Below are 142,323 nucleotides of genomic sequence, written 5' to 3'. Positions count from 1 at the left end.
CCAGCTCTGGTCTGTCATCAATCTGAGACCCGCATGATCGATCTGAGACCCGCCTGTCCCTGCTTCTGCCCGGCGCCATCTAGGCCCCCCCAAGGCTCTGACTGCCCCCCTGGTCCTCTGTTCAGGCTGAGAATGTGAACCGGCCAACTCTTGTTCAGGCTCCAAGCACGGGCAGTGGGAAGGGACATTTCTGCCGACACTGTCCGGCAGGCCGACTGGAAGGGCTGCCTACCATGATCCCCAGGAAATACAAATGTGTTTGCAGAATCCCCCGTCTGATACTTCACAGGAAAGACTCAGGCTCAGGTGGAATTGTCTTTGAGGCTTTTCCTTGGTTGGCTGTAAAACAGATGTGTAAATAGACACTGTCAATGACTTAAAAAACACACAAGTTTTACTGAGTTACAACACACACACACAAAACCACTGCACACTTCGAGATGTAGAACATTTCTGCCCCCGAGAAGGCTCCCTAGTGTCTCTACCCATCCGTAGCTCCCTCCTCCCATCACGAGCTAAGCCCTATTCTGACTCCATCATGGTCGATTAGTTTCACCTCTGCTTGGGCTTCATGTAAATGGAATCAGAGAGAAATTGCTCTTCGGTGTCTGGCTTCTACCACTGAAAATTATGCCTGTGAAATTCAGCCCTGTTTTTTAGTATAGCAGTGGTCTGTGCTTTTTAATTGCTGTGTTGGATCCCATTGTATGCATACCGCATCTATTCAGTGTTCATGACATTTCTCTAAGTAACATGAAGAAGTGTGTCTTTTCTAGCATTGTATTCCCAGAGCTTGGCATGAGCTTGCTGTACAGTTTGTCTGATAAATGAATGAATCATTGTTCGAATTCCCCTGGGCTGTATTCAAGCCATTGTGTGCCCACCCAATTTGTGGACTGCCTCTCAGGCATGCTGGGATTGTCTATCAAGGACCAAGTAGTTACTCATGAAAACCTCTGGCGAGGACCTGGAGTCCACAGTCCTTATCCCTGCTCCCTGCTCTCTGGAGGATGCATCTCTTCCTCCATCAGCCCCATAGCACACCACTACCTTATTACAGTCCAGTTCTGGGGTTGCTCGAGCCCCTGATCTGACCCCTCATCCCCACCTTGGGGAAATGAGTGGCGACATCTGTACACCAAGTGACCTGAAGCAGTGTAGGCTGCAAAGGTGAAGTGCTCAAGCCAGAATGAGGATATTGGATGCTAGAGCCTTGCTGTGTGACTACGGCCATACCCCTGCCCTCTCTGGGCCCTGCTTCCCTCATCTGTGCAGAGGTTCAGCTTTGTCTCATTTGTGGGTTTCTCTTGGGGCTTCTGTCTGCTGACTGTGGGACCCACAGGATGGGGTGCACCTCCTCTATTGGCTTCTGGAATGGATGGGGTTCAAAGCTGCCATCCTGGAATTATACTTCTCCGGGTGGGAAGTTGTTGCTCAGCCAGGTACGTTGCTGAGTGATCACGCCCCCAGCCCTGCCCCGATCCTCGTCTTTGATGGTGAAATGTGAAATCAGGAAGCGGCTAGCTCTTGAGTGAAGTCGTATCGAAATGAATCCATCAAGGCAAATGGGATCTTGATTTTTTTTTTTCTGTTCCGTGGTTGCTGTTTCCTGAGTGGAAACATAAAAGATGACAGGGTGCTTTCAATAGAAAACAAAGCAAGAGGGGTGATGGAGTGCATGTTAGGTGGGGATATTAAAACCAGATTGTGGGAAGAAAGGCTCCTCCAAAACACTCTGAGTCTTCTGCCTTCACACAGAGGCTGCATCTATAGAGTCTAAACATCTGATTGGATCCAGATGAGAAGAAGCTAGATATTTTGTCTACACTGGTAGCAAACATACAACATATATAACCATTCCATTCCTGCGCCCTTAACAAACATCACTAATCAATTACGGTATTCATTTCTGCCTAGTTCAAATGCAGCTTAGATTCATTCCTAATATAAATAGCATTTCACACCATTAGATCTGGTGTGTGAATTGAAATCTGTTAACTCTGGTCTACACATAAGTCATTGGAAAGACTGATGCTAAAGTTGAAGCTCCAGTACTTTGGCCACCTGACACAAAGAGCTGACTCACTGGAAAAAAAAAAAAAAAAAAACCCTGATGCTGGAGATATTGAAGGCAACAGGAAAAGATAGCAGCAGAGGATTAGATGGTTAGATAGCATCACAGACTCAATGGACATGAACTTGAGAAATATCCAGGAGATAGTGGAGGACAGGGAAGCCTGGCATGTTGCAGTCCATAGGGTCGCAAAGAGTCAGACATGACTTAGTGACAGAACAACAATACATAACCAAGTAGTATGAAAACTTGACAACTTTTGCATGTTGGCTGAGTTTTTTTTTTTTTTTTAATCCAGGTTTTGGGCTCCATTTAATCTAGATGCTCACTGGATAAAATCTGAGAGCTCTAGAAAGAACCACGTGAAAACCACTGTTAGAGCATCCTTCCTTGATGTACCCTTTAAAAGTAGGAAGTGGGAGAATCTTCCCGAACCTTTAGCGTAGGTTTTCTAGTCTGAGAAAGGGTCTTGAGACAGCAACAGAGCTGGGAACTTTGAGGGAAAGGAGAAAAAGGAAAATGGCAGGCTTGACCCTCTTATCTGACTCCTCCTTTAGGGTTTGAGTCAGTCCTGGATTGAAAATGAGATGACTAACAATGACAATAACATAACATCAAGATGTCTCTTGGGTCTGTAGGTCACGTTATAGTTTTGTTTTTTAATATTTATTTTATTTATTTAATTGGCTGTGCTGGATCTTAGTTGAGTCACTCGGGATCTTCAATCTTCCTTGAGGCATGTGGGAACTAGTTCCCCGACCAGGAATTGAACCTGGGGTCCCCTGCACTGGGGGAGCAGTGTCTTAGCCAGCAAATCACCAGGGAAGTTCCCACGTTGCAGTTTACAACGTGCTCTCCCAGACCCTGAGAAGTGTCATTATCCTCATTTTTAAGTTTTTATTTCTGGATTTATTTCTCTGGTTAGGGCTAGGAGTTATTCCTCATTTCTGGGGAAACAGACACAGAGAAGTTCAGTGATATATGCAATGACACACAGCCAAGAGTGGCCCGAATCGTCCTGTGTGACCTCAGCTCCCCCTCACTCACTGCTGAGTGAGGTATCCCTCACAGATCTACTTCTTAGTTGACCTCTCTGTCACTGTCTTTGCCTGCTGCCCTGGCTGCTGACTGTCCCCGAACTGAATGAGTTCACGGCACATGTAAAGTGGAGACATTTTTCTCCACTTTCTCCCTGGCAGTTCCATGGGCTTAGCCCCATCTCTTCCCCTAGCGGGGAGATGACATGGCTTCTTGCCTCCAGTCACCCCCAAGCCTTGCTCACGGTGCTTCTGTGTGCTGCTTCAGGTTGAGAACATAGCAGGTAGCGGAGGTCTGGAGGCTTGAGAGTGAACTTAGGTTTGGAGCGATATGGATCTGGTCTCTGCAGCTGGCTAGCTTCAGCCCTGATGTGGAATCAACTTATTAAAAGCTGCAGTCCGCACAATGCCCAAGAACCTCTTCCTGGTTTCTCCACTTGACTCTAAGTTACTTTGGAGTTTCTCTATGGACCTCACCCCCCCGCCCCGCCCCAAAAACCTGCTGCTTCGTAAGTGACACTTATATTCTGATCCCCCAGGGAGAAAATAGAGAAGAGAATCCTTGCAAAACCAGCCCACAATTTGGATCCGGCCTGGACAGTACTGTATTTCCTAGTCAGCTTCCCACGTCCAAGCTGGTACTCCATCCAGTCCTTCTTTCAGACAGCTACCAGAGTGATCTCTGTAAAACAGAAATCTGAAAACTTTCCTCCAAGCTCTTCAGCCCCTCCCGCATCACACACAGCAGACAGATACTATCAGACCAGACTAGGGGGACCCTGAAATGGTGGGGGTTGCCCTGAACCAGGAAGGGGGCAGCACGGATGGCTATTCCCTGTCTAAAGAGAACCAACCCAACCCTGATTGTTGCCATAGAAGAATACTGCTGAGGTCCCAGATCCCGATTTTCCAATACAACTTGAGTAATCTGGATTTTTACAGGAAATCTCCCAATTTTCAAATGTTGGTTTATATTTTTTAAAAAATCACCATGTGAGTGAAATGCACAAACAAAGCATTTCCCACAACAAAACGTACGGAAGCATTGTGACCTCTGCTCAGGAGATGCTGGCAGTTCTCTGTAAACGCCATGCTCTTGTGTCTGTGGCTTCCCACGTCTTGATCTGTGTGCTATCTTTGCGGATCAGCTTGTCCACCAGCTAGCTGTGTGGCTTTGGGCCAAATGAGGGAACATCTTGGTGACTCCTGCATAGGGTGAAAAAAATATTGTCACCTACCTTGTAGAGTGATGGGGAAGGTAATATAAGTGAATGGATGTGTAAGGCATGAGAAAGTTCTTGGCATGTCGTAGGTGCTCAGCCAGTGTTAATTAACATTGTCGTTATTATCATTATCATCCTTCTACTCTTGGTTGACACCTTCTCCGAGAAGCCTTCCTAGAATCCTTGAGGGCAGCCCATCTGCCCCTCCCCCTTGACCCTGTAGCACAGGTGCTCTCCCATCCTAGCATCCATCTCTCTATACTTGTGTTAGTGTCTCAGTGTCCCCATGACAGTGAACACGGGGAGAAGAGGGACTGTGTCTTTCTTTCCAGGCACAGCTACTAGCAACACCCGGCCCAGAAGAGGCCTCCGTAGAGGCTGGATGAAAAGATGTTCCTCGAATGAACGGAGGGCTTCCCAGGTGGGGCTAGTGGTAAAGAGTCCACCTGCAATGCAGGAAACACAAGAGACAAGGGTTCAATCCCTCAGTCGAGAAGATCTCCTGGAGTCGGAAATGGCAACCCATTCTGGTATTCTTGCCTAGAAGAGGAGCCTGGCGGACTACAGTTCATGGGGCTGCAAAGAGTCGGACAGGACTGAGCACACAGTACTAATCAATGAATGAGTGGATGGGAGGCTGGAAGCCTGGTCAGCTGGATATTTCAAGCCTGCTGTAGGGCAGTGCTCCTTCTGGAGGCACATCAGGTGGGCCTGTCTGGTCCCCACTGCGGTGTAACATCCATTGTTTCCAGCAGCTAGTCTGGTTGAGGGAAGCAAAGAAACAAGAAGCGAAATTGACAGACACTGACCAACTCCTTTTCACTTCCGGTGTGAATGAAAGAAACTGAGCCCCTTGAGAGCCTGGTGCGGGGGGTGTGGGGTGCGTGAGTCATGGTGTGTCATAGAGATTTTTTGGATGCATGTTTCAGTTTCAAAAGCACGAAACACTCTTACTACGGGTTGAGAAACCGGAACGCCAAATGACTTGTCCCAAACAGGAGGCTGCTTTCTGTGTCTGGTAAAGTACCTGGGAGTTTTTTTTTTGTTTTGCTCCATCTCAGTTGGTGGCTGAGCTGTGGGGCCTTACAGTGATGTTATGGTCCAATACAGTAGCGTTCCTGAACCTCTGAGCCCTGACTAATTCTTCTGTCCTTGGGCTGGTGTTAAAAAAAAAAAAACACAAAAACCCTCTGTGGTCACAACCGAGATGTGACTGATGATAGACTCTGAGTCCCGAGAGTCTCACCAGCCTACTCTGGCACGTTTTGGGGATGCTGTGAAACTCGATAGAGCTGCCTGTCATCATAAGAGAACCAAATGAGTGGGGGTAAGAACTTCAGATCAGCGCACGAGTTATCTTTCTTGCTGGTGGTACAAACAGACACTTGCCGGAAGCTGCCTCAGTGGAAGCAAGGTCGTGCTTTGCAAGGGTACTGTCGAGTCTTTGCTGGGAATGATGGAGGTTTTTTCCGCTTTCTCATTTTCCATGACTCAAATACTGTTTTGACCTGGGACTTTTCGTGTGTGGGATCCTGGCTGAATGTTTGTGATTTTCAGGAGTTCTGGTGGGAGTCAGGTATGGTGTGGCTGGGGTGAATTTGAAACTCACCTCAAATTTACATTCCATTCATCATGATCGGTGACCCACATGTTTAATAAGGCTTTGGTGAGATCAAATCAGTGGGACTGGGCAGGCAGAACATGATTGCTTTCACTGGTCCCTCCTGCACTCACCCCTCAACCTCCAGGTAAATTGACCTTGAAGCTGGACAGTCAACCTCTCAAGGATGCCTACTTTCATGGCCCTAATTTTGTGTACAGTTGGATTTTTTTAAAGAGGGCCCCTAAACTGTATAAGCTTCAGGTCCCCAAACCCAGATCCATCCCCAATCATGTATTATGAATAATTAACTCGATTGACTTAAGAGCTGGAATCTTGGCTTCATCTAGGATCCAGCAATTGACAGATTTGTTTATCTTGTTTGTAGCTGTTATAGAAAGTATTTACTTCATACTCCAGACACAAGTCATACGCTTGTGACCAGTCAACCTAAGTAAATAATAATTATGGGTAGCCCTTGCTAGAAAATAAAAGGTCCAGCATAATATGCATTTGAATTAGCTTGAATGGCAGAGAGGGTTGTAAGTGTGAAGAAGTTTCTCAGTTGACCATGACAGCTGACACATACATGGTCCTCTACAAGATTTCACAGGTGGGGTTTCAAGGGGCTGACAACTACCTGGGAGGTGGGCAGGACAGGGGTCATTATCATCCCTTGCAACAGGTGCACAGACAGATCTAGAGGTCAAGGAACTCATTCAGGGTCACAGTGCCACTAAGAGGAACAGCCAGGATTCAAATCCAAGTCACTGAAACTCCAAATTCAGTTAAAACTGCCTCCATGTTGCTTTTCTAAGAGGCTACATGCGAGAAAGGCCAAAATATGTTTGCTGATAAATATTTACTCCTTGGGCTTCCCCGGTAACTCGGCTGGTAAAGAATTTGCCAGCAATGGAGAAGAGACCCCAGTTCAATTCCTGGGTCTGGAAGATCCCCTGGAGAAGGGATAGGCTACCCACTCCAGGATTCATGGGCTTCGCTGGTGGCTCAGATGGTAAAGAATCCACCTGCAATATGGGAGACCTGGGTTCGATCCTTGGGTTGGGAAGATCCCCTGGAGGAGGGCATGGCAACCCTCTCCAGTATTCTTGCCTGGAGAATCCCGTGGATAGAGGAGCCTGGTGGGTTTACAGTCCATGGGGTCGCAAGGAGTCAGACACGACTGAAGCGACTTAGCCCCTTTGCTCCTTATGGAGGGTGACCGCACTTGAACTCTACCTGGATGGGTCAGCAAGAGTGAAAGTGACTGAGAGGGGTCTGTGTGCTGGGCTCTGTGCCCAGCAGGGTCACCAAGGCGCTCAGTCCTACCAGGAGCATGTTATTCTCTGGGGTTTGCAGAAGAAGAAGCCGGGGCTCACACAGAAGGTGGACTCACTCCCTCTCCCCCACCTCCTTTCCTTGACTGTCAGGTTCAAGGTTAACCCACAGAGGTTGGCAGTGGTTCACCAGGTGAAAAACCAAAATGCCCACTTGAGATGTGATGACCCTTTGATTTTGTGACTCTCTTTTTCCCAGTTGACTATTGACTTGAATGTTTGTTACAGTGTGAGGGGAGATGGTCTGGTGTTTTGACTGATGCTACATGTTACCTAACAGATTAATACTGGACAGCTAACCTACCTGTTTAGCTGCAGTGGGGGTACACAGCATTGTCAGGCTACGAGGACTCTAGAACATGGCAGGACTAAATGGACTACTGCGTGTGTCTAGTCCTACCTAGGGTTACAAACTCAGGTGCCCAAGGTGCTGGGCAGTGGCCATACCATGGGAACCAAGCCAAGGATAAGCTGAGAGTGAGCAGCAGGGCTATGGCATTCAAATTCAGAAACTTCAAAACTCTGTGCTGAGCAAACAAAACCTGTCATTCCAGGTAGATTTAGCCCCGTACCACTCCAGTGTGGTCAGATATTCATTGTACCAGCAGGAGAACTGATGCCCTGGGAGACAGAGAATTAATGAATTAATTCAGGAGTTTGTTCTTAGAAATTTTTTTAAAAGCCCTTCATTTGTGCATAAGGTTTCAGCATTTATTAAGTGTGTGATCACACAAATTATTTCAGTGAGTCCTCATTATATCCTCATTTTATTTTTTTTATTTTATTTTTTATTAGTTGGAGGCTAATTACTTCACAACATTTCAGTGGGTTTTGTCATACATTGACATGAATCAGCCATAGAGTTACACGTATTCCCCATCCCGATCCCCCCTCCCACCTCCCTCTCCACCTGACTCCTCTGGGTCTTCCCAGCCCACCAGGCCCGAGTACTTGTCTCATGCATCCCCCCTGGGCTGGTGATCTGTTTCACCATAGATAATATACATGCTGTTCTTTTGAAACATCCCACCCTCACCTTCTCCCACAGAGTTCAAAAGTCTGTTCTGTACTTCTGTGTCTCTTTTTCTTTTTTGCATATAGGGTTGTCCCACTGTTGGTATTAATAGCTCCCTTTGGAGAAGGAAATGGCAACCCACTCCAGTATTCTTTCCTGGAAAATCCCACGGATGGAGGAGCCTGGTAGACTACAGTCCATGGGGTCACAAAGAGTTGGACCCGACTTTTGCTCCCCACAGTATCCCAGCTCAAGGAATAAATCACCGGCCACCCTAGCTGGAAGGTCCCTGGGGCATCTGACTTCGCCCTTCGCCCTGACCTTCTGAGGCATCACATTCACACTTGGCCAAGCAGCTCTGGTTCCTCATCTAGTCTTTCTTCTGCCTTGTGAGGACAGCAATGAGGATGCTTAAGTGACCCCTGGGAGAGGTGGGGCAGTGTGTCTGTTAGGGAGAGCACAGGCTCTGGTTTCTGTCTAACCCCAGTTCCAATGCAGACCCTGCCACTTACCCACATAAACTACTTCACCTCCCTGAGCCTCAGTTTCCTTATCTGTGAAATGGGAGTAGTAATAACAGCAACTTCACAGCCACGGTTTGAGGATTAATGGAGAGGATTCAGGGAAAACCACTTAGCATACAGCTGGCATTGACACTGGCAGTTACCATGGTGCATGTGAGGAGTGTTTGGAATTAATTAACCTTGGAATTAACCTGTGGGGAACTGTCATGGTCTAAGACACTTGAGGCAATTTGAAGCCAAAATCATTGGTCGGTGGTGATGTCATGGCCCGACGAGTTTGAAGGCATGAAACCTGGGACTGGCCTTGTGCTCAGTCCTGGTGCTGGGTCCTGGTGCTGTTCCCAGGCTGCGTGGGAGCTTGGGTGAGATGTGATGGGGGTGGGGAGACCCGCTGTAGTTTTTGTGACTCTGCACTTGTCTCACTGAGGAGGTGGATTTGGAGTTGAGTTTCTAGAGTGGGAGGTGGCGGGTTGTTTGGGGTGCACTTTGGGATTTGACTAAGATGTGTTTTACCAGAATTGCATGCTGTCGGGTTAGAGACAAAGCCCAAGGGCAAGGAGAGGAAAGCAGGAGGCAGGTGAGCTTTCCAGGACACTTGGGACATGTGGGTTTGTGGGCACTGTTCAGGCCACCCAGGGAAAGTGTTCAGAATGCAGCCATGCTGTGGGCGGTGGTTTAGAGGCACCAGGACTTGAAAACTAGCCGGGTCTCTTTAGGACCCAGCAGCTCTCCACCTTGGCTGTACTTCAGGATTCCCCAAGGAGCTTAAAAGAGGCCCTCAGTCCAGACTGCACCCCTGGACCAATTAAGTCAGGATTCCTGGAGTGGCTGCAGCCATCAGAACTCAATTATCTCTGAGCTCAGCCCTCATTCTGAAAATTAGGATCAGACCCATTTGTGGCTGTGAGTACTCATTCTTCTTATGAGCAAATGCAGATAATGCTGGAAAAGCACTTTGGAAGTCATCAGGGGCCATGTAGTTACAAAGTCATAACCATCAATCCATCCATCCCACAGTACTGCATCCCGCTGACAAATGGGTCTCCTTGGACAACCGCCCTCACCCCCCAACATCTACTCTTTGGATAGGTAGAACCCCATGTCAGGTCATATATTGATGTAATGGAGCAGAGGCCGGATGAGAAACAGCACCCAGGGGTCTTCAGGATGCGGACCTAGAGTCTGAACTGATTGAAGCTTGCAGGCAACAGTATGGTGACAGCCTTCTTGTGGTCCACAGCTCTGGGTTGGCGGGCCAGCTCTGTCACCGCCAGCCACATGACTTCCCCAGTCTGGGCCTCAGTTTCCTCCTTCGTCCTCGGGGCTCTGTGTGCCTGCGGGTGCAGGTTCCCATGAGAAGTCAGGGCAAGGCTTCTACTTGACCACACACTTTTCAGTCACACTCCTTGGAAGCCCTTGAGTCGGACTGGGGGCTCCTCTTCTTTTTTATTTTTGACACAGCAAACTAATGATCTGCTCTGATCTCTGGATCTTTCTCTATTTGCATTTCTATTTCCCTGCATTACTGGGGGTTGATGGTTCTCAAACTTCTTAAGAATTACTGGCCAAGCTTTTTTAAATGTTCTTTCCCTGTTTCAGTAGATAGGAGGTGGCAAGCCTAGGAATCTGCATTTTCTCGTGTCCTTGCAGGAAGTGTGATGTGGGTGATTTGCCCAACCCAGAGCTTGGTTCCCATCCTGCCTCATTCCACCCTCTCTCATTCATCCTGACGCCCTCACTTAGCACATCACCTAGGGGCCCCTGGACTTGGACTTTAGGGTAAATGACCAGTTTGGACCTACCTTCTGCCACTTACCTTTTTATACAGTTCTTGAGGTTCTCACAGCAAGTATACTGGAGTGGTATGCCATTCCCTTCTCCAGTGGATCACGTTTTGTCAGAACTCTCCTCTATGACCCGTCCGTCTTGGGTGGCCCTGCACAGTATGGCTCATAGCTTCACTGAATTACACAAGCCCTTTTGCCAAAACAAGGCAGCCATCCATGAAGGGAGATTCAATGCTCTGGCCACCTGTCGTGAATGGCAGATTGATTGGGAAAGACCCTCGTGCTGGGAAAGGTTAAAGGCAGAAGGAGAAGAGGGTGACAGAGGATGAGATGGTTGAATGGCATCACCCACTCAGTGGACACGAACTTGGGCAAACTCTGGGAGATAGTGAAGGACAGGGAGGCCTGGCGTGCTGCAGTCCATGGGGTCGCAAAGAGTCAGACACAGCTTGGTGACTGAACAACAACAACTTGCCACTTGTGGCTGTGAGACACAGGACAAGGGTTCTGCCCCCTCGAGCCTCAGTGTCCTTGACTGTGAAGTAGGGAGACAGTGCAAGGCTCAGTATGTGTCGGCCAGGGTTACATTTCCCTGTGCCTGCCTGGGTTCTGTGACTGCACGGTCCGTGTCTTCCTCTGATCCCAGTGCTGGCTGGCCCCCAGCCCCTGCCCCTCACCCCGGCCCAGACAATGCCCCCCATCCTTGTGTGGGTTTTCAAGCTGACCCTCCATCACAGCTGATACTTGGAGAACAGGGAGCAGTCTTGTGTTGGGTAGAGCAAGCTCAGGCTGGTGTGGAAGGAGAGAGGATGTTCAGGCTGAATGACCATGTCTAAACCTAAACCCAAGGGATTCTGACTCATGACCATGAGCTGCAGAAAGGACACTGGGATGAACAGGACGTGTCTCCAGCCCTGTTGGTCTTGGGGCCCTGCTCTGAGCTGTTAGGATAGTAATAGACAGGATGACGGTGATACTGTAAGATGAGGTTGCTGAACCTGTGGCCGTTTGCAAGGCTAATGCTAAGCGACTTGCATCTTTAACTTATTTAATCTTCACATCAGCCCTGTGAAACTGTTACTCTCTCCATTCTAGAGATGAAGGAGCTGAGGCCCAGGTAGATAGGACTAGACTTGATTCCAGGTCTGTTGCTGTGGTTACACCCACTCTCCTCTATTGCCTTATTCAGCATTAGGACTGGCAAGGCTGGCAGCTCATAGCACATTACAATTTTCAAAACACTTTGTATACAAAGTATGTGAATTGGTTCTTAGAACTAACACTCTTCACTGGGTACTTCTTATGAATAACTTTATTGTAGTACTATTTACATAGCACAAAACTCACTTGTTTTCACTGTACAATTGAATACTCTTTAGTAAATTTATAAATCTGTGCAACACAAGACCTGTTTCACCAGAGTCCAATTTTATGACATTCCCATCAACAGGAAAGTCAACTGTGCCCACTTGCTGTCGCTAACCATTGTTATCCCAGCTCCAGACAAACACCATCTACTTTCTGTCTCTAGAGATTTGCCTTTTGTGGGTATTTAATATAAATGGAGTCATATGACACATGATCTTCTGTGCTTGGCTTCTTACACTTGGCAGAATTTGTTGAGGTTCATCCATGTTGTTACAGGTGTAGTACTTCACTCTGTTCTTTTTTTTTCCCCCACCATGGGGTTGTATTCCATTGTATGCATTTACCACTTTGGGTTTCTCCATTTGCCAGTTGACAGGTCTGGCTTATTTTCAGTCTTGCCACCAGGCTCTTGTGACATCTTATAACTGAGTGCTAAGAGTTATCACCGTCCTCACGTTACAGCTGAAATGGCTTGCAGTTAACCTGCTAGCACGTGTCAAAGGCAGACTTGAACCCCATCGGCCCAATTCCAAATGCACTTTATGGTTCCTGAAAACAACCTCCGGCTTCAGCTACAAGCCCGGGCAGTCGCTTTCCCATTCATCTGTGAAGATCCCTTCTCCATGCGCTCCTCAGGGATTCCCAGAGAAGGGAAGCCACCTCCCGCCAGCCTGCTTCTGCCAGCCCAGCAGCAAGAACATCCCGAGGCTCCAGAGGCCTGGAAATCAATTTCAATTGAGCAGAAGCTCTGTCTGTCCTAGGAGACAGGGGCTAATTTCCTGCAGTGAGGAGGAGGACAGTGATGTGTGGTTTGGGCTTGACCCAGCTCCCCAGGGTAGGAGAGCTAACACATTCAGACACTGCCCGTGTCTCTTTGATGTTAATTTAAAAAGCTCTCAAGTGCTGAGGAGCTAGACCCAGAAACAAGCGGCTTCAGGACACACAGAGAGTGTTTTCTGGTCTGTTTCTCCTTCCACAGAGTTAGGGAGACAGTGCTGGCTGTTCTGGGGACTGATTGTTCATAGCATCACCTGGGACACCCACTTACTCAGGTTTCTGGACCTCCTGCCCCCAGCGGGACCCCTCCAAGGTCCGGGGATCAGGCCATGGCTGGGGAGAAGGGAGCAGGTTGGGGGTCCCCATCTGTGTGCCCTCTGCCCAGCCCAGCTCTCTGTGGTCATGGCATGGGGCAAAAGCTGAGCTCCCCTTGTCCCCCCAGGTTTAGAAGGTCTGCCACAGGGAGGCAGGGTTGAGTGGAAACAAGGGCCTGCCTAGAGCCATCCCAGGGTGATGTGTGGTCCAGTGTGGGTTTCACACTGGCCTATGTGAATACGGTCTTCAACGTCATGGGAGGACACTGGTTAGAAATGGAAGAGTGGGTGTGATGGGGGTTCCCATACCCCTCACCTCCATGCTTCAGCTGTACTGAAATCCTGTCTCAAAGCAGCTGCCTTGAGGGGACACCTGTCTCTTCAGGCAGACAGCATGGGTGGGGGGTGGGCATGGGCAGGGACTCCTGCCAGACCTGGTGGGACCCTGGCTCTGTTACAGCCATGTGCCCCTGGTCTAGGTGCTTCACCTTTCTGAGCCTCAGCGTTCACACCTGTAAATGGGGCTGGATGCCTGCCCTGCCTCCCACTGGGTGTGTTCCCAGCATCCTTAGGGGAAGAGAAAGCACCTGTGCCTCATGCCTAAGAGGTGCACTGTGGTCAGCTCAGGCTGCTCATTTTCTGGGCTTCTTCCCAGGCCCCAGGAAATGGCAATTGTGGGCACCTGTAGAGCCCAGAAGAGGAGAGAAACAGTTCTGTCTAAGCCCTTGGAGCTGAAATGCTGACTATTTTGTTTCCTCCAGAGATGATATATTCATTTTATCTGGTGATTATAAATCAAAGGCCCAAATATGCAGAAAACCATTTTCATAGAGATTTTAATGAAGTCAAAGGGAGCCAGGGTGAAAAATGGACATTTTAGGTCCTGGAATGAGGAATCACAAGGATTCTCCTCTCCTGGCTTTGCCTTTATGACACTGAGAGGAGCTGTTAAAACCACCACGAAGTGAGTCTTATGCAGCCTTTAAAACTCATATAAGAGGCCTTCCCTGGTGGCCCAGTGGTTGAGAGTCCACCTTCCAATGCAGGGGACCCAGGTTCCATCCCTGGTTGGGGAACTAAGACATGCCGTGGGGCAACGAAGCCCACCCACTACAACTAGAGAAAGCCTGGTTACCTCAACGAAGACCCAGCGCCACCAAAACAGGGAAAACAGGACAAAAAACTCATTGAACAGTTTATAGTGATGCGAAATACTATCAATATGATGTGATGTGACTCTCAAGCTAGACGTGTGGCTTTACAGAGCCTTCACAGCCCCTTCATATATTTTGAGTGATAATGTACAACTTTGCATCTTTAACTTATAAACATAGTAAATATATAATGTATAAAGATAATTTCAATTTTAAAATATTGGTTACTAACATCTATTTACTAAAATAAATATTTATCCTTAATTAGTCCCCGCTTTCTTGGGCCCTCACTGTGCTCCAGGTTCTGTGCACAACCAACCCTTGCTGTGTCTCATCTTAGGGAACCCTCCCAACAACCTTGTAAGGCAGATTGTCTTCTTCTCCCCATTTCACAGATGAAGAAATGAGGCTGAGGAAGTTTTGATGACAGGACTAAGGTTGCATGGATAGGAGGTGAAGTGGTCAGAGCAGTACCAGCATCTCTGCATCTTTGGCCATCCCATGGGGTTGTAGAATCTGTTTCCTCAACCAGGGATCAAACCTGGGCTCACATCACTGAAACCACTGAGTTTTAACCACTGGACTGCCAGGGGATTCCCTGGTCTTTACACTGTTTTATTGACCCACACTTCTCTGTGCTATGGGCTTGCTTGGTGGCTCAGACAGTAAGGAATCTGCCTGCAATGCAGGAGATCTCAGCTTCCATCCCTGGGTCAGGAAGATTCCCCTGGAGAAGGCGATCGGCTAACCGCTCTAGTATTCTGGCCTGGAGAATCCTATGGACAGAGTAGCCTGGCGGGCCACAGTCCATGAGGTCACCAAGAGTGGGACAAGACTGAGAGAATAACACTTTCACTTTCACCTTTCTGCTCTGTACTATAGATAATGCACCTCGCATGTGTCGATACAGAAGGGGGATGGATAGACTTGAAAGTCCTGGGATGTGATACGAGGTGACACGAGGCAGAACCCGGCAAGGCCACACGGGGACACAGAAACACATGGAGCAGGACCCCAGGGGGCTGGGCTCAGGGCACAGCGGTCTGTGGGTGACAGGGAGTGGGGGCCGCAGCTGCCTTCTCTCTGCCTGGGACCCCTGTAGTGGATGTTTCATTTGTGCCATTTTAAAACTTGGAGGAACCCAGGGGAAGAAAAAAAATCAGTCAATTCATTTTTAAAAGGACAGCACAGAAAATCAAACTAAACGAATGATTTTTCCATCACAAAGCATTGTGTAATTACAAAATAAAAAAAGACTAGAAAAGGCCTTCTTCCCACAGTGATGAAACTGCGGTGGTTGGTTTTACAAAGAAAACAGAATTCAGCTGAACGTGCTGTGAGAGTGTGTGAAAAATAGATGTCAAGGCTTTTGAAAAGCTTGAAGCAGTAATAACCACAGAGCACCAGCGGCTAGGATTTATTAAGCACTTACTATATGCTGGGCACTGAGCTGGGAGTACCCTCTCGGGGATCCCTGTGGTTACAGTGATTTCATGGGGACGGGGGTAGTGACCAGATCTTTATTGGACCTTTATTGGGCGTCTGTAGTGGACAAGCACTGCTGTAAGTGCCTTTCATGCCTTTGCTCAGTTAGAATCACAACGCCTCCGGGGAGATGAGGAGACACAGAGAAGCAAAATAAACAGCTGCTTCAGGGTGTGGGATGGGCACCATGGTTATCTCTATTTCACCAGATGAGACGTGAGCAGCTGAGGCAGGTGAAGTAACTAGCTCAAGGTTCAGAGGTACATGCTCAGTAGACATCAGTGAAATGAGGAAATAAATATTTTTCTCGTGCACATGGTATTTAAGAGCGTTTCTTTACAAGCCTTGGTTTTTGCTCTTTGGCCTGGGCACTGGAGTTCATCTCGACTTGAACCACATGGACACTTAGTGTGGGGAGTTCACCATCACACTCTTTGCCAAGACCAAGTCTTTTTTTTTTTTTTCTTTTTTGAGCTTAGTGGCTTTGCAATGTTGTGTTAGTTTCCGCTGTACAGCAAAATGAATCAACTATATCCACTCTTTGGGGAGGCTTCCCTGATGGCTCCGATCGTAAAGAATCTGCCTGCAGTGCAAGAGAGTTGGGTTTAATCCCTGGATTGGGAAGATCCACTGGAGAAGAGAATGGCTACCCACTCCAGTATTCTTGCCTGGAGAATTCCATGGACAGAGGAACCTGGCAGGCTACAGTCCATGGGGTTGCTGGGTCAAGACATGACTGAGCGACTAACACTTTGCCATTTAGGTCATCACAGAGCATTGAGTAGAGTTTCCTGTGCTATACAGTAGGTTCTCATTAGTTATCTATTTTATACATAGTACCAGTAATGTCAATGTGTCCATCTCAGTTTCCCAATTCATCCCACCCACCTCCTTTCCTCTTTGGAGTCCATACATTTGTTCTCTGTGACTGTGTCTCTATTTCTGCTTTGCAAATAAGATCATCTATACCATTTTTCTAGATTCCACATATATGCGTTAATGTATGATTTTTTTTTCTCTTTCTGACTTACTTCACTCTGATGATAGTCTCTAGGTCCTTAATGACAGCTTCGGCTGAAACTTAAGAGGAAAGGGCGCGTGCAGACAAGCAGGTAGCTTTATGTGAAGTTGGTTGAAACCAAGCTAGTGGTTGAAGAGCAGGCAGCTCACTCAGCTCCTCTTGAGCTGGGCCTGCAGGTGGGGGTTGGGGGACTGGGAGCAAGTACCTACCCGACTGAGCTGAGCCTGCAAGAGAGTGGCCCCCAGGGCCTGGATGGGTCAGGAAGGTGTGGTGGGCTCCCTGGGACCTTACCTGGGATAGAGGCTGGGGGAATAGGGTGCCAGGTGGAGAGAGAGCAAGCGCATAAGTTTGATGACCAGAGGAAATCGGATGTTTTACAGGGTCTGGTGAATTTCTGGCTCCTGTCTGGCCATGAGTGTGGGAACTATAGATGGGGGAGGGTTTTGTATCTTTCGCTTTTTAACTCAGATTTTCTCTCTCTCTCTTTGGGCCCTGATAGGCTGCTCATTTAGAGTTCTGATCCCAGGAGACAGCATGTCAAAGACAATTTTAGTTTAGTTTAGTTTCAGGTGCTTGACGTTTTGTTGAAGTACAGTTGGTATACATTCTTGTGTTAGTTTCAGGGTGCAGCAAAGTGATTCAGTCATGTATTTTTTTTCAGATTATTTTCCATTATAAGCTATTACCAGATGTTGAATATAGTTTCCTGTGCTGTACAGTAGGTCCTTGTTTATTTTCTACAGTGGTGTGTATTTGTTAATCCCAAACCCCTAATTTATCCCTCCCTCTTTCCCCCTCGGTAACCATAAATTTGTTTTCAATGTCCGTTCGTCTGTTTCTGTTTTGTAAATAAGTTGATTTGCATCATTTTCTAGAATTCCACACGTAAGTGATATGGTACATATTTGTCTTTCTCTGTCTGACTTACTTCACTTTACATGATAATCTCTAGGTCTATCCACACTGCTGCAAATAACATTATTTCATTCTTTTTTTTTTTTTTTGGTTGAGTAATATTCCATTGTATAAATGGACCACATCTTTATCCATTCATCTCTCAATGGACGTTTGAGTTACTTCCATGTCTGTGCTATTACAAATAGTGCTGCTCCTGTGAACACTGGGGTGCATATATCTTTCTGAATTAGAGTTTTCATTCAAGGGCAATTTAATTTACTGACATTGTCCCCTTTACCTGGGCGGGGGTGCAGCAGGGAATATGAGTTTGCTTTGATGATTAAGAACACAGTGTGGAACAGTTGAAGAAGAAATGGAAAGGGTCAAATGAGACACTTCGCTCTGCAGTGGCAAGGATGGGATGACTCAGATCAGCTCATCAGGGTGACCACCCCGTCAGGTGACCTTAATCATCAATTGTGGGGAAGGGGCTCAGGGTCTGGGGACCAGTCCTTTTCCTCTTTCTGACTTCCACCATTTATTTATTCCTCTTCTCGTTCCACCAAGGGTATGAGGCAGCAACGCATTAAAGGGAACAGGATAAAAAATAATAAGAGAAATCTGGATGATAGGAAAATACGAATAGAAAATGAGCTGAATTTGGTGTGAAAGTCGTTCACAGGATGCACTGTACCAAACGGTCTGTCCATTTCATAGGTGGTGGGGCGCTGGTTTGCTTCTGAAAGAGGTAAAGGCAGCCACCTGAGGACTCTCTCTGCTGTCTTGAAGGACATTCTCATCATCAGTATGAGCAATCAGCGGCAAGTTTCATGGAGATTTTCTTATGAAATCCCTCAAGGCTGGAAGGTTTCCCCAAAGCACAGTTCAGGGAAAGCAGTTCTTCAGGATTCAAAGTAAATTAATGCCTGTGAGAGATATTTATAAATGGCTGGATATAAATATTGTTTCAGCAGGGATTTACGTATCAGAGGATTAGGTCTTGCTAAGCCTGGTTTCTAAAGTCAGAAACACTGTTAAAACCTGGGCTTCTTGACGAAGATTTCCCCTAGCTGCCTTCAGGAACTGCCTAGTCCTCTAAAATGAAGCAATGAGGGAAATGTGCTTAGAACAGTGCCTGGCACATGGTAGGTGCTCGGTTAAGTTTGTTTGTTTTAAATTGAAGTATAGTTGATTTACAATGTTGTGTTAATTTCTGCTGCACGGCAAGGTGATTCAGCTTTTTTTATATATACTTTATTCTAATCTTTTCCATATGGTTGATGATAGGATATTGAATATAGTTTCCTGTGCTATACAGTAGGACCCTGTTGCTTATCCTTCCTATGTGATAGTTTGCATCTGCTCACCCTAAACTCTCACGGCATCCTTCTCCTATCTCCCTTCTCCTTGGTGACCACAAGTCTGTTCTCTGTGTGGGAGTCTATTTCTGTTTCATAAATAAGTTCATTTGTGTCATATTTTAGATTCCACACATGTAAGTGATAGAATGTGGTGTTTGTCTTTCTCTGTCTGACCTATTTCACTTCGTAGAATAAACTCTAGGTCCCTCCATGCTGCTGCAAATGGCACTTTTTCATTCATTTTTATGGCTGACTAGTAGTCCATTGTATATATGTACCACATCTTCTTTATCCTTTCATCTGCTGATGGACTTTTAGGTTGTTCCCTTGTCTTATCTATTGTGAATAGTGCTTCCGTGAACTAAGGGGTGCATGTATCTTTTTGAATTGCAGTTGTATTATAGTTTTCTCCCGTGAAGTTTGTTTTTGATGCTGTGGGGTGAGAGCTAGTGTGCTAAGATGAAGTTCATTTGCTATATAACAAGAAGTTTCTTGCTAAAAAGAAGCCCGTTTTAGGAGCATTGTGTGGAGGGTATGGTGCTGCTAGCAGGTAGATTATGGAGAGGTTTGCTGCAGATCAAACATGGAACCTAAGACATCCTAACATGCTTGAGGATCAAGAAAAAGCCATACAGAAAAAGGCAGGACTCTGAAAGCGGTGTGTAGAAAGAGAGAACTAGGTGACTGAGTGAAAGGCCTGCATGGCTGTCTTTGTTCAGTGGTGAAGCCAAAGCTGCTTTCCTGTGTGTTCACAGCCCGAGGTGTCCTGGGACGTCACCTTCCAGTCACCCTGCAGATAGGATAGAGGTACCGTTTAAGCCTGCCTGGTATTTGAGGGCTTTTACAGTATCGTTTAAGAAAGGAACACTCTTCTTAGCTGTGCCATTTATTCTAAATGACACCAGACACTTCCTATCCTTGAAAAATCAGTTGCCACCTGAAGAAATCAGAGAATGCTACAGCTGGAGACAACTCGGGGTTCTCCCCGATGTCCCCGTGTCCTCATCTTACAAAGGGAAAAGGAGGCTGAGGCCCAGACAGGGATAGTGAACTAGCAACAGATAAGACCACTAGCCTGGAGGCTGACTCCCCCCCAGCTCAGCCCACTCACGGACACGTTAATCACTAAGTGAAATATTGCAAACTGCTTCAGTGTGCATCAGTAGGGGATCGGTTAAATGAATGATGGTACATCCTTACAGCCAGATGTATGAGTGGAAAAATTTTAATGCAGACCATTAAAAAGGAATGAGGTAGATAGACTTTTATTGATGTGTAAGGATGTCTGTGACATATTGATGAGAGAAAGAAGCTGTTTGCAAACCTGCATTTTGTGTTTGTTATTGTACAACAAAATGTAACACGCGATTACCTTGATTTTAGATTATTTTTACTTTCATCTAAAGTTTTGTGCAGCATTCAACTTTTGTTCCTTTCAATATGTTGATTTGTTGTGATAAAAAAGATGCATACATTCATTTTGAAAACAGCTAATTGCTCTTGTAAAATCGATGTTTAAAGTTACCAAGAAATACATGTTCATAGCAGAAAACTTGGAAAACTGTTTTAAAACTAGAAAGATAAAAGAGAATCCCATCCACTCCTACCATCCAGAGTATCACAGGCGATTGTTTGCTGTGTATCTTGCTGGGATTTATAAGAAGAATCACTTCTGAAAACTGCATACCATTCAATCTGATCTGCATACCAGAATTTACTCATTGGTTTTTCCAGATGTTGGATGTCTAGTTCTAGTTTTTCCTCGTAACACGCATGGTGAAGGACATCCTGGTGCATATATGCTCACTGTCTACACTGCATTCTTAGCAGTTCTTAAGTGTGGGTCTCCTCGTTTCTGGGATCAAAAAAGCACAGGCGTTGGTGCAACCTCAGTACCTATTTCCTTTTTAAAGTAGTTGCTTTGAAAAGCAACCTATCCATTTACACTCCAATTCAAAGTGTGGGTGAGTTTGAAACCAGTCTCATCGACATGGCAACTCTTTCACAATTATTTACTGAAGTAATTGGGCTTCCCAGGTGGCTCAGTGGTGAAGAATCCTGCCAATTAAACCCCACAGGAGACGTGGGTTTAATCCCTAGGTCGGCAAGATCCCCTGGAGGAGGAAATGGCAACCCAATCTAGTATTCTTGCCTGGAAAATCCCATGGACAGAGGAGACTGGTGGGCTACAGTCCATAGGGTTGCAAAGAGTCAGACACCACTGAAGCGACTGAGTATACACCACACACTAAACTAATCATCTGAACTGCTGCTGCTGCGTCGCTTCAGTGGTGTCTGACTCTGTGCGACCCCATAGACGGCAGCCCACCAGGCTCCTCCATCCATCTGAGCTGCTAGAGGTCTGTAAATCAGGAGGCTGGTGTAAAGCTCTGAGGCACTGTGGGGATCATCTAAAATTAGCTTAGTAACCTCCTGCATCCCTTTCTTTACAAAGGCATCCCAATACTTCAGACGTCTTTGCATTCCACTGCAAAAGTATCAGGAAGTGCTGGAGTGAAAAACCAAGTATTGTAACTTAGACCAAAGGCGAGTCTTCCTAAACCCATATGGTACTAGTGTGTGTGGTAAAAGGGAGGGTGGATTTAAGTACTTTTAAAGTTTACCTAAAGGATGAGCTGATGAGAATTACTAAGAAATTTTTGAAAACTAGGAGAGATGAAAGAAAACTTATCTTTCCAGATATTAAGCTCTCAGCATTGCATAAAAATAGAACTAGAAGATAATGTCGGCCAATGTTTATCTGATTTAAGGATGAAAGAAGGATTTAATAAGCCCAAAATAATGAAGGGAAGCTACAAAAGAAAAGTAGGTTTTAAAATTCTATAAATCAAAAAGCATCACGAGCAAAAATTTAATGTCTTCGGTAACTTAGAGCACAATCATATAGGAAGAAGAGTTAATATTCCTAGTTATTCATTCATTTAACGTGTACTGAGTGCTTACAACTGTTGGGGCACTGTTACAAATGCTGGGGATTCAGTTAAGTATTAAATACTTTTCTATTTCTGTAAAAAAAAAAAAAAAGATAAAACCCTAGTGGAAAAATAGGTGCAAGCAATTTACAAAATTTAAAATTTAAGCAATTTACAAAAGAAAAGATAGAAATAGTCAATAAGTATATTTAAAAATAAAACCTACCTCCCTAATAATCATGAGCAGGCAGATTAACTCAACAATGAGAAATAACTTTTCATTCTAAAATAACTTAAACATTTTTAGAATAGTTCAGCTGTGTTTTGGCCCATTGAAGGAAAAACTGGCTAAAACATTTTGGAGAAAAAAAATTTTTTTTGAAGATTTTTTTGATATGGACCATTTTAGAAGACTTTATTGAATTTGTTACAATGTTACTTCTGTTTTATGTTTTGGTTTTTTGGTCACAGGGCATGCGGGATCTTAGCTTCCCTACCAGGAATGGAACCTGAAACCCCTGCATTGGAAGGCGAAGTCTTAACCACTGAACCAACAAGAAAGTCCCTTAATAATTTGATAGTATTTTTTTTAATGATAAAAAAATTCATGTAATTTGATCGAGAAATTCTAGGTCTTTATCCTAAGCAATGAGTCCAAGATGCAGCCAAGGTTAAACTGACAAGGATGTTTATCACAGCCCTGTCATCACACACATACGCACACAGATACAAATGGGAATCAAAGTGTACAACCTTAGTAAATTAAGGTGCATCTATATTACATAGTCATAGAATATTACATATTACATAGACAGAATATTACATACATGTCAGAAACTTTGTTTTCTAAGAATATTTAATGACATATTATTAGGAGTAAAAAGCAAGTTGTAAAACCCTGTGAATGTTTAAATTCTATGTTTTTAAAAGCCTACAGTGTTGCTATATGTATATGTATTTAAAGGACTGAACAGTTGTGGGAAAAGTTCGGAAAGATGCAGAGCAACATGATAACTTTGGGGAGGAGCCTCTTATTTCTGTTTTACAACCAATATTTTATTTTTAAATTTTTGCTATGAGGAAGTAATGCTTTTGTAAATAGGAGTTGTTTTAGGAAGTTAACATAAGATAAAAATTGCAACTAACAAAATACATAGTAGGGTATACTGACTAGCATTATGATGATTTGAATTTTGAACTGTGTTTTTATTCTTGTCCGTATTTTCTAAATTTCGTACAACAAATAAATAACTTTTTTAGTCAGGAAGTAAATCACAACCACTATTATAAAATGCCTGAAAAATTTAGTTTACCCTTTCAGTTATTTTTGCATTTTGGTGCCCCCAAACTCAGGAAACAGGATAAACTTATTTCAAACCATGGTTAGTTATTTCCAACTATTCTCTTTTACCTCTAGACACTTTTTCTCATGAAATACTTCTAAATTTTAAGCAATGGGTCCAATTGTTAATCTGAAAAAAAGTGCAAAACATTATAACTCTTTCACATGTTTCTAGACTTTTTTGAACACTCTGTAATATATTTGTTGCACTGGCAGATAAAAGATAACATGTGAACATAGTATTTGAAATTTTGACATGTTTAAAATTTTTAAATATTTTTTTAATTGGAAGATAATTGCTTAACAATATTGTGTTGGTTTCTGCCATACAACGATGTGAATCAACTATAAGTATACATATGTCCCCTCCCTCTTGAACCTCCCCCCATCCCCCATCCCATTTTACCTCTCTAGATTTGGCGGAGATATAAACAGAGGACAAGCAGGTGGAAACTGGTTGACAATTTCTTATCCAGTTAAACACGCATCTAACTCAACTCAAGAATTACATTTCTAGGTATTTACTAAAGAGAAGTGAAAGCGTATGTCCAGACACGGCTTGAGCACAAATCATCACAGCAGTGGTGCTCATAAAATCCCCAAACTGGAAACGATCCAAATATCCATCAATAAGAGACAAACTGGGGTGTATCCATATTTCATAACAGCAAAAAAAGAACCAACAGAATCAGCAGTACAACAACCTGATGAATCTCTGAATATGGCACTGAGGGAAGAGAGGAGAAACACAAATGTGTGCTATACGATTTCATTTTTGTAGAATTCTGGAAATGACAAAATAAGTCTGCAATAGAAAGTTGATCAGAGGTTGTCTTTGGCTAGGGTGCAGGTTGTGACTGCTCAGTGCAGAAGGGAGCTTTCTGGGGCAAGGGACATGTTCTGTAACTTTTTTTTTTGAGACATTCTGTATCTTGACTGTGGTGGTGGTTACATTTGTTAAAACTCAACTGTCCATTACAATGGGTACATTTTGCTGTATGCAAATATTACCTCTGCAAAGTTGTTGTTTACATGAGTTTATTTTGTACACAGGGGCTTTCTGAGTGTGGGGTCCTGCAAAGGACCCACACACCCATGAAGCTGGCCCTGATTCTGTTCCCCACCGTTTCAGATAGCTTCACATTGAGTGTGTGTGTGTGTGTGTGTGTGTGTGTTATGATACATAATGGGGCCTCCCTACAAATACTTTTTAAAATTCATTTTCTAACTCACTAATATGCTGGGATCATCTCTCAACTCCCATAACTCTAGCTGAACCTCGTTCCCGTGAGAGCCTGCCCTTGCGGGCATGCCATGTCAGATGGAGCCATCTCCTTTTGGTAGCGTTTAGGACGTTTTCTGTTTTGCATGAGTATCATCACCCAGCCCCCACGCGGTGTGAGCCTCTGTACACAGACATTTCTAGACCTTTTCCCAGCAACCCAGCCTCTCCCCACACAGGACACCATCTCTGATGCACCTGAAGATTATTTGCCTTTGCATTTCCCTTCCCACTTTCTTTTTCTTGAGCTTTAAATAGAGTAAGACTGTCTCTATAATCAACTTTCTTCAGCTCAGAGGCTTCTACCCCACCCTTCCCCTGGGGGCCCATGAGATCTGATCCTTTGCACCCAAATTATGCATAATTCGAAGGGTTTCAGAGGAAGTCCTCAGGCTAGAAATCAAGGCTCCAGTGGGGTTCACAGGGTCATGCAGTCCATGCCCCTGCCTTGGTAGGATTGTACGTTTGCTCCATTTTCCACAGGCTTATCACATCTGGGAAGGGTTCCCAGCCTCAGGATTTCCAGAATCTACAGCAAGACAGCCTTAGATCTTCATTGGAGAGGGACACAGCCACATTTCAAAAGAGGGGAAGTCTCAGCCTATATTTTTACCATATACAGCTTTTTTTTTTCAGCTATGCCCCTCAGCATGCGGGCTCCTAGCTCCCCAACCAGGGATGGAGCCTGTACCCCTGCATTGGGAGCACAGAGTCATAAGCACTGGACCAACAGGAAAGTCCCAACTGTATACAGTTTGTTGCTGGCTCCTACGCCCACTGGCAATAACCTCTTGGGCCTCCTCCCACTGGTTTTGAGGTTCTGCTGAGACAAACTGATGGGCTTAGAGAGCAGATGGGGGCTCACTGCTAGGTCAGTCAACATTTGTCTGCAGTCGTCAGGGCTGTTTGAGATGGAAGTGACTGATGGCCTCTGACTAGCTTCATGGCCCCGGGAAAGCCTCCAGGTCCCACATTTCCACCTTTGCTAAACAGTGACATTTCAGCACTAGGCGATCTTAAAGACTCTCTGAGATTTGGTCCAGGTCCCAAAATGTCAGGGTGCCTGCTCCTCCCCTCTAAAATGGGAGGCGCTTTCCACAACATGCAGGGACTTCCATTCTGACCTGCTGAGAAGTGAAGGGGGCTCCCATGGGAGCAACTGACCAGTGAAACACTGTCTAATCTGGGCTGGATGGGCAGATTGAGTCCACTGGCCCAGAACACTCTGGAGAAGGGATCTCAGGCCCCATCTGGGCTCAGGTCCTTTGAAGAGCAATTGATCAGTGTTGATCACTGTAGTGGATCAGTGGTTCTGCCCGGGGAAGGGACATATACACTGACATAGACACTGATGGTGATACAGATATTGTTCAGTGATGACTCCTGCGCTAGGGTGGGAGTCCAGGGTCGACTGGGTTTCACGTGGATTTGCGCAAGGGTACTGGGTGGTTCACAGAATGAGTTTAGGGGCTCAAGGGGCTATAGCAGAATCTAGGAAGTGAAAAAATACCTGCAGCAAGTGAGAGGGTCGGTCAGCATCCTGTGATTAGACTGGCTGTCTGAGAGCTGGCAGTTACAGTGTTGGGCTTCTACCTTCCCAGAGACAAGGGGACAGAGGCCTCCTCCTTCCTAATGATCACACTTGAAGGAATGGCTCTCAGTCCTTGAGAGAGATTCTGCCAGGTGGTAGGAGATACGTGCACATCTCAAAGGGAAGGAGAAAGGATTTACAATTGTAGCTTTTTCAAATAAATGCTCTATGAAATGAACTTATGGTTACCAGGGGAAAGGAGGGGGAGAAGAGATAATTAGGAAGTTTGGGGTGCACACACTGCTATATTTAAAATAGATACCAGCAAGGACCTACTGTATAGCACATGGAACTCTGCTCAATGTTATGTGGCAGCCTGGATGGGAGGAGAGTTTGGGGGGGAATGGATATATATGGTTAAGTCCCTTCCCTCTTCACCTGAAATTATCACAACGTTGTTAATCGGTTATACTCTATTAGAAAATAAAAAGTTTAAATTAAAAAAAAAGAAAGAAATGCTCTGTGGAAAGGAAGGTTGGGATCTATTCTCAGGTGTTGACTGGAGCCAACAGTAAATTCTTTTGGGGTCTTGAGCTTTTCCAGATAGAAACTCAAATTGGGGCTTGATCATCTAGAAAGTCATGCTAGAGTCTGCACCAGTCTCCTAAGGCTTTTGGATGGAGCAGTTCACCCTGAGAGTTTTTGAAGTTCTCAACACAGAAGATTTGCCTTCCTTCACCTTTTATCTAGACTGGTGGCCTTCAGATGGGAAGGAGCCTAGAGTTATAGGGGAATCAACTTCCAGGGCCTGTGATGTCCCTCTGTACCCCTCCCAGCCCGCGTCCTTCCCATCCCCTTTCATAATTGTTTCTCTTCTACTTTACTGAAACCATGCAACCCCTCCTGTCCAGATCCTCTTGGGGGACAAAAAAAACCACTGAGACACCGACAAAGGACAATGTGAAATGCTGGTGCTGGTGACAAGGAAGTAAATGACTCTAAAATAACACATCATCTTGCAAGTCACGTGGTTTCTAGTTTTATTTTCAACAGCATCTTAGAAATTAAGAAGTAATTTGATGCTAGGTGGCTTTGTGACATTTGGTATCTAATTTGGACACAGTTGACAAAAATTGAGTGGCGTCACTAAAAAATTTCCCTTTAGTCCCGTTCAGTCGGTACTCACATCTGTAAAAATGAAAAGTAGGATGATAATGCCCTTCTTGTTTAAGCAATAAATAATATTCATCCTAGGATACATTAACTGAATCAGAGGGAAAAAAATTTAAACACTTCATTAAGCGAGAGATACATTTCTAATAACATTTAGCTCTTTGTGGCTAATAATTCAATCAAAATTATTTTGTTATTTTGATTTGTGTGCTAATAATAATTGTAACAACAGAATTTAAGGGGAAACTTCTTATCAGAGTTTTATGACCACAGGAAATAGTAAAATTTTAATATCTTAATTTATGTACATTTTTGTTTCAAAGAATGGTAGGATGATTACTTAAAAGCAATGAAACTTTACGGAAAGAGTAGAGTTCAAGGAGAAAATAAGGAGATGTGAAAGTAATATATAAGTGAAAGAATGGCTTACTCATATATATATGTTTTTTTTAACATTTTAACTTCTACTCATATATTTTAAAGTTAGAAGGTGGCCCAGCATCTTATCATAAACCGTAATGGAAAAGAATAATTTGTAATTTTTAAAAATTTTGTGTTTTATATGCAATATTTTAAAAATAATGTGTGTGTGTATATATATATATATAATATGTATAACTGAATCACTTTGCTGTACAGTAGAAATTAGCACATTATAAATCAACTATACTTCAATAAAAAAAATTAGACAGTGGTTGAACACTGAAAGGGAGGTAAATTTTCACCTCTCCTCTCTCAGGTTTTTCAGCTGGGCTGTGAGATAGATTAAGAGGAAAAAGTATACACTTTTACATACATGTTACTTGACCTTGTAGCCTTCATGAGGAATGAAGAACCCGAAGAGATGGTGGGACCATCTATACTATACATGCTTTTATAATAGTTTGAACAAAGGGAGCTGATTATGGAAAAGGAGCTAAAATATATGGAGATGAAGGAAGGTGAGAAATATTTTAGCATGGTCTGTTCATATAGAATCCGCTTGGTCTCAGCTCCTTGTCCTTGATGATAAGAATGTTGCTTTGCTTCAGGACTTCCCTCTTTCATATGGGAATTTCATCTCCTGATTTAAAGAAAAAGAAGGAGAGTTGGTTTTTTTTTTTTTAATTTGTTGTTTTTCATGTGCCTTTAACTCCACAAGTAATTCTTGTGCCAAAATGGTATATTTGGGGGTGGTGTATGCTGCCACCCTTCGCCTTCCATGTTCATGATGACTCAAATGGAGAAGCAATCCACTGATGAATGTGAACAGGTAAGCAAAATGTGGTCCATCCAAGTGATGGATTATTATCAGCCTTAAAATCAAAGGAGGTTCTGTCACACGCTACAACATAGATGAACCCTGGGGACTTTATACTGAGTGAAATAAGCTGGTCATAAAAAGACCGGTGGCTGTATGGTACCCCTTATGTGAGACATTTAGGGTAGTTAAAAATCATAGAGACACAAAGTAGAATAATGGTGGTTTCCAGGCGCTGGAGGAAGAGGGGGCTGGAGAGTCACTGTTTATTGGTTTTAAGGGTCTCGGTTTTACAAGATGAAAAGAACTATGAAGAGGGAAGGTGGTGATGGCTGTGCAATGTGATGAATGTATTTAATACCGTGAACTGTGCACTGAAAAATGTAGAAGACAGTAAATTTTATGTTGAGTCTATTTTACCACAATTAGAAATTTGAGAAGGAAAAAGGATGATGGCGGATAGCAAAGTTCTTTTTCATTCGGTTCATTTAAAAGGACAGTTTTCTTTTAAAATGTCAGTGTTTAAAATGTGACATTGAAAAGTGAATCACATCCTGCTTCATCAGACTTTGGGTGCAGCATTTTAAATGACTTAAAAATGTGTGTGGGCCTGTGATGCAGTTTTCTTAAAAGCATTCCATGAGGCCAGGGGTAGGGAGTAAGGAGGGTGGGGACAGTTGCGGGGGGTGGGGGGTGGGGGGGAGTTGGGGTGGTGAGCAAACTCCCACCCTCCGGCTAAATCTGGCCCAGCGCTTGTTTTTGTATGGCCTGCATGCTAAGGACGGTTTTTACATCTTTACGTGGTTGAAAAAAAGTTTAAAAAAAAAGAATATTTCTTAATACATGAAAATGATATGAAATTCAAATCTTAGCATCTAAAAACAGACTTTGATTAGAGCACAACCACACTCATTCATTTACATCTTATTTATGGCTGCTTTCCTATTCCTTGGCAGAGTAGGATGGGAAATGGAAACACCAGGCTGGCCTCAATAAGCACATCTGTAGACTTAGAGAATGAACTTATAGTTGCCAAGGGGAAGGATGGAGGAAGGAATAGTTAGGGAGTAGGGGATGGATATATATATACACCGCTGTATTTAAAATGGATAACCAACAAGGACCTACTGTACAGCTCAACGTTATATGGCAGGCCGGATGGGAGGGGAGATTGAGGAAGAATGGGTGCAGGTATATCTATGGCTGAGTTCCTTGGTTGTTTACCTGAAACTATCACAACATTGTATGTTAATCAGCTATGGAAGTGAAAATGTTAGTTACTTAGTCATGTCTGACTCTTTGTGACCCCTGGACTGTAGCCTGCCAGGCTCCTCTGTCCGTATAATTCTCCAGGCAAAAGTACTGCAGTGGATAGACATTCCCTTCTCTAGGGCATCTTCCCGACCCAGGGATAGAACCCAAGTGTCCTGCATTGCAGGCAGATTCTTTACCACTAAGCCACCAAGGCAGCCCTAATTGACTACACCCCAGTACAAAATAAAAAGTTCAAAAATAAATAAATAAATCTTGGGGGAAACAAACAAACAAACAAACACATCTGTGGGGTTGAATGTGGGCTCCAGGCTCCTGATATAAGAATGAAAGTGAAAGTGAAGTGATTTGAGAGTATAAGAAGGAAAATCCTAACTTTTGGACTCAGGAACTGGGACTCCCGTCTCCACCCCAGCACTGATAGTGCGGTCCATAGGCCTATCACTGAAGCATTGTCTTCCTCATCTCCAAAGCAGGATGATGGTCCTGGACTTTGCAGGCATCTCCTGAAGTCGGACCACCTCCAGTGGGAGGGTCACGCGGATGTGTGGAAGGCCTCAGGACTGCCCTTCCTTTCCCGACTGGGAAACTTGGCAGTATTTCCTGAAGACAGAGAACTGAAGTTGGGGCTGCTGGTCTGGCAGGTTTGAGGCTCTGCCCACCACTCTGTTTCTGGAAGGAAGGACCAGACTGACACGGGCAAGATACCAATTAGCCATCTCATTTTGCCCTGGCAGAGGCTGCCAAAGGCAACCGGCCTCCTCCCCCGCCCCCGCCCCCGCCCCCGCCCAAGGAAGCCTCTCAGACCAGAGATGCTCTAGATCCCACTGGCGGAGCCCCTGGGGAGGGGGCGGCTGCTGAGATGGCATGATAACCTCCTCACAGGCACACAGACTGCTTTCTGGTTTTCACGTGGGCGTTTTCCCCTTAGAGGAAAATTCGATACCTTTGAATCGCCTCTTCCCTGCTGAGGGCGCTGTGCCCAGTGTGAGGCCATCAGGAAGGAAGGCTTGCAACCCTGTCTCAGGGCCCAACCACGGGAACCTGGGAGGTTTGGGGGCAGAGCAAGGCCTTGGGCCCCACGGTCAGGTTTGAGTTCACTTTTCTGCTCATTGTTGGTTGTTCCCCAAGCTTCTATTTTCCATCCATAGAAAGGAGATCATAACAGTAGCTGCCCTGTGGGGCTGTTAGGATTAAAAGCAATCATGTAGGTAAAATGCCTGCTTGGCCTTGCTTGCTAACTGGTTCGTCTTTTCGTCTTGCTTAATTAAGAAGTAAAACACTGAGGTCCTTGGTGTTCGGTTGTGTCACTCACATCCCATGCAGGGTTCTGTGCAAGGATGAGGCGTCTCCTCCCCCCTCAGATGGGGCCTGGGTTTACTGATGAGCAAAGACAATCCGGGGTGGGGCTGGGACCTTCAGAAGACCCTGCCTCATCAGGCAGATCTGATGAGGGGGTGTGAGGGAGTGTGTGCTGGGGTAAGTGGAGCAGGAGGGAGTTTTCTCGTTGTTTTAATTGGGGAAGAAATGAAGGATGATGGTGACAATCTTTTACGACTTAAAAAAAAAAACAAACCTATTTGGGACACAGATGTTCAGGTTGCTGCATGATCTATTTATAGAAACTCATATGAGAGGAAAAAGCAAGAATTCTCAGAGATGAACCAAAGACCTGCCGATGCTGTGTAAAAGCTGCCAGGTCGCTTTTTCCAAGGGCCAGAAGCCAGGCTGGGTCCCTTTATTTGACTCCCTTCCCTTAGATGGGAGAAATTGTGCCATGAGGGGGCAGGAGGCTCAGGACCCATTTCAGGGATCGTCCTAGAGTGAGGGATCCAGATGGTTTCCACTTTGCCTTAAGTGTACTCGGTTAGTGAGACCTACTCTTCTCACTGCGGCTCACCCTAGTGTGTTTGCATTCATCTTGACAGAATAACACTTTCAGTTCAGTCGCTCAGTTGTGTCCGACTCTGCGACCCCATGAATCGCAGCACGCCAGGCCTCCCTGTCCATCACAAAGTCCCAGAGTTTACTCAAACTCATGTCCATCGAGTCGGTGATGCCATCCAACCATCTCATCCTCTGTCATCCCCTTCTCCTCCTGCCCCCAAGCCCTCCCAGCATCAGGGTCTTTTCCAATGAGTCATCTCTTCACATGAGGTGGCCAGAGTACTGGAGTTTCAGCTTCAGCATCAGTCCTTCCAATGAACACCCCGGACTGATCTTTAGGATGGACTGGTTAGATCTCCTTGCAGTCCAAGGGACTCTCAAGAGTTTTCTCCAACACCACACTTCAAAAGCATCAATTTTTTGGCACTCAGCTTTCTTCACAGTCCAACTCTCACATCCATACATGACCACTGGAAAAACCACAGCCTTGACTAGACGGACCTTTGTTGGCAAAGTAATGTCTCTGCTTTTTAATATGCTATCTAGGTTGGTCATAACTTTCCTTCCAAGGAGTAAGCGTCTTTTAATTTCATGGCTACAATCACCATCTGCAGTGATTTTGGAGCCCCCCAAAATAAAGTCTGGCACTGTTTCCAGCTGTTTCCCTGTCTATTTCCCATGAAGTGATGGGACCAGATGCCATGATCTTAGTTTTCTGAATGTTGAGCTTTAAGCCAACTTTTTCACTCTCCTCTTTCACTTTCATCAAGAGACTCTTTAGTTCTTCTTCACTTTCTGCCATAAGGATGGTGTCATCTGCATATTTGAGATTATTGATATTTCTCCCAGCAATCTTGATTCCAGCTTGTGCTTCATCCAGCCCAGCGTTTCTCATGATGTACTCTGCATATAAGTTAAATAAGCAGGGTGACAATATACAGCCTTGATGTACTCCTTTTCTTATTTGAAATAACGCTTTATCAAGTATCAAAAGAACAACACAAGCCCACGACACTAGGAAGGTGGATGGCAGGGAGTGGTAGCTCTAGCGCTCAGTCATCCACTGATGTGGGTGACTCAGATTCGGCATCAGATAGGGATATTTAAGAGGTGTCTGTGGACAAGGAACCAAAGTGCAGGGGGCCTGAGAGGCACTCAGACGAAAGTGGAAGACAGTCCTCCCCTTCTTCCCTTCCTCAAACACTTATTGAGCAGCTGTTATATGCCAGACTGTTCTGAGTACCAAAGATACAACAGCAAACAAAGTAGGCAAAAAAATCCCTGCCCACATGGAACTGCCATTCCAGCCTCCCCCTTCTCTCTATGTTGTCCTCTCCTTGTGATGAATGTTTCATCATTCCAGGCAGGTGCCACGATCTTTCATTTAATGTTCAGCAAATGGTTATCAGCACCAGAATGACTGGAAAATCAGTACCATGTGTTACCCATCTTGGCATCCCTAGAGACAAGCACAGAAAATGACCCACAGTGGACACATAAAATAATAATAATTTTATATATATATATAGTTTAAAGACATTCTGCTAGCAATTGGTCAGGGGGTGGGGCAATGAGAATGGAAAAAAAAAATGTTCAAGCTTTCCCCCCGAGGAACTTATAATCTTGATGGACAAAATGTGAAAATAGAAGGAGGTGAAATAATGCATAGAATGGAAAGATTAAGAAAATGGATGGTGGGTGGTAGGGCCAGGTTTCTTCTTGTTGGAGAGATAGATTATGAGTGAATAGAAGGAGGCTGGAAGGATTCGTGTGATACCGGATTAGAGCTGGAGGCATCAGTATGAGCTCGTGTTTACCTTAATATGCATGCAGGTGGCTGAAGGTGGATGTGTTTATGGGTTGATATATACACAGAGTTTAGTGCACACACATGCATTTCCTGGTTCTGTCAGCTGAGTGAGTCTAGAGAAATCTCTGCTCCAGGGGCAAGGAGTATACCTAACACCCAGTGCCTATCTTGGTTTCTAATGTTACTTTCCAACAAGAGGAACCAGGGCTCCTTGGCCATATGGCTGATTCAAGGACTGGTGCAGGTATTATACCAGCTGGAACTTGGAGCATCTTTTAGTGCCAGAAAGTGAGAAAGTGTTCAACAGACGAAGTAACACACCATGACAGGGTTGGTAAAGTGGTCCCAGGGCCAATGAAAAGAGCCCCCAGTGGCCAAAGATGACAACTTGACCAACAAAATAAAGCTGTGTTAGAGTTCAAAGTAAAACCCCCCAGAGCACACACCAATATAAATACATGATTCGATAAATAAATAGAGGAAAACAATCCTTCCACGCAGAAAAATCCCACATAATTTATGTAGGTACTTCATCCTCAAGGGTTTGGACAATTACTTCCTTTTCCTTAAGTGTGGGCTGTGCATAGCGACTTCCTTCCAAAGAGGACAGTATGAAAAGGAGGGAAAGATCTTTACGTGGAGAAAGCTGACAGATACTGCTGCAGCCAGGTGATCAAGGTCAATATCAGCAGTGATAACGATCATGGTGAGAGATGGACCCTGGGTGGCCTGGAATGCAAATGACCCTATACCTCTGTGGTCTTCTTCCCCCAAACCCATAATCCCACTCTAAGTATGAGGGGAAAAAAATCCACAGTTGAGGGTCATTTTTGCAAAGCACCAGGCCAGTACTCAAAATTGTCATCGTTATCAAAAACAATGACTAGGAAACTGTGAGAGTCAAGAGGATTCTAAGGAGACATGATGAGTCGTAATCTGGTATCCTTCATGGGGTCCTGGAACAGAATAAGAACCTTAGGTAAAAATTAAAGAGACTTGAGTAGCATACAACTTTAGCTTCCCTGGTGGCTTAGATGGGAAAGAATTTGCCTGCAATGCAAGAGACCTGGATTCGATCCCTGCGGGAGAAGGAAATGGCTACCCACCCCAGTATTCTTGCCTGGAGAATTCCATGGACAGAGGAGCCTAGCAGGCTACAGTCCATGGGATCACAAAGAGTCAGATACTACCGAGTGACTAAAGCTTTCACTTTTCTGTAGTTAATAATCATGTATCAATATCAGTTCATTAATTGTGATGCATTTGCCATATTAATGTAGGGGGTTAAAAAGAGGCAAAACTGAGGGCAGGGTGTAGAATTCTGTACCACAATTTTCCTGTAAATCTAAACAATTCTAAAATTAAAAGTTAATTTTAAAAATGAAGTAAGAAAAATGGGGAGAAGCCTCATTGCAATCTGAGCAGGGACAGGACAGTCATGAGGATCAGGAGGAATTAGCACAAGACACTAAGATTGAGTCGGCTCCATCTTCCTGGGTGTGATACATGCAGGCTGGGTCCTGCCACCTCCTTTCCCACCCTCTGATGATGTTCTGTTCTCACCAACCTGAGGCGCCCCTGTGGTGTACCTGCTCCCGGGGCAACTGCTCGCCCTGGGTCACCACCTCTGGACTCCAGGGAGCCTAGGAATGTTGGAAATTCAAGACGTGAGCCCTGCCTGGATGCACGTCCATTGCAGTCTCCCTTGTAACTGTCTCTGCCCAGCTTGTGATTCTCCTGAGGGCAGTGACCCCATCCTCCTTCGGTGCTGGGGCTTCCTGATGGGCCTGGCCCCAAAGGTGCCTGTGAAAATGTCATGAAATGAACATCCCTGAACTTGTAGCTGTGGGACAGGACTCCAGACCCCATCCGCTCACACAGTGAGAAAGCAATGCTCTTTGTAGCTCTGCACCAGCATGTCTCTGACATCAAGGAGAATGCCTCACCCCCACCCTTGCCCATCACCACATGTAACCAAGAATAGGCAGATCTTAGGCTCAGATTCAGCAAACCAACTCATCTAGCAAGAGTAAGAGCATTGCTTTATTTTAGAATTGCCTTAAATTTGTAGCAAGTGATACGGGTTTTCCATTTACAACAGCAATGACACAGTTTCCTTTTAAATTTTAATATAATTTCATAGAGAAAAGTTGCAAGAATAATACAAAGAATTCTTGGATGCCTTTCATCCAGATTCCCTTAGAGTTAATTTTTTACTGCTTTTTCCTCTTTCTGTCTCTATCTCTGTCTCTCTCTGTCTCTTTCCCCTACCCATCCCCACCACAGGTTATTTTTTTTTTAACCTTTTAAAAATAGGTTGTCCCTTTACTGCTAAATACTTAATACTTCAGTTTGTATTTCCTAAACACAAGAATATTTTCTTGCATAACTATAGTACATAATACTGATACATTATTATCTAATCTGCAGACTTCATTCCTATTTCACCATCTGTCTCAATAATGTCCTTCACAGCAAAAGAAAATTCCCTTGCATTCATTCAACTGCTGTCTCTTTCGCTCCTTTAACCTGAAATAGTTCTTATCTTTGTATTTTATGATAGCAGCATTTTTAAAAAGCATGTGGTATTAATAGATATTTTCTAAAATGGCTAAGGTTTCTTTATAAAGTTTAAAAAATGTGACTCCATTTAAAGAAAAACTATTAAGTAAGCAGGATAACAAATTGTTCACAGGTAAAGCAAAAAAACAAAAACAAAACAAAACATGTAAACACACAGAAAACCGAAGTTTGAGAACTATTGGTTTAGATCAACTTCGCTCTGCCCCAGGGTGCTTGCAACTTGCGTGGTCATGGTTGACTGGGTAAAGGGTGGTGGATTAAATGTGGGACAAAGGCTGTTCCAGACTCTGGCCCAGAGCTCACTGGGGTGGGGATGGGGGATGGGGTGCTGGGCTTTCTCCCAGGTACTGGGAAGAAGGTGTGCTGTCCTATGGGTCCATTATGCCTGCAAATCTCAGCTGTGTGGGTCACCAGAGAACAGTCCATAAGGTCAGGAATGGAGAATAAAGCCTGACAAAGCAGCTGAAGACTCATGTGTGGACAGGAGAGGAGGTGAGCTTCCTGGACCCAGAAGTGGGGGATCTCAGCATCTTTACTGGGCAGACCTCCAGTGTCGATGTGGTGGCCATCAGTCCCACCATCCGGGAGGTTCCCCACAGCTGTCTCTGGCCTGACCTCCAGGGTAGATGGCCTGGCAACAGAAGGTCAGGATGGTCTTTTGTGACCCTGGATGCCATCGGAGCCTTCCTTAGGGATGGGTTGCCCTTATAAGAGGATGAGTGTGGGCATGGGCTTGTGGTTGTCTTGTGGGGGCCAGACTTGGGACTACTGTGTGCCTCTCATGCACGAGGGTGAAAGCAGGATGCAGCCACCTGCAGGAAGTCAGGGCAGTGCCGCAGAAGGGGCCACCGGGCTGGGGAAGAGGGTGACCATCATGGTCACGTGACAGGGGGGTGTCACCGTGTCGAGGTTGTGCAGAAGAGTTGGGGGGGTAGTTACTGATGCTTGGGTATTTTAGCATCTCACCCTCACCAGAGCCATCTCCACTTGCCTAGATGCCAGTCTGGGGAGTCTGAGAGAGGCCCAGGGGAAGGGTGGCCACATTCCAGAGGGGAGACTGGGATTTGCTGAATGCTCGTGTGTTCTAGAGGGAGAGCGATGCTCAGCCTGGGAGGCCATGGGGGACAATGTGTCCATGAGCGTGGGGACATGGCTCATGGTTCTCTCCCCACTGTGTGAGGATGGAGGGGAGGCTGTGGGCCTGGCTCCACTCAGCCTGGAGGGCAGGAGACCCCTAGGCAGAGAGGATGCTTGGGAACCAGTTGCCCAGAAGGAAACTGCATCTCTGGTAAAGCCACCCTGGAGGGTGGCTTCCCTTCCTCTGCACTTGGGGGATGGCCAGACTGGGTGCGGTGGGCAAGGGAATGGGAGCCAGGAAGGGGCACGGGCCTTTAGCCAGGATGGGCCACGGTCCTTGGGAAGAGGGCAGTCCTTCCCCAAGAAAGGGTACATCCTGCCTCAACCTCTACCCTACGCCCCTCGCTCTCCAACCTCGACCTCCCCATTTTCCTTCCTGTTCCCCTCTCTGGTTGCTGTGCGGAGCCCTGCTGATGGGCTGCTCCCGGCTCCAGATGGGTGACCTTGATCTAGTTCCATGATTTCTCTGGCTTCATTTTTCTTACCTGGAAAAATAATGGAAATTAGGATATCTCACTACCCTGGGAAGGTCTGAGGATTGAGTCCATGTATGTGAGGGGTTCGGGACAGCACCTGGTTCGGAGGAAACCGATTGGGGATGAAGGCAGCTTGCGAGGAGGGCGGGCCTTGCAGTCATCTCCATTGTCTGCTCTGGACGGCGCTGCCTCCTCTTATCTGCCTGTCTCATTACGCACTCTCTCTCTCTCCTGCCTTTGTCTCTCTCTCTTCTTTGTCTTCCTCTGTTGCTATTTTGGTCCTTCCTCGATGATGCTGGCGGTGATGGGTGAGCCTCTTTTCATGTCAGGATGCAGAACCCCGCCAAACTGGTAAACAGCTGAAGGATGTGGTGGGAGATGAACTTTCCACTGAGGCTGCTTTGAACTCATCCCTTCCTTGATGGGTCTCCCCAGCTCCTCCCTGCTTTGGAGACTCCATCACATCTTCATGAAGTGATGGACAAGGGCTTGGGACCACAACCAAGAGGCATCCGTGTTGACTGGCCGAACAGGGCTCCAGTCCCCTCTCCCATCTCCAAACCCTCCGAGAGGGTCTCAGGGAGGGGCGGAAGTGGAAACCACAGATGGGTCGATAGGGAGGGATGGGGAGCTGGCTGGTGGTTTGGCAGATGTGCCTCCAAGGTGAGGTTTCCAGTGGAAAAGGTCAGGAACCAGCAAGCAATGCCCTGGCCAGGGCTGGGAAGCCTGAGCCTGTGGTCCTGGGAGTGGGCTCAGAGCCTTGAAACCACATCAGTGTGGCCCAGAGAGCAGGCAGAAGCTGGGGATCCTGGTGGATAAACCAGCCGAAGCACCCTTCTGGCCTCATCCCTGGGCTGACCCAGATCAGGAGGACATAAATGAACCTTGGGGAAGAATGATAAGATACTCACCTAGGCATTGATGTGTAAGCACAGAAATGAGCCACTAAAGTGTGGACCTGACCACTTCAGGAGGCCACGTGGAGCCTGGCCACACCATGATGAGCTGGCAGCAGTGGGGAAAACTCAGAAGCATCCCAAGTGTCCGTTTTCTCATCCCTAAGATGGCGATGACATTAACATCCCACAGAGCTGCTGTGAGCACAAATGACTCAGTACCTGCAATACACCCTGAGTGGTGCCTGACTCAGAGCAAGTACTCAGGGATGGAAGCTATTATTAATGTCACTGTCCTATTCCATCATGGCTGGAAGCTGCTGTATTTATTATGTCCGCTCTCCAAATCGTAGAATCCTTGCCCATCCCTGAGTCCCAGCCACCAGAGCTCCATGGCCACCTCTCAAACCCACCTCCACATTGCAGCAGTCATCTTTCTAGAGCATCCATCTCATTAGATCAGTTTCTTGCCTTAGAAACTACTCAGGATCCTCCAGTGCCTCTAGAACAATGACCAAACTCCTGGGCAAGTGTCACAGACCCTCTGAGATGCTCTGCAGTGGCCTTTCACACCTATGCATTCCCTGCCCTCCAGGCTTCAGCCAGCAGGCACCACACATTGTCAATCTCTTCTCTGTCCAGCAAACTCCTATACATCCTTCAATACCCTACTCATTGTTCCCTTTTTGTCATGCTATCCCCAATAAACTCTGGTTGTTCTGGTGGCTTCTTTTCCTCTGTTCACGTGGCCCTTGGTAGCAAAGTGCTGGAGTCCTGAATGAGGCAGAGGTTGTATGCTTGGGTAGCACGTGGGATGCAACTTGATTATGGTCAATGTTACTTTTGAAAAATCCCTTGAAAAGTTAAAAGAAGCAAAGTGCTTAGAACTGTGTATAGAATGCCCTTTTTATATAAGGATGTGGGGCGGTGGGGGAAGCAAGAAGTATTCCTATTTGCTGGTGTTTGAACCAGAGAAATAATAGCGTTTACTTGGAGCCTGGGTGGGGGAGAGGGTAGGAGGTGGGTAACAAGATTTTAATGATATGCATTTTTATCTTGTTTGGAATTTTGAACCACATGAATATATTTACTATTTAAAAGAAGGAGGGAAAAATGAAAGGAAGGAAGGAAGAAGGGAGGAAAGAAGGAACAAGGAAGAAGGAAGGGAGGAAGGGAGGAAAGAAGGAAGGGGAAAGAAAATAAAGCTCCCACAGGAAGTTTCCTGCATTTCAGTCTTCCGTTGCTGCCTCCAACCTAGATGGAGGCAGGTTGGATCAACAGAGAAGCTTCGGGCTTTCATTTCAGGCCCATCACGTATGAAAAATGTGAATCATTAGCAACCGAGATCCCATCCAGGGTGGCAAGATGCCACACTCAGGGAATGATTTCAGGGTCTGAGGCAACAGAGTCCCGGCTCCCACTTCTCTCCTTCCTCCTGGGTGCGTGTTCACTGAGGGATATACTGGGTTTGTTCTTTTTCTTTCTCTTTTGCTGCTGAGTAGAGACATTTAAGTTCCTGTGGTTTTAAATATGCCCATGATGCGCCCCCACTGTGCAGTGCGGTGGTTTCACCTTGGGGCTTTGGAGTCAGGTAGAAAAGTCGTACTACTTGCCAAAAAGTCGTCACTACTGGCTTGTGTGACATCTGGCTAATCACTTAACCTCTCTGGCTTGGGCCCCAGTTTCTTAATAAATTAGAAAGGATACTAACTTCTCAGAGAACTCTTGTGAGGATTATAAGAAGTAATACATGCTTGGCACATAGTAAGTGCCACTCACTGTCATCTTTATCACCATCATCGTCACCGCCGCCACACCCATGGGATATACTGCAGTTACTGATCCCTGTGTCTGTCTCCCTCAGGGAAGGCCTGGGTTTCATTCCTCTCTGTGCCCCAAGGCCAGCATAGAGTCTCTTGCCTATGGTGCCCAGACTGTTAGTTATCCCATCCCTGAGTTTAGCATCCGAGCACCCAGCAAGTACCTGTGCTGCTGGTGGACAGGCGGGCTGGTGTCTCCAGATTTCAGAGCTCAGCTGGTGCTCTGTAACCAGCAGTGTGGCTCCAGGGGGGTACAGAGACAGGTTTCTGTCGGAAGTGCCATGGTTAATGCTCAGACTCTGAAGTCTGATGGCATGTATCAAAATCCTAGCACTGCTGCTTTTTAGCTGTGTGACTTGAACATTTTACTTAACCTCTCTGGGCCTCAGTTTTCTCACCTATGAAATAGAGTTGATGTGAGAATTGGTGGTCTTCAGCCTCTTCTCTTCACAAGCTGGGCCACCCTCTACCTTGAAAGACACCCAGTTTCTTGCTGTCTTTGCTTATGCGATGTCTTCAACTTGGAATGCTCATTCGTCTCCACTCCCATAGCTAACTCCTACCCATCTTTTATGACCCAGCTCAGCATCACTTCCCCAGAAAGCCTTCCATGATGGCCACCCTCCAGCAGGGACAGGGGCTCTCTTGGGCCCCATGCATTCCCTGTGCCTCATTCTTTCCCTGTGCTCACAGAGCCGGAAAATTGCTGGAATGCCTCCATTTCAGATATAGCCCCTCCTCCAAATCAGGGTTTCTGAAATTGGGATTCAGCTCCCCATCCACTTAACATCTTTGTTTTTCCTCTCCCAGATCCTTGAGGTATATATAGGGTAAGGTCTATGAAGTGAGTGTGTTAGTCACTTAGTTGTGTCTGACTTCTTGCGACCCCATGGACTGTAGCCCGCCAGGCTCCTCTGTCCATGGAATTTCCCAGGCAAGAATACTGGAGTGGGTTACCATTCCCTTCTCTGGGGGATCTTCTCAACCCAGGGATGGAACCTAAGTCTTCTTCATTGCAGATGGATTCTTTACTGTCTGAGCTACCAGGGAAACCAGGTCTCTAAAGAGTGGAGGGTAAAGTGTGCAGGGCTTCCCTGGTGGCTCAGTGGTAAAGAACCTGTCTGCCAATGCAAGAGACGCAAGTTTGACCCCTGGGTCAAGAAGATCCACTGGAGAAGAGAATGGCAACCCACTCCATCATCCTTGCCTGGAGAATTCCATGGAGTAGAGGGTAAGCACACCTGATTATGATGGTGACTCCCCTGCCAGGCTTCCACTCCTGGTCAGTGCGGGATGTCATTCATCCCAGCCTCTTCAGTTCCAGCTCAAGGTCTGACTCTGTAAGGAGTGGTCTGAGTGCCCTGGAGGCATAGAGATGGGGGAAGGGTCTTCCCTGGGAGGAGCTCCCCTCACCCAGCCCAGGAGCAGGAGAGCTTGTGGGTCACGACATCAGCCCTCAGAAAGTCCCTGCCACGTGCGACCCTGGGGGTCCCAGGCTGCCTAAAGGCTGGGAGAGAGCAAGAGAGACATGCCTCAGAGTTTCCCAATTTCTCTGAGACTGGTGTGTGTGTGTGTATGTGTGTGTGTGTGTGTGTGTGTGTGTGTGTGTGTGTGTGTGTGTGTGAAGGAGGGGCCCGAGGATGGGGAGGTGGCTCCGGAGAGAAAAGAGGGAGAACGCAGAGGTGGGCCCCAAGGGACGAAGCTGGGGAGGGGTCGGGGCCAAAGTGTGAGTCGGCCACTAACTCTCTGAGTGTCCGTAGACAAGTCCTTTCCCCTGGCAGGGTTCAACATCCCCACCTGTGAAATGAGAGTGAGAACAAACCTCCTCCAGCACCAACACGCTACGACCCCATGAAGACCACGAGAGGGGTCTTCTCGTCCCCTCCTCCTTCTTTCACAGAGATCTCTCTCCTCTACTGGTGAATCTACCCATTAGATTCATCCATTGTCAGTAGGGAACATCTATTGCCAAGCTTCTAATCCTTGCCACCACCTATGTGGCGCCTTCTGCTGCTGTGGACACTTTGCAGATGAACTTCATAGCAAAGGCTCAGAGATGTTGAGTGACTTGCCAGAGGCCGCACAGTCAGGACAGTGTGGAGTCAGGATTTGAACCTTGGCTGTCTGCCAAAAAAAAACTTTCTACAAACCGACCTGGGAGTCTGACCCTGCCCACCCCAGCACTGGCTCCTCCCCTAGGAATCCCCCAACGCCCCAGAAGGGCTCGGAGGGCCTGAAGAGGGGGCCCCTTCGCAGCGGCAACCACATCCTGTGACGGTTGCCCTGGAGAATGCCAGCTTTCTCTGCACCTCTGAGACAGGTGAACAGAAAACAGGCCTGCCCAGCCCCTCGGTGCAGGAGCCTGAGTGGCCCTCTGCTCCGTCCCCCGGCTCTGGGAGCGCTCAGAGAAAATCTGCCCCCCAGCCGTCTCCCCGAAGGCAGAGCTGGGCATTGACCGGTGCAGCTGGGGTAACACCTCAGCCTCTGAGCAGCCTGGGATCCATGCCTTTTCCAGGCAGGTCTGAGATAAAATCTACTCGTCCTCCCCTGCCTCAGAAACTCTTAGAAGCCAGATCAAAATGTCCCCTTGGCCCCACTGATCCAGGGCTGGTTGGCAGATCAGGGAGGCAGGTGGTATTGAACTCACAGGCGTCTGTCCATCTCCTCCAGGAGAGCAGGCTCTCTGCCTGCTGTACCCCTAGCACTTTTCACCGTGCCGGGCCACAGTACATTTCCAATTTGCCCTGACATTTCCACCTCAATGGACAGAACTGCCCCCACCCGACACCCACAACACACACACACGTACACACATACACACGAAGCCTGAGTTCTGTGGGTTCAAGGACTTGTCACTGCATGCCCCAGTCTCATTCAGCAATGAGTTTAATCTTGGGATACTCAGAAAAGGACACCAGAAGCTAGCTCTGAGCCCTCAAGCCTCTCCCTGGAGGCTGCCTGGACGTGTCTACAGCTCCAGGAGGAACACTGATGAAAACGTTCATGGGGATGCTCCCATCAATCCAAGCAGACAGGTGGGGACCCAGGGCCTAGTGCAGCCTCCGGGCCCCTCCTGAAAGACGTCTCTGTGCTTCTGCCCCCACGGGGGCTGGGCCCCACTCTGGGCCTCTGGGGATCGGGGTGGGGGTGGGGCCTGGATGGGACCATCTTTGTAAACTGTAGGAGGCTCAGAATAAGGATCCGCTGTCCAGGGATGGTCACTGCAGAACAGGGCTGTGTCCCTGATGGGCTTCAAGCATCTCTAGAAGCAGGGCTGGCCTCTAGCCCCAGTTCCAGTGGTTGGGGAGGGGCAGCCGTCCTGATTGCTGTCAGTTGGCTGTGCTCAGGATGGCTGGACTCCTTGCTGATGCAAGTACCAAGCTGAGCTTAGCCTGTATCAGCTGCTGCCCGCCTCCCCAAGCCCCAGCACCCACCTGTCAGAGCAACTCCAGCCCAACAGCTCCTGCACGTGAGGCTCCCCTGCCCCCAGCAGTACCTCTGAACCCTGAGTTGTCAGACACTCAGGCAACCAAAGCCCCAGACACAGGAGAACTGGAAGGGGCCCCAGGAATCATCCAGTCCGGCCCCTCCACATGGCCTGCCAAGAAGTGGCCCAGACTCTGCAGCTTGCTCACCCCCGAGGCAGAGAGCTCACCACCTCTCAGGGGTAGTGCCTGTGCCGTGGGGCTGCTGTTTGGGCTGGAGGGGGGCTGTTGATGGGTGGAGGCTGAGCAATAAGAGGTGTGGAGTTTCCTTTCCTGTCTCCAGGGGAGGACTATCAGTCCCGGGGGGCATGATCGCGGAGGATGGGGGTGGGGCATGGAGCAGAGGGATTTGGCAGAGCAGGAGTCTGGCGAATGGGAGCACACAGAGCTGAACCCGGGCTAGGCCGCTCCGATGTCGTCGTATTCTTCATCGGAGGAGGAGTCAGGCTGGGGAGCGCGGGACCCTGTGTGACAGGGAGGCTCAGGTCAGCGAGAGGCCCAGTCTTGCCCCTGCTGAGCAGGGACAGAGCTGAGTGGATCTGGACCCACCTCCTTCTCCCCATGATGCTATGTGAGACCATCTTATCATCTTTTCATGATTACTGCCCTCGATAGAATGTCAGTCCTGAAGGCAAGGTCTTGTCTTGTAGAGCAGGGCTGTGGTCCCCAAGTGCTGGGAGCCGCTCCGTGACCACCATCTCTCCCATGGAGCCATCTGGCTGTTTCTGCTTGAATGCTTCCACTAATGGGGAGCTCACTTCCTCTCAAGGTAATCTCTTTGAATCTCTCTCCATCCCACCTTCATTCATTTTCTCGACCTCCTCAAATTCTTTTTTGTATAAAAAAATAAAACTCACTATTTTTCTTCTTTTCCCCTTGAGCTGATGTATCCAGAGCTCCCCCATTCATCCACCCTCCAGTCCCTCTCTGTGTCCCCTCCCAGGATCCCTCCTCACCCCCACCACTGGCACCTGGACATCCAAACTGCTCAGCAGGAAGGGGCTGGGGCGGCAGCTGGTAGTTCTGGTACCACTCTCCAGAGGAGGTGCTGGAGCTGTCATCAGCTGAGGGCCCTGCTGGAAAACCCCAGAGCCAGTCACCCTCTGCCAGGCTAGTCCACAAAGTGCCAGAGCTAGAAGGCCCTCAAGACTCGGTACAATCTTTAGCTTGACAACTGAGAAAACAAAGGCCCAGAGAGGGCAAGAAACTTGTCCACAGTCACACAGCAAGTGGCTACTGAGCGGGGACTAGAATCCTGAACTCAGCCTGGCTCAGGGCTTCCAGCTTTACACTTCCTCCGGTCAGGTCCCATATAGGATAGGAGGCTGGAGGAGGTACACAGTCCTGGGCCTACCTTACCTGGAATAGTTGCCTGGGAGCCAGCTAGCTCCAAGTTGGGGGGCTGCTCCAGGAGGGGGTTCCTCTCTGATGAAAACACTTGAGAGTTCCAAAGAGGTCGCTTGCTGTTGGGGCTATTACAGTACACCTCCCCCGAAGATGTGCTGGAGCTGCTTTTGCTCCTTGGAGGATGTGGAAGAGGGTCCAGGGAGGGAGGGTTTGCAATGCAGTGTTCAGGGTTGGCAGGTGGGACCTCGGAAGCATGCACTTCTTCTAGTCCTGGGCCTGAAAGAGAGAATGGTGATCAAGAAGATGCAGTGCAGCAAGAGGGCTTTAAGTTAGACCTGAAAAAGAACTTACTGCCAATGGGAATTGGTTAAAGTCAGGAAGGACCTGTTGAGGGAGACTGCACTGATGCTTCTCGAGGTGAGTGAGCTGATAGGTCTGGAGGCAGTGCTGGCATCCTAGTCACCTCCCTCCCTCCACGTCTCTCCCCAGGCTGGCTGACTCACCTTCCTCCAGGGGGGGCATCTGGAACCTGTTCTGCTGGGCCTCCTCCTCTGTGAAGCGGTGCCGCTGGGAATCTACAAGCAGAGGTGGTGGTGAGGAAGGAGGTGGGGAAGCCTCCACTTCCTTGTCCAGAGGAGCCTGGAGCAGAGGCTGGTGTTCTGTGGGATTTGGGAGGCTGAACAGGGCAGGAGAACCACCCTGATGTGTGGAGGGTCTTAGTCTCTTGCAACAGATCCCGGGCTCACATCCTAATCCAGGCAGACCTTGAACCTCAATCTTAAACCAGCCCGGGGACAGGCTGCTTCTGGCCAGAAAGTAGAGCTTTCCCAGAGCGGAAGCTGAGGGTCTGGAATCTTTGCATCTTGGGCTGTGGTACCTCCATTTCAGAATCAGAGAGATGCAGATTCATAGCATCTTAAGGACTTGAGTGTCGGGAATCTGGGAGTCAGCTCTTCTGAACATGTTACTCCTGACTTTTAGTCTCGGTGTCATATTAATAGCATTTTGGACTGCCAGTCTTGCATCTTACAAGACTGGGCTCAGAACCTCAGATTTTAAGGACACTCATCTCTGTGGCTCCCCAAGGCTGCTCCATGGCCCGACATACTGGAATCATCCACATGGCCCCTCCAGAGGCCCTGGTTCAGCCAGGGGTCAGGGGGGAGGCAAAGATGGCTGCTGTCCCCAGTGTCCATCCTGCCCACCACGTAGTAAGAGATCTCTGGCCTTCATCTGGACACTCAGCTGCCCAGGACAAGAGCTTTGTCTCCCTGCCTCTCTTGTAGCTGCTGGGTTAAAGTTCTGGCAGGTGGAAAGTGAATGGGAGCCATGTGGGTGTCCCTGGCATGCTGCCTTACAGGTGGGGGCATGCCTTACCTCCCCCATTCCCTTGGTCTAGAATGCAGACATGGCAGTGAGCCACCCTGAACCATGAGGACAGGGCAACGTCTTAGGGACTGCAGAGCAGCCAGAAAGGAGCCTGGGTCCCTCCAGCTTCTCCAGATGATGTCATTTGGAGGCTGTGTCCCACACAACCAAACTCTCATCCTAGCTTATAAAGTAGGTCCCGGGGGGCTCAGGAAGTTTTGATGAGCTCCCAAGGGATTCACGATGGCTGTGAGAGTCTCTGCTGTCCTCCGACCTCCTTGCATCACGTGTGCCCTGTCTGAGCACTGCCTTTCCTCCTGCTACATCCCCAGCAGGCAGAGAGCAGAGCTGGAGAAGCCAGCTAAGGGGTGCGAGCTGGGCTCATCGTGGAGGTGGGAGAGGAGGTGAGACTGATGGAGCAGAACGGGACACAGGAGGGGTGTGAGCGAGCAAGAAGCCATCTGAACCGGAGTCCCTCATATCACACAGAGATGCAGCCACATTTAGGTAAATATCGACAGACTGACTTTGAGACCCTGCATGGTCACAAACACCAGAGAAAAGGTGGTCCAAGGGGAAATGCCTGGAGGTGTCTCCAGGGCCACAACACACTTGGAAAACCTCAGTGCAGGACCACGGAGAGTCAGTCCAGTGGTCACAAGGGAGGTGCCACCCTCGACATGCAGGAGTCACTGGGGGGGAACCTACTGCAGTTCCCCAGCCAGCTGGGCCCTCTCCCTGGAGCGGGCAGGTGGGCCCTCAGGAGTCGGGCCCAGGCACTCACTGTAGAAGGTGGTCAGGGCCACAGGAGGCTGGGTTCTGAAGTCATAGTGCTCATAGTCTGAGTCCGAGCTGGAATTCGAGTCTTCGGGGGACGGGACCTGGACCTGGATGGGCAGCTTGGGAACTGGGGAGAGAACAGAGTGGGGGCATGGCAAGGCAGGGGACAGAAAGGAGCAGAGAGAGGCGGCAGACAGCACGGCTTTTGGGGACCGGAGACGGAGGGGCGGGGAGCATGCCAGGCAGCCCACTCTGTGTAAGACTGTCAGGCCTGGGTTGTCTAAGCTCCCCCCATCCATTTCAAACACAGGGAACTAAATAACATTTTTTTTTTAATTTAACAAGCACATAGTAGTGACTACATGCCAGGCCCTATTCCAACATTTACAAATATTGGGATGTCCAAAAAGTTCATCCGGGTTCTTCCATAAGACCTTACAGAGGGCTTCCCTGGTAGCTCTGTGGTAAAGAATTCACCTGCCAGTGCAGGAGATCTTATGGAGAAATACCCTAATGAACTTTTTGGTCAACCCAATATTATCTCATTTAGTGCTCGTAATAACTCTGTGAGGCAGCTACGTTAGGGTCTCCATTTTATAGCTGGGGAAACTGAGGCACAGAGAGAGTCTCACATAGTCCAGAGAAGAGGCAGTGTGGCTCTTAACCTCTAGACCATGATATTCAGTGAGTGGCTGCTCTGGGCTTACCCTTGTGCTAGGTTCTGTGTTCATATTCTCTTCTCAAATATATGGATCCTGTGTGCAAAGAATCTTTATAATATTTGTCTGAGTTTTGTATTGGTTTTGTGTCATTGAACTCTTTCAAATAAAGGTGATTTAAAACATTTATAACACCATGAGATTAAACTCGAACTCCTTCACAAGACTTTCAAGAGATATACATCAGTATATCATTAAAGATGGATGACTGATTCCTTTTTTAATTCGGAAAATATGAAATATAGTTATGCTCCAGGAAAACTTTGATGGGGCTCTACAGACAGGCTGATTCTGGGCAGACTATTAGAAGAGGTGATGATGTCACAAACCTACTGGCCAATTAGCAGAACACAGCTCTCCTTGAGAACTAAGGTTCAAAATGCCTTGGGCCTGTTTTGGTCCAGAATTCAAAAGCCTAGAGCTCTAGGATGATGCACTGGAAGGTCCTCTGCCCATTGAGGCCCAGACTGAGGCTGGACTTGCTCAAAGTTCCGTGAGCATGCATGGGCTGGTCCAGGATTCTTCTCCAGCTGGGGCACTGCTTTGACCTAAGCAGTACTGACCCTCCAGAAAGCATTCCCTTTTTGTCCTTCCCTGCCCTCCCCACTCCCAGGGCAGGCGACATCCTACCTTCTTTGGTGATGGTGATGGGGACTTCTTGATAGTTTTCCATCCCTGCCGGGGTGGTGGTGGGTGAGTGCTGGTGGTTTACCACAGCGGGAAGGGCTGAGGGAGGAGAGGCAGAGATTCTACAAGTCATTTTTTGTGCATTTCCAGTCTTCCTGGTTCTGTTCTGATAGAGACACTTCCCTTCCCACCTTCCCTGCCCCCATATGCCCCTAAACACACACACACAATGCGGTCCTCCCGTGGACCACTTCTGAGGGGCATGCTGGGAAAATCCTTCCCATCAGGAGGTGCTTCTTGGGACCAGGGCTGGGTGGCCATTGCTGGATCACTTTCAGTCTTGCTGGCGACCCCCACGGCTCACATCCCCCTGGGAAGACTGGTCCTCATGGTCTGCTTGTTTTCATCCCTAGGTCTTTCCCGTGGCTCCCAGGACTCTGCACCTACCGTATTTTCCTTTAATTCTCAAGAGGATGATGGCTATGAATACAAGTGAGACCAGAAGGAGAACTCCCAGAATGATGCAGGGAATGAGGAGCATTAGTTCTCGAGGTTCCCAGTCCTTCATTTTCACCATCACAGAAGATTCTGGAAGAAAGAACCCCAAATCAGGGAGAAAGAGCAATGGACATGGACTTCTTGTCTATCTCACCTCTCCTTCCTCTCTGCACCTGACCCACTTCCCTTTCGGACCTCTCCTCTTCCTCCCTTCTTTTTTTTTTTTTTCCAATTTTCCCATCTGCTTTTAGGTGCCTGGTATATAGTGTGTGTTCAGTCATGTCTGACTCTATATGACCCCCTGGACTATAGTCCACCAGGCTCCTTGGTCCATGGGATTTTTTAGGCAAGAATACTGGAGTGGGTTGCTATCTCCTCCTCCAGGGGATCTTCCCAAGTGAAGTCACTCAGTTGTGGCCAACTCATTGCGATCCCTTGGACTGTAGCCCGCCAGACTCCTCCGTCCATGGGTTTCTCCAGGCAAGAATACTGGAGTGGGTTACCATTTCCTTCTCCAGGGGATCTTCCCAACCCAGGGATCGAACCCGAGTCTCCTGCACTGCAGGCAGACTCTTTACCGTCTGAGCCACCAGGGGCTCCCAGGATCTTCCTAACCCAGGGATCAAACCTGCATCTCCTGCTTTTTCCAACATTGGCAGGCAGATTGTTTATCACTGCACCACCTGGGAAGCCTGTCTAGTATATAGTAGGTGCCTGAGAAATGCATACTGAATGAGTCATTGAATGAAACTTTCTCCTGGCCACCAGCCCACATGGATCTGTCTCTGCTCAATAATCACTGAGCACCCACAATGTGCCAGGCACTAGACCTGGGAAGACAAATAGGACAGCAGTGTCACAGGCCTTGAGGGTCTCTGTCTCTATCTAATGGGAAGATGAATGCACAAGCTGACTCAGTCCAATTCAGTGAGATGCCTGGTGTGATGAAGGTACAGACAGGCGTGCATCCCTCCAAGGGACACTGATTCTCTGTGGGTTAGACCAGGGCTGGATTCCCAGGGAAGGTGACTCTGAGCCTCTGCAGGCAGGGAACAGATCATCAGGAGAGAGAGAGATCTCCTTCCCTTGGCTCAGATGCATCCCCCCTACTGGAGCTGCAATCCCTGAGGGCAGGGGTGAGGACCAGAACTCCAGACCTTCCGGCCCTGAAGCCCTGATGTGACTGCTTGCCTTCCCCTCCCTCCCGGCCCCACCCCTGCTGAAAATAACGCAGAGCAGAGAATGGAGGCCACAGTGAAACCCTAACCCTCATCACCCATGCTCCTGCTCAGTGCAGAAGGCCTGGGGTATGCAGACTTCAGGGCTGGAGGAAGGGGAGTGACAGTAACATGGGAGGCTGGGGGGATGAGCTCACCCAGGCCCCCTGACTGGCAGCAGTGTCTGCTCCCCCTAGAAGGATCACCCTCTCCCCGTCCTCACTTTCTCCCCTCCTCTTGAAAATGGAGCAGTTTGGGCCAGGGTGGGAACTGGATTTAGCAGCAGGAAGAAGGTGCAAGGGAAAGACTAGGCTGGGGGTCTGGGGGAGACCTGTGAACATGAGCCAAGAGGGTCAGAGGCTGAAGGAGGGGCTGCTGGATCATGGGCTGGAGTGTGATCCTTGGAGAATGTGATCCTTGGATCCTTGGAGGTCTTCATAAGTGCTTTGCTCCTCTGAGGGCAGTCCTACCCCAGAGGTCCCCTACCCCAACCTCAGGAATTAAAAGTGTGAGAGGGTATGTGTAGGGGTCCTGACAGGAGTTCACCCTAAAGCTTTTCATTCCCACTCTGTGCCCTCATCCATCGCCAGGTTCTCTGGCAGGACTTGGTGGCCTTCTGTCCCCTCCCCATGCTACCCACCGCCTCTGGAGAGGATCTGAAAGAGGGAGCCAGGAGCAGAGGGAGGGGTAAGCCTATGAATGAGGGCTGAACCCTGTGCTTATCCTGGGGCTGCCAAGGGGCTGCAGGCCTGGACTGAATCAATAACCAAGAATAACTGATGCCCAGGCAATGCTTACTGTGTACTGAGCCCTGTTGTGACGTGTGCTCTTCACCGGAGACTCAGCAACAGTGCTAGGTGAGAAGTACTGTGATTCTCATCCTCATTTTGTAGTCTAGGATCTGAGGCTCAGAGAGGTTAAGAATTGCCCAGCATCACACAACTAGCAAGAGATTGGACACAGCAGCTGAGGGTTGGACCCCAGAAGTTGATTCCCGAGATGGCTAAGCTACACACAGCTGGAGGACAGACCAAGTGTGGATTCGGAGTTCAGAGCCTCAGATGCAGGTTCCAGGCAACAGTAGCAGGCTGGCAACCCACCCTCTGAGCCTGAGCTGCTGTTTCTGTGTAAGGGTCATGGGAAGACCTCCCCAGGGGGCTGCTGGGAGGATTAAAGGGTTGGGAAATAATGACTGTAAAGCCCTGGCCAGTGCCCAGAGCATTATAAACACACTGGCTGCTACCCTCGGTGTCCCCACTCTCTGGCTGGTGTCAGATCAGCTCTGACTCTCTCCAGCTCTATCCTCCTGCCCTACACCAGCTCACGGAGAGTGGGAAGAGGATTCCTGCCCATGGAATGGTCAGGATTCAGGGAACTGTGGAGCTGACATGCAGAGGCAGGTGAGTGGGCAGAGGCAGGTGAGTGGGCAGAGCACAGAACATCCAGAGAGTCCAAGGACAGTTGGGGAGTCAAGTTCATTGTCTGGAGGTGAGGGATAGGGGACAGACCATCAGACCCCTTTCTCAGACACACACACACACACACACACACACACACACACACCATCAGACCCCTTTCTCAGACACACACACACACACACACACCATCAGACCCCTTTCTCAGACACACACACACACACACACACACACACACACACACACACACACACACACACACACACACACACACACACACACCATGCATGCATGCACCCAAGCTTCTGAAAAACTGCCCCCAGGGATACTCACCCACAGTGACCGGCTGACCACTTGCAGGGACTTCAGTAGTGGATAGATTGAGCAGACTCCGGGCACCTGTTAGAAAGCACCGCTCATTCACTCAGCACATGCACCCAAGCACCTGGGTGGCCGGGCTTTGTGCTAGAAAGTGGACAGGACAGACAAGTGACCTGAAACTGGGGGCGTGTTCCCACCGGGGCTGAGTCCCACACCCCACAATAAAGAGGATCTGATGGATTAAAGGCAAGGATGATTCTTTGGTTAAAATAAAGGGCTAATGAAAGAATTAGCCTTTCCTTCTGTATAATCTGCTAGAGAACACAAATATTTCCATCTTGTATTGAATTTGCTCTTCACACCTGCCTCAGGAAGTGGGAAGCTGACAGTCTCATCATTATCATAATCATTTGACTGGTAAGGGAGGGGGCTTACAACATTCCATAGTGGATACAGTCTGATTTCCTAGCTACTCTGTGAAGTGCCTGGTATCAACATCTGCATATTCATGAATGAAGCCTCCCAGCTGGTAATTAGCAGAGCCAGAATTCATAGCCTGGTGTCTGAACTCCACAGAGATGCTGACACTTTTTGTTCAAGTCTAACGCTTTTGCTTCTTCACATTTTAACACCTCGGAAATAGGGGTGGTAATATCAATCAATTCAATTGATGGCACATCAAGAGTTTATTTTGGCAGCATTTTTGTCCTGGATGGTGTATAAAAGAATAACAGTGTGAAAGTGAAAGTTGTTCAGTCGCGTCCAACTCTTTGCGACCCCATGGACTAGTCCATGGAATTCCCCAGGCCAGAAGACTGGAGTGGGTAGCCATTCCCTTCTCCAGGGGATCTTCCCAACCCAGGGATCAAACCTAGGTCTCCCGCATCACAGGCAAATTCTTTATCAGCTGAGCCACCAGGGAAGCCCAAGAATACTGGAGCGGGTAGCCTATCCCTTATCCAATGGATCTTCCTGACTCAGGAATCAAACCGGGGTCTCCTGCATTGCAGGATTCTTTACCAGCTGAGCTACCAGGGAAACCCAATAATAGTGTGACTTATGATCAATGCCATCTTAGACTCGGTGAAACCCAATTCATAGAGCAGGTAGAAGGCTTTGCTGAAATACATACCAAGTCCCCAGGAATGCCTGGCATCTGATTAGAGCTCCAGACACTGTGACTAATATTATTAGTGTCTTCTAATTTTTTTTTACGGTGATCACCAGCCCTAGGATGGCAAATTGGTTTCGTTTCCTGAGCCAACTCCAGCCACTAGGGAACACGGCTTCATATATAATAATGCCTTAATAAAGATTGGATTCATGATTCTAGGGCTGTGTCAAGGATCTGGGGAAAGAATACCCTGATCAATACCATGTACCCTGGGCACGGTGAGGGCCACAGTCCCTCTTATGCCAGTATTTGCCATTCCTGATCTAGCCCAACCTCTAGTCCTTGGGCTACAAGTTCTTAGGCTGTGGATTCAGATGGAGTTCCAGGGGATGGGGGAGTGGAGTGGGGAGGAGGAGGAGGGGTACCTGAGCAGAGGACCCTGGCTGCCTGGGACTGTCTGCAGAGGTTGGAGTTGTTGAACCGCCAGAAGCATTTGGAGAGGGTGGACTCCCTTCCCTCGCATGAGTAGTACATCTTGCCCGACAAGGAGTGGGGCAGCCCCTTGGGCACCCGGGCCACGGTCCCACAGCCCAAGTCCTGGCAGAGCACGTTGGCCTCTGAGTCGTACCACTCACTGTCACACACTGTGTTCCAGACCCCTCGGAAGTACACCTCCACCTGCCCCTCGCAGGGGTCAGTGCCCCCGGTCAGGCGCCAGGACTGGTGCTCTGCAGGGGGTGGGGGGGGGTCAGAGTCAGGTCAGGATCCTTTGGGTGGGAAGCCCCAGCAGCCCTGACCTACGGTTGCAGACTCCCCAGAGCCAAGGGTCTCCAGATGCTCTCCTTTCTGCCTCTGCACGCCCCTCTCGTCTGCCCCATCTGCTATGGCTGACCCTGTGCCGTCTACATCTCTGCTGCTCAAAGCGTGGTCCAAGGACCGGCAACTTCAGTATCATCTGGGACCCTATTAGAAATGCAGACTTTAAAGCCCTGCCTCAGACCTACTGTTTCAGAATATACCTTGGACGAGATCGCTCTTGCCTCTCCATTCTCAGGCACAAGAAGAGAAGCCCTGGCTGGACCAGAACTTCCCGTCCTCATCGGGGAGCCGCTGACGGCTTCCTCAGGACCTCTCTGCCTCCAGCTCCCCTTGCTGCACGAACCAGGTGACCCACTCTCGCTCAGGAAGAGCCTCATCTCTAACGTCACCCACTCCAGGAGGAGGGCAGGCTTCATCCTCCAGCTCTGCACTGTCTGCTGCCTCTTAACTCCACTGGCTGCCTTTCTTAGGTCATGTGCCACTCTCTCTCCTGGATTATGTTTGTTTGGGTCTCACCTTCCCTTTGGGCTGGGACCTCCCGTGGGCAGGGTGGGTCTCTCCAGCACTCACGGAGGCCCAGCAGGCCTACGGTGAGTCCTGGATGACCCTGGGTCAGCATCGCCCACTCACCTGAACACACCACTCCGGCGTCCTCCTTGTGGCCACAATACCCATTCCCGGGCAGCCCCGGGCAGTGCCACAGGTGAGTCTCCATCCCGCTGCAGTTCACTTGGTCCCGGTGGATGCGTCCTTGGCCAGGGGCAAAGTGCAAGCCGGGCAGGGCCTGGACGGCCCAGCCGCAGCCCAGCTGCCGGCACACCACGTGAGCATCGTCCAGGTCCCACGTGTCGTCACACACCGAACCCCACTGGCCGAGCTCCAGCATCTCCACTCGGCCCTCGCATGGGCTGCCACCACCCACCAATTTCAAATCGCGTTTTTCTGGGGATGGGAAGAGAAGGGATTTGGGGATGGGAGGAAAGAGGGAGAGGAAGGGAAGGGGTGAGAGGATCGTCTGTCGGGACTGGGCAGGGGAGTGGTTCCCCGGGGTTGTAGACCCAGTGAGAGGGGCTCGAGAAGACTGCCTGTCAAGGCTGGGGACCTCGGGTTGGGGAGCCCGCGGGAGGGGCTAGTAGCCTGGTGGGCGATATTGAGGAATCTCCTCTCTGGGCCGAGGACTAGTGGGTGGGGCTAGAAACCCGGTGGGCGGGGCCTGAAAAACAGGTCTGGGGCCTGGGGAGCCTAAGAGCTAAGAGATGCTGGGAAGCTGGAGTGTTTAATGTACTAGGGGCCTGGGGCCCTGCTGGCGCCTCAGGTGTGGGAACCAGTTGTATTTGCGTCGCTGGTGGGTGGGATTTCAGTTCAGAGGGCGATGCTTGGGCCCCAGGGGCCAGAACTGAGGACAGGAGGGAGGGGCAGTGGCCGAAGCTCTGAGAGGTGGGACGGGCAAGGGGGCTGGCGGCAGGTGCGGGTTGGTCCGCTCGTACCTGTACAGTTGACCTGGGCCGGCCACTCGTCGCTGCGGCAGGCGCGCTCCACCACCTTGCAGCTCAGCCATTCGGGGCGGCTGCACTGGACCGCAGGGGCCAGGACCCACGTGGTGTTCGGCGCCCAGCTGGCGTTCCCCGCGGCTGCCCCGGGCGGCGGCTCCGGGGTCTGTAGGACCGGCAGTTCCAGCGGGTGAGCCTGGCCGCAGTCCAGCCAGCTGCACAGGGCGTGGGAGGTATCGAGCTCCCAGAGCGCCCCGCACATGGGCTGCCACGACTGCCTGAACCAGATCTCCACTGTCCCGTCGCAGCGGCTGCTCCCATTCACCAGACGGACCTGGAGTCGCTCCCCTGGAAGCGCCAGACACCACCTGAACCTCGGCAGATGCTGATGCTGCCGACCCAGGGATGGAAATGGGGGAGGGGCGGAGTGGCCAAGGGCGCTACCAAGGATCTGCTGCGTGACCTTGGACGGTCCCCTACCCGCTCTGGGCCTCAGCCTTCCTGTCTGCAAAATGGGGGCTGGGCTGGCTCCTCCCCTGACCTTTTGGCCCTCCTTAGCATCAGGAGAGGATAGGGCCGAAGGTGATTAGAGGTTAAGATGAGTTAACCCTGGGGTGTCCAGTCCCCACAAACTCTTCTCTCTTGCCTCCGCCTCCAGAGTCACTTTGTGTGAAAGGAGGTTGTGGGCTCAGAGACACCCCCATCCCTCCTCCCCTCCCCCACCCCCACCTCCTCTGGGTACTATTTTGGAGTACCTCTGGGTACTAATATGGCCATATTTCCCCTCCCAGGCTCCTCCACTATTTTGAGGTTACTACCAAGGAGGATGTGATCATGACCCCTGAGCCTTGAAGGATGGACATGGGGTTGATGATGGAGTTAATGATGGGCCATTTCAGTGGATGGTGATTCCCTCTTCCCCAGAGCCTGCCTCCTGTTTCTGCCCAGGGTTACACAAAACTTTGCACAGAGTAAATCCTTAAACATCTGTTGAGTTAAACAAGGCCCCATCTGATGGAACCCCACTACCCCTACCAAGAGTCCTTTAGCTTGTTCTCAACAAATCCTCTTTAAATGCTCACTGAATACTTTGCCCACATGTGTGTGATTTTTGATCAATAGCCTCTCAAAGATGGTAGCACTAAGATCTCAAAGTGAATCTAGTGGTGGAACTTTAGGCATTGGGTCAGGAAGGAGAAGTGTTGTCTGAAGTTAGGGAACCTCCCTGGTACCATAAAAACCCATATTTCCCTTTTCCATCACACCAGTAGACCACCTGCTTGGTCTCAGAAAACTGCTTATGAGCCCAGTAAGATCGTTCCTCACCTGGCTCCAAGGTCTGGCTCTCTGCACTGGTGGTGTTGGGCTGGTCAGATGGGGTCGGAGATGGGTGACCTGAAATTAACCAGCAACAGCTGTGGTGGGTGAGTGAACTCCGGCCTGAGGAGGGCACACAGGTGAAGGGTAGGGGCACTCATTGGAGCCTGCAGTGTCTACATGGGGCCTCTGCTAAGACAGGGCCCTCAACCTTGGGGGCATTTACCTCCTTCAGGGCACGGAAATTCTCAGCATCCCCCACTTCATCTATTATTGTGCACACGTGCTCAGAAATCAGAGGAGAGCAAAAAGGAACAACTGTGGCTTTGGGGCCAGACCCACTCACTTGCTGAGTGACCACAGAGGGGTTACTCACTGCTCTCGGCCAGAGTCCCAATTCATTTACAGTAACACTTAAGAAAGTATTGTAAGGCTAAAAGGAGACAATACCGGTAAAATACATCACATATATAAGTAGCTCGAAAATGGGAGTTATTATTAGGAAAAACACTTTTGGTTTGAAAAATTCGTTTGAGAAATTCATACCAGACTTTAGGGAAGTTGGCACATCCTAGACTGAGAGCCATTGGACTACGAAGTACCTTCACACACTGAGAAACTAACATTTGCCGAGGGCCGACTATATGCCAGGTCTTTGCGTACAGTGTTTCATTTTCCTTCAGTAAGAGAGTGAGGTAGGTATTAGCATCCACTTTTAAGAAATTAGAGAAGGGAAGCCCAGAAAATAGAAATCAGTTGTCTGTGCCAGACTGTGTCCATTTGTTCCTCCAGAACCTCTGTCCACTTTGCCCTGAGAGGCTGACCTGTTTGGATTAATCAGCATCTTGTAGGGCCCTTGGGCTTCTGTTGGGCTCAGCCAGTGGGGAGCCCCCCAGAGAGAGGAGGGAGGGAAGGAGTGAATCCGTGAAGTCGTGGTGTTATCCTCCTGACTTTCTGCTCGTGCGATCCCTTGGGTAGCCTGATCCTTCATCTGAAGGTCATTGCTTATCCCCAGGGGCTCACCTCTGCTGACTTTCTCCTTCTGGATCTCATTGACTGCTCTGTGGTCTTGTCTCCTCTGGCTAAGGGTGGTGACAGCTCAGCTGCTCCAAGCACCTGGTTATCACATTATTCTTTCCAAATAAGACCCCTTCAAACTCCTATTTTGAAGGTACCACCTGTTTCCTGTTGGGATGCTGGCTGATACATGGCCTGAAGCCACCCAGCTAGCAAGTGGCAGAGACAGGATCTGAACTGTCTTCAAGGAATAGGCAGGGATATTCTGCTTTGCAGAAACATGAAGGGGGGATATGGTTGGGACTGTGTGCTTACTAAGGAACTCCTCTATGGTTCCAGGTTCTCCTGCTCTTAGTTTGGAGCCCTTGATGTCTAGGCAGAAAGACATATGCCCACTGCCAGGCCAAGGTAGGTAAGAGTCAATGAGCCGCCTCCATCTCTTTCTGCTCTGTTATGGCCGAATTAGAGATCCTGGGTTCCAGATTCAACCACAGGATGGAGGGGGATGTTGACCCACCTTGAATTTTGTGTAAGAAGTGAGGCTATTTAGTGTTAAGCCACTTAGCGACTCAATAACAACTAAATGAATGAAATGAAATGATTTTTGAGATGTGTTTATTATCACAGCCTAGCCCGGCCTGGCCTGAATGATGCAAGAGCTGAAGATTCAGGCATGACTGCTACACAATCTCGGCCTCATCTGAGAATATTCCATGGACTCACTCCTGGATGAGCATACACACCTGTGCACATGCGCACACGTGCATGCACACACACACACACACACACACACACACACACACACACATATGCGTGCACGTACCTGCAGACACAGCTTCCCTACAAACATCCGACAAGGCTACTCCATCACTCAGACAGAAAATAATTAGACCTTTAATTGCCTGTTCTCACCAACTCCCTGGTTGGCTGCCTAGCCTGACCTCCTGAGGGTGAAATGACTCTGAATTCAGAGCACAGACTCTGCGGCTAATATCATAGTTGGAACAAGAATTCAGATGCCCTCAAGTTAGAATTTCAGAATCTCAGTTCCCACAGCAATGGTCCCAGCACACCAGTGTAATTGTTATTTCTGTGTGTGCTGGGAAAGGGGGGAATTGGAATGCTGGCTGCAGTGCTTGTGTGTGTGATTGTGGTGTGTGTATGTGGTTGTGGGAGTATGTGTACCCTGAGTGTATGTCTTTGCATGTATATATGAGTGTGTATGAGGCTGTAACTGTATGTGTGTATTAGGGGGGCTCTAGCTCACTTCTGTACACCTCTCTGTGGGTCTGAGAAAATATTTCTCATACATAAAGGCACACATGTTTTCAACTAGATCAGAAAACCCTGGAGGGCTGGGCCAAAGTCTGGGTCAGCCCCACATCCCCCAGGGTGCCCAACACAGTGTTTGTTGATTGACTGACTGAGTGAAACAGTGAGCAGGGGGTCTCAACTCCAAGGACAACTGTTGCCAAGGCAGTTTATTGATATCAGCGATACTCGACTTGTTTTCTGTGTCACGGGCATTTTCCTGTCCCTTATCCCAAGAAGTTATGCTGACTTTTGTGTTTGGACTTCTGTGCTGCAGAAACAAAAGTAGACATTACCTCTCAGCCTCCTTCCATCCAGGCCTCAGTTCACAGAGGGCCCAATGCAGGGTCCTCACTTCCCAGACCTTGTTTCTGCCTATGTTTCACATTTTTCCATAAATTTGATTCACATTTTTGCTGCAATAAATTCATTTGAAAAGGAACCTTTACCCTGCCTTGAGAATTCACTTTACAATGCAAAGATGCCCGAATGTAAAAATATTCATTACAGTTTTTTGAACAGCAAACAATTGGAAGAAGTGAATGCCAATGTGTTGGGAAAATTGCAGAATAAATATGGTTCATTTACATCATGACATCTTATGCAGCCTTTGTAAAGAATAAAATAGACTTATACCATTTGGAGGGATTTCCATGGGAATTGGTATGATCATGTGAACATGGAGGAACGTATGGAAGAACACAGACCAGGTTATGAAAGTGGGTAAATTAGAAAGGTGAGTGGAAATTCCCTGGTGGTGCAGTGGTTAGAACTCAGTGCTTCTGCTGCCAAGGGCATGAGTTCAATCCCTGCTGAGGGAACTAAGATCCCACAAGCCGGGTGGCCTGTGCATCAGAGGGCCCTGCACTTAGAAAAGTCTTGGACTTGGTCAAATGCTCTGTCGTCTCCATCTCAAAATTCTTAACAATTTTGAAGCATAAGGTACTGCATTTTCATATTGCACTTGGCCCTGAAAATTATGCTGCTGGTCTTGCCAGTGGGAGAAGAGAAGAGGGAGAGAAAAAAGAAACAAGTGATGAAAGAAAGAGAAAAAAGGCTACACTTCAAAAAATCATGTATATAGATGATTGTATATGATTTTATATAGACTCCATCTATATGAGATTAGGTACAGGGGTAGGTATGCAGAAAAATTAGAAAACATAACAATATAAATGGGTATTTTGTACTGCTTGCCTAAAACAGAAAGGAATTGTAAAAATAAGTACACTAAAAATAAAACCACATTAGGGACTCCCCTGGTGGTCCAGTGGTTAATGCTCCATGCTTCCAATGCAGAATGTGTGGGTTTGATCGCTGGGCAGGGAATTAAGATACCACATGCTACACAGTGTGGCCAAAAAATAAAAATGAATAAAGACATATTCTCCCCCCATAAATAAAAATAAAGCCACATTATAAATGTTGAAAGATACATCATCATCAAATAGAGACTCTTGGAGGAGATCAGCAAGAATGACAGAGCACTGAAAATAAAATAATTGAAAACTTTTGTTGCCTAGTAGCTCAGGGTTATTTAATGCTCAGTTCATTTACCACCTGAAACTCTCCTGTGTGTGTGTGTTAATTGTTCAGTCATGTCCGACTCTTTGTGACCCCGTGGACTGTAGCCCATCAGGCTCTCTGTCCACGGGGATTCTCCAGGCAAGAATATTGGAGTGGGTTGCCATTCCCTTTTCCAGGGGATCTTCCCAACCCAGGGATCAAACCCAAGTCTCCTGCATTGCAGACAGATTCTTTACTCTCTGAGCCATCAGGGAAGCCTCAAATTGTCATGTATACCCAGAAAAGTGTCTTGAGTTAAGCCCACATTCTGGAAACTTATGGGGCAAGAGAGATATGGAAAGGAAGGGAGGGTTTCCCAGTGAGAGAGGAAAGAAGCTGAGAGAGCTACCCCTGGCCCAGGAAGGTAGGAGCTTTCTTAGGCTGGTCCCAAGCAGAGTGGGGCAGGACGTTGCCTGGGGTGGCAAGAGGAAGATGCCAGGGGAGGATGAAGTGAAGGAGACAGAGGACAGGGAAAATGAAAGCACTGCAGAGGCACCTTTCCTGAAGCCCAAGAAAATGGGCCACTTCTCCCCTTCCTGGGTCACCCAGGCCCGTGGGATTCCCCCTTGGCTTCTGGGAATTGAGAAACACAGGGAGGGAGGAGGTACAGACACTGAAGGAAAGTGGGGTGTTTTCCCAGCCGATGCCCCAGATGGCCAGCCCCGTGTCAGAACAAGGCCTGCGGGGAGAGTTTCAGGTCCCTGCAGGGGCTGGGGGAACGCAGGCCTGGCCACACCCACACACCCACGTAGGGGAGTCAGATAAACACCAGCTCCTGCAGCTGAGGGAACCTGCAGCCCCGGCCCCATCGATGTCTCAAGGAACAGGTAGGTGCATGGTAGATGCGCACCGAGTGGATGATGGATGGAGAGATGCTGTGGAGATGCGAAAGCATGGTGGAGAGGGGCTACACAACATACACGAGGACTTTCCTGGTGATTCAGTGACTAAGATTCCAAGCTTCTAATGCAGGGAGACCAGGTTTGATCCCTGGTCAGGGAGCTAGATCTCACAAGCTATAACCTGGTGCAGTCAAATAAATATTTTTTTAAAAAAAGAAGAAGAACCAGTGTGGGGAACATGGAAGGTGATATTTGCTGAAAGCATATCTTTCTTTCTTTGATATCAGTGTAAAGTGTTTGTGAGCACATGTGTCAACAGCCTTAAAAATAAAAAAACAAACCAGGCCCTTCAGATCCAGTAATTACACTTCTGAGAACTTTTCCTAAAGAAATGATGAGAAATACAGTACTACACAGCAGTAAGCAGCCAGAAGTCGGAAACTGGAACGTTCTCAATTCTTTTTTTCCAGCTGAGCCCATTTGTAACTATGTGACTTGGGCAAATCATTGACCTCACTGAGCCTCAGCGGCCCTTCTGTATAATAGGAGCAAGTACTCATAGGGTGGGCTTGCCATGAGGATTAAGGGAGGTGATGCCCCCAGGGAGCTCAGTGCCTTGGAGCACCTTGAGCTGTGGCCCTACTAAGGAAAAAGCTTGAGGCTATGTAGTTTCTAATAGTAAATATAACAACAACAAAACCCCAACCAGAGACCACTCATTTGTCTAGAAAGGGGAGTTTGGTTAGGAAAACACAAAATGTAAAAAATATTTGCAGAAAAAAGTAACCAAGAGTTTTTAAGGACATGTTGCTAGGTTAAGTGATCAATTTAAGCAGAGAAAGATCAAAGGCAGGAGGAGAAGGAGACGACAGAACACGAGATGGTTAGAGCATCACCAACTCAGTGGACGTGAGTTTGAGCAAGCTCCGGGAGATGCTGAAAGACAGAGAAGCCTGGGGTGCTGCAGTCCATGGGGTCGCAGAGAGTTGGACACGACTGAGGAGCTGAACAACAACAAGCAGGATACACAGTTCTCTCTCCCCTCCAGTGCCCGCCCCGCCCTTGGCTTGAAGCTTCTGAAGGTCTTCCAAATTCAACTCTCCATTATAGCCTCTCATTGCACCCTGGGCTTTTCCTCTGTGACCCCAGCCAACAGGCAAGCCTGTACTTTGTTTGTGAGCAGTTTCATTGCCATAAGTCCTACAAGATTCTAAGCGTCCCATGTGTACCCCAAGGCCCACAGACCCCAGTGCAGTGTTCTTCTCCCCAGCTGTTGCTCCAGGACACTGCTGGGGAAAGGGCAGAGTGCCCACCTCTCCAGGACTGGGACCAGGCCCCTGGGCCCGCAGTGCCCACAAGCTTTGGGAGCAGTGTGGGCCTGATGGCCTGTACACCGCCATGAATCATGTTCATGCAAACCCACTTTTGTTACCCGAGAAAGGTGATGAAGACTAGTTGGGCCCAGGATGGCTTGCCTCCTAGGCTCGAGGTGGGGGCCCAGATATTCACAGAGGGCAGCACTGATTCAGAGAGTGGTCCAGAAATATCCAACTGACCCCTAGCCCTGAGATTCACTGGGTGGGCACTGGACTGCCATTCCCAGTTTGCAGACGGACATTTGGGAAACAACCAGATGGGCATCTAGTGTTCTACTTCCAACCTACACTGAGGAGAGGCATTGCCCATCTCAGGGATCTCAAGTTCAAAGGATAGGGAATAAGGGAAGGACATTGTGGTTCTTCCCATTGCTCCGATGGGGAAAGTGGAGGCCCTAAGACATGCCAAGTACCCACTACAATCTCCAGGCACAGCTCAATGATACAGCTGACGTTTATTCACTACTTTCACACACTAGTCCTTTTAAAAATACTTTAGATGAATTAACTGATTGAATTCTCATAAACAGTCCACAAAGTAGGGAAACCCCGCAGCAAAAAATTTAGTAGTAATTTGCCCAAGATGACACAGCTAGAAAATAGCAAAGCTAGGATTCTAACCTGTAGAGTCGGACACGCCAGCAACTGAGCGACTGAACAAGGATTCGAACCCAGGCTGACTGTTTCAAGAACCCACACTCTTAGCCAGTCTACTCCACTGGACTGGAATCCAGTATCTTGCTTTCTGGTTCAGTGACCATGCCAAGGGTGAGGGGCAGAGATCTCTGACAACTTGAATGGGCTTCGAAACTCCTCCCAACTCTGCCATGCTCAGCCAGCCCTGAACTCAGATAGCCCGCCCCCAAGGGTGATATATCCCGTTGTCTCCCACATGTCTAGCAGTTAGGATTCTTGGTTTTGACCTAGGTGGCCCGGGTTCGACTCCCAGTGGGGCAGTACCACCCTTTTGGAGAAGGAAATGGCAACCCACTCCGGTATTCTTGCCTTAAAAATCCCATGAACAGAGGAGCCTGGTGGGCTACGGTCCATGGCGTCACAAAAGAGTTAGAGATGACTGACCGACTCAACAGCAAACGTGATACAACTCAGCACCCAGTCAAGCCTCAGGGACCAAGTCCTAAAAGGGCCCTGACTGTAAAGATGCGCAGAAGGGAGGAAACTGTCCTTTCCCAGGGCAGGAGCCTCTGGGATGGCCTTTGTCCCCTGGCCCCACAACAATGACAAGACAGGTCTGGCAGCCCAGCCACGATCGTCCCCACCTCTTCTCCACCCGCTCGCCACACAGCCTGGCTCCAGAGCCACCTGAACTCCCTTGTCTCAGTTCTGAGGCCAGAAGAGAACTGGGTTGGAAAAGAAGAGCCAATCAATGACTAATACACCCAGGGAGTTTAGGGGGAGGAGCCTGAGCCAGAGTGTGGAATTCCAGTGAATGGTATTTTTTGTTTTAGAAGAGTCCCTTGAAGTTGTTGATGGACAGCAATTATTTTTGTTCTTTGTTTTTTAAGTTTAATACTAGATTTATTTACTAATAGCTAAGAAAAGCCATGACAAACCTAGACAGCATATTAAAAAGCAGACACATCACTTTGCTGACAAAGATTTGTATAGTCAAAGCTATGGTTTTTTCAGCAGTCCTGTACAGATGTGAGAGTTGGACCATAAAGAAGGCTGAGTGCCTAAGAATTGATGCTTTCGAATTGTAGTGCTAGAGAAGACTCTTGAGAGTCCCTTGGACTGCAAGAAGATCAAACCAGTCAATCCTAAAGGAAATTAACCCTGAATATTCCCCGGAAAGCCTAATGCTGAAGCTGAAAGGCCAATACTTTGGCCACCTGATGCAAAGAACCAACTCATTGGAAAAGACCCTAATGCTGGGAAAGACTGAGGACAAGAAGAGAAGGGGGCAACAGAGGATGAGATGGCTGGATGGCATCACTGACTCAATGGACATGAGTTTTAGCAAACTCAGTGAGATAGTGAGGGACAGGGAAGCCTGACATGCTGCAGTCCATGGGGTTGCAGAGTTGGACATGACTTAGTGCCTGACAACAACAATGATCCTTAGTGGAACAGTAAACCTCTAAAATGCTTTGTTTTCTTTTATAATCTTTATTTTAGGGACTTTCCTGGTAGGGCTTCCCAGGTAGCGCTAGTGGTAAAGAACCCGCCTACTGATGCAAGAGACATAAGAGATATGGGTTCAGTCCCTGGGTGGGAAAGATGCCCTGGAGGAGGGCATGGCAATCCAATCCCGTTTTCTTGCCTGGAAAATCCCCTGGGCAGAGAAGCCTGGTGGGCTACAGTTCATGGGGGTCGCAAAGAATTGGACACAACTGTAGCACGCATGCACACACATATATGTATCTATTCTTTTTCAAATCCTTTTCCCATTTAGATTATTAGAATATTGAGCAGAGTTACCTGTGCTACACAGTAGGCCCTTGTTGGTTATCTGTTTTAATTTTTCTCTTAAAGTATGGTTTTAATGTCTAAAATATCATTTGCATATATATGTTTGATATCCAGTGTTGGACATTTGTTTTCAACATTTTCCTTTTATATTTAATATTGAGATGAATTGCACATTCTTATTTATGTAGAATAAGTCCTAGAAAGGGAATTATTGAATCAAAAGTAATACCCGTTTTTTAAGCTTTGTTACATATTCCTTAGTTGCTTTCCAGAAAGTTGCATCAGCTATCTCAGCAGCAGGATTTGAGAATGCCCGTTTCCTGTACCTGCTCCAACATCAGGTATTATCGTTTCTCAAACGCCGTTACCTGAAGAGGTCACCCTCGGCTCCCACCTGGATGACTCACAGCAGTCTCTCAGTGGACCTCAGCCATCATGATCCCCACCCATATCAATTCTCCATACTCTCCCCAGACTGATTCTTCTAACATTCCTTCTTAGATTTCATGGCCCACAGAATGAGATCTAAGTGCCCTCATGGCCCATGAGGTTCTTCATGTCCCTTTGGGGGTTTCTTTAATCATCTCATCATCCCCTTCTGTGCCCTGAACATACTGAACACGTTTCTGCTTTAGAAGGAGTCATTCACATTCTCTCTCCCTCTGTCTTTGTCTTTCCCCCTCCTTCTGCTTTCCAGTCTCTGCATATGCAACTTCCTCATGTTAGAACACTCTTTCCCCTGTTCTCTGGCCAACTGCCTCCTCTTCCATCTAAGCATTTGGGCTTCTTCTTTTTTCTTTTTCCTTTCTTTTTTTTATTGGAGGCAAATTGCTTTACAATGTTGTGGTGGTCTCTGCCGAACATCAAGAATTACTCATAGTCATATATATATATCCCCTTTCTCTTGAGCCTCCCTACCCCTCCATTATACACCTCTAGGCCATCACAGAGTGCTGGGCTGGGCTCCCTGTGTTATATGGCAGCTTCCTGCTAGTTCTCGATTTTACACATGATAGTGTATATACATCTACGCTACTTTCTCAATTTGTCCTACCCTCTCCTTCCCTGCTAGCAGTGTGTACATGTCAACCTAAACTCGATGGAAGGCAATTGTTAAAACAACTGGAAAGAGAGCCCAGAGGGGCAATAATTCCATTAAAATTGAAAGAAGCTGGTTCACACAAGTAATGTATGACTTGATTCAGAGGGAAGAGCTGTGCCGCATCTTTGAAGGGACTTGGAGAGGTTAGGCTGAGTTTATCACAGAGACCGAGGCTGTCCTGGGGGCTGGGTTGGACAGTATGGCTCATGGCTTCCAGAGGTGACCAACTTCCATGACTACAGTGAACAGACCAGGAGGCACCCACTGGGGCCTTTCTAAACCCAGCAAGATGAGACTGGATTCCCCTCCCCCCAACCCGCTGGAAAAAGACAAAGTCAGCAACTTGGTGTATGAAATGTATTTAACTTATTTTACAAGATTTTTGTCTGTTCCTTCTCATTCTCTCTCACTATACCTAGGAAGGGCTTAGGGACACAAGGAAAACTAAAGGCACAGGCTATGGATTGAATATTTGTGTCTTCCTAAAAATTAATATGTTGAAGCTCTAATCTCCACTGTGATTGTATGAGGAAGTAGGGCTTTGAGAGATAACTTGGGTGAGATGAGCTTATGAGCGTGGGGCCCTCATGATGGGGAAAAAAGCGAGAGACCTAAGATCTCTTTATCCTGTGAGGGTATAGCAAGAAGGCGGCCGTCTGCAAGCCAGGAAGAGGACCCTTACCAGACACTGAAGCTGCTAGCACCTTGATCTTGGACTTCTTAGCCTCCAGAACTATGTGAAACAAATGTTTGTTGTTTAAGCCACAAACATTTAAACCGCCCAATCTGTGGTATTTTGCTGTAGCAGCCCAAGCTAAGGCAGCACATGATTGACAGAGCAAGGTGATGGCAAAGGTTTCAACGGTCCCAGACTCGAAGGTCCTCAGTCATCCGGGTCAAAGAAATCAACCTTTTTAACTGTCTTTTGTCACCATATTGTACAACCCAGGATGCTCACCTGCCTGACATCCTCCCTTCATGCCAGACTGAATTCCCCCGCTTTCCATCACCAAACCCAGGGGAGGTGAAGGACAACAACTCACAATCTGCATTGAGAGGAAGCTCAAAGATTAGATCAAGCAACACCACTGGCTTTGGGGTACATTCAGTTCCTGGAACTCCTCCTCTTTCTCTCATGCTCAAGAAAGTGAGGGCGTGTGAGCGACGTTATCCTGAAAGCTGAGAAATGAGTCTATTGCTGGTCTGCATTCAGTTCCATTAACAAGTGCCGAACTTGGACCACGTGCAGGGCCTGGAGCAGGTATTAGGGAGGAAAGAGTGAATGGGATGATCCTGGGAGTGGCAGAGTCCACAGCCTCCCTAGCACCGATGCATCTTCCTCACAGTCAGCACCCTTGGAAAATTCTTTTTTCAGGTTCCAACACATTCATTGTCTTATAGCAACACAGTTACTAGTAGCTAGCTACTAGTGGAACAGTTACTAATAAAAGAACAGACATTTTATCAGACATACAGGTATTTGATATGAACACAAAAATAACACAAAAACGTTCAACATCACGAATCATTGTGCTGTACTGTGCTCAGTCACTCAGTTGTGTCCCACTCTTTGTGACCCCATGGACTGTAACCCTCCAGGTTCCTCTGTTCACGGGGATTCTCCAGGCCAGAATACTGGAACGGGTTGTCATGCCCTCCTCCAGGGGAACTTCCCAGCCCAGGAATTGAACCAGGGTCTCCTGCGTCTTAGGTAGATTCTTTACCAGCTGAGCTACCCAGAAAGCCCCATGAATCATTAAGGAAACCCAATCAGGTTCTGGTGAGCTACGTCTCCACACTTTCAAAAGAGGCAATATTCAAAACACTGATTGTACAAACCAAGTACTGGTGAGGAATACAGGGGAACTGGAATGCTCCCAAGGTGTTGCTAGGAATGCAAATGGGTACATTCATTTTATGAAACCACATGCTCATATAAAGAGTTTTACATATATGTTCATAGTAAGCTTTTCTATAATAACCAAACAAGAAACAAACAGGAAGTTCTTTTTTCATGACTTAGAGTGGGGACCTTGGGAACAGACAGAATAGCGATCTGAACCCATCTCTGTCCATCACCAGCTCTGCAACCTTGGGAAAGTCTCTGGGCTCTGTTAGATGGGTTTTAACCTGGAGCTGGGCATAATACATGGGTCGCATCAGATTGCTTTGAGGAGTACATGGATGGCATATGTAACATGTTTAGGACTGGTACAGCTGCCCTTACATCCCCCATTCTGAAGCTTTGATCCACTTTTTCCTGTTCAGTCCTAAATGGACATGGAAGGGCAGCTGGTCACTGACTATCTTTATGTTCATCCCAGGCACAAAGATGGGTCCGAGGGTGCCTCAGTTTTCTCTACAAAGGGACAATTCCAGTTCCCCCAAAACTTCCTTCTTTCCTCCTGTCTCCCCATCTTTCTTAGAAAGCTTAGCAGAGCTGCCTCACACTCACAACTCACTATTCCCTTCCCCACCTCTACAAACATGTCATCCAGCATTCTTAGAGATGAGATGGGGACTGCAGTTTCCATGGTAACGAGTTCCTTTAAAAGCAAAGGCTCTGTGGTCTTGGCCACAAGGCTTGCTCAGGCTCCCATGCCAGGCGATACCTTCCCTGCATCTACCAGATGGTAAGACGGGACACCAGAGAGCATAGAGGATTGTGAAAATAAAATAAAAATCCCAAGGCATAACAGGAAGGATATGGCTCCAACTGAGCCCAGCAGGCCAGAGACACTGGCCTTTTACTAACTTGATCCCTCTTTTACTAACTTGATCCCTCTGCATCTTCTTGATCCCCTGTTAAGAATTCAGACCATGGCAAGAGGAGGACATCCAGGTTCCTCCTTAAGATTTCAATTCAGTCGGTCTTGGATGGGGTCCTAGAATTTGGTTTGGGTAGAACCATCTACCGGGTTTTTGGCGGCAGATAGAGCACTGGATTGGAACTGAACAAACTTGGATTTGAAAACCAGCTTCTTTCTTATTATGGAAACCTTGGGTGAATCTCTTCATATGCCCAGCTTGCCTCCCTCACCTCACAGGTAATAAAAACCTCACAGGACTGAAACAAGATCACACAAAACTCCAATACCTTGGCCTCAGTAAGTAGCCAAGAAGACCTGCAGAATCAACAAGCACAATGTATGTGTGTGATAGATGTGTGTGTGCATGTGTGCAATAAGTGGTAAAAGCAGAGTATAAATAAAATACAAAGGGTGAGGTTAAGAATCTGCCTTGCAATGCAAGGGACACTGGTTCGATCCCGGTTTGGGAAGATTCCACGTGCCGCAGAGCAACTAAGACTGTGAGGCACAACTACTGAGGCCCGTGCACCAAGAGTCTTTGCTTCAAAACAAGAGAAACCACCGCAATGAGAAGCTTGTGCATCACAATGAAGAGTAGCTCCCGCTCACCACAACTAAAGAAAGCCTGAGTGCAGCAACAAAGACCCACCACAGTCAAAAAATAAATTAATTAAATTTAAAAAGTCTTTTTAAAAAATATACAGAATGATCACATTCTTGTAACTATAATGTGTAGAAAAAATGGCCAATGAGACCTCATAGAATTGAAGATGCTGATGTCTTGACTCCAAAACGATACCTTTCTATTTATAGCTTAGAAAAATATTCGCTGACATGTTCACACACAGACATGCACAGGGATTTTTACCACAGCACTGCTTGTAATCAGAGAAAATTAGAAGTAATCTAACAGCTCATGAGCAAGAAATCATTAAAGAAACTGTGCTATATTTATAGAACGAATTATTTCATTAAAAAAGTAAACTAGATCTATATCTACCCACTTCGATAGATCTTCGAAATGTATTCTGAGCAAGAGAAGTAAGTTATAGAACAATATGTCCAATATGATACCGTGTATAGAAAATATGGAGGACATACTATCTAGCTGGTATTGATACATTTTTGTTTAATAAAAGTATAAAACATGGAAGAGAAGGGACATACCACACTTTGGAGCATGAGTGTTCTGGGGAGGGAGGGATAAGAAAATATTTCAACCGCATCTGTGTGGTTCTCTTCCTTATTAAAATAGATCTGAGAAAATATGGCAAAAATGTCAGCATTTCTTCAGTCTGGGTGGTAGGAATGCCTAGGGGTTGTGGAAACACTGTCAGTGCACTTCTGTGTGTTCGCAATATATCTCTCTAACAAAATGTCTGGTGGTGGTGGTCACTAAGTCATGTCCAACTCTTGCGAGCCAGGCTCCTCTGTCCGTGGGATTCTCCAAGCAAGAATACTGGGGTAGGTTGCCATTCCTAGAAGATTCTATAACAGGGTAATAGCAACAGCTTTTATTATAGGTAGGTATTTTTCTTTGTATTCCTGAAGTTGCTAAATTCTGTAATATTAACATTATATATAATGAAATGATGAAAATGAAAGCAACACCTTTTAAAAATGACAACATATGTGAAAAAAGCTTTGTAAACTGCTTGAATCATATCCGTGCCCCTGCCAATGAGTCTTGTGTGCTTACATGGGTGTTTTTTAAATTCTTTTGTTTCATCACGATGTTCACAGAAAAGTACTGTAATTCCCACTTTACAAATGGGGAAATTTAGGGTCCAAGAGAGGTGAAGGAACTTTCCAGAACCAGGGCTTATAAGAGGCAAAGCAGGGTTGGAACCCAGACAGAGGGTTTCCTAGACTGCCTGCTCAGAAAGTTACTGCAGGAGAGCTGACCTTTGGGCCAGGCCCTGATGGTCAAGGGACATTTCATTGGGGGCATATTTACTGAAACAGGAGCTTCATATATGTTGTCACACAGAACCCACATGAAAACCCTGTGAGGAGGTGCTATTATGAGACCCATTTTACTGACAAAGAGGCTCAGAGGAACTATTACTAATCCAAGGTCGCAGAGCTTGGCGGTGACAGAGCCAGAATAGAAATCCAAGTTCATTCTCCAGAGTCCCCCTTTCCACTGTGCCAGGCAGCGTCCTCAAGTGAGAGGAGAAGAGGGGCATTCTGGGTAGGGGGGCACAGCACGTGCAAAGGCCCAGAGGCACGACAGGGCCTGCCATGTTTAGCGAGAAACTCAGGTATGTGAAAGGCAAGAATAAAATCCCCCAGAGCCCAGCCCTCTGTGCAAAGGGCAGGGTTGGGTTTCAGTGGAAGCTGAAACTCTGCTGGGTCATGCAGGATTTTCCAGGGGGCCCGTCCCCACCCACCGGCTCGCAGGAGTGACTCTGGGTTGAAGTTGCTGAGAGCTGCTGGAGCAGCAGTTTCTGGGTGAATGAAGCTTGTGTGTGGGCAAGGGGTGAAAATCCCCCCAACTCTCAGGGGGTGATGCTGACACCTTCCTGAGATGGTCTAAAGCCCCCTTAAGAGAAGGGCGCCCTTAATGTCAGTATCTAGAAGCTGTTGGACGTCACTGGCACCCTTCCTAGAAAGGCAACATAGTCCTCAGTGGGAGGTACCTTGGACTTGGAACAGAATGGGGGCCAACCCTGGTCAGTATGTGCCCATCAGCCCCAAGGGGCCCCACCCCTCCCACCATCGCCCACCTCCACTCCCTAAACAAATCCAGACCCAAATTCAGGTTCAGAGGGGAAGCTGAGAAGACATGGGGGAATGTTCAGTCTGGATCTCCAAGGCCATCTTGTGCCATTTAGCAGCTGAAGGCCGGCAGCGGTCAATGGCCACGTGGCCAACCAGACCCACGAGTTCAAGTCCGGGAAATAAATTTGGGTTCCCTGGGTGGTGGTAGCATGTGTGTTTACCTGCTTTTACATACAGCACATGATCTCTAATTACTTTTCGGTGGACCCACTGAAGTCTCAGTTTTCCAGGTGAGAACTCAAACTGACTTGCTCAAGGTCACAGTCACTAAGAGGCAGAGCCGGAATTCAGCTCTGGTCTCTCTAAATTCAAGCCCACTTCTGGGCTGTGGGGCCTAGCATCACCCCACACTCTCCTTCATAAGTCTTGTCTAGGGAGCTTCCGAGGTGGCTCAAACTCCTTTCACGTTCTTGCTTATCCCAACCCTTAGTCAGGAAGGTGCCCTTCCTCCCTTCCTTCCTTTCCTCTTTTCATGCCTCCTTCTCTTCTCCCTCCCTCCTTCCCTCCCTTTCAGCCAGGCTCTGTACCAGGCCCCTCACCATGGTTGGGGAAACAGGTATACAAATAGTTGATTATGATCAAGTAGAAGTGCTAGTCCGGGCATCAGAACCAAGTGCTCTGCAAAAAATAGATGAGAGGGCATAACTTTGACAGGGACAGTTGAGAGGCGTCTTAGAGGATGAGTAGGAGTTCTCAAGGATGAGAATGTCATGGAGAGCAGGAGATATCCAAGTCTTTGCCAAACAACCTGGGGGGATCTAACATGTATCTTTCCAGAGGGTGAGTGGGCTTGGAGGCAAGGGCACATGGGGCAGTGAACTTTCACTCTCCATGTCACCCTTTCTCCCCACCAGTGGCCTGGCACCACGGGGCTTCCCCCATCCTTCCTTGCAAAAATGCTTGAGCCCTGACTTAAATGCTGAGAAGACATTGTTGCTTTCTCCGCCCCTGAACCCCAATGGGTAAGATCTCTGGCCAGTGTCTCTCCCCATGGTGTCAAAAAGAGGCCTTTAGGACTCCCCTGAGTGGTCCACTGGTTAAGAATCCTCCTGCCAATGCAGGGGATGTGGGTACAACCCCTGGTCCAGGAAGATTCCACATGCCACTGGGCAACTAAACCCGTGAGCCACAGCTACTGAACTGGCACTCTAGAGCCCTCGAGCTGCAACTACTGAAGCTCACACACCCTAGAGCTCGTGCTCTGCAACAAGACAAACCGCTGCAATAAGAAGCCCACGCACCACAACTAGAGAGTATCCCTTTCTCACCACAACTAGAGAAAGCCTGTGCTCAGCAATGAAGACTCAGCGATGCCAGAAATAAACAAATTAATTTAAAAGATAAAATAAAGAGGCCTTTAAACTGGGGCAACCAGAGAGTCAGCTGAATGTCTGGTCAGTGCCAAAGTATGCTGGGCCCTTGGGAAGTTTTGCAGAGGTTTAAGGTGGGCATCCCAGGCTCTAGCAACCAACACCCACTGCTTTGGTGTACATGTCTGGCTCAGCCAACTGAACTCCCAACCTATTCCCAGCTGCATCCCACCCTCCCAATCCACTCCACTGGCTGGCAACTCTGTTTCTAAACTCCAGAGTCCTGGGGAGCAGAGAGGTCAAGAAACCACCTCCACAGGGCCGGGGGCAGCACACCTGGGTGGGAAGCAGGTAGTGCTGGTGGTAAAGAACCCAACTGCCCATGCTGGTAGACGTAAGAGATGCAGGCTCGATCCCTGGGTTGGGAAGATCCCCTGAAGGAGGACACAGCAGTCCACTCCAGTATTCTTGCCTGGAGAATTCCATGGACAGAGGAGCCTGGCGGGCTGCAGACCATGGGGTCACAAAGACTTGGACACAACTGAAGCAACTTACACACGCACAGGCTTTGGAGTCGAATCTCATCTCTTCCTCTTAATACTAGCATCTGGATTTCTTTTCTTTTTCTTAAAAAGAAATTTTATTGACATACAGTACTGACTTAAAATGTTAGTTTCAGGCATGCAGCAAAGTGAATCAGTTTTACATGTACACATAGCCACTCTTCCTTAACCTCTAGTATCCTCCACGACCTTTGTCCACAAAAGTGGTGACATTAACGGCCACCTCCTGGCGATGCTGGGAGATTGAAAGAGAAAACGATTGTCAAGGGGCCTGACTCTTCTTTAGTATTTGGCAACGCGCTTACACAATCCTTTACTGCAATTCTGAAGCTCTCAGATACCACTGGGTTTTTCATAACTCTGTGAGTGGCCTTCCCGACCTGAAATGATGCAGGGTTGTTTCATGGTCTTTATTTATTCTGTAATGTGTGAAAAATCATATATTTTGCTGCAGAAATGTTAATGTACTTGGTTACAGGGGCTACTCAGGCCCCTATTGAGACATTATATAACATATGCCAACACTTCACTTCAGAGAGCAAGAATTGGGATGCTGACATTCTGGTCATACTCATTTTCCCTCAGAGAGGTTCAGAAACTTGCCCAAGGTCACAGAGGAGGTGGTGGAGCTTAAGAGCAAATGCTGGTCTCTGAGACCCCAGAATTCACACTCTCACAGCCATTCTGATAAATATTCATCAGAACCAACCCGGTGCCCCTCAGCGCACCCACCTCCATCCAGATGAGACTAAACACCCACCACGCCCCAGAGCCTCACACAGTCCCTCTCCGAGAACGAAAGGCCATGTTGTGTGAGGGTGCTGGGTGAGATCGCTTTTAATGTGGCTGTTATAGCATTTTTACAATAAGGGTGACTAATGCTTACATCGTGTCTGAATTCTCAGCTGGAACTGGGTGGGAGTGACAAGGAGAGATGGTAGAATAGAGACTGACCATTATTATGACCTTAGGTGAGTCCCTGTCCCATTTTGGGCCTCGGAGTCTCCACGGTAAAAATGGGTGAGTTGGGCAAGTTGGGGTCAGCCAGAGGGGATTGGGTTCTATTGCCTCCAACGGCCCCTGATTTGAGGCTGCCGAGCAGACAGTGCTTCAGAACACAGCTCCTGCTGTCCCCACCATCTCCACCCAGCTGGTCCTTCCACCAACTGTGCAGTATTTCCTAACCAGATGACCTTCATATTCAAGATTAAATTGTATTGAATCCCATAGCAAGCAAATGATTCCTTTTCCAGTTCTTCATTCCTGAGGATTGCAAGTCTTATTGTCAGGCTTCTCTACTTTTAATGTCTAAGACTTTTTAACACGGGGAGAGCTGACTTAGGTTTGGATACCAGGCTAGTGAATGACACAGTCGTTCTGAAGGACTCATCTATTTATATGGATATAATCAACTTATTGAAGTAACATTGGTTTGAGATATAGGAAACCTGGAGAATTTCAAGGTTTAAATAAGCTTACTTAGGTTTACATACGAAGCTGACTACAAAAAATATTTGTTAAATAACTGTATATACATAAGGACTTTTCCGATGGCTTAGCAGGTGAAGAATCCACCTGTAATGCAAGAGACACAAGAAATGCTGGTTCAATCCAGTGGGTCAGAAAGTTCCCATGAAGAAGGAAATAATAATCCACTCCAGTATTTTTGCCTGAAAAATCCCACGGACAGAGGAGTCCAGCTGCCTACAGTCCAAAGGGTCAAAGAGGGTCGGACACAACTGAGTGACTAAGCCCAAGGATGAATCATATCACATCCTTGTACACTTAAAACTCTCTGATTTTCCATTTCCTCTGGATTAATTCCAAGTCCATACGGATGTTTTTCTTGACACTACCAACGTTTCCATCTCCAACTCCCCCTCCCTCTGTAATCTCCTCCAGTGTGTCAACCTCACTTCTGCCTCAGGGCCTTTGCACCTGCCATGCCCTCTGCCTGGAATGTCCTGCTCCCTGATCTCGGCAAGGCCGGCTCATCTCACCAGTCAGATCTCTGCTCACAGGCTCTCAGAGGCCTGTCCTAAATCCCCATTTCAGTCTCTCTATCTGCCTTCCTTGGTTCTACTTCCCTTGTAGCACATTTTCCTCTCCGAAATGATACTATTTTTTAAATGTTTTGGGAGAGTTGGCCTCAAGGCATGTGGGATCTTAGCTCCTTGATCAGGAATCGAACCTGCACCCCCTGCATTGGAAGGAAAGTCTTAACCACTGGACTTCCAGGGAAGTCCCAATACTGATTTTTAAACGTGTTTACTATTTGTCTATTTTCTCCACTAGAATATAAGCTCCTTAAAGTCTGGTGCTTTTCCCACATCCTTGGTGGCTGAAAACAGTGCCCGCTCATAATAGGAGCTCCACAAATGAACGACAGGAAGCTGTAAAGGTGAAGGGAGGGTGGCCAGGGAGCAAGGAGGAGCCCATCGGGCGCCACAAGGAGGCAGGCAAGATGGTGGCCATCAGAGGCTCAGCCTGAGGGCTCTCACACATGGCCCCGTCAGCACCAGCCTTCAGGACACTGAGCCAACAGAGCCAGGGAGCCAGCAGAGAAAGCCATGTCAGCAATTATACCTGTAAAAGAATGAAGGCTTTACAACATCACCATCAAGACACTATCATGACAATAACTGATTCAGACTGGAATCAGTCATAATATTACTGTGAGTGGGTAAAGATTTGAAGAGGACCAAAATATTCTCAGAGAATCTGTCCATGAGAGACATATTCATTACAAAGGAGATGAGTGACTTTACCTAGCAGACAACACCTTAATCCAAGCAACCCAAATGAGACCACTGGTAATGGGATTAGCTTATACCACCGTCCGAGAAGGACCCAGCTTCACTTCTGTGACACTCCTGACAAAATAAGAACAACTAATCATGAGGGACCTTCAGACAAGCCCTGACGAGGAACATTTTATAGAATAACTAGCCTGGACTCTTCAAAATGATCGATACCATAAAAGAGAAAGAAAATCTGAGCAACTGCTCCAGAAAATCAAGAGAGTGAAACATAGTACACTCCCTAGAATTTTCTTTTGCCTCTAAGGCAAATTGTTTTGGAAAAATCTGAGAAAGTTCTGTAGATTATTTTTGTAGTGATGTTAATCACCTGATTTAGATACAGGCACTGTGGTTACATAAGAGGACGCTCTTTTCTTTTTTTTTTAGGACATGTTGACATATTTAAGAGAAAGGGCCATTATATCTACAACTTGCTCTCAAGTGGTTTAAGAAAAATGTGGTAGAAAAATAGAGAAAATGATAAAAAAAATATTAACCAGTCAGGGAGTCTGAGTAGAGTACAAGGAAAATCTTTGCATTATTTTTGCAGATTCACAGGAAGTCTAAAATTGTGCTAAAATAAATTTTAAAAAAAAATACTAAACTAGAAAGAAGGCTAGGAGTTGAGGAGCCATTGAGATGGTGGAGGCAAAGTGGCTGCAGGAAGCTAGCTCCTCGCCTCACACGGCTGGCATCTCAGAGACCAGGGTCAGCTATGTTCACCTCAGACCACGTTGGCCCACAGTGCTCCCCTGACATCGCCACACCAAGGTGGGGGAACTGAGGATTCATGTGGGCCCTCTGGATAATATGTGGAAGGGACCCAGGCCAGAGCCTGCAGAGCAAACTTCTCACCCTTGACCATGACCTTGGGTGCCTTACTCCCCACTCTGCACCTCAGTTCCCTCTTCTGACGAAGGGTAGATGTCAATGACTGGCAGCCCTCTGGGGATGAAGTCTTCCAACTCAGCTTGTTATTGTTGTTCAGTCACTGAGTCATGTTCAACTCTTTGCGACCCCACGGACTGCAGCACGTCAGGCTTCCCTGTCCTTCACCATCTCCCAGAGTTTGCTCAAACTCATGTTCATTGATTCGGTGATGCCATCCAACTATCTCATTCTGACATTTCTAGAATCCCATCTGGAGAGTGCAGCATATCTCTCCAAGAAACTTGGTTCATTTGGCAAGTATGTTTACTTTAGCAGAAGGAAAGACAGATAGGTGGTCTCACTAAGCAGATTGAGGAGTGAACATTCTCCTTGTCCTGGACACACTTTGCCACCTCTGCCCTGACTTCCCCATCCCAGCTCTGCTCCCAGGCACCCCTCCTGGAAGAGATGAACACAACTAGCAAAAACTTACACCGAAGTATAGAGAAAATCTTTCCTGAAGCCCTATTTCGGAAGAGGCAGCTGGTGGGGATGGGTCAGTCAGAGACCAGAAAGTCACTCTGGTCCCAGTTCTGTCAGCAACTATCTGCGTGGCTCCAGTTTTCCAAGCATTACTGTGTGCTCCTGCAAGATGGCAGAGCCGTGCGTGGCTTTGCACACAGCTCAGGACACAGTGACTTCACCTCTGTGTTCTCCCTGGCTCAGGGCTCAGTAGGTGACTTTCAAATTGAAAGCAGGGCACTCAGAGAGGATCCTCAGGACACCCTGAGAAGCTGTCAGCTCTGAGGAGCGCCTCACTCAGGACCCCGCAGCCCAGGCCCCCAACCCTCGGCGCAGACTCCCTGGGCTGGGCTGGCCCTGCCGGGAGAGCCCAGCGCAGTTCAGGGTCACAGTGGAGTGGTCGGGGTGACCTGGAAACTTAGAGGCTGGAACCTCTGATGTGTTCTGCCACCTCTGACCCACAGTGGAGATCCGGGGCATCCCCCTTGCAGGGGAAAAGAAGGGGGTCTCTTTTCCATCATACTAACCTAATCCAGCATCCCCCAAGGCCCCACAGCCTCCTCCCCAGCCCATCAGCCCTGCCTCCCTGCCGGGGCTGGCTTCCTGGGGTCTGCCTCAGCTGCCATTTTTAGGCAGAGGCAGTTTGGCCGCAGGAGTCTACAAAATGGTGGGCGGAAACCCGGGCTTCCCTCCGCTGTCCCCGTGAGCTCCCGCCCTGAGGCCCAGCTCCACGCCCGCCCTGAGGCCCAGCTCCACGCCCTGGACTCTTTGGGGCCCCAAGGAGCCCTGAGTTTCCCCAGGTACTTCACAGCCAGCATCTTATGCAGCCTCATCCCAACCCTGGGCTCCAGAGGTTGCCACTGATCCCACTTTACAACCGGGGAAACCAAGGCTGGGTGGAAGCTCGGTTGGCCAGGAAGTGACTTCTGACACATAAGTCGCTTCTAGAATTTCTTCACCCTCGTTCCATGACAGCCCCGCTGAGGTGAAAACTCTCCAGAGAATGGGAGACCTTTCCTAGAAAAATTGATGTGGATGGGTTCCCAAACCCTGCCCATCTTCCAGGGCAGGGAAACATTATGGATTTGGAGTCATAAGTCAAGTTAAAGATTTGGCACCAGACTTCCCAGGCAGCACAGTGGATAAGAATCCACCTGCCAATGCAGAGGACAAGAGCTCAATCCCTGGTCCAAGAAGATTCCACATGTCTCAGAGCAACTAAGCCCATGCACCCAACTACAGAGCCTGCATGCTGCAATTACTGAAGCCCGAGAGCCTAGAGCTTGTGCTCCGCAGTAAGAGAAGGCACCACAATAAGTAGCCTGCATCCAAGAGTTGCCTCAACTCACTGCAACTGCAAGAGAAACCCCACATAAAGCAAGAAAGACACCAAGGCAGCCAAAAATAAATGAATAAATAGAATTAAAAAAAAAAAAGATCTGGTACCTAATAGTTAGCTGCGAGCCTTGTTAAAAACAAGGAGCCCCAAATGGGGTTGCTTATGCTAAGCCCCACATCACCAAATCGAGACTTTATGGTTTCACCTGACCAGGGCTAGTTAAGTCATCTGCCTACGAGACCCTGCCATTCCTAAAAGAAAGCAATCTTGTGATAACCAACAAAGATCTACTGTACAGCACAGGGAACTATACTCAATATTTTGTAATAACCCATAAGCATAAATAATCTGAAAAACATAGAGATATATGCGTGCATAACTGAATCACTTTGCTATACACCTAAAACTAACACAGCATTGTAAAGTCTGCTCAATGTTATGTGAGAGCCTAGATGGGAGGGGGTTTGGGGGAGAAAGGATACATGTATTTGCATGGCGGAGTCCCTTCGCTGTTCACCTGAATCAGCCATACCCCAATACAAAATTTAAAGTTTAAAGTCTGAAAATAAAATAAAAATCCCCTTATATACCTGTCCTTTCTGTCAGAGTGCATGCTGCCGATTCTAACTGCTTTTTGCTCTTTTAAATTTTTACTGCATTAAAAGATTTTAATATGCCTCAGTTTATCTTTCAACCGACTATTTGCTGTGCCATCCAGGAAAAGTCACTTCACCTCTCTGAGCCCCTGCTACTTGATCAGTAAAGTGGCGCTCATAATCAGACTTCACAGGGCTGTGAGGAGGGCAAGACAGGTGTGTGAATTTACAAAGCACTGCCCGGTTGGCCTGGCGCACTAAATGTATGGTCTGTGGGCGTCGTCTCTGTGCCAGTCTCTGTGCCTGGCATGCTCACTGCATCCTCATGACACAGCAGTCTGGGTGAGTCAGCAGATAAAGAACCTGGCACTCAGCTCTTCTGGGCTCTGGGGCCCTACCCACTCAACAGGCCTTAGGCCTTGCTCTCCAGATTCTGCTCAAAGGAATCTCCAGATTCCTTTTGCCTGAAATGCCTTTTTTTTTTCCTTTAACTTTTTATTTTGAAATTATAGACTCACAAGAAGTTGTCGGAATAGCACAGAGAAATCCCATGCACAGAATAGCACAGGAAAACCCAGCTTCCCCGGATGGTGACCCACTCTATAACTAGAGTAACTCACCAAAACCAGGAAGTCAAGATCTCACCAGCTTTCGCGGGCATTCATTTTTTTAAAATGTCGAAGAAAATAAATAAAATTTTGTAAAAGTGTCTTTGGGCCTAAGATGTCTTTTGCCATCATATTTTCATATACAAAATCTTCTCGTCCCCGTGTCCAGCCCCTCTCTGGCAAGTACAAGCTCTCCCTGTTCTGATTTCCATCTCCCGGAAACAGTGCAACCCAGTGATGGAGAACGTGGTTTTGGAGTTCTAAAACCTGTGTTTTAAACTCAGCATCATGGATTTAAACCTATGGAATTAAACTCAGCATCAGCCACAGACTGGGACAAAGTACAGAACTTTCTGAGCCTCCGTTTCCCCACCTATTAATATAAAATGGGGACAAGCACCCCACTGTCAAGGGAGGACAGAATACTCATGGCTGGTGCTTGGAGAATGTAAGTCCCCTGCAATGGATGGTGGCTATGACTGTCATCGGATTCCACCTGTATCCCCGGGTGACCCTTGTATGTTTTACCACTGTCCGCTGTGGCTCAGCTGGTAAAGAATCTTCCTGCAATGTGGGAGACCTGGGTTCGATCACTGGGTTGGGACGATCCCCTGGAGAAGGGAAAGGCTACCCACTCCAGTATTCTGGCCTAGAGAATTCCATGGACTTTGTAGGCCACGGGGTCGCAAAGAGTTGGACACGACCAAGCCACTTTCACTTCAACATTTAACACGTTCAACGTCAAGCCTTCATATCTCAGTGCCAGCTCAGGGCCTGGCACACAGTGAGTGAGTGTGAAGTCACTCAGTCGTGTCCGACTCTTTGTGACCCCGTGGACTATAGCCCACTAGGCTCTTCTGTCCTTGAAATTTTTCAGGCAAGAGTACTGGAGTGGGTTGCCACTTCATTCTCCAGGGGAACTTCCTGACAGATGCTAAATAAATGTGGATAAATGGAGCCCTCTCCATTTATGCAAGCTCTCCTTTGGCTTATGGGTATCTCTTTGACATGGTGTCTCTTTAGCTTCACTTAGATCATCCCTGGCCTGGTGGGCCGGGTACATGCTCAGCAAGTCCATGAAGGCTGGGCCTTGTGGAGGGAGGCAACCCATTTACTCCCATCTGTCCCTTGAAAGTCTTTTGGGGGCCCCAGGACCCATCCCTGAGGCCCCTTTGGGCCATCTCTGGACCCAGTATTGAGGCTACAAGCCTAAGAGAGTACAATATCTGGGGGAGATGCCTCATCTTTGGAGGGCACCCAGCCGAGAGACAGGCCAGGCTGCCTTTCCCCGCGGAGAGAGTTTAGAGCTGCCAGTCAGAAGACTTCAGCTCAAGCCCTGGAAGGTCTTAGCCACAGACTTCGGACAGGGCTGAGCCTCGCTAAACCCCAGTTTCCTCACCTACACAATGGGGTCTTCATGTGGGTAAACAAGCTTATGGTACAAACGACATTATGTTAACCACTAAATCCTGTACTTACATATATGAGATCTTTGTCCTGGCTGTGTAACATTTATAAATTCACATTTAAGTGGTCACTGACATGGTATTAAATACCACAGGTCTGACCAGAAATGAATAACATTTTTCCATGATGTTTATTTTCACCATTGTTACCATTCAGATGATTGACAATGGCTTTAAGGCAGCAATATGTAGGGGTTTTGTTTTTTTTTAAGTAAATGTCTTTATACTTTAAAGCATCTATTAAGAATATTAAGCAAACGGTCAGGTAAAATGGCAGCTTTAGTAAACACCTAGATGGGGCAGGAATGTGGACCCCCAGAAAATGCTGCTCTTCTGACACACCTCACCCTGACCAGATGTGGGGGTGCCAGGGATGAGAGTAGGATGGAGGGGTTGGAGGACCCTAAGACAGGAAAGCGAGGGACCCGGGCATTCCAGCCCCTCCAGAGTCTGCTCAGTGCAGGGCTGGGAATCCAGCATGGGATTTAGTTGTGGTCCATGCAGAGGGATGAAGGCTGCATGCCAGGGTGTGTGTGTGGTGGGGTGGGGGGCGGTTCTTTTCCTCCAGGCCTCTGTCCCAAAGCCTCAAATGGACCACCTGCTTCCTTGTCCCAGGGGGACGGCTGATGCTTCAGCCTCAGAATCCAACAGCTGGGGTCCCAATTTAATTCTCGAGCGTTTCTGTAAGAAATGAGGCTGACTCAGAGTAGGCTTCAATATATGTGAACTGAATGAGGGATGCTGTGGGTAGTGTTTCTCACTCATTCTGGATCCCTCTGGAATTATTTATGTTTGGCTGACTGTGCCAGCCCCTGGGAGCTGCCTTGTCTTGCGTTACCACCCTGGTGACCGCCACCTTAACCATCCCCACCAAGTGTATGACCAGAGAACCAGACTAAGCTAGGAGAAATATGGAGGTGGCTGCCATATATTATTCATAGATCAGTGAGTCTTGCCAGACAGGAAGAATGTGTGAGATAAAAAAAAAAGAAGAATATTGTTTAATTTAATCCAATCAAGTGGTAAAAACCCCTGGGTTGGGGGAGATAGAGAGGATTAGGTTTGTGAAACTTGGATTGTGGGTGGAGAGACCAGTCCAATCAGAGGGCATGAGCTATCCCTCAGCAGCACAAGAGAATGCTATCTCCTATTTTGGCAAAACAACAAAAAAAGCTGTCCTCATCTCAGTCCACTGATATCAAAACTCCAGCCTGCTTGGGATAAGTCAAGTTACCTGCAGTGCTATGACTCTTTTCTCCTTGGTAAGTGGCTTTTAAGCCCAGGAAGATTAGAATTTAAAATACACAGGTGATGAAAAACACAAAACCGCATAGTATTTGTACCTTTTTGTCAAGTTTAAGTTGGGTCAAGTTCTGCATGTTGGTGTATAAAATTCTGTACTTTAGTGTTTAAGAATTTTTGGCCACTAGAGTATCTCATGTTTGTGACTGAGTAATTGACTCCAGTTGAAATTTTAACCTAAAAAATTAAGAGAATTTGGCAAAAAAAAAAAAAAAAAAAGAATTTGGCAATGTCTGTAAACATGATCAAACTACTTAAGAGAATTTAATATTCATTTTGTTTATAAGTCAGTTTTTTTAGATCTGTACGAATTCTTTTAAATCCTTGGTAAGGTTGTGTTTCTTAGAGGTATTTGAGGCATTTATAAGACAATCAAGTACATTAAATTTATGAATGCAATGTCTGAAAGAAGGCATGGAAACCCATTTCAATTTTCTTGCCTGGAGAATTCCAAGGATGGAGGAACCTTCCAGGCTACAGTCCATGGGGTTGCAAGAGCTGGACATAATTGAAGTGACTTACACGCACACACACATAAATGCAGTGTGGAATATCTAAGGCAGTGATCTCCAATATAAATGTAATATGAACTCCATCATTTTAAATTTTCTATCAGCCACATTTTTAAAAAGGAATAGGTAAGCTTAATTATAACATAGTACTTTTACCTAACATATCTAAAATATTTTCATTTCAATGTGTAATTAATATAAAGGTTATTAATGAGTTATTTTTACATTCTTTCTCTGAACAAATCTCTAAACTCTGCTGTGTATCTTACATTCCTAACACATCTCCCTTTGGACGACCACATTCCAAATGGCACATTGTAGTGGCAGCTAAATTAGACATCACAGATCTAAGGGAATTAAATCAGCTACATTCGTAAGTGGTATTTATTGTTTAAGGAGGCTTCCTCTGTTCAACCTGACTTGCTGAAATATTAATCAAAGAGTCCTTGAGAGCCGTTGTTTAAAAGCTACTGGACTTATAAAGAAAATGAGGTCTGTGTATTTACAAGACAAGGAAATAATAGATCCTTTTTAAATTTGTTAATTTAAGAAACTATTTTTTAAAGTGGCCACGTATAGCCATTTCAAGTGCACAGCAGCAGCCCTTGAGGACCTCGCCAAACACAGTCCAGATGGAATTCGAGTCACTGGCTTCGGCTCGGCCCCGGCAGGAATGGCTGGGTTCTTTGCTCCTGCATCTCTCGTAGCGTCAGATCCGACGGAGCCTTAAGGACTGTCTGTCCAAAGCTCCCTGTTCCACAGAAACTGAGGTCCAAAGTTAAGAAGCCCCACTACAAGGTGAGAGATGCAGGGTGGCAGGGATCCGATGGCCTCCTGACTCCCCCACTCACCCCTCCAAAACTCCCCAGTCAGGGGTTTCTGGCTCCTTCTCTCCACCTCTCCATCCCCCACTGGCTGATCTGGAAACTGAGGCAGAACTGGAGGGCAGGTGCACCAACAGGTCCCCGGCCCAGGCTTCTAGGGAGCACCAGGGGAGAATTGGGAAACATGTGTCTCTAGACCCTGATCCCTGCCCTGGTCACTCATCAGGACAGACCAAGACCTGCTGAGAGGCCAACCCAGAGTTCAGGCCAGCCTGGCCAGAGAAACTGCAGTGCAAGGCCCAGGACGGAGCCTGGAGCTGGGACTGCAAAGGGGAGAGCGACAGGGGAGGCCAACCCAATGCCAAAGAGCCATGACCAGGTCCACCACGACACGAGAGAGCCAGACTCCACGTGCCACATACCCGGTAAGCCGCCCAGGCCACATGCAGCCACGGGGGCAAAGCCCAGGAACTTCTTCACGGACCTCATCCTCCCAGCTCCCCTTCCTTCCTCCCTCTTCTCCGCTGTTTTTCTTTCTTTGCTCTTCTCAAGTTCCCTTCTGCCTGAGTGCCCCTATTGCCAGGTCATATTTCCAAGAACTAAGATCTATACTGCTGGGCACCCTTAGGAGGGTTGTAAGGGAGCAGCATTTAATGCCATTTAATCACGGAGCAAGGAAACTATTCCCGCCTAAAGGGCTTTCTCCTGGAGTAGGAAATGGCAACCCACTCCAGTAGTCTTGCCTGGGAAATCCCCCAGACAGAGAAGACTGGCGGGCTACAGTCCATGGGGTCACGAAGACTGAGCACAAGACAAAAATCACAGTTTGGAGGCAGGATGTCTTTATCACCTCCTCATCTCCCCTTTAACAAAGAGGGCTGGCTTTGGGCTCAAGGGCCGTTACATTCTTTTAACTGTTTGCTAACAAGTGATAAGAACTGCTTTTCACTGCCATATATTTTTATGCTTATCTTTACCTTTTATTTGTGGCAAATGATGTCAGTTTTCCATGTGTAAATTGTGACATAAAGTTTCCTTTCAAAACTGAACTTGTATTAGTAACAAGTGAGTCAATTGAGTATAAATGCAGTTTTGAAAACATGAGGTAACTATCCTGAGAGTGGAGTGGGCCAGGCAGAGCCAAGGCGAAGCTTAGGAAACAGGCCCCAGGTGTCCCTCCACTCCACCTTCCTCCGCTCTGCCCAGCCCGGCTTCCTACCTCCGTTCAGACACCATGAGAGGCCTGATCCCAGGGCCTGCAGGCCTTTCAGACCCGGAGCTGAAGCCAGCCGCTCATGAGAAACAGAGGAGAGAGATGCAGAGTGAGGGGCCCACTCTCGGACCATCTGTCTGTCCAGCTCGGGGGCAGAAAGTGGCCGAGCTCCGGAAGCTCCTGGTAGAGTGAGAACAGGCAAGGCCTCTCTTTCAGCCACTTATATGGTGCCAAAGTCATACCCATACCCACTCCGACAGCTAATCGGTTTTTCCTGAAGCAGTCTGAAGTCAGGAGGCTGGAAGCACACACCTCTAGACAGATGGAGGCAGAGAGAAGAGCCCTCCATAGCTCCCCAGATGCTCCAGGCTTCCCGACGGCACCTTCCAGGGTCTTCCCCACATCAAATTGAAAGCACTTAGCATCTCTACTGCCAAGTGAACCCAGACTTCTGGGCCCAGAATTCTGTTTCCATCCCCATCTCCTTACCCTCCAGACATAAGGGCCCAGAGCAGCAGGACCTCTGCCACCTTGAACCCCACCCTCCTCAGGGGGCCAACAAGCATCCGATGAGCACAGCCCAATGCCCAAACCTTTCCGCCATCTCATGCCTGGCCCAGGTCACTCCAGGCGGTGCCTTGGTCCCCATGAATGCCTCAGGATCAGAAAGGAGCTGACTCTCAAGAGGTTTTCTGTTCATCTGTGCCCTAAACCAGGGGTCCTCAACCTCCGGGATCTAAATGCCTGGTGATCCGAGGTGGAGTTGATGTAATAATAATAGAAATAAAGTGTCCAGTAAATAGAATGTGTTTGAATCATTCTGAAACCATCCCACCCCCACCTTGGTTGGTGGAAAAAAAAAATGTCTTCCACAAAACTGGTCCCTGGCACCCAAGAGGTTGAGGACCACTGCCCTAAACTACCCCCAGTGGAGTCACCAGTGGCCAACTGTCCCCTACTCTGCTTGGCTTCCCCGCATTTTGTTAGAAGACAACTCTACCATGCGCAGTACAAGCCTGGTGAACCCAGAGCCTCAGCTTTGGGGTTGAAAACACATCATCAGTGAGCCTGCTTCTCTGGAAGGAAAACCGTTCCTTCCTGAAAGTTGGCAAGAAACCTTTAGCCTACGGATGGGAGGTGTCTCCTTCCTCAGACACTCAGACATCGATAACAAACTTGCATGCTGCCCACATTATCTGGCTCTCAGGGATCCTCTTAGCACCGTCCAGGCACAGCCCCAGCCCACCACCGGGGTGCCTGTACCATCCCTGGGCCCCGAATGCTGTTGACACAGCTGGGGACCATCCTCATACCAGACTGTAGTCTTAGCTAGAAGGCTCCAGAAATGTGAGCATGAGAAAACAGCCAGAAAGGGGGCCTGGCGGGCAGGTCCCAGGCCCTCCCACAGGAGCGGCAGGAGGTGAGGAGGGGGCTACCTGAGAGAGCTGCCGTCAGCAATCCAGCAACCACGAAGAAGAGCGCCATGTCTGCCGCCATCTCCGACCGCTATGCGTGCCCGCCGGTGGGAAGCACCATCCCAGGGCCAGGAGGTGGACAGGCCGCTGAGGGCCCCTCGCAGCTGCTCTGCCCCTGGCTGCTCCTGTCTGTAACTCTTTCTCTGCAGGAGACAGCACCCTGTGCACGCATGCGGCCAAGCCCAGCCTGCGAGTCTCTCTCACGCCTCTGTGCTCTACTTGTGGTTTCGGTCTCCAGGAAGCCAGGCTGGTAATATGGGTGAGGAGAGCCCAGCTGCCTCTACTTCAAGGCCACCAAGACTGGCTAAACCCTAAGAGTCTCAGAGTGAGACACACTCACACACCAGGGGCCCAAGGGTCTCCTGAGGAAGAGGGGAGCAGAGCGGGGCAAGCCTTATTTCTGGAGACCTGGTACATAGTAAGTAGATGCTCCATCAATACATGTTCGAAGAGTGAAGGAGCGACCCAGTTCCGTCCTAGTCCATGAGCCCTGGCTCTCATGGAATTGAATCCCACACTTTCCCTTGTTCTCAGGTGCCATGATGAATGGGAAGGAGAGTGTAGCTTTGCATTTTCAAGAGGGAGAGACTCCGCCTCTGCTTGAATATCGTAAACCTGAACGGTCCTGAGAGATGGTTTTCCCCCACCTCTTCTGCAGGCTGGAGCCACCCCCGGAGATGGCACAGAAGGTTCCAGTCCCCCCATACCACTGGGTCCCATTTATTCCTCTGTGGGAGGCAGGCACGGGAGCTGGAACCAGAAGGATGAGCAGGTTTTCAACAGGCAGCCATGTGTGGAGGCCACTGGGCTTTGAGGAGGGCCAGGAGAGGAGGGGCAGGGGGCTTTGCAGGGGCTGAGGTGGGACGCCCAGGGCTTTTGGGGAAGTGCTGAGTTGTCCAGTTGGGCTGCAGAGAACGCTCCAAAGGAGGCAGGGACCAAGCCCAAGTGTAATTAATTCACCACTGTGCTCCCTAGGGGGTCTACATGCACGCTAAGTCATTTCATTTGTGTCCAACTCTATGTGACTCTATGGCCTTTCGCCCACCAGGTTCCTTTGTTAATGGGATTCTTCAAACAAGAATACTGGAGTGGGGTGCCATACCCTCCTCCAGGGTATCTTCTCAAACCAGGGATAGAACCTGTGTCTCTTTTGTCTCCTGCATTTTCTCCTGCATTTTCAGGCAGGTTCTTTACCACTAGTGTCACCCAGGAGGCCCAGGGGACCTACAGCTAGTGCCAAATAAATGTTGTTGAGTCAACGAAGGAACCACTCACTTAATCCGGGCATCCAAACAGAACCCATGAAGAAGTTGAGTCCAAGTCCAGGGAAGTCTGGTTCTCTCCCGACCCTTCCCTGAGACTCCATCTCAAATTCACGAAGCCTGGCCTGACACTTCCCTCATCCTCACTTGTTTTCATCTCCCTACCTGTGGAACGGGGAGAGGACATCCGAATTTGCACGTTGTAGAGCCACAGGGAACCAGGTCCCCCTGGGTAAACTCTGCCCACCCCACCAGGTGGATGAAGTTCTGGCACCAGCTGAGGCTGCCCTCTTGTGGAAAGTTCTGGTAGCGCATACAGCAGATAACCCTCCCACTTCCATTTTCAGCTCCAATAAGGAACACTTAGTGAGACCCCTTTTGGAGGAAGAGATGAAACCACAACCCTGCCCTCAAAGAGCGGGTAGTTCACAAACAGAGGTGGCCAATCACGGATCAGGACAGGATGAGCACAGTGGGCGGTCTCCTGCTGGTAAGCTGCATCCTGAGAGACATGTTTGTTTGGGCAGGAGAGATGGTTAGGCTTCCCTCTCTGGCAATATAGGAGATGGCAAGTGCTGGAAAGTTCTCCTGAAACAAAACACACACGAAAACACACACAAAAGCTGGATTAAAATATTATAAAGCTGAGATCCCCAGCCTCTGGGCCACCTCCCGTCAGATCAGTGGCAGCCTTAGATTAGAAATAAAGTGCATAAAAAAATGTAATGTGCTCAAATTATCCCGAAACCATTCCCTCTACCAGATCAATGAAAAATTGTCTTCTACAAAAATGGTCCCTGGTGTCAAAAAGGTTTAGGGATGTGTGCATGCATGCATGCTCAGCCATATCCGACTCTGGGATCCCATGGACCGTAGCCCACCAGGCTTCTCTGTTCATGGGGTTTCCCAAGCAAGAATACTGGAGTAGGTTGCCATTTCCTCCTCCAGGGGATCTTCCAGACCCAGGAATCAAACTCACATCACCTGCATTGCAGGTGGATGCTTTACCGTTGAGCCACTGGGAAGAAGAGTTTGGGGGATCACTGCATAAACCATCTTTAGAAAAGCCTAGCGGAGGTGGCAGGAAATTAAGGTTAATTGTTGGAGCTCAGAAGTGACAAAAAGCACAAATTCAAAGAGATCTCTGAGAGTAGAAGGTTACCTGAGGTACCTGCTGATCCCAAGTGGCCAAGAACTTCAGTTTAAAGGGACAAAACCTAGAGCTTGAGCAAAGAATAAAACAGAATCAGGGAACTCCTGTTCAAGGCAAAGCAGTGAACAACACCCACAGTGGATGACCCTGGAGAGAAAAACCTCTGGAAGGGAGCTGGTACAGAATTCGTTCAGTTCAGCCTTGACTCTGAGTAGGAGAAAAAGGAACATCAACCCTGAATTTAAAAGCAACAGGAGAATTTTAAGAAAGTAGATAGTTGCTCCTTAGGTACTTGGGAGAAACAAATGGGAAAATCCTCTCTGGAGTAACTCAGCTTAAACTCAGGCTTCAAAGAATCCCCATCGAAAAGGTTCACAGGAACAGGAGTACATATGCAAAAAAAAACACAAAACATAAAATTCAAAACACAAGGGTATTGGCCAGGATTCTTTAGAGAAACAGAACGAGTAGAATATGATTTATTATAAGGATTGCCTCATGTGATTTTGGAGGCTAAGAAGTCCCAAGATCTCAGTTGGCAACTGGAGATTCAGGAGAGCTGGTGATGAACTTCTAGTCTAAGTCTGCAGACCTAAGAACCAACAGAGCTGATGATGTAAGGCCCAGTCTGAGTCCAGGTCCAAAGGCAGGATGAGATCAGTGTCCCAGCTCAAAGAAAGGCAGAGAGAGATACTCTCTCTTACTCGGCCCTTCTCTTCCATTCAGACTTCAGTGGATTGGATGAGGCCCCCCTACATGGGGGACGGCAATCTGCTTCACTCAGTCTACTGATGCAAATGTGAATCTTATCCAGAAACACCCTCACAGACACACCTAGAGTAATTTTTAACCAAATATCTGGACATATGGCCCAGTCCAGTTGACACATAAAATTAACCATCACAACAAGGCATTTTAAGTGAGAACTACACATGTCAATAAATAATAAACTCAAACTTTCAAAAGCTTTGGATATTAGAATTATGGTATACATAATAAAAAATAAGGATATTTCATATGCTTATAGAAGTAAAAATTAGTAATCAATGGTATAAATGAGGAAAGAGACTATTTTATTTTTGCTGTTGGTGCTATTTTTTTTACCTTTCCACCTCTGCTTTGTTGCTAAAAACTTCAGATAGACAGGGACCCCACTGTACCACCAGGCCCCTGGACTGATACAGTCAGGGTCTCTGGCCATGTCACTGATGGTCTTATAGGGAGAAGTAAATCTGGAGGTTTGGACTTCCCCAACAGAACTAGGAGAGAAGGGGCAGAAACCTGGAGAATACTTAGGACCAAGATGGAGCTCAGGCTGAGGCCGGACCCGGGGCCAGGCTGGTCTGTAGGTTTGGGCCACCTCTTCAGCCCCACTCAGCGCCCAGTTCCTCCCCAGACTGTGCCACACAGAACCTGCGAGAAGGAACATTTCAACCTCACACTTTATCCTGAAATGCAGAATGAGACTATTTCAAATGACTAGGAAGATTTGAAAAACAAATAAGATAATACCTCTATATTGGAAAAATATGATCTTCAAGACTAGCAATCCAAAGGACAGATTAAACATCAGAATACCATAGCTCCAGAGAGTACTCGTGAGCTGGACATATATCTGAAGAACTTATGAAAAATCCAGCAGAGAGACAAAGCAGTGGAAAATATGAAACAAAGGTTAAGAGATATAGAAGATGGAACAAGGACTTGAATAGATCTAAATGGAAAATTTTCAGAATTCATGAAAGACACAGTCCTCAGATCCTGGAAGCTCCCCAGCCCATGAATAGTAAATAAAAAGAAATACACACCAAACACCTATGGTAGCAAAACAGCTAATAACTGGAGAGAATACTTTCTATAAAGTAGACAGACAACTAACCTCTTAATATCAATAACTGAAGCCAGAGGACAGTGGAATAACATCTCAAAATGCTGAGAGAAAATAACTGTCCAGATTGAATACGTTTCAGATACATTTTCAGATTAAAAATTGAGAGTGCATCTAACTGATGCTCACATAGGGAAATTCTAAAAGATGTTCTTTTAGAATTATGGACAAGGAAAATAATCTTGGAAGGAAAGCTTAACATTCAAATAGGAATTGTGATCAAAGGAATATGTGAACACGGACATAAATTAAATATGCATCGATGATATAAAATAATTGTAAGAATGTCTAATTTGTTGGATTAGGAAAAAACAAGATAAAAAAGAAGCAGGAAATAATAACAAAGGAATCAGTAAGGAGCAATCAGAGTTTAAAAAGGCCTGTCATTTGCAAGAACACAAAATTTTAACTGGCTTTTAACTTTGTTAAAGTAAATGTGCATGTTAAATTAGTGGAACGATTAACAGAGAAAGCCTTACACAAAACCAAGAAAGGAAAGAAAAAGAAGTCAAATAAGAAAGGCAGGACACACAGGATGGGTAAGTTTCAGCAGACAGAAACAGGTATAGGGTGCTCCTGGCAGAAGGCGCAGTGTAAGAAGAGGCAGGACCAGATGGTGAAAGCATCACTGGGAACTGATATGATACACCAGAAGCAGCCTGTGTTTTGTGGACACAAAATTCCAGGAAGCTGGAAGGTACATAAGCTCGGGGCCCAAAGCCATGTGCTCATTTTTATAACTCTGGGAGCCAGGACCTTTTTTTAATTAATCTTTTCTTTTTTTAAAAAATTATTTTAAATTGAAGGATAATTGCTTTATAATATTGGTTTGATTGAAGTGCAGTTGCTTTAAAATGTTGTGTTAGTTTCTACTGGAAGGCAAAATGAATACAGCTCTATGTTCACATGTATCCCCCCTTTTCTGGATTTCCTCCGCATTTAGGTCACCGCTGAGCACTGAGTTGAGTTCCCTGTGTTATACAATAGATTCTCAGCGGGCTTCCTTGGTGGCTCAGACGGTAATGAATGTTCCCACAATGCAGGAGACCGGAGTTCAATCCCTGATTCAGGAAGATCCCCTGGAGAAGGGAATGGCTACCCATTCCAGTATTCTTGCCTGGAGAATTTCATGAACAGAAGAGCCTGATGTGCTATAGTCCTTGGTGTCACAAAGAGTCAGACACTACTGAGCGACTAACATTATCTATTTTATACATAGTATCAATAGTGTATTATATATGTCAATTCCAATCTCCTATTCACCCACTTCCCCTCTTTCCCTCTTGATATCCATATGTTTGATCTCTATGTCTGTGTCTCTATTTCTGCTTTGCAAGTAAGATCATCTATACTGTTTTTCTAGATTCTACATATATGCATTAATGTATGATCTTTGTTTTTCTAACTTACTTCACTCAGTATGACAGTCTTTAGGTCCGTCCACATCTCCACAAATGACTCAATTTTCATTCCTTTTTATGACTGAGTAATATTCCATTATATGTATGTACCATATCTTCTCTACCCATTCCTCTGGGGGACATTTGGGTTGCTTTCATGTCTTTCTTCAAGCCAGAACATCAATTTGCAAGAACACCTCGTGTTTCTGCATCCTGTGGACAGTGCAGGCATTTTTCATCCTGTATCTCTCTCTTGACCTTGGCCCAGCAGAGAGGAACAAGGAACATTATTGAGGGAAATCTGACTCTGACTGGAAGGAAGGGAGGCCTTGGGGCTGCACCACCTGCTATGTGGCATAGGGGGAAGTTCAATGCCCACTCATACTGAGTGAGCACTAAACACTTGACATAGGGTTCCCTCCTCAATTCTCACAATAACTCAACTAAATAGGTACCATCCTTAACACATCCTTGAAGACAAGGAAACTGAAATTAAAGAGGTGGTTTGCTCAAGTTCCCACAGCTAAGAAGTAGTAGGACTAGGCTCTGAACTCCAGTCTGTCTGACCCCAAACCCTGAGCTCTAACCACAGGGCAATTCAGCCTCGCTGCGGGTCGGAGTGGGGGCGGTGGAAGTTGCCAGAGGGGGTTACAATTTTAATTAGATAGTAGCTTAGCCTGCCCCTCCCCCAAATACAGCTTTGCCTGCAGGTAGGTTATTTGGGAATGGGATCCCAGGGAGCAGAGAGAGGAACAAGAAGCAGTGAAATAGGAAAAGAAGGAAAGTCAGTAAAAGGATGCACCATTGAATTGGTCACGCTATGTGCAACTAGTACTCCATCTCAGACTTATGAGATGGTTCTCAGAAACGTCTACCCCATGTGTAGGCTCCATTCCTGCCACCCACTGTACCAGCACCAGTGTGGCCAAAGGAGAGATGCAGGAAACCCCTGCAGGAAAAGCCAGTATGCCTGCTTGCTTGTTAGATATCTCTGTGTAGCCCTTCTCTGCTGGCCATTAACATAAGAAAAAAAGATTTGCTTGCTTGGGACTTCCCTGGTGGTCCAGTGTGGTTAAGACACTAAACTCCCAATGCAGGGATCAGGGCTCAGTCCCTGGTGAGGGAACTAGATCCCATATGCCACAACTAAAGATCTTATGTGCCACAACTAAGACCCAGCACAGCCAAACAAATACTTTTTTAAAAAAAGAAAAGAACTGCATGCTTTGTGCCCACTCCCACAGACCCATCCTTATGCTTCTACCCCAAGTATCCTTGTCTTTGATTTTCCAGTATGGCTCCTTCCAGGCTGTTGCCCAGGAGTCCATGTATATCCACAGCTTCAGCCACTTTTCCTATGGACAACCAACGGTACTCTCACATCTCCTCCACCAGGAGTATTTCCCTTCATCGTTGTCCTTTAGAATTACCTCTAAGTGAGGCTGTTTCTGTCCATTTCTAGTTTGTAACAACCATTGTGCTGTCCCATTTGTGAAATAGTCCTGAGGTTTGCCACCTTTAAGAAGGGTGGCCCCCTTGAGGCCAGAAGTTTGAGTTAAAAGAGAAACATGGAGACCACAGAGGTGGGGACCTTCGTTCATGTAACTTACTTGCGTCGTCTGGGCCTGTTTGGGCCCGAAGCTGTTGTCCAGTGAATCACTGCTACCCTTCCTCCAGATCTCACAACCCAGTGTATATGATAACACCCAGAACATGCTGGGTGCTCAGGTTGCTTAGTCATTGGTGGTGGTGTTGTGTAGTCACTAAGTCATGTCCAATTCTTTGCAACCCCATGGACTGTAGCATGCCAGGCTCCCTTGTCCTTCACCATCTTCTGGAGTTTACTCAAATTCACGTCCATCGAGTTGGTGATGCCATCCAACCATCTCATCCTCCATCCCTGCTCCTCCTCCTGCCCTCAATCTTCCCCAGCATCAGGGTCTTTTCCAATGAGTCACTGGCAACTCATCATCAAAGCACAGTCTCTATGAAGGCCCAGTAACATACTAGGAGATGATTTTCAAATGACAAGTGATTTTCTGTGGCAGGAATCATGGCTTTACTCCAGGACCCTACAGTTTCAAGCTACAAATTCTCCTCCATTAGAAGTCTCCAGGGACTTCACACAGCATCCTTATCCACCTGGGTCTTATGGCCAGGATGGCACAGTGGCTGGTACCACTGCCTGGACCTGCTACAAGAATCTCATTTGGGGGGACTTCCCTGGTGGTCCTGTGGTTGGAACTCACTGCTTTCACCGTAGGGGGCATGGTTTCAATCTCTGGTAGGGGAACTAGGATCCTGCATGCCTCAAAGTGTGGCAAGAAAATAAATAAAAAATAAAAGTCAATACAAAGAAAGAGAATTTTTAGGCAAAGTAGAAAAAAAAAGTTAATACAAAAAAAAATCCATGATGAACGACAAAAAACAAAACTTCTTTTCTCTGAGCCCCACTCAGAATAAGCAGCCCCCCAAGTCACATGATAAGTAGTCAGAACAGAATCCTCAAATGTGATATATGTACCAAAACCCAAAGAGGCTCACCACATACTACCCTATTCTTACAAGGAGTAGATATAAGGTGCAAAAGATTGCTCTTCACCTTAGAGATAATGCCCCACCAGGCCTCAGACCTTTCTATCCCCCGAATCTTCCTCAGTTTGGCAGCCACCTACATCTTCGTGTGGTTATCTCCCACCTTTCACCACAAATAGCAACTCTCAACTTTTCTGGTCTCAAAATCTCTTGATTGTCTTAAACACTGTCAAGGACTCCAAAGAACTTTGTTTATGTGGGTTATATCTATTCATATATACCATATGAGAAATTAAACTGAGAAATTTAAAATATGTAATTTATTTAAAAATAACAACAATACTGAAAAAGAATACATATGTATAATTAAATCACTCTGCTGTACACTTGAAATTAACACAATATTATAAATTAACTATACCTCAAGAAATAAATAGCAACAAGAAACTTATTATACATCAACATAAGTAATGCTTTTTATGAAAAATTAATATATATTCCAAACCAAAAAAAGTTCTTGGGGAGAGTAGCATTGTATTGAATGTTTACCAGTCTCTCTAATGTCTGACTTTGTAGAATACACTTGGATTCTCATATCTGCTTCTTTATACAATCTGCTGAGATATGCCATTTTCGTTGAAGAATATGGGGAAATCTGGCCTTGTGATATGCAGTTGGAAAAAGAAGGAATATTTTAATCGCCTTTTTAAGTAATTTTAGATAGTCTTCTCTGATACTTCTACAAAACTTAACAAGTGATAATTTCTAAAGGTTAGTTGCAATATGGAATCTGGAATCAGATCAATGAACTTTAATGCACTGTTAAAATTCATTGGTTTATCTTGTACTTCTAATGGATCTTTTATCTGCACATGATTTTGAAATAACATACATCGGTCATTCTGGAACATGTTGGTTCACAGAGTTATGGTAGATCTTCCAAATTTGACATATTTCATCATACAATTAATTAATGTCATCTCTGATCCCATCAGGAAACTAAGTATAGGGAGTCTGTCAAGATGACGGTGGCAAATGCAAGTCTTCTAAAATTCCAATTTTTCACTTAAAAGCTCCAATTTTATCATTGGCAACAAATACCGTCAGTTGTTTTCTTTGAAGTGGCAAACTCACATCATTGATTTTCAAAAAATTGTCTGCCAAATCCTTAAGTTTGAATAACCATAGTTTCAAGTAAAGATGGTATTCTACGGAAGAAATAATAAAAGACTCAACTAGTTCATCTGGCAAATCAAACAATAGCACAGTTACTGCAATATGCACACTATGCTGCAATATTCAGCAGAAGTGTTCTGTACATACTCCTCATCTTGTCACATAGAGTATCAAAAGTTTGTGTACCTAAGAATTGTGATTTAATAGTATTCATAATTTTAGAGAGTATGGGTTCAATCCCTAGTCAGGGAACTAAGATTCCACATGCCCAGGAGCAACTTGAGCACTCACACTGCAACAAGAAAGCCTACGCATGGCAATGAAAGATCCTGTGTGCTACAACTAAGACCTGATGCAGCCAAATAAATAATAGTAGTGATGCTTATTGCTTTCTTCAGTTCAGTTTAGTCACTGAGTTGTGTCCAGTTCTTTGCAACCCCATGGACTGCAGCACGCCAGGCTTCCCTGTCCATTACCAACTCCTAGGGCTTCCTTAAGGACACTCTTAAGTAAAGCTAGCAATTTTTTTGTATTTTTACTCTGAGTGCAAGGAAGTGACGCATTCAATGGTTACTAGTAGAATATAGGACTTACCTGGTGGTTCAGCTGGTAAAGAATCTGCCTGCAATGTGAGACTCCTGGGTTTGATCCCTGGGTTGGGAAGATCCCCTGGAGAAGGGAACAGCTACCCACTCCAGTATCCTGGCCTGGAGAATTCCATGGACTGTGTAGTCCATGGGGTCGCAAAGAGTTGGACACAGCTGAGTGACTTTCACTTTCAGTAGAATATAATGCCCCCACTTTGACTCATGCTAAGACCAGCAGTTTTACCCATCATTGCTTTTGTACCAGCCAGATTAGGTCAGGAAAAAGGCAAATTATATCTTCATACTTTTGAAATTTAATTTTTTTTTTTTATATTGGAGTATAGTTGATTTACAATAGTTGTGTTAGTTTCAGGCATACTGCAAGGTGATTCAGTTATGTATATACATATATCTCCTCTTTTTCAGATTCTTTTTCCATGTAGGTTATTGCAGACTAATAAGTAGAGTTCCCTGTGCTATATAGTAGGTCCTTGTAGGTTATTTCAAAGCTACTTTCTTTATGAAAATAGTTATGACCTCACAGATTCCTGAAAGGGTCTCAGGTACCCATTAGGGTTCCATGGACCTCACTTTGAGAACTGCTGGTTTGACCAGAAGGACTATGGTACCAAGAGTTGAAACCCAGCATGCTGAATATCTTGATTCTCCTCATAAGCATTGCTGGTGACACAGAAGCCCTCACTGAGGAGCAGCCTCATGGAGATTTGACAACGGGCGCATGCTGCTCCATTGTCTTTCCTCCCCCACAGGCAATATTTCACTGATCACTCCCCAGTGAACCTTGCAATGTGGTACCTGCTGAACCCAGCACTCCATATTGGGCCTGATCAGCCCGGAGTCAAGCAGAATGATACCCCAATACCAAATTTGATCTTTGTGAACAACCAAAATCTTAGAAGCACTGCAGAGAAACTCTCTGGAAAATTAAGAAAAGGGGGGGACACTATAATCTCATCATCTTGACAATCACTGTTAGGTTGTGGCCAAGGGTGACCACAAACAATGTCATTTCATTCTGAATTTACCAGTGATGAAAATCCCCAAGGCTTTTCTTGTCCTACTAGTGCTAAGCCACGTCATCCTGGCCCCTTCTAGCTGGCTCTGGGGCCCCAAGAAGAGGACCTGACATTCAAATGTGTTTACTTTATCCACATAGAAGTGCTCTGTGGACACATGTGGGGTCTGGAGTCCAAACTGGCTAAAGTTTTCAGTTTTGTGTGATTTGCAAATGGGGGTCACCCTCATCCATATCAACAACCTCTTTCATAAAATTCTCCCATGGAAATGTGAACCTTGGATTGTAACATGTAACTGTGAAACCATATTCACTGATGACATGTCTTTTCTATATTTGTTTCCTGTGGCTGATGTGACAAATTCCCAAGGATTTGTTAACTTAGACAACAAGAATTTACTCTCATGGTTCTGGAGTCCAGAGATCTGACATCAAGGAGTCAGCAGGGCCACACTCCTGCTAGTGGCTCTAGGGGAGGATCTGTCTCTTGTTTTTTCCACCTTTTTGTTTTGATTTCCTGGTTTGCTTTAATATTTATTTATTTGGCTGCCCTGGGTCTTAGTTGCTGCACTCAGAACTTCTAGTTGCCACATGTGAACTCTTATTTGCACATCCAGGATCTAGTTCCCAGACCGGGCATCAAACCCCGGACCCCTGCTTTGGGGCATGGAGTCTTTGCCAGTGGACCACCAGGGAAGTACCCTCCACCTTCCTGTGACAACAGGAGTTCCTTAGCACTCTTTGTTGCTTCCAGCATCACTCCAGTCTTTGCCTCTCTCTTCCCAGTGCTGTCCCCTCTGTGTGGGTCTGTCTAATCTCCCTCTGCCTTTCTTTCTTTTTTTAATTGACCACCTTCACCCATTTCCCCCACTCCCCACCCCCACCTCTGAAAACCACCAGCCTATTCTCAGTTTCTATAAATTCTTTTTCTTTTTTTTCAGAACCCACATATAAGAGGAATCACATAGTACTTGTCTTTCTCTGACTTATTTCACTTAGCATAATGCCCTCAGGGTCTAGCCATGTTGTTGCAAATAGCAGCATTTCCTTCTTTTTATGGGTGAATAATACTCTGCTGTGTGTATATATATATATATATATATGTACCACATTTTCTTTATCCATTCCTCCATATCTTTATCCATTCATCCATCAGTGAACATTTAGGTTGCTATTTTAAATTTTATTTATTTATTCTTTATTTATTTTGGCTGCTCTGGGTCTACCTTGTGGCTCAACGGTTTCTCTAGTTGTGGCGTTAGGGCTCAGTTGAGATATGGGATCTTATGGGATATGGGATCCCTGACCAGGGATCCAACTCAGGTTCCCCACATTGGGAACATGGAGTCTTATCCACTGGACCATCAGGGAAGTCCCTAAGTTGCTTTCATGTCTTGAGTAATGCTGCGATGAACATGGGGGGTAAAAATATCTCTTTGATATAGTGACTGCATTTCCTTCAGATAGATACCCAGAAGTGGAATTGCTAGATCATCCAATAGTTCTATTTTTTACTTTGTAAGAAGACTCCATGCTTTTCTCCAAAGCAGCTGCACCAATTTACCTTCCAACCAACAGTGCAAGAGGGCTCCCTTTCTCCACATCCTCATCAATGCTTGTTATCTCTTGTCTTCACCTTTCTCTTATAAAGATACTTGAAATGGCATGGGAGCCACTGAGATAATCCAAGTGAGTCATAAATGCCATCTTTTGCCCTATGGGATAATATTCACAGGTTCCAGGGGTTAGGATGTGGACATCTCTTTGAGGGGGGCCACCATTCAGCCCACTACACCCTCTCACAGCAGATATCTATCTATGGCCATAGTCCCTAATCAGGGATGATTGGGCCCCCCCAGGGACATACCAAAATGTTTGGAGACATTTTTGTTGTCACAACCGAGGGGGAAAGATTCAGCTAGCGTCTTGTTAACAGAGGCCTGCGATATTGCTAAACACCCTACAAGGCACAGTGTGCATCAATATGTTCAGTCGTGTCCAAACGCACGGACTGTAGTCTGCCAGGCTCTTCTGTCCATGAGATTGTCCATGCAAGAATACTGGAGTGGGTTACCATGCCCTCCTCCAGGGGATCTCCCCAACCCAGGGAGAGAACCCGTGTCTGTTGCATCTCCTGCATTGGCAGGCGGATTCTTTAACACCATCACAACCGAGAAACCCCATGACTCAGGAGGTAAAGAATTCACCTGCAATGCAGGAGAGACAATGCATAGGACAACTGTAAAGCAAAGAATTATCCAGCCTAAGTGTCAATAATGTTGAGGTTGAGAAGCCCTGATTTATAATGAAAGTGAAAGTGAAGCCATTCTGTCATATCCGACTCTTTGCAACCCCATGGTTTGTAGCCTGCCAGGCTCCACCATCCATGGGATTTTCCAGGCAAAAATACTGGAGTGAGTTGCCATTTCCTTCTCCATGATTTATAATAAATTATTATTATTGTATATGCTCTGTCTAAGAAGACTCCACGGTCAACTTTATCTCTTTATCTAACTTTTCATTATAGCCTTTATTATATGTGACACTAAATACATCCTATTCTGTTTTATTCTATTCTCTTCTATTGTTTGTTGCCTGTCTCCCTCAACACATCAGCTCAATGAGGGCAGAGATTTGTGTCCACTTTGTTCACTGCTATACCCTCAGCCTTTTGAACAGCACCCAGAATGTAGTAAGCAATTTCCAAATGTGTATTTAATTAATTCATTTGTTAACTAAAATGAAGACATTTCCTGAGCTCTAGTGCTAGGTTATCTCATTTTGATGCTCATAAAAAAATTCTAGGAGATAGGAAGTATTATTCTCCTCCATCTTCCAGATAAAGAAACTGAAGACGTTTAGCAGATTACTGAAGATTACACAGTTCTTAAGAGGATAAGACAGAGGACTTCCCTGGTGATCCAGTGGCTAAGACTTCACACTCCCAATGCAACGGGCCTGGGTTTAATCCCTGGTCAGGGGACTAGATCCCACATGCTGAAACTTAGAGTTTTCAAGCCACCATGAAGACTGAAAATCCCACCTGCCACAACTAAGACCCCGTGCAGCCAAATAAATAAATATTAAAACAAACAAAAAAAAAAGAGGTCAAAGTAGAGCCTTTTCTCAGGTGTCCAATCCTCAGATATATTCCCTTGGAGAGGTTGTGTCTACCAGGTGCCAGGCAGGGTAACAGGGAACACAGAACTGAAGAAGACACGATCCCCAACTCCAAGTCTCTAGTCCAGTGGGAGAAAGAGACAAGTAAATAGGCACTTATGACACCAGTCTCTGCAGGGGACTCTGAGGGTTAACCCAACCTCGGAAAATCAGAAGAAACTTAATCGGAGGTTCAGTCGGTAAAGAATTCTCCTGCAGTGGGGTTGGAAAGATCCCCTGGAGGAGCGCATGGCAACCCACTCCAGTATTCTTGCCTGGAGAATCCCCGTTTGTCAGAAGAGTCTGGCGGGCTGCAGCCCATGGGGTCGCAAGAGTCAGACACTAGGGAGCAACGAAGCACAGCACAGCACATCATCTGTGATGCTTTGCCTCCCAACCCAAACCTCAACCCATGGATGTTCACACTCAGGAGTGCCCAGGGGACAGGAAGACAAGAGGAGGGCGGATCCTCTACGCCATCTGCCCCCCGGGGCCACGGCCATTCACAGACCAGTCTGCATCCATGCCAGACCTTCAGCCCTGGGAATGTCCTGCTTTCTTTCATCGCCATGGGAAGGCATCCACTCTGTTCCACTCCTTTAAAGGCCCCTGGCTCTGCTGGTGGTCATGGGAATGGAACAAACCATCAGTGCTCAACCTTGTCCTGCAAAAACTCAACAGAACCAGGGCCTGCTGTGTGCTGCTACCCACTTTGTGGAGAATGCGAGTCCTGCACGAACAGGTCAGATGCAGGTTACAGGCCATTCCTGAGGCACCTGCTGCACCCCAGGGTGTGCTGGGCTTGGCCACCCCCACATAGGAAGCTGTTGTAGGTGGACATCTGCACAGCATCCAGGAATCGTCCTGGGCTGTTGCTGTCCTTTCCTCTGCTCTGCCCCTGCTCCACTTTCATCCAGGTCTATTTTGATTCCTGTGTGTGTTCTAAGTTTCCCTGAGCATGCATGCTCAGTCATATTCAACTCTTTGCAACCCCATCGACTGTAGCCTGCCAGGCTCCTCTGTCCATGGGATTTCCCAGGCAAGAATACTGGAGTGGGTTGCTTAGATGAAGCCACTGCCTCTAAATATCCCCAGCTTGCAAACAGGGCCATCCTCCCCTTTCTCACCTTCACCAGTAGCTGTGGCTCCATGCGTAGGTGAAAGGCTCCATCAGCAGCCCCTGATGGAGGCATCTGCAGAGCCACTTCAGTGATTCAGTGGTGGCCTCTCTATATGGAGTGGGGGACTGCCGTTTGGCTCCATTTGAGCCTGCGGGCCCAGAGTTGCCAGATTCTCCCCAATTTCAAGAACAGCCAAAACCCCCCGATTTTCTTTCCTTTTTTTAAAATCAGTCTGTTTTTTATTTATCTGTGTGGGGTCTCAGCTGGGGCTCCCAGGCTCTTTGCTGCAAAGCAAGGGCTTAGCTGCCCTGCAGCATGTGGGATCTTAATTCCAATGCAGGGATCAGACCTGAGTCCCCTGCATTGGAAGGTGAATTCTTAACCATTGAACCACCAGGAAAGTCCCCAGAAATCCCGATTTTCATGTGACCATTTATGAATTTTTTAAGGATGTAATTCAATTTAAACAGTTTTTTTTTTTTTAATTAAAAAAAGCAAGAACAAAAACTTTGCATCATGGAGCCAAATGCTATTTGGGTCAAACCACATATGCTTACGGGACATGGACATGGAGTCTGAGTCTCCTCAGACTAAAATTCTGCTCTCCAGCCCTTTATACAGGTAATTGATGTTGACTCATGCCAGGAAAGTAGTCACGGCTGTCTTCAGAACACTACTTCTAGTGTCTGCAAGACACGAATCACCCCTACCCAGCAATCAGGTCCGTCATCACCCTATCCTAGTTCCTGCCCCCTGTATACTTCAGGGACAGAGGCTGGATAGCAAGGAAAAAACGACCCTTTTTTTTTTTTTTTTTTTTTTTGCTGCTTTCTTCTGGCTTTTCTCTGCTAGCCACATTGTTGGTTTCTGTTTGTTTTTATTTTGGCTGCTCTGGGTATCACTTGTGGCTTGCATGCTCTTCATTGTGGCTTGCAGACTTTCTCCAGTTGCAGCACATGGGCTTCTTATTGAGGTGCGCTCAATAGTTGCAGTGTGGGTGCTTAGTTGCCTCCATGGCAAGTGGAATCTTAGTTCCCTGACCAGGGATCGAACCCACGTGCCCTGCATTGGAAGGCAGATTCTTAACCACTGGACCACCAAGGAGGTCCCGCCACACTGTTTTTAGGAAATTTCCTTTCAGCCACCTCCTCCTGAAGGTCACAGGTGGCAGGTCAACACTCTTCATCTGCAAGGCTCAGCCCTCAAAGATGGCATTTGAGACACCTGCCACCCTAGTGACCTTGTCAAGAGAGGACAGAGTCTGAATGTGACATGCATGTCATCACCACATCCTGGTGATCCTGAGTGTCCTCCAGGTTAGAGGCAGAAGAGTCCAACTATCTGGGAGGGACTGGGAGACTCCAGTCTCTGCCCACCTCATCCACAGTGCTTGCCCCTGACTAAAGTGGTTGAATCCTGGGTGGAGAGCTCTGCTTTCTCTCCATCACCCTCCATTACTCTTATCCCTGCATGGGCTTTTCCCATCCATCACAAGCTTGGCTTCTTGCCTGATAGAAAATTTGAACAACCAATTTTTTGTGGCATCTACAGCTTTTGCAAGACTCCATTTATTTTAGCTGTGAGCCTTCCTGAGACTATAGTAGGCTTTACCCTGATGGCTCAGATGGTAAAAAATCTGCCTGTAATGCAGGAGACCTGGGTTTGATCCGTGGATTGGGAAGATCCCCTGAAGAAAAGCATGGCTACCCACTTCAGTATTCTTGCCTGGAGAATCCCATGGACACAAGAGCTTGACGAGCTACAGTCCATGGGATCGTAAAGAGACAGATATGACTGAGTGACTAAGCACATACGCAAGCATGTGTGTGTATAACCCAGTACCAAGTACTGGGCAGTCATTAGGTTAAAACAGTAAAAAGTTAGACAAGTCTCTTCTACAAATATTGCTGGACCAGCTGGATATCTGATCCAGCAATCAAGCTCCTTGAATTTTAACCCAAAGAAGCTGAAAATGTACATCCACACAAAAACCTGCACATGGATGTTAATAGCAGCTTTATTCATAGTTGTCAAAACTTAGAAACAGCCAACATGTCCTTCAGTACATGAATGAATAAGTACACTATGGTCCATTAGACAATGGAATATTATTCAGCACTAAAAAGAAATGAGCTATTAATATCAAGCCTTGAAAAAGGAACCTTGAATGCATATTACTGAGTGAAGGAAGCCAGTCTGTAAAGATTACATATTGTAGGATTCCAACTATATAACATACTAGAAAAGGCAAACCTATGGAGACAATAAAAAGACCAGAAGTTGCCAGGGCTTGGGGAGCGCGGTGGGGATGAATCAGCAGAACACAAAAGGAATTGTAGGACAGTGAAAATACTCTATGTAATGCTGTAATGATGGATGCATGTCCTTATACGTTTGTTCAGACTTATCTGTTTGTGTTCTGTTTGCACAGAACGTACAGTGCCAAGAATGAGCCCTACAGTAAACTATAGACTCCAGATGACTATAGTACTTCAATGTAGGTTCACCTTGGGTTTTTAAAATAAAAAAAAAGTACTATTCTGGTGAGTGATCTTGATAATGGGGAAGGCTATATATGCATGTGTGAGAGTAGTGGTGTGTGAGAAATTTCTGTACCATCCTCTTAATAGTCTTATAAACCTAAAACTAAAAAGACAAAGTCTTTTTAAAGAGGTTCAACAAGTTCCTGTCTGACCCAGTGGAACAGGTTCCTTCTACTCCACTGGAGGAGACAACCAGCCATTGAACAAGTTTTCTGTGCCCTGGAGACATTAAAACAGGACAATGAGACAGAGAAAGGATGGTGAGAATCCAGTAGACAACTTCTTAGACAGGTAACCAGGGAAGGTCTTCCTGAAGAGGAAATATTCCAGCTGAAACCTAAATAAAGAGAAGAGACCAGTCAGGCAAAGAACTGGAGGAAAAGCAGTCTGGCAGAGGTAAGAGCCGAGACCAAGGGGGAAGGGGCTCAGCACCTGAGAGGAACAGAAAGAAGGTCAGTGTGGCGGGATGTAAGTGGACGTGGGGCGGCGGGATGTGAGTGGACGTGGGGCTGCGTGATGTTGGAGGAGGGCAGGGGCCAGATGCCCTGGGACTTTTAGGTCAGGGTGAGGGCTGGCCTTTAATCCAAGGGTTCTCAGGGCTCCGAGGAGGGGAGGGCTGAGGCCTGATTTTGATTTAGTCTGAGGCCAGGCTTTCTCAATCTAGACTCACTTGTGGGCCCTCTATGGCTAAACAAGCTTCTTGAAGGTGCCCCCACTTCCTTTTCCACAATAGCTTTTGCACAATCTGAATTGCATTTGAGAGCTTCCTGTGTCTCTCAAGAGACCAAGCAGTGGTTTACCCCCAGTTCAGCTACCATAAGCCAGTTCTCCCCAAACCTTCATTCCTCTCCCCTCCACGGGGGCCTCAGTCTCCACATCCACCAAGTGGGAGAGTAGGACCAAATGATACAGGTTGCCTTTCTGGTTCTTTATCTCTAGTTTTGGAAGTGACTGGAAGAGGATGCAGCGAAAGTGGGATCCGAGCGAGAAATGAAAGTGAAAGATGGGAAAACATCCCTCCAGCCTCCAGGAAAGTGGGCAGAGCTGGGGGAGAGGGTGATGGGCGGGGAAAGGAGGTTTTTAGAAAGCTGGGCGGGCAGGGTCCGTGTGACCCAGGCTTTCGCTTCTCCTAAACAGCCCCGGGGCACCATGTGACGCAGCCCGGGCCACAGAAGCAGTGAAAGGGGAAGCTAGGGGCTCCCCGAGTTTCTTAAGAAGCGGAGAGCTGGACCGAGGCTGAGCTCGGAGGGAGAGGCGCCCGGAGGGCCGGGACGGGGGGACAGGCTTACAGTCTCGGGACGGGAGGCGGTGGAGGAGGCAGCGGGCGGTGGAGCCAGAGGCAGGCCCTGTGAGGACCCCTGTCCCCGGGGTGCAGGCCAGGTGTCGCCAGAGAAAGGGACAACGGTTAAGAAAAGGCAGCCAACCGGAGAGACCGACAGGAAAGGAGGGGGAGGGGCAGAGAAGAGTCGAGAGGAAGGGTCGGCCGTAGGATGGCTGGAGGAAGGAGGAAGAGTTAGGGGCGGCAGGAGGGGAGAGGTGAGAGTTAGGGAGCAAAGAGGTAGAATCCGGGTAGCTCCCGAGGGGACGAGAAAGACGGGGAGAGGGGACGGGGGGGGGGCAAAGAAGGGGCGAGGGAGAGGAAGGGGGACCTCCCCCCCCCCCAAGGAGGTGAGAAAGGAGGGAAGGGAGGAGGGGAGTGAGGCCTCGGGGGAGGGGCGGGGGGCTCGGCGGGGGAGGGGGTGGGTCCGAGTCGCTCCGCAGGGGGCCCAGGATGGCCGGGACGCGCGCCCCTGGGGCGCTCTGGGCGTCGGAGGAACGCCAGCCTCTCCTGGCGCGCAGGCCGCGGGGGCCCCGTCGGTGGTGGCGGGCCGCGGCGGCCGCGGTGCTGCTGGTGGAGATGCTGGAGCGTGCCGCCTTCTTCGGCGTCACGGGCAACCTCGTGCTCTACCTAAACAGCGCCGAACTCAACTGGGGGGGCCAGCAGGCGTCCCGTGCCGCACTTGTCTTCCTGGGCGCCTCCTACCTGCTGTCGCCCGTGGGCGGCTGGCTGGCCGACGTGTACTTGGGCCGCTACCGCGCCATCGTGCTCAGCCTGCTGCTCTACCTGGCCGCTTCGGGCCTGCTGGCCGCCACCGCCTTCCCCGACGGCCGTAGCTCCTTCTGCGGAGAAATACCCTCCGCGCACCTGGTGCCCGCCTGCCCCTCGCCCGGCTGCCAGCACCCCTCGCGCGCCACCTACTGCGCGCCCACCATCTATGCGGTGCTGCTGCTGCTCGCCCTGGCCGCCAGCTCCGTCAGGAGCAACCTCACCTCTTTCGGAGCCGACCAGGTGAGTGGCAGAGGGTGGGGGAAGAGGGAAGGATCTGGGAGTCAGGAGGCTATGACTGCCAGCGTGACCTCGGACAAACCACTTCCCCTCTCCGGGTCCAGTTTCCTTATTTGAAAGAAGCTGGGCGGGGGGCGGGGGGGATCGGGGTTTGCTTATTTCAACAACTAAAACGACAATAGTGACAACCCTAGTTGGCCTTCTTTGACGATGTGTCACTTTCTGTGTTTTAATTCATTTCATCCTCAGAACTACTTACAGGGTAGGTAGTGGTATTATGCCATGTTACAGATGAGGACACTGAGATTTCAGGACATTAATCAACCTTTCCAAGGTCTCTTAGAGAGCAGCTCAAAAGGAGGATATGGCTACCCGGACTTCAGGCCCCATCAGGAGCCCCAGTTTTGCGTGTTATAGCGATCTGGGGACTGCAAGAGGAGCAAGCCTTTTCCCGCCAGCTGTGCCAGAGGTGGAGTCAGGCCTCCTTGTTCAGATCTTAGCTCTGCTGCTCAGGAACCAGCGGCACTTGGGCCAATATCCTAACTTCTGAGCCTTTTTCTGTACCCTTTTGGACAGAAGATGGCACATAAAATTCAATAGATACTTGCTAACTGAATGAGTAATCACCTGATTTATTGTTGTTCAGTTGCCAAGTCATGTCTGACTCTTTGCAACCCCATGAACTGCAGCACGCCAGGCTTCCCTGACCCTCACTATCTCAGGGAGTTTGCCCATATTCACGTCCATTGAATCAGTGAAGCCATCCAACCATCTCATCCTTTCTTGCCCCCTTCTCCTCCTGCCCTCAACCTTTCCCAGCATTAGTGTCTTTTCCAGTGAGTCGGTTCTTTGCATCAAGTGGCCAAAGTATTAGAGCTTCAGCTTCATCATCAGTCCTTCCAATGAATATTCAGGATTGATTTTCTCTAGGATTGACTGGTTTGATCTCCTTGTAGTCCAAGGGACTCTCAAGAGTCTTCTCCGGCGCCACAGTTCAAAAGCATCAATTCTTGGGGCCTCTGCCTCCTTTATGGTCCAACTCTCACATCCGTACATGACTGCTGGAAAAATACCTAATAGCACAGCTGTATTTTGATAGTTCTACTCAGTGGGATGTTAAGACAGTAATTTTTTAAAATATGTAACATGATTTGAAAAAAAAATCACTTACAATGTTAATGAGAAAAAGCAATGCACAGCTGCATACAGAATATGATCACAGCCATGTGAAAAGACCAGGTGTCAACAAAAGGGAGAAACTGGGAAACATTTTAACAGTAGTGGGAACAGGCCACTGGACTAGTTGTACTTCTTTTTTACCTAACTGTCTGTTTTAAAATGCGTTTTAATTACATGTGTTACAATCAGAAAGGGGACATTTTAGAAAGAATCATTGCATCCAGCTGTCATCCACAGCCCAGCATCCCACATAGTCTCCAGCGACCCTGCCCAGGAGTGACTCACCCAGGCTGTTTGGATAGCTTTGCTGATGAGGGATTCAGTGCCCCCAGGACCGACCTCTCCATTTCTCAGCTCCCACTGACCTTCCTTCAGGCCAGGAGACCCCCAAAATCTGCCACTGGGGATCTCTCACCTTCCCTTAACTGTCCTCTTCACTGACATCCCACCCTATCCCCAGGTGCCCTTAACCTGTGCCTTGACCTCATTGACCTCCAGAGGGCCTCGGCTATCCACTGCCTCCTGTCTCTCCCCCCTCTTGGTGGTGGAATTGACCTCTCAGAGGCTCTGCCACTGGGCAGCATGGACTTTGGGTGGGGTCGGGCCAGGCTGGAAGGCTGCCTGGGGGTCTGACCTGACCCCTAGGCAGTTCAGAAACACTAAAATGATTTGAGGCAGGGATGGACATGATTAGATTTGAGTTCTTTAAAATGACTCTGGCCACAAGGTAGAGAGTGGATGGGGGTCACAAAAGTGAGCACACCAGAGCAGTGAGGGGGCTGTTGCAGAATTCAGGGGGACAGTCAGATGGGCAGGGAGGGTGGGAAGGGTTGGCATCATCTGGCAGAACAGCCATACCCAGGAGCCAAGCGTTTTAACACACTTGCTGGTTTCAGAATGGGCCATCCATCATTCTCAACAAAGTGGCTGCTCATTTTGGGAGAACTCATTTATATCCTGAATGGGCTGCCTGCTCTTCCCCTTAGAGTTGCAACTGTCATATTCATTTTACATCCAATTAATAAATGGAGTGACTGCTCATTATGGGACTTATTCGATTTTCTGCTTGAAAGTCTACAGCAAGGATTTTCAGTGAGTGGACAGGCCCTTCCCTTTTTACTGCCAAGAGGATCCCTCAAAATCTCCAAAGGGATGCAGTTTTAAGTGCGTCTGTGTGAACTCTAATCTTACATCTGGAAAAGGAACAAAATACCTAGTTATCTTTTTCCTAGTGCAATCACAGAAGTTAAAGCTTGACAAAATCTGCTTAGCTAATGGATATATGTATCTCTGGGTAGAAGAAGAATGATGGGTTCTGAGATTTGGGGAGTTGTTGAAGGGATGATGGGGTACAAATTTGCTTATTTAGAGAGGTGACTTCCAGAGCTCACTGCTTTTTCAGATTTCAGATATCCGGCCCCTGCCCCAGACCTGCTGAGTCAGAATCTGGACCAAGATCTAGGAGCAGGACAGCTGCCAATACAGTTGATCCAAGCCAGCAGACTGGAAGTGGGCCTGGGGCTTGGCTGTCGCAGATTGATCCAAACCCTGAGTAAAGATTTTTTAGCCCTTCTGCCCTTGCTGGGGGGCCTGAATTTTTTTTTTTTTAATCAGGCCAGAGTCTGCTCTTGGGGCTGCATCTGGGATCACTTCTGCTTTCCCTGATTATGCCAACTTTGTTTGACTGGGAGGCAAGTGGGGGTGGGGGCAAAATAGACAACGCTATTTGCATCTCCAAACTGCAAAGGAAATTTTCCATTGGACTTTTGTTCTTCCAGTAATATGCATGAATCATATTTAATACTGTGGAGCAGACCTGAGATCTTGACTGGCTTTTTTCTGACTATAAAGGTTATGCACACCATGGGCTGCTCAAACACAAAGGGATAAATCAGCTAGAAATGAACAAAGTGGCATGAGAGACATCTGTTGTGTGCACCACTTAGTGACAATAAAAAAGCAATGTGTGTCAAGGGCATGAAGAAACAGCTGCGCCAAAATGTCCTTATCATTAACAAGTGACTCCCAAGGGAAGGGTTAATTCATTCATTCGACAAATATTATTGAGCATCTACTTAGTGATCAGGGATTAGGAAAGTGCCAGAATGCCCACCAACTGATGCAAGAAGTGTCTCTGTAGGAGGGTCATGCAGTCACAGAGAGTATGTCATGGCAGGGTGCCACCAAACCTCCTTGCTCCTCACTCTTACCCCTGCCTGGCAGGTGATGGATCTTGGCCGCCATGCCAGCCGCCGCTTCTTCAATTGGTTTTACTGGAGCATCAATGTGGGTGCCATGCTGTCGTTGCTGGTGGTGGCTTTTATCCAACAGAACATCAGCTTCCTGCTGGGCTACTGCATCATCACGGGCTGTGTGGGCCTGGCCTTCTTCATCTTCCTCTTTGCCACCCCCAGCTTCATCATCAAACCGCCCACAGGCAGCCAAGTGTCCTCCATGCTCAAACTTGCTCTCCAAAACTGCTGTCCCCGACTCTGGCACCGACACTCTTCCAGGTGAGGAGGGGACTCTGGGGGGAGGGGCCAGGTGGTCCAGTTTAAAGATACTCTGGATCAGCTCCAGTGGTAGCCCTTCATGATGATGGGCAGCTAGAGCTGCCCACTATGTCTGAGGATGGTGATGGAGATGAGGGTGGTGGTAATATTGACAGTGAACTAACTGTAGGAAGTATGAGGATGTTAACAGTCTTGACAGTGATGGAAGTGATGAATATAGGGATGATGGTGTTATCAGTGACAATAACTTCTGGCAATAAATACAAACCATGGCAGCAGAGGTGGTGGTTGTGGAGATGATGGTACCAGTGAAGGCAGTTGGTACAGAATTCAACACCACCTTGATATTAAGTATAAGAAAGACTAAGAAGTCAGCCAAACCAGTTTCTTTTCCCAAGGGAGGAAAACCATCCCCTCAAAAAAGAAATGCAACAAAGCAAAATGGTTATCTGAGGAGGTCCTACAAATAGCTGAGAAAAGTAGAGAAGTGAAAAGCAAAGGCAGAAAGGAAAGATATACTCATCTGAATGCAGAGCTCCAAAGAATAGCAAGGAGTGTTAAGAAAGCCTTCCTAAGTGAACAAAGCAAAGAAAAAGAGGAAAACAATAGAATGGGAAAGACTAGAGATCTCTTCAAGAAAATTAGAGATACCAAGGGAACTTTCCATGAAAAGATGGTCACAATAAAGGAAAGAAATGGTATGGAAGCTGAAGATATTAAGAAGAGGTGGCAAGAATACACTGAAGAACTATACAAAAAAATATCTTAATGACTCAGATAACTGTGATGGTGTGATCACTCACCTAGAGCCAGACATCTTGGAGTGTGAAGTCAAGTGGTCCTTAGAAAGCATCACTGCAAACAAAGCTAGTGGAGGTGATGGAATTCCAGTTGAGCTATTTCAAATCCTGAAATATGATGCAGTTAAAGTGCTGCACTCAATATGCCAGCAAATTTGGGAAACTCAGCAATGGCCACAGGACTGGAAAAGGTCAGTTTTCATTCCAATCCCAAGGAAAGGCAATGCCAAAGAATGTTCAAACTACTGCACAATTGCATTCATTTCACATGCTAGCAAAGTACTGTTCAAAATTCTCCAAGCCAGGCTTCAACAGTACATGAAATATGAACTTTCAGATGTTCAAGCTGGATTTAGAAGAGGCAGAAGAACCAGAGATCAAATTGCCAACATCTGTTGAATCATAGAAAAAGCAAGAGAATTCCAGAAAAGCATCTACTTCTGCTTCATTGACTACACTGGATTACAACAAACTGGAAAATTCTTAAAGAGATGGGAATACCAGACCACCCTACCTGCCTCCTGCGAAACCTGTATGCAGGTCAAGAAACAACAGTTAGAACCAGACATGAAACAGACTGGTTCAAAATTAGGAAAGGAGTACATCAAGGCTGTATATTGTCACCCTGCTTATTTAATTTATATGCAGAGTACATCATGCGAAATACCAGACTGGATGAAGCACAAGCTGGAATCAAGGCTACTGGGAGAAATAACCTCAGATATGCAGATGACACCACCATTATTGCAGAAAGGAAAGAGGAACTAAAGAGTCTCTTGATGAAGGTGAAAGAGGAGAGTGGAAAAGCTGGCTTAAAACTCAACATTCAAAAAACCAAGATCATGGCATCCAGCCCCATCACTTCATGTCAAATAGATGGGGAAATAATGGAAACAGTGACAGACTTTATTTTCTTGGGCTCCAAAATCGCTATAGATAGTGACTGCAGTCATGAAATTAAAAGACTCTTGCTTTTTGGAAGAAAAGCTATGACCATATTAAAAAGCAGAGACATTACTTTGCCAACAAAGATTCGTATAGTCAAAGCTATGGTTTTTCCAGTAGTCTTGTACAGATGTGAGAGTTAGACCATAAAGAAGGATGAGCACCAAAGAATTAATGCTTTTGAACTGTGGTATTGGAGAAGACTCTTGAGAGTCCCTTGGACAGCAAGGAGATCAAACTAGTCAATCCTAAAGGAAATCAACCCTGAACATTCATTGGAAGGACTGATGCTGAAGCTGAATCTCCAATACTTTGACCACCTGATGTGAAGAGCCAACTCATTAGAAAAGACCCTGATGAAAGATTGAAGGCAGGAGGAGAAGGGGATGACAGAGGACAAAATGGTTGGATGGCAAAACCAGCTACTCAGTGGACATGAGTCTGAGCAAACTCCGGGAGGTGCTGAAGGACAGGGAAACCTGGGATGCTGTAGTCCATGGGGTTGCAAAGAGTCAGACACGACTGAGTGACTAAACAACAACAAGGGAGGAAAGTTCTGAATAATCTTGCATATGCACAGTGGCTGCCTTTTGCCCCTCTCTTCCCTGAGTTTATTGACTACTTATGCTAAGCAAACCTGTCTCCAGACCGTGGACCCAGTTACAGCTCCCATCCGTGGAATCTAGACAGAAAAGGTATAGAGCATGCTTTCTCCCAACCTGGTACATTGCTATAAGATTTTGTTTGAATGATCCATTGCTGCCGAATGAACCACCCCAGAACTTAAGCTATCACCTTTTTTGCCTCTCAAAGTTCTGTGGTTCACTGGGCTAACCTGGGCAGTTCTGCTTCTTGTGATGTCATGGGGGCTGCAGTCACATGGGGACTTGTAAGGGTTAGAACACCCAAGACAGTTCACATTCCCGGTTGGCAGTTGACCTTGACTGTCAGCAAGCGCACCTTGGTTCCTCTTTGTGTGGCCTCACCCCCGGGAGGCAAGGTGTTTGGGCTAGGAAAGAAAGGAAGCATTTCAAGAGAAAATGTCCCAAAAGACAGGAAGTGGAAGCTTTGCATCCCTTGAAGGCCTTTTGGAGTTTCTGAGTCGCAAAGCATCACTTCTTCCTCATTCTGTTGGTTAGCACAGTCACAGGCTTGCTCAGATTCAAGGGCAGGGCAGATAAACTCCATCCGTCAGTCAAGAAGCGGCATCACAAACTGGGAGGGGAGAAGCTCATGATGGTATCTTCCCTTTGGGAGTCTCAAAGGATGAGTCAAGGCTTTTGGGCAAGAAGGGATTAGAAACTTCTCAAGACAAAGGGCAAAGGGTAAAAGCTGATCTTTCCTGCCTCCTAATAATGTTCCCCCTACCCCTACCTCTCCATTCCTTGGTCTGTAGGGAGAGGGCTCTCGTGTTGCCTGTTAAGGAGATGGGCTTGGAGACCACAGCTGGGGAACTGGAGTGTCTCAAACTGTAATGCCTCTTTCCCTGAGTCAGGCATGAATGGGGGCTTCCCTGATTCCCAGGGCAAATCAACACTATGAGCCAAAAAATCCGCCAAGACTCTGCTTGCCACAGCCTCTGGTCTTATTTCCCCTAGGACCCAAGAGGCTGAAGCTCTATGATGGAATGAGTCTTGATCACCACCTCTGCTTCAGGGATGATTGTAATCTTATTGACAGTGGCAATGCCAACACACACACACACACACACACACAAATTAATGGTGATAGCAATGAGAACTCCGTGGAGAGGATGGCTTTGGTGACTGTGGTTACTGTACTAATGATGCTGATAGGGGTGCAAATGTTGATAATGTCAATGAAAGTTATACTGATGGTGGAGTGGAGGAGAGGAGGGCAGTGATTTCCGAGATGATGGCTGTGATAACTGGTGATAGGGGAGTGGGATTAAAGTAGGGGATGATGGTGGAGATGGGAAGGTAGCCGTGGTGGTGGTGACGGTAGCTGCCATTTAATCTGCTGCCTCTTTGGCCCCTTAGAGACCCTCCCAGTGCCCAGCTGCTGCCTGACCAGAGGTTTCCGCAGCCTGGCCCTTCCCGCCAAGAGGACATCGCCAACTTCCAGGTGCTGGTGAAGATCTTGCCCATCATGGTGACTTTGGTACCCTATTGGATGGTATACTTCCAGGTCAGCACCCCTGCCCTTTCACTCTGGAGGAAATGGCTCCCTAGGCCCCTTAGTGGTCTTATCTCTCACCATAGATACTCTGGGCATGTGGAATGAGGGTGGTGTGGTTCAGTCGCTAAGTCATGTCTAACTCTTACGACTCTATGAGCTGTGTAACCTACCAGGCTTCTCTGTCCATGGAATTTTCCAGGCAAGAACACTGAAGTGGGTTGCCATTTCCTTCTTCGGGGGATCTTCCTGACACAGGGCTCAAACCCCCGTCTCCTGCATTGCAGGAGGATTCTTTACCAGCTGAGTTACCAGCCCCTCCCTGCACCCTCCCCCCATCTCCTAATGGGGGAGGGCCTCACGAAGTGAACTGCCGCCTTGTAGCAGCCAGGTGGGCCCTGATGCAAAGCTCTCCCAATAATCACATTCCCTGAGTGCACAAAGAGCTCTGGAGACGGGTCTGAGTCCCAGTGACTGAATAAATCACCCCATCCCTCCCAGCCTCAGTTTCTCATGTTAGACTAGAGGCTCAGACAACCCTGAAGCATTCTGATTCTCCGACTTGACAACAAAGGCCCAGAGAAGGTGGGTCAGTTACCTGAGACCCTACAGCAAGTCTGAGACAAGCTCAGCACCTCCAGTGCTTTGCAACAGAAGTTCCCAACCCTGGCTCCGCCTCAGAATCCCCTGCACAGTTTTTTTAAAATATACAGATTCCCAGGTCTCACCCCCAGATTCATGAAAGAGAATTGCCAGGGGAGTCTCTAGTGTAATAAACTTCTCAGATGATGCTAACTCTCAGCGAGGTTTGAGAACCACTGCTTCCTCCCGCCCCGCAAAGTGTGTGGGTGTGTGGAGGGTGGGCAACTAACCCCAACCTCTAAGCCCTAGGCCCCAAAGTCATTGCCTCCCACATCTGCTTTGTAGGAATCTTGTTTCGAGATGCAGAAGATGGGGGTCGTTCAGGGTCAGCCTACTGCTTGGGGAGAGCACAGAGGCAGAAGCTGTCTGTGATGGGACGCGTGTGTCCATGGCTGATTCCCAGTCACACCAGTTGTTAGAACACTGACATCCTCCCATACCAGTCAGCAAACAGCTGCTGCCTTGGTCAACACAAGGGCCCTCTGCTGCCCACTGGCCCTTCTGTGGGATTCTCTTGGATCCCCCTCCCTCACAGAGCAACTAACAGGGTAACACCTGGGATGACAGGGCCCCCTGGAGTCTGCTCCTGCCGCTATGTCCAGGGACACTCTGGTGGATCAGTGGCTACACATTCCCAGTTGTGTCAACCTGTGTGACTCAGCTTGGCTTCAGTGTCAGATAAGAGCTCCCCATGGGGCCAGCCATGTCATTAGCTTCCCCATGTCAACAAACATTTATCCACGAGTACTCTATGCTGACCCTGGAGACATGGACATGAGCCAGACCAGCTGGGATCCTGGCTCTGGAGCAAAGCTGGGCACGTAGCCCTTGGGCCTGGGAGCAGAGTGACAGAAGCTCCCCAGGAGCGAGGAGGGTGGTGTGGTCTCTTCTCCCTGAGACTAGGAAAGGGGACAGTTGCCTGGCCGCCCTGTACTACTGCAGAGGAGTGCCTGACTTGGAGCTGGGAGTGTCCTGGGGTGGAGGTAAGGTGGCCAGCTCTGTTCCAGCCTCATCTCTAGTTCTCTCGGCAGATGCAGTCCACGTACGTCCTGCAAGGTCTTCACCTCCAAATCCCGAACATCTTCCCCAACTGCCCTACCAACAAATCCGAGGATCTGAGAGTCCAGAGCGGCGTCTACAAGGTGAGAGACACATGTGCATTCAGCCCCAATCTCGGGCCGGGCTGGGGGCTTCCTCTGAGAAAAAGAAGACTGATGCAGCCTCCACACTCCTGTCTCCCAGTGGCAGAGCATCCTTGGAAAATAGAAAATGCACCTGGAGGTCCAGGCATCCTGCCATAAAGCTCAGCTACATACAAGACTTCTGGCCAGCTTCACTCTACCACTGATCTGAAGTGGACCTGACTGCCAGTTTGCACCAGACTCTCAGATCAGACACACTCAGGGCATTCTTCTCTCTTCCTCATTCGCTCCCTCTCTGGAACCCCAGATACTCAGATCTCTACCTTGCACCAGGACTTTCCAAACCAGGTCCTTGCCACCTCAGAGACTCTTAAAATCAAACTGGCAGATAAATGACATATTGGGTGGGCAAAAAGTTCGTTCAAGTTTTTCTGTAACACCTTATGAAAGAACTTCAATGAACATTTTGGCTAACTGAATATTTGCTGCTAAACCTCACTCTTTGCCCATGGCAGACATCACTAATCAATCTCGACATTCTTTCATGCTGAGCCCATAAACGTTCCAGGCAGCCACAGCCAATTGATGGAAGTTAAAGGATGCTGTTTGCCATCGCTGATCTAATTGCACAGCCGAGTTGCACAGCCGAGAAGTGTGCATTCAGGGGAGGGGAACAGACTGACTCCGGATCACGCAGGGACAATCTGGATGGAGTCCAGGTCTGCCGACTCTAGTCCAGAGCTCCTTCTGCTCCGCTCACCTGCCCCTCTTGGTTTCTTCTTGCAGATCCCAGAAGCCTGGCTGCTCCTGGCCAATGTCGTGGTGTTGCTGATTCTGGTGCCTGTAAAGGACCACCTGCTTGACCCTTTACTGCTGCGCTGCAAGCTGCTTCCCTCTGCTCTGCAGAAGATGGCGCTGGGGATGTTCTTTGGTTTCACCTCGGTCATTGTGGCAGGTGCAGTGTGGGGCCTGGGGCAGTGGGATGGCCTTTGTCTGGGGCTGGAGGGAGGCTGATTCCCCCAGGGGCTGATTATGGAGCTGTGGGTCTGGGCCAAGTACACCCTCCACCTGTAGGTGCCAGTCTTGGCTTCTGGAAGATGTGAGCTGAAAGAGACCCTCCTCCTTGAGTCCAGCCTCCTCTCATTTTTGACAGATAAGGAAGCTCAGGTCAAGAGAGGAAAAAAGATTTTCCCCAGTGGGATGTAAGCTCCCTGAAGGCAGGGAATTTTTTTTCTTTTTCTTTTTTTATTCACTGCTATGAATAATGAGGGCTTCCCTGGTGGCTCAGATGGTAAAAGAATCTGCCTGCAGTGTGGGAGACCCAGGTTTGATCCCTGGGTCAGGAAGATCCCCTAGAGAAGAGTATGGCAACCCACTCCAGTATTCTTGCCTAGAGAATCCCATGGACAGAGGAGCCTGGCAGGTTACAGTCCATGGGGTCGCAAAGACTCAGACACACTTTGTTGAGCAACTGAACAACAACATGAATAATGAACATAGGTATTCAGTAAGTGTGTAGAATGTGTTTCCCAAAGACACACAGCTGTTCAGTGGTTGGGGGACTTTTTTCAAAAAAGTATTTACTATTTATTCTTTTCCTTCTTCCATTTCAAAAGAATTTGAAGCTGCGAAGCCACTTAGAAGAAAGGGCTCTGATAAAAGAAGCTTTGCATGCTACTGCACTGACCTCAGCCCTTTCACTTTGTGACATAATGATCCTGAAGTTTCTTAGTGTCTCTGAACTTCATCTTTAAAAAGGAGGGAGTAATTCATTCAGACACTATGCAGGGCCTGGGCTCTGCCCTCATGGAATGTGGTCTAACAGGAGTGTTATGAGGATTAAATAAGATGAAGTCAGTAAATCACTCAGCACCATGCCTGGATCATAAGTAGGAGCCAAAGGAATTAAAGCTCAGTAAACAGTATTGTGTTTGTTATCTGAGGATGAAAGGATGAAAACCAAAGTAGATTATTTTTCAGCTAGGTACTTAGGTAAATTTTGTCCTATATCACCCTCACAAGAATCCTGTGATTTTTATTCCTGCGTGCGTGCTCACTCAGTCATGTCCAACTCTTTGCGACCCCATGGACTGTAGACTGCCAGGATCCTCTGTCTATGGGATTCTCCAGATAAAAATACTGGAGTGGGTAGCCAATACCTTCCCCAGGGTATCTTGCCGACCCAGGGATCGAACCCAAGTTTTCTGCATTGCAGGTGAATTCATTACCACTGAACTTCTTGCATAAAAGTACTGGGTCTCAGAGAGGTTAAGTGATTGGCCCAAGGTCACACAACTAACCAGTGGCAGGGCCATGACTGGAACCCAAGTCACTTAATTACATAAACAGTGTTCGTTCCATGAGAGCACAGCTGTCTCCTAAGCAATGAAGGGAGAGAAAATAAACTTGAAAGCCAGGTTAGAAATGCTACTGTAATACTTGATGCTGCAGCAGAGGAGTCATGTGATATCATGGGAGTGGGCCAGCTTTGAAACCAGACACACTGAGGCACAAGGACAGCCCCAACTACTTATCAGCTTTGTGACTTGGGGCTGATTGCTTAAAGTTCTCTTTCTCATTTACAAGAATGCATACTAGGTGTCTCACCCATAACAGGCTGTCAATTAATAGGAGCTGTTACTGAGTGCAAAATCTAGTTCTGAGCTTCCTAGCAGCCAAGGCAAAAAGGGAATAGTTGGAGGGCCAGTATTAATTTCCTTACCTGTTGCCTGGTCAATCACTAGCTACTTAACGAATACCCACTACCTGCCAAGCTCTGTCATGGGCAAAGCTGCCTAAAGGCTTCCCAGGTGGTGCTAGTGGTAAAGAACCTGCCTGCCAATGCAGGAGACATAAGAGACATGGGTTCGATTCCTGATTTGGGAAGATTCCCTGGGGAAGGGCATGGCAACCCACTCCGGTATTCTTGCCTGGAGAATCCAATGGACAGGGGAGCCTGGTGGGCTGCAGTCCATGGGGTCGCAAAGAGTTGGACATGACTGAAGAGACTTAGCACAAGCTGCCCACAGTGGATCTGACTATATTCCTTCTCTCTGCCACCAGGAATCCTGGAGATGAAGCGTTTAGAATACATCAATCACAACCAGACAGTGTCCCAGCAGATTGGGCGGGACACGTACTACGCAGCACCACTGTCCATCTGGTGGCAGACCCCTCAGTACATGCTCATCGGGATCAGTGAGATTTTTGCCAGCATTGCAGGTACCCTGGACCCCTCCCCTGCTCTTGCACAGGTGATGGGCTCTGCGTGGTGGTGCCTTGAAGTCAGAGGTTTCATGGGCTCAGCCTCTGGAGCTTGTCTTCGTGGAGGCAGGCAGGGTCTTCTGAGCAGGGCTGCAGTCACCCAGTGGGGACTTGTCAGCACTAATCCCAGTGGGGATTAGAGGTGAATAAGACACTTCCCATACCAATTTCCCCCAGCCCCCCTGGTGCCATGTTCCCCACCCTCTGTGTCTTTGTACTTGCTGTCCCCTCTACCTCCCTATTTCACAGATTGGATGTGAACTCCCATTTCTCCTTCAGTCTAAGGGGACTTAGACATCCCCTCCCAGTCTGACTGCCATCTCCTCCAGGAGGCCCTCTCCAAGGCCCCTGGGCAGATGGGGGTCCTCTTTGCCCTCCCTTTCTTTGTTCATGTGGCCCAGAGCAGAGGGAACAGGGGCAGGGACAGACTTTGGGAAGAGACTTCTGAGGTTGAATCAAAATGATATGATGTGAAAGCTGGGCAGAGAGGGTGAAGACCGGGCTGGCTCAGTGGTGCCATCATTGAAGTGGGAGACCCAGGAGGAAGGGGCAGAGGGGAGACAGCAGTGTGGGAGCAGCCAGGAGGACATGTCCAGACAGGGAAGATGAGCCGGGCAGAGGCAAGGGGCCATCTGGGGGAGGCCAGGAGGGAGGCTTGGTGGGGGCGGGGTGGGGGCTGTGGCCCAGCAGGCTGGGGCCTGAGCCTGTTCTCTGCTCCTCCTCCAGCCCCTTGGATAATCCTTCCTCCCTCTCTGCAGGCCTGGAGTTTGCATACTCAGAGGCCCCACGCTCCATGCAGGGTGCTATGATGGGCATCTTCTTCTGCCTGTCCGGGGTGGGCTCACTACTGGGCTCCAGCCTGGTGGGACTACTGTCACTGCCGGGGGGCTGGCTGTACTCCCCGGAGGATAATGGTGAGTCTGGGGGGCTCCCCGGGAGTGGGACATGGTTGGAAGGAGGCTTAGAAAGGGGGTGTCAACTGCTAAGTGCTTTGACCCCAGGCAGAAGGAAGTGGCATGTTAGACTCAGGAGAACGGGGTTGGAGCCGAAACCTAGCTCACTGCCCACAGTGTGGCCTCCCCTCCTTGGGCCTCCATGACCCTAACTATCCAAAAGGAGTCTATGAACTCAGCAGACCTCCAAGGCGCCTTCCTGCTTCTGGAACCCTGCCATTCTGGTTAAGGGTCACCTTTCTTGGTCTGTTTTAAGCCCCTGAAAGAACAGCCAGCTAACAGGACATTGTAGATGCCACAGGAAACACCCAGGGCAGCCCAGTGCTGGAGGACCATCTGCCTAGTGTGTTCAGATCCCAGCCATTGCCCACTGTGACTTCAGCTGCCAGCTCCAGGGCAGCCCCACCCTGACCCAAATGCCAACCCCTCCTTTCTCCAGGGAACATCAACAAATACCGAATGGACCTCTACTTCTTCCTGCTGGCCGGCATTCAGGCTGCCGCAGCCGTGCTGTTCATCATGATCACTGGTCGCTATGAGAAGGCGGCCAAGGGCCCAGCCCCCCAAAGCTGTCCCAGGAGGGACAGTGGCTGAACAGGGCCCCATCCCCCACCGCCGCCTCTCTTCCCCCAACACAGACAGCGGCAGTCCCAGGCTGGTGTCCTCAGTTTAATTCTGTACCGGACGTTAGGATGAAATGGTTCTCATAAATAAGGGCCACGAGCCCTTCCTCACGACCACGGTCCATGACAAGGGGCAGGGCAGAGGGGGCCTGGGTGGGAGTCCCGGCGAGAGACCAGGCAGGGACTCAGATCAACAAGCACCAGAGGATGAGCGGGAGGCTGCCTGGGCTGGAGGCCGTGGCGCCGGGCCAGGCAGGCGGGGAGGGTCAGGAGCTGCCCCGGATCCGCTCCATGTAGCTGCGCAGCTCCTCGGGGTCCTTCAGCCCCATGTCCTCACACACCCAGCGGATGTCCTCCTCGCCCGCCACCAGGATGGACTGCACGGCCGGAGCCCCCACCGGCTCCTCGGGCAGCTGGGCCGGCGGCACTGGCGCAAACGTCACAAACTCCACGCGCTTCCTCCGCCCCCCGGCTTCCTTCCTGGCCAGGGTGCCCGAGGAGCTGGTGGTGCCCCCAGCAGGGGCCTGGGCCTGGGCCTGGGCCAGGGTCAGGGCCTCCCCTCCTCCCCCACTCTCGCAAGGGCAGCCCCCCTCCCCCTTGGGCGGACCAGGGGACTGCCGGTCCAGCTGGCGACTCAGTTCCTCCTGGTCAGTGCCCAGCCAGACCCAGTTGTGGGGCTGGGGGGAGGCAGGGTCAGCAGCACCGTCGGGAGGCTCCTTGCGCTGGTAGCGCAGCACGAAGACCACGCCATTGACCAGGAAGATGAGGATGGCCAGACAGAAGATGCCCAGCAGGGCATACATGCCCAGCTCTAGCTCGGTGACCCGCTGAGGGGCGGGGACCATCTCCTCCTCTCCCTCCTCCTCCTCTTCCTCCCTAGCTTCTGCCTCCTCCTTCCCGGCCTCTTCCTCTGTCTGCTCGAACTTGCCCCTCACATCCCCACTGCCCCCCATGCTGCCTGCTGCCCGCCGTCCTCCACCCACGCTGGCCTCTGGAGCTGGCGACGAGCTCTGAGCTGGGCTGGATGGGAGGGCAGGGGCCGGGGTGGGAGCAGGGGGCCGCCCTAGCCAGGCAGTGCCGGAGGCCAGGGGCACACGGTGACGGCCGCGGCGGCAGGGCTCCGGGGGGTGCAGAGCCACGTGCAAGGGCAGCCCCTCGGCACCCGCCCCACTCACCACCACCCGGAGATGGGCACCCTGCTCCTCAGCTGGCAGCACGGCACCGGGCTCCTCGGCTGAGACGGACAGTCCCAGGTCATGGTGGTCGTAGAGCTCGGCGGGAGCCAGGGTGTGGTCAGAGAAGGACAGCCACAGGGAGAGGGCCACCTCCTGTGGGGCACACAGACACGGGCAGAGACATGCGAGGGCACGCACGCATGCACACAGAGACCACTCCCACGGGACACAGGCCACACGGAGGAGGAGAAGAGACCAGAGAGAAAACAGACACAGGCAGAGGGACAAGACACAGGGAGAGAGGGGACATGCGTCAATCACCTGTCTGCTACTCGGCCCCGGGGTCTGAGTCATCGGGAGGGTCCTCAGTTAGAGCCCTCTAATAACCTCCCACTGCCATACTCCAGCCAGTCACTGCATGATCACCGCCAGCTGCAGAGAGCTCACTACCTTACAGGGAGTCAGTCCTCATCCTGAAAACCCTAAGGTGAAGGGTGGAGGCACCTCCCATCCCTCTGGTTAGCAACCCCCAGCTGGAGATGTCGACCTCAACCCCCTGACCCCGCAGCGTGTCACCTGCTTTGGGGCGGGAAGGGCGGACTGCGCCCAGCACGTGGCTGTGACCTCCCCGGGGTGGGCAGTGCCCCGGCTTAGGGCCAGTGAGATGCCCATCACCGGCTGCACCCGCAGCTCCAGCACGGAGACCTTGTCATCTGTCACAGCCAGCGCCTGCTCCCCGAGGATGGAGTCAGACAGTGGGGAGCGCACCTGAGGGTGAGAGGGAGTTGGAAGTGGGGGAGAGGTATCATTCACAGTCACATCTTCTCTATTTGAAGAACCCAGCACCCTTACAGAAGGATCTGGTTTATGAGCTAGGCAGCTTTCCCACCTTCTGCACCCAAACCACACACCCTATATATACTTGGACCACAATCCCACTCCTAAGGGACAGTTCCCTCCTCTCTCAAGACCTAGGCCCCACACACCCAAGCCCTGCCCTTCATACTTTGAGGACTTCGCCCCCATTACACTGCCGCCCTATTCTGACCCAATCCCCCGTCCCCCAGGCTCAAACTTCCCCAAGTCCACTCTGGGCCATTCCGACACTCTTTGCACCTGCCCATTAATATTCTGGGAGTCACCTCCATACACCCTTTTCGGGGTGTCTACTCACCTCGATGGAGGTGACACCGGGCTCCCGGCCCACCAGGACCCGGCCTCCCTCCAGCGAGGCTACGCGCGGGTCTTGCACACGGGCGTGCGGTGCCACGAGGTGGGACACGTCCAGCAGCCAGTCCGGGCCAAGCAGATGGGTGAGGCGGCGGCCGCCGTCCAGCGGATGGGCAGCGAAGGGGACGAGAAAGCGCACGCCGGCGCGCTGGTACTGCAGGCGGCAGCCGCGGGCTCGCCGCTCCGCCTCCTCGACCCCCGCGGCCTCCGGCTCCAGAGCCCTGAGGGAAGGGGCGACCCGGGGGAGGGGCTTCAGCGCGGGTCCCGCCCACGAGAGGCCCCGCCTCCAGGTGGGGAGGGCAGGTTATCCAGGCCCCGCCCACAGTCGCGCCTCAGTGATCTGGTCCTTCCACCTGCTGGCGCTGCGCCCCAGTCCCCTCTGGCTCCTAATTGGAACTCTTTGACTATGCGTGAGGCGAGGAGAAACAGTGACAGACTTTATTTTAGGGGGCTCCAAAACCACTGCAGATGGTGACTGCAGCCATGAAATTAAAAGATGCTTACTCCTTGGAAGAAAAGTTATGACCAATCTAGACGGCATATTAAAAAGCAGAGACATTACTTTGCCAACAAAGGTCCGTCTAGTCAAGGCTATGGTTTTCCAGTAGTCAGGTGTGGATTTAAGAGCTGGACTATAAAGAAAGCTGAGCGCGGAAGAATTGATGCTTTTGAACTGTGGTGTTGGAGAAGACTCTTGAGAGTCCCTTGGACTGCAAGGAGATCCAACCAGTCCATCCTAAAGGAAATCAGTCCTGAATATCCACTGGAAGGACTGATGTTGAAGCTGAAACTCCAATACTTTGGCCACCTGATGTGAAGGACTGACTCATTTGAAAAGACCCTGATGCTGGGAAAGATTGAAAGCCAGAGGAGAAGAGGACAACAAAGGATGAGATGGTTGGATGGTATCACCGACTCCATGGACATGAGTTTGAGTAAATTCCGGGAATTGGTGATGGACAGGGAGGTCTGGCGTGCTGCAGTCCATGGGATTGCAAAGAGTGGGACACGACTGAGCAACTGAACTGAGGTGAGGGGATGCTCTGTTATTGAAGGAGACCTACGAGTGCTCCATCTCTGGAGGGCCTGGGAGGTCAGATTCCTGAGGCCTGAGGCCCCCTCACCCTTGGGCTCTGGGGGGATCCCCTCAATAGTTATTGAGCTAGGTGCTATTTTGAGGACACAGCAGAGAACAGAATAGAGAAAGCCCTCTCCTTTGAGGGGAGGAGTGCGGAGGGGGATAGTCAGACCACAAACAAGATTAACCTAATCATGCGGTTTGTTAGAAGTGATATGAACTATGAAAGAGGCAGGGAAGAAGGAGAGGAGCGGAGGTCAGCAGTTACAAACAGCAGTCAGAGACTGTGTGAAGGGCAGACAGGGGCAGAAGGAACCGCAGACCACAGGGCAGTTTTTCACACTTCAATTCGGGTTTATGGTGGTATCCCGCCCCCTTCCCCGCACGCTCAGTTCCAGAGGGACTTCGCCAAAGCCGGTCAGCTTCTCCAGGGCTCCACTCACCCTTCCGCTGGGCCAGGTACCCTCCAGCCTCGGACCTGCTCGAGGGTGGTGTCAGTCACTTCGATGCGCAGGGGCAGCAGTGGGGCCCACACTGTCATCCGCAGCGAGGCCCGCAGCCGGCGCCACCAGAAATCCACCCGCACCCCCCGAGCGCCCCGGCTCTCCTTGCCAGACACAAACACAGCGTCACAGGCCTCGGACACCTGTGGAAGGGCAGAGGGCAGGGGACAGGTGCAGCCCAGAGAGTACTCCTGATTCCTGCCCAATAAGAAAGGGTAAGGCTGAAATTCATTCTGTGTTCCACTATAAGGTATGGCTTCCCTGAGATTTTCCCATGCAGGCAAGATCCATTGCCCAGGGAGGTACCGCCCTTCCCTGAGTTTACCTGGGGCTGTTGGGGAAACTGGCTTTTTGCATACAACAAAATCTTTCCCCCAGCAGGTAAGGGTTTGAACGCACAAGTTTGACTCCTCATTAGTGCTTTGGTGGACAAAGGCTGAGGGCAAGGCAGGTCTATCCATCCAAGGACTCTCAGGTAGGAATCACTTACATAATGCTACCTGACACAGGTAGCAAAGGACACTTTCACTCAGGCAGCCAGGATTTAGGAAGTAAAGCCTCTGGGCTTCCCCCTCTTAGAACTTTGATTGGAGAACATTGCCCTGCTTTTTTTTTTTTTTAACCTCACAGATTATTTCAAGGCTCAAATAATGATAGTTGTTGTTATTTTATCATTCTACAACAGAGGATGGTTGGATGGCATCACTGATTCAATGGACATGAGTGAGTGAACTCTGGGAGATAGTGAAGGACAGGGAAGCCCAGTGTGCTACAGTCCATGAGGTTGCAGAGAGTCGGACACGACTGAGTGACTGAACAACAACAAATCTAACAGTAGTAGCTGCTGGTGTTTCAGCCCCTGCTTTACTGAATACAGTCTTAGGGTGCCTTTTTTTTTTTTCTTTTTTGATGTGGACCATTTTAAAGTCTTTATTGAATTTGTTATAATCCTGCTTCCATTTTATACTTTGGTTTTTGGCTGGGAGGCATGTGGGATCTTGGCTCCCTGACCAGGGATCAAACCCACACCCCCTGCATTGGAAAGAGAAGTCTTAACCACTGGGCAGCCAGGGAAGTCCCTCTTAGAGTGCTTTTAATTCTTACAACATCCCTAAAATATATTTTCATTTTAAAGCTTAGGAAACGGAGGCTCAGAGTGGTTGAGACTTGTCCACAGTCACACAGTTAGTTGATAACAAAGATGGGTTTCAAACGAAACCTTTCCCACTGTAAAGTACATGCTCTTAACCCTCCCATGTCAGTTCATCTGCCAATGCAGTAATGAATGGGAAAATGCCTGAATTGGGGGCTTTGGGGTGGTACAGCTCCCACTTGACTCTGGAGAGAGTTGGTGGGACCAAAGCTGTGGTTCCCCTCGTGAGGTCACTGGTACCAAGAAGAAGCTGCTCTCTGGGACTCCCTTGGTGGTCCAGTGGTTAACACTCCACGCTGCTGATGCAGGGGCCACAGGTTCAGTTCCTGGTCAGGGAACTAAGATCCCACATGCCGTGCAGTGTGGCCAAAAGATTGAAAAAAAGAAAAAGAAGCTGTTCTCTTGGGGACCTGATTGGGGAAGGAGGAACTCTGTGTGTGCATCAAGCAGGTACAGCTCCCACGTGCCACTCACCTGCAGGACCTGTGTGTTGGCCGACTCGCAGCCGATGTGTTCTGTCACCTCCACCAGAGCTCCGCCACTGTCCACGGTGACAAGGCGCACAGGGACGCGCCGCGGCACTCCAGTCAACGGCGCCGTGTTCACGAGCTCCTCAGCCTGGGGGTGCAGGAGAAGCTCAGCCCCAAGTTCTCCACCTCACCTGCCCCCCAGCCTGGCTGGGAAAAGCTGCGGACCCCTTACCTTGGCCAGTGGGACGAGGGCTCTTATGTCCCGCTCCGACACCAGGATCTCCCACACCATTTTGTCCTTCTCTGCTTCGGGGGCCTGGCCTGGGTACTCCAGCTGCCAGGTAACAGGGCGAGTGACTGCCACGCCCCCGCTAGTGCCATTCTCCACCAAAAAGTCCACCCACAGGAACTCGGACAGTTCAAGGGGGCTGCTGGCCAGAAGAGAGAGAATCTGAGTGCTTGCTAGCAGTGAGGTGTTGTCATGAGCACTTCCTGTCTTAGTGAGGTCGGTCCTATGATTATCCCCATTTTACAGATGAGGAAACTGAGGTACAGAGGTTATATAACTTGCCCAAGGTCATGCAGTGAAAAGTGGCAGAGCTGGGATGAAACCCAAGCATCCTGGCTCCAGAGTCCCAGTATCCACTCAAGATCCAAGTGGCCACTTTACCAACCCCTGGGAGGCTTGCTAACCTCTGCCTTCCATAGCCATCAGGGTGACATAAAACACCAAGGAGGAAGATTCACTTCTGAGTCCCAGGACTGGCACTCAACCCCTGAATTATAAAGAACCTCACAGCTTCCTTTGATCAAGCGCCTACTATGTGCCAGAAACTGGCCTAGAAACGTGCTGTGTGGTACCTTATTCTCATAGACTATAAGGGGTCCATCGTGATGTCCATTTCACAGGTGAGGAAACAGAGGCTGGGGTGGGAATGGAGGAGGTGGGTTTCACCAGCTTGCCTAAGATATTTATCCATAAAGTGTCAGAACTAGAATTCAAACAGGGGCTACAAAGTCCAAGGCCTTGACTCGGATGCAGAGCATGAATAAGAAGTGTTTATAAATGTTTAAAAACTGCAGCTGGACTTTTGGGGAAATATTAACAGCCTGGAAAAATGGACGCATGTGGTGGGAGTCAGAGGTGGGGTAGTGGCTGTGAGAGTTGTGACTGGGTGGCCAGAACAGGTTGATGTCATCTGGAATAAGACTCACAGACACTGTACCTGGCATGTGCCAAAAGATGGATAAATAGTAGCTGAGTGAAGGAAAGATATCTGTTTTGTGCTGTTTCCTTGAAGGAGATTGCTCTTGTGCCTGACTACATGCGAATACGAGGAGGCTGCATGGAAGCCTCCTCCCCTCCAGCCCCAAAAATCTGCCCACTTGCACTCTAGGACCATCCCTCCCCCACACTACCCCTCGTGGGAAGAAAGTACCCACCTGGAGTTTGGCTCCACTGGCCCGACTCGATGGCAGGTTATGAGAGTGGTGTGGTGCTTGGAGCCCTTGAAGCGGTCCAGCTTGGCAGTCCAGAGGGTGGGCTGGGCTAGGCGGGCAGCCATCACATGCAGCCCCTTCTTTACCTTGATCCTGGGGGAGGGGATGTAGGTACAGTTTGTTGCGCGTGGGGTGGTGTGTGCTGAAGTGTGGGCTGGATTGGAGCAGAAAGATAAGGAGCTCTGGTCTGAATCTTCTCCCCACCACCCTCCAACCCAGGGGCACCCCATCTCAATGCAGGTCCTGCCTATAACACGGCTCTCCTCATTCACAGAGCACTTATGACTCCCCACAGTCCACAAGGTCAAGTCTTAGCCTGGCATCCGAGGCCCTCTAGGGTTGGTCGGTCCAGTTTCTTCTTCGGTTGTGACATCTCCATGGCACCTTTAGCTTCAGCTGCTCCCAAAGTACACATCCACCATGCCCCTTCCTGCCTCTCAGCCTTTGCTCAGGCTGTGCTTTCAGCCTGGTCTGCCCTTCCTTCCTTTCTTTTTTTTTTTAAATAAAATATTTATTTATTTAGGCTGCACTGGGTCTTAGTTGGGTTTCCCTGGTGGCTCAAAGGGTAAAGAATCCACCTGCAATGCGGGAGACCTGGGTTCTATCCCTAGGTTGGGAAGATTCCCTGGTGGAGGGCATGGCAACCCACTCCAGTATTCTTGCCTGAAGAATCCCCATGGACAGAGGAGCCTGGCGGGCTATATAGTCCATGGGGTTGCAAAGAGTGGGACATGACTGAGTGACTGAGTACAGCACAGCAGGGTCTTGGTTGTAGCATGCAGGATCTTTGATCTTCATTGTGGCATGTAGAATCTTTAATTTCAGCCTGTGATCTCTTTTACGTGTGGCATGAGTGATCTAGTTATCTGACTAGGGATGGAACCCAGGCCCCCTGCTTTGGGAGCACGGAGTCTTAGCCAGTGGACCACCAGGGAAGTCCCTGCCCTTCCTGTCTTCACCTGCTCATTCTTCAAGCCTCCAGCAACACAGATAGCATTTTCTTTAAAAAGCTTTCCTGGTGACAGGATGAATGTCCCCTGCCTACACCCTCTAACCCTGCCCCTGCAGGGTTGGGTACAGTATGACCCTGTCCATGTCCATGCAGCCCCCTTCCCTGCCACCTGGCCCAGGGCCAGGGGGGAACTGGGCCTTGCTCTTTGCTGAGCTCGAGTGGAGACACAGGGCTTGGCATCTTTTAAGAGCCTAGGAAAGATCTAACGATGGTGCCAGTAAGCAGAAGAGAGGGAGAGACACACAGGTGGGACACACACAAATAGTAACAGTGGGGTGGGGGAATGGCTGGGGTGGAGTGGGAAGGACTTCCTAAAGAAAAGGACATGAAAAGGAGGGCCTTTCTATGGGAAGGAACCAACTCTGTCCAAAGGCTAACGATCATGGTGAGGGTGGCCAGCGGGAAAAGATGTAGATGAATGGGAATGGGGCAAATACCTCTCCTGGGGCATCCAAGCATTAACCACCCCCAGGCACCGCACTTACCACTTTCTAAGTCCTCTTCCTGTTCCCCCTCCCTGGAGACATAATTGCCTCGTGGACAACGTTAGCCCCACCGGACCAAGGAGTCTCAGAAAAGTGCTGGGGGAGGGAAGCTTCCTACTTCCGATTCCAAGTTCTCCTGCTCAATGGCAGGGTCCTGCCTGCTATCAGTGCTTAGCCTGGTGGGGGTTTGATGGACACGTGTTTTGCAGAGGTCAGGGATCCCATAAGGATCCCAAGAGGAGGGGGGACTTGCCCAGTCTTCCTGCAGAAGTTCCCTGCCTCTGACCCATCCCCAGGGATTTGGGCAGCTCACCGCAGGGTCAGGACACCAGCCGTGAAGTTGTGCCGAAGCAGGAGGGTGGCGCTGAAGAGCTGGCCGGGCCGCACAGGCACGTCAGGCACCCGCAGAGTCACTGCCTCATCCAGGGGCACCTCTTGGTGCTGTGGGGGGTCCGCTGGGCGCAGCTCCACACTGCCCACTGGGAGGGCCCGCTCCCCGGGGTCTTCCTCCCCGCTGGACTCACAGCCCCCAGGACCCTCAGCTGCTGGCTCCAGCGTGTAGGCCAGCTCTGCCCGGGTGGCGGAGCCCTGGGAGAACCAGTGCGAAGGGAACTCCAGCTCCACCACACAGGCGCCCAAGGATGGCTGCCAAGACACAACAGCCATGATCAGCGTGGTGGGGCAGGGGAGCCCCAGCACCCAACCTCTGGCAGGAAACCCAGAGCTGGAGGGGTCCACGAACACAGGGCCAGCATGGGCCAGAAATGCAAGCAGGTGACACAGCCAGCTGGCAACACAACAGGCTAGGTCTTAGAACACGTCCCATTGGCCATTTTTCTACCTTTGGGAACATTCTTATTCCAAAGTGAACCAGCCCCAACACCTCCCCCTGATCATGCCCCGGGACTGCCCTGACTACAGCTCACGCATCTCAGAACCACAGCCCACAGAACACCTCTCTCCAGTGGAATCCCGTGCTAGGCTGCCAAAGAGGGAAAAGTGCAACAATAAAAGCAATACTAACAATAATATAAACATCCACTGAGGGATTGCTCTTGTGCCAGGCATTGTGCCAAAAGCTATTCTTGCATCCCTCTCATTTATTCTTTTTTTTTTTTTTAATGACTATTTTTGTTTTGTTTTGGCTGTACCACGCTTCACAGCATGTGGGATCCTAGTTCCCTGACCAAGAATCAAACCTGCGCCTCCTACACTGGAAGGGCAGAGTCTTAACCACCGGACCACCAGGGAAGTCCTCATCTCATTTCTTTATTCCAGTCCCATATGAGGTAAGAATTGCTATTATGTCATTTTACTGATGAAGAAACTGAGCCTCAGAGAGATTAAGTTACTTGCCCAAAGTCATGTACAATGGACTGAACTCCTCAAGGGGCCCCCAGTAACAGAGCTCTGTGAGAGCTAGCAGAGCAGGAATGCAATCAGGTGTTCTGTGACCCCCAGACCTCCCAGAAGTGGTGAGCCCTCTCTTCCCTATTCTGGGATCACCCTCTGGCCGGCCCAGCAGCAGGGCCAGCCCAGGTGGGGCCCCCACTCACCTGGAAGCGGCAGGCTCGGTGAGCAGTGCCTGCCGGGTGTGTGGCATGGAGCCGGGCGCAGGGCAGGCTGCCAGGCCCTGGGGGCCAATCCTGCCCTCTGAGGTGGAAGAGGACACGGGCGTGGGGCTCTGCTGGAGTCACGGCCGCTTCCACTGATACAGCCCTCACGTCCCATGGGACTGGCCGTTGGTGTGGGTCAGTGACCCGAGGAGGGACGACCTGGAGGGAGAACGGGGGTGCTCAACAAAGCAGGAGGTCAGCGAAATCTCAGGGGGACGCGAAATCTCAGGCTAGTAAGAGAGAGCCTTGATGAGTCTTCTCCCCCTCTGGGAAAGGGGGAGCGTGCCTAGGGCTGCAGAAGGGCCCTGAGCCACACATAGCAGACCTCGGCTCTCAGTCCCGGTAGCCCAGGAGACTCTGGTGGCACCTCCTTACCTGCTGAGTGGCGAAGGGTGGGTAGGAGGCCCGGAGAAGTGGCTGGGCCCTGGGCCAGGGCTGCAGGAGCAGAAAGGTCTCAGATCGGGAGCCCAGAGAGGAGTTAGCAGGGGGGTAGCGGCCCATCTGCTGCACACGGAAGTGCTCAGGGGCGTCCAGGAGTCCCAGGGCCGCCGGCAGGTAGACGGGGTCCAGGGGGTCCTGGTCACCGTCCACTAGGGAGGGAGAAAGGGTAGGGGTGGTGGCAGCTTCCGAGCGGCAGGGGCTGAACCCAGCTTTGCCCCAGGGCACAGCAGTAGTGAGTGGTGGAGGAAGAAGAGGGTTGTGAGTCCCATTCTCCCAGGATGTTGGAGGGGGGAGTCTCCCCATTTCACAGGTAACTGGGGCCGGGATTTGACTCTCCATCCAGGACTGACTGCCAGCTTCTGAGTCACTCCTTCTGCCTTCCACAGACCCAGGCCTTCCTCCCACCAGCAGAACCTTCTCAATGTCTCTCTTCCCCCACCGGCTCCTGCCCTCTACCTACCTGCCTCTGACACCAAGGCATTTGTGTGACACCAAGACCTCCCCAGACAGGCTCCATGTGGTAATAAAAGATGGTGACGAGGTGAGCTTTGTAGAATTAGAGGCCCTTCCTCTGCCCCCTGGGTCCTTGGCCAGACTTGGCTGGGCATCCACCCTTGCTGCCACTGTATCATCACCGTGGCAACCTTGCACTGGTTTCTCAAACTTGCTTCTTTCTACTCCATCCCAGTTGGGTATTGGAGGGCAAGCCGGGAATGGGGGAAGGGGCAAGAACAGTATGTAAGCCTGGGGAGGGTGTCAAAGTATTCAACACTCAAAAGGGCAAAGGACCCTTCAGAGCATATCTGGTTTGTATCAGCTGACTACTAGCTAGCCCTAATAATAATTTTTTGAAAGTTAACTGTTTGCAAGCTACTATTTTAAATGCTTTGCATATGTTAATGCTTCTCTGTTCTATAATAGCTCTGAGAACTAGGTTTATTACTATTAATGCCATTTTATGGTTGTAGAAAATGAAGTTGAGAGATTCAGGGACTGGCATGGGGTTCCATAGCTGGAGCGTGGTGGAGCTGGGAGTCAAAGAGCCCAGCCACCAATCATTACACAACCTGTCTCTCCACCCTTCCCCTCTCTCCATCCTGGGCTGCTTTCCACTGGGCCCCTGCGGGCTTCACTCCCTAGACTGTAGGTCTCTTGTCCTCACCTCCCTCCTCTTTCAGGGCCAAGAGTGAATGTTGCCTCCTTTAGGAAGCCCTCCTTGATTGCTTGCCCTCTCACCCTGGCTGCCTCCTCTGACTTAGTTTTCCTGTCTGTTGACCAGAGCGCTTATCACACTCATCCCAGAATCCCCGATTCCTGGAGCGCATGATCTGGGAACCTGAAGTGAAAGTCCCTCAGTCGTGTCTGACTCTTTTCGATCCCATGATCTATAGTCCATGGAATTCTCCAGGCCAGAATACTGGAGTGGGTAGCCTTTCCCTTCTCCAGGGGATCTTCCCAACCCAGGGATCAAATCCAGGGCTCCCGCACAGCAGGAGGATTCTTTCCGAGCTGAGCCACAAGGGAAGCCCTCTGGGAGCCTGGAGACCTGCATTTATGTCCTAACTCTGCCCTGATGAAGCTTGGGTCAGTATGCTCCTCACCTGTAGAAGGAGCACTTAGTGATACGGTAGCCAGCTGAGGGCTCTGTAAACCGTGCCACATTGGAGGAGGGGTTGTTGCTGCATAATAGATGTGACAAGCCTTTCCTCTTCTCTCTGTGTGAGAGGTTATTAGGGCTCCTGCTGGGTCCCCAGGGAGGGGAGCAGGTGGCTGAAAGGAGCCCTAGAGCCAGTTCACTCTCAGCCCCACTGCTGGGCTGGGGGACTGGATGGTTTCAACCTCCTTCAAGACCCTCCCCACCAAGCAGCCTGTGGTGAGAAGCTTCACCTCCCCCCCCCCCCGCCCCCCACCAAGTGTAACAGGTGAGTGACTGGCTCCCTGGGGTCAGACCCTGGCTTCTGGTCCTCTTGTCTACTCCGCTGCCTGGATAATTACAACATGCTCTTGTGGCCTGACTCCCAGGGACTCCCATCACTCAGAGTTCAGCTCTCCTGTGAGGGAGGGGGAAGGGGGCAGAAAATGTCTCACTATCCCCCACTCTCTCTGGCATCATCCGCCTAGCAGCCTCAGTCCACGCCAGGGGCAGCCTGACTCCCACCCCCGGGGTCCAGGGGAGGCTCTGCCCCTCCTCCAGGGATCCCCATACTCAGGAAGGCAGGGATGGGGCAACCCCTGGAGACTCCAAGGTCAGAGAGCTCTTCGGCGCAGGGGGAAGGCAGTGAGGATCTCTCAGGTCCTGCGCAGAGGGGAGGGGGCTTGAAGCCACAGGGCTACAGCTCTCTGGACAGCCAATTAGGGAGTTGGTGCGTGCGGGGCAGAGGGCAACCAGGTTAGAGGTCCCGCTGGAGGGGAAGCTCGCGGAAGGTGCGGGGACTCGGCGAGGGTGGGAGGATGACGCGCGAGAGACCGGGGAGCGCGCTGGTCCTGGATCAGGAAGGAATTGCCAGGTTATGGAAGTCAGGGAAGCAACAGAGGCCCGGGGCTGGGGGCCAGATCCCGGGGGGTGAGACCTCTCCACCCTCAGGGCACGCTGCCTGGCGACCCGGGTCGGGGTTTCGTTCCAGAACTCGTAGACTCCCGGCTCCCGAGCATCCCTCGTCCCCGGCCTCAGTCTGGGCCCGGCTGCCCCTCGCCCCGCCCCGTCCCTCCCGCTGACCTCTCACGATGTCCAGGGCGAAGGCCACCAGGAGGCAGAGCCAGGGGCCGCAGGGCCCCCGGGGAGCCGCCGCCGCGCGCCCCGCCATCCAGGCGCACATCCTTCCCAAGGAAGGCGGGGACTAGGCGGGCGGCTCAGGTGGCCGCGATCCGCCCGGCATCTCCCGGCCGGGTGAGTCCCCGGTGCTGCCGGCCCGACCGCGGGTCCGCCCGCCCGGCGGCTGCAGTTCCCAGACAATGGAGCGGGAGCCGGAGCTGGAGCAGGAGGGTGGGAGGGAGCGAGCGCGGCTCTCGGGCTGCCCCTCGGCCCCGCTGGGTCCTAGTGCCCCGCAGATCCTGAGTCCCGAGGGCCTCCATGCTAGAGGCTGATCAGAAGGCCACTTCCTTGGGGACTGATTTGGCTGTGCCAAGGCACAGGACGGTGTGTTCGGTTCGCTCCCTCTCTGGGAAGCCCCTGATCAAGGAGGAAAGAGCCACGTCCTCTGCTTCATCCCTGCTCCACAAGCTGCTCACCTGTAAAGGCATCTGACACCAGAACCAGAATTCAGGGATATGAGGAACCAGGCTCAGGGGTGGAGAGGGGATGAAAGGGGGCCCATAGGCCCAGGGGACCACCGCCTGGGTGCACGCAGCCCCATCCCTGCGGGAAGCCTGTGGGCCTGGAAGTGTGAGGGCTCCTCTCTGCCCCAGGGGGAAGGCCTGCCTCCCAGGTCCAGTCTCCTGGCCCAGCCTCCTCTGCCAAGCAGTGTTGGGAGTGAGTGGTCGAGAGCGGGGCACCCAGCTGCACATTAGCCTTTCCTGGGCAGTTTAAAAAGGAAAACCGACACCAGGGCCCCTCCATGAAATAACTGATCCAGTTCATGGGCCCATTTGAGAACCATGGTGGGGATGCAGGGAAGGCAAGCCAGTCTGTCTCTGGCTGGGGGCCAACCTTTACCGCTCCTGCACAGAAGGATGGAAGCGGTCCCTTCCCTCCTCCCCTACAGGCACACTATTCTCTGGAAGCTGGTCAGTCCCAGAAGTTTGGGAATGGGATGTGCCCTCCTCATTCCTCACAGCCCAGGAGGGAAGGATCCCTGGTACCAGCTTTCTTCCTCACTCCCTTTCTCCCTATTTGGCACCTGCAGGGAGAAACAGCAGCTCCGCAGAAATGGGTTTAGCTGGAGAGGGAGCAATCAAGGCAAGCCAGACTTTTAGCAAATACATTTTATCCGGAAAGAGATAATAAAATAGCGTGCACTTTATTTAAAACCAACCAAGCGCCAATAAAAATATATATATATATATCACTGCAGCTGTGATTCCATTTCAACCTCAACAGTAAGAACTGGGCATTTCTTTACTCTTCACATCGTGTGCAGGGCCTGGCAGAGGTCACCCACCTCTACCAGAGCCTTGGAGGAAAAATGAGTGCCCCTCCCCCCGCCCCCCACTGGGGACATCTCAGCTGCAGAGCATGAGAAGGGGCTGTGTGGTACATCTCTGCTGTCTGTGTTGCACTCCTCCTGGGCCACTGATCGGCGACTCCTTGGTGGCAGTGACGGAGAGATGGAGAACCGCCTGGAGCTGTGCAGACAGGAAGATGAGTACTCCTTCCTCCTTCGGGGCCTCTGAAACCCCCACAGGGGAGCTCACGGCCATCGCAGGGTCCTACTTGCAGGCACAAGCCTATAAAGCAGTCATCTTTTGCTCTGGCTGAAGGGAAATCAAGAATCCGAGAGGAACCACTTTCCTCTTGACACAAAGCAGCCACAGGGCAGTTTCTTACATACAGTATGGCAGCAGCAGGCAAACGGAGAACCCCGCTGGCTCGGATTAAGGCACTTGTAACAGACTCAAGGTATGTTTCAGCCCAGGCCCCAGGTGGGAACTTCCCCACTTCTGTTTGCCCTCAGGCTCCATGGGCCCTGCCTCTCCCCAACCCCCCACCGGGCAGTGAAAGGGACAGGAGCACGCATTTAGGGACTGGGGTTTGGTTGGAGTACAGGGCTAGGAGGAGAAGACAAACAAGGATGGAAGCAGGGGACTTGGCAAAGGGAGAGGTAGAGAAGGACAGGAGGGAAAGAGCACTGGAGGAAGGCAAGTCGTGGCTGAGTCATGGAGGCCATCGGCAGTAATGGGGTGTTTGCTGAGAGTGGGTGCAGAAGCTGGCAGGAGCCCCCCGCCAACCGCCTGTCCTGCTAAGGCAGGCTGGGAGCAGAGAAAGAGTGGGGAGAACCAAGCCCAGACAAGAGAACCTCAGAGGACAGGGCCCCTGGGGACAAGTCGGGGGATGGTCTTCCTCTCTCGGCTGAGGGGACTGCAGAGAGAAAGGTCTGAAAGGTTCAGAGACAGGGCGAGAAAGGGGCAAGGGGCTGGAAGGAGGGTTGTGCGACCCAGAAGCAGCTTGGCTCTTTGGTATGATGCAGGGGGCGGCATCCGGCGACCCTCTCACTCCTCCTCCACGTTCCGGGGCCCCTTGACTGCTCGCCTCTGCCGCCAGCGCAGCTCCTCCACCTGGCGTTCCAGCCCCCGTACCTTGGCCTCCAGCTGGGCCCCTGAGGCCCGGGTGCCAGTGAGCCGGCTCAGCAGGGCGTAGAGGGTCAGCAAGGCGAGCAGGAGCAGCGCCCGGGTGGAGGGGTCGGGCACGGACCTCACCAGGGCCACAAAGGCGGCCAGGAAGAGGGCAAGCTTCAGGCCCCACAGGATCCGCCCCAGCAAGGCCAAGACCAAGCCGAGGAGTAGTGACAGCAGCCAGTAGGCAACCAGGGCGCCCGCTCCCCACAGCAGGAACGTCTGGACTTGGCTGGGGGTGAGCTGCAGGCCCTGGGTGAGGTGATCTCCTGGAAGGGGAGAGAGTTATAGAATCAGCCACGCTGGCACGGTGAAGGGAGTGGGGAGTGCTCTCAAGGACCAATTAAAAGGGGAAGAGCCAAACCCCCTTAGCCAAGGAAAAATCCTTTCCCCTTGGGTCATGGAGCTTAAATCCCAGCATCGGGTCCAGCTGGACTGTGGGCAGACTCCTTCCCTTGGTTGAGTCTGTTGCATTTATGAAATGGGAGTGAGCCTCTGTGGGTACTGGTTAGAAGAGACGCTATGGCTTAGCACGATGCCACAGTTAGTAGCCTGCTCTTAGGCGTGCCTCTGGGGAGACCTGGGAGGAGTTAAATAGCTAGGGAAAAGTTTAGACCTTGAAAAGATAAACTCTCACAAACAGGAAGTGACACGCTAAGCTCCAGCTGACCTAACCAGTTCTCTGCCACTCACCTTCTAGCCCCAAGGTGTTCAGCAACTGAGCAACGATCCCAGACAGCACGAAGAAGGCCACGCAGACGGCTGACGAGATGGCCCACATTATCTGCGCCAAGGTCTGTGGGAAGAGGAGGGCACGAGATGAGTCCATAATTAATGATGCTCTTCTCCTCCGGGCCTTACCACCACCGGCCAGGAACGCCTCCACCTGCTTCTCGGCCTGGCTGAGGGATCCCTTCCACAGCCACCTTCGTGTGTGTGAGGATGGGCCATTTCTCCTTCCTGAGCTGGAACTCATCACACTGGGGCCCTAATTCAACTGATGTGCTCAAATACTTTGGTGGTGGTAGTGGGTGAATGTGGGTATGTGGGGGAATCATCAAATCCCTGAAGCAATCACCCTGTAAAATTTGGTGGTGGTGGGGGGGCTCCTCCTAGCCTCCCAAGTATTGAAGGTCTGGGAAGCAGCATCCCTGAAGGGCTAGAATGTTTCAGTGACAACCAAGTCAATCAGCTCTTCTGTATTATGGATCTTATAAATGGTAAGATCTTTGTTTCAGGTATTCAATAAGACCTATCAAAAGTATGCGGCAACATGCTTGGGATGCCACTGGGTAGAAGAGACAGCCCTGCCTTAAGGCCCTGAGTCATCCCCACTCCCCCCTCTCCAGGTGAAAGAATGGACTCAGGTCTTGATATTTTGCCAATTTAAGACTTTAGGTCAGATTTAGACCAAAGTCAGACACATAGTCACCAGTGACATAGGTTTACAAAGACGGCTCATTTCCCAGTCTTTCTGGCAAGAAAAGGCAGGGATAAGGGAAAGAGCGGGGTAGAGCTAAAGGCTCTGGGGTAGGAATGAAACAAAGTGGGTCCAAAAGGCAGGGGCTGTCTAGCTTCATTCTGTGGAAAAGGGAGGCTCTCTGCCCTGCAGATTATGATACAGAGGATGTAGAGTCGAGCGGCCATAAACAAGACAGCTCCTCTGTCCTCAACGTGTGCGGTCACAGCAGGGAACACCCTCCTTACCTCAGAAACCAGGTTCATGGTTTCTGCCCCAATCGAGGCATCCAAGGTTCCCCGCACAGAGCGACCAATCTGGCTCAAAAGATCAACCGGGGCCTCCCTCTTCTGCTGGCCTGGCGTCACGAAGTCTCGATGTGACTGGGAAGACGCTGAGTGCAGGAGCAGGAGGGCCACGAGCACCATCAGGACGACTTTGATCAGATGCTTGCCCCATGGCGAACTGCTGCCTGAGCCTGCCATGGCTGGATCTGCCAGGGTTTAGAAGCACGGCATTTGCGAGGGCCCGAACTGGCAGAGAAACCCACTGTCCTGGGCGTGACTTGCCTCAGCACCCTCCTTCACCCCTCCCTGTTAGTTGAGAAACGCAGAACTGAGACTTTCAACCTCAGCTGGGTATAACCATCTGCTTCATGGGTTCCTCTTTCACATTCTTTCCTGCTTGCATATTAATAAACCAGTAAGTGTAAGTCAGTGCCTTAAGGTGGATGAGAAGCTCTCTATGATGCTTACTCCAGCTCTAAAAACCTGAAGGCCCGCCTCTGTGTATTAGGTGCTTTGGGCATTAAAAAAAAAAAAAAAAAAATTATAAGACTTTGTCCCCAAGGAGGTTATAATCTACTTTAGATAAAGTTTATATATATATATATATATATATATTTTTTTTTTTTTAACTTAAAAATTGCACTTAAATAGGATTACCACTGTATAAAGATGTAAAGAAACGTGCTTGGTTGGGTGCTCAAATAAGAACACACTGTACACAGGCCATTTGTTCTGCAGGAGTATAATGTGAGATGGTCCTTATTCTCCTCACCACTATGGGTAGAGAGGAGAAGAGGCTGAGACTTAGGACTTAAGCATCTGCCCAAGGTCACTGGGGCTAAGGAGAAAGGCCAGGATTTGGACCCAAATTTCGGCTTCCAAATCACAGAAGTGAAGGTGGACCACAACTGTGGTTGCTCACTGGAAACATCTGAAAGCGTCACAAACTATTGATGCCTCTGCCCTAAGACAGGATGTTCTGATGTCACGGTGAGTATGGCCCGGGCTTGGACCTGCAAAAGCGCCCCACAGGTTTCCACTGTGCAAAGTCAAGATCCACTCACACTGAATGACCTCAACTCCCTAGCTCCCAACGAAGGCAAAGAGCTAAAGCACAACTTTTAAGGAACAATATTATTAATAATAAAAAGTTAACCATGGGCCACCTATCTCATTTAATCCTCATAACAACCCATTAGGTAGGCTCTTATCCCCCATTTTAGTGATGAAGAAACTGAGGAAGGATAAGTAGTAAGTAGGGGAGCCAGAATTTGAATTCACGTACACCTGACATCAGGCTTCCCTGGTGGCTCAGCGGGAAAGAATCTGCCTGTAGTGCAGGAGACAAGGAGACTTGGGTTTGATCCGTGAGTTGGGAAGATCCCCTGGAGGCAGGCATGTCAACTCACTCCAGTATTCTTTCCGGGAGAATCCCATGGACAGAGCAGTGTGGTGGGCTACAGTCCGTGGGGTCACAAAGAGTTGGACACTGAATCAATTTAGCATGCATGCACGTGACATCAGCACCCTCACATATACCACCATACTGTATACTCTTCAACTTAAATCTCACAATTGATTTGGAAAGTCACACAAGAGATTATTCATGAGCTAAAATAGACTTAGCATCTACCAACCCACTCCATGAATTACTGGTGATAATTCACTTAACTGCTTTGTGTTTTATGCTCTGATCTCCTCTGTAATGTGATGCTGTAGGCAAGTTAAGACCCAACAAGTATCGACTCATTGAAGTACCAGTGAATTTAGCCAAGAAAAACGTTTTCAGTTCCAACTTCTATTTGCTACCGTGCTTGAGAAAAGTCAAACAGCACCGACAAATTCCCTGTTCTCTTACAGGCTCAGAAATGAACCTGCAGTTCCTGGGAGTGTTGGAGATTCAGACTTGAGAAGCTGAGGCTTAACCAGGCCCCTGAGGCAGGAGCAGTCAGGTGTTTGAAGTTTTTATAGCTACCAGGGCCCTCAGGTAGTCAGCCAGAAATCAAGGAAGAGGAGAAGATATTCTCATTCTTGTTTAGTGGGTAGGAGGGTCCAAGAACTGGTTACAAAAATATCACATTTGGGGCACTTTCTGGCACAGAAACAGATGCTCTAAATCTCTCCTGAGACCTGTAGGATCAGGCAGGCTGCAAAACACGCAGTTCAGAGGGAACAATCTCAGGTTAGGAAGCCTTCTACTCTTTTCCTGGCACAAATCAAGAACCAGATGGTTCCTGCCTGCCTGTGGTCAGAGATGAGGAAAGCACTGGTCAGTTCCTGGTCTATCTGGGTCATGACCGCACTGAGGACTTAACGAGCAGGGTTGCTATCTTGGGTTGGATTCTATATCCAAGGACCTCCATACGGAGGGATCCGATGATGTCTCCTATCTAGAAGGTCAAGGTGACGTGAATTGCTCCCCCCCCACCCCCAACTGGAAGCCTCCTGCGTTCTGTGCCAGCCTCAACTTTCAGGCAGCCATTTGCTGCAGTTCAGGGGAGTTGTGTGTGCTCAATCGCTCAGTCGTGTCCGACTCTTTGTGACCCCAGGGGCTGTAGCCCGCCAGGCTCCACTGTCCATGGGATTCTCCAAACAAGAATACTGGAGCAGGTTGCCATTTCCTCCTCCACAGTTTCTTCCTGACCCAGGGATTGAACCCTGGTTCCTACATCTCCTGAATTGGCAGGCGGATTCTTTACCACTGAGCCACCTGGAAATCTGAGGAGACTTGGGGGACCTTGAAATAAA

At 48.8% G+C, this 142,323-nt stretch overlaps 4 protein-coding genes across 5 annotated transcripts in view; 1 reads left to right on the top strand and 3 right to left on the bottom strand.

Annotated features, from left to right (window-relative positions):
* Positions 1 to 43,515: 43,515 nt before the first annotated feature.
* On the bottom strand, positions 43,516 to 87,610 carry CD6 (CD6 molecule). Its single transcript, XM_065936514.1, has 13 exons — positions 87,477 to 87,610; positions 56,883 to 56,951; positions 55,554 to 55,904; positions 54,697 to 55,008; positions 53,673 to 53,975; positions 52,146 to 52,211; positions 49,130 to 49,270; positions 48,686 to 48,781; positions 47,341 to 47,463; positions 45,692 to 45,763; positions 45,201 to 45,458; positions 44,813 to 44,917; positions 43,516 to 44,305 (listed from the first exon to the last, which is right to left on the bottom strand). Exons 1-13 carry the CDS (start codon positions 87,535 to 87,537, stop codon positions 44,241 to 44,243), a joined length of 2,022 nt encoding a protein of 673 aa, XP_065792586.1. The 5' UTR covers positions 87,538 to 87,610; the 3' UTR covers positions 43,516 to 44,240.
* A 19,500-nt stretch (positions 87,611 to 107,110) lies between these two features.
* SLC15A3 (solute carrier family 15 member 3) lies at positions 107,111 to 121,869 on the top strand. The gene is made up of 8 exons (XM_065937436.1): positions 107,111 to 107,704; positions 111,104 to 111,393; positions 115,139 to 115,286; positions 116,948 to 117,058; positions 117,845 to 118,013; positions 120,122 to 120,280; positions 121,081 to 121,236; positions 121,715 to 121,869. The coding sequence occupies exons 1-8, from the start codon at positions 107,147 to 107,149 to the stop codon at positions 121,867 to 121,869; spliced, it is 1,746 nt and encodes a 581-aa protein (XP_065793508.1). The 5' UTR covers positions 107,111 to 107,146.
* Positions 121,870 to 122,162: 293 nt separating this feature from the next.
* TMEM132A (transmembrane protein 132A) lies at positions 122,163 to 135,527 on the bottom strand. 2 transcript variants are annotated; one of them, XM_065937433.1, is made up of 11 exons: positions 135,278 to 135,527; positions 132,496 to 132,710; positions 132,061 to 132,279; positions 130,818 to 131,149; positions 128,951 to 129,100; positions 127,740 to 127,938; positions 127,512 to 127,655; positions 125,825 to 126,027; positions 124,248 to 124,524; positions 123,650 to 123,841; positions 122,163 to 123,226 (listed from the first exon to the last, which is right to left on the bottom strand). In XM_065937433.1, the coding sequence occupies exons 1-11, from the start codon at positions 135,375 to 135,377 to the stop codon at positions 122,165 to 122,167; spliced, it is 3,093 nt and encodes a 1,030-aa protein (XP_065793505.1). In that variant the 5' UTR covers positions 135,378 to 135,527; the 3' UTR covers positions 122,163 to 122,164. The 2 variants fall into 2 exon arrangements, with proteins under 2 accessions (XP_065793505.1, XP_065793507.1); XM_065937435.1 differs by having other exon boundaries at positions 127,740 to 127,935.
* A 954-nt stretch (positions 135,528 to 136,481) lies between these two features.
* The window catches only part of TMEM109 (transmembrane protein 109), an 8,758-nt gene continuing 2,916 nt past the window's right edge, over positions 136,482 to 142,323 (bottom strand). The window contains exons 2-4 of the mRNA XM_065937431.1: positions 139,537 to 139,781; positions 138,523 to 138,625; positions 136,482 to 138,098 (exon numbers count right to left, since the gene is read on the bottom strand). Coding sequence (XP_065793503.1) covers positions 137,707 to 138,098; positions 138,523 to 138,625; positions 139,537 to 139,773 — 732 coding nt within the window. The 5' untranslated portion in view covers positions 139,774 to 139,781 and the 3' untranslated portion in view covers positions 136,482 to 137,706. The remainder of the gene's footprint in view (positions 138,099 to 138,522; positions 138,626 to 139,536; positions 139,782 to 142,323) is intronic.

The sequence above is a fragment of the Muntiacus reevesi genome, chromosome 5, assembly GCF_963930625.1.
Source record: "Muntiacus reevesi chromosome 5, mMunRee1.1, whole genome shotgun sequence".
Taxonomy (NCBI): Eukaryota; Metazoa; Chordata; class Mammalia; order Artiodactyla; family Cervidae; genus Muntiacus; species Muntiacus reevesi.
Note: the sequence above shows the minus strand (reverse complement) of the source record. Positions and strands in the feature narration are given on the sequence as shown.

Coding starts and splice junctions, on each gene's coding strand:
- CD6 (XM_065936514.1), bottom strand. CDS start 87,537: ATGGCGGCAGACATGGCGCTCTTCTTCGTGGTTGCTGGATTGCTGACG. Junction 55,905..56,882: donor GAGCCAGACCTTGGAGCCAG/GTGAGGAACGAT, acceptor TGGCGCTTCCAG/GGGAGCGACTCCAGGTCCGT. Junction 49,271..52,145: donor TGGTCAGCCGGTCACTGTGG/GTGAGTATCCCT, acceptor TCTTTCTTCCAG/AATCTTCTGTGATGGTGAAA.
- SLC15A3 (XM_065937436.1), top strand. CDS start 107,147: ATGGCCGGGACGCGCGCCCCTGGGGCGCTCTGGGCGTCGGAGGAACGC. Junction 120,281..121,080: donor GATTTTTGCCAGCATTGCAG/GTACCCTGGACC, acceptor CCCTCTCTGCAG/GCCTGGAGTTTGCATACTCA. Junction 121,237..121,714: donor GTACTCCCCGGAGGATAATG/GTGAGTCTGGGG, acceptor TCCTTTCTCCAG/GGAACATCAACAAATACCGA.
- TMEM132A (XM_065937433.1), bottom strand. CDS start 135,377: ATGTGCGCCTGGATGGCGGGGCGCGCGGCGGCGGCTCCCCGGGGGCCC. Junction 132,711..135,277: donor CGCCCTGGACATCGTGAGAG/GTCAGCGGGAGG, acceptor CTCCCTCCCTAG/TGGACGGTGACCAGGACCCC. Junction 127,939..128,950: donor CCAGTGGAGCCAAACTCCAG/GTGGGTACTTTC, acceptor TCTTCTGGCCAG/CAGCCCCCTTGAACTGTCCG.